Raw genomic sequence first — 144179 nt, 5'->3', positions numbered from 1 at the left:
TATTTTTGTCAATATTAACATTTTTAAATGAATACCACTTTTAGTGTAACTATGGGTGTAATTTTGTTAATGTTTAAATACTTTGTCATTTCAGTTTTACCTTTTTAATTGGTTTCAGCTCTTTTGAGACTTTTTTAGTTTGAAAGTGTTTGTATAGTTTTCTATCATGGGCAATGGTGTTTACATATTCTAATTTTGGGAATTTATTTAAAAGTTAATTGTCAATTGCATGATCAGTTTTCAAACATGGAATATGTTTCATACATGAGAAAAGGAGATAGATTTTCTGTGTTGGGTACTTATACAAATTTTAGAAACTAAATAAAATGAAATTTTAATACTCAATTTTACAAATTTATTTTTCCTTTTATTGTTTTGTTAAAGACAATTCTCTGTAAGTGTTCTACTATGATTTTGGCTAAATCAAAAATACTTACAGATTTACTGGAACTTTTCCATTGAAGTTTTTCTATTATAATCATCAGTGTACAAATGTTCCTTTTCTGTTAGTCTTTGAAAACAAATTATGGGCCATCCCGTTAAATCATTTGGCCTGCAATTTTACTTAATTTCATTTTATTCCTTATTCTCTAATTCGCTGGGACTTTGCCACATGCTCTTGTTTGTTCTTGATTTGAAATGCCATTTTCACTGCTGCATAACTTTACAACTTTTGATAGTAGTTTTATCAGATCTGTTCTTTTTCTTCATAGAAAAATCAGAATATTCCAGCATTTGAATATCACTACATGCTGCTTTGGGCACATATGCAGGCGTTTCCCTGGAATATACATCCAAGAAGGGAACTGCAAAGCCAAAAGTACAGTTCTATGGGATGGGGCTATATTTTCTTAAGAAAGCAGGTGTATCAATTTCTACTGAAATTGGTAATGGACATGTTTTTATTCCCCCCCCATAATGATACATATCAGACTTTTAAATTTTTTCAATGTGTTATTTATGAAGAGGTATGTTAAAGTGACCTTAACCTACATGTCCAATACTCAGTAATGAGAATAAGCCTGTTTTGACAGGTTATTGACCATAATTATTGTATATTCTGTGAAAGGACTTTTTTGACCCAATTTTTCATTAGTGGTATTTTCCATATTAACTTTCTTTATACAGTTTCTATCCCATATATAAAAGAATTTATTTCAACAATACTTTTTGTAATAGAGGAAAAATTGGGGGAACACCTAATTTTCCATGGCTAGTAGAATGGATTAAAATAATTATGATTCATTCAGCTAATGAATATGATGCAACTGTTAAAAACTTGAAATAATATACTGGAATTGTTAATATTATTTCTAATTCTCCCTGCAGATTCTTTATATCTACAGAAATCCTAAAGATGTTTTGGTGTCCTTTTTTCATTTTTCAAATTGGGTGGCTCGATTAAAGCCTTCTGATACTTTTGAGAGTTTTATGGAAATGTTTCTAGATGGACAAGGTAACTATGAGTTTATTTATCAAGGAATTTAGGGAATATATTTAGAGAGATGGAAAAGGGCAATTGTACAATGGGTGCTTGTGAGTCGTTACTATGACATATCAACCTAGTCTGCCACCCAGTGGCTTTTCCTTCCTTGCCAGGACCATGTGGGTCTTGTCAAATTTGCAAAGGCATATTGTTTAGAAAACATTTTGACCAGTCCATAAGAGGCTTACAAATATTCTATCAATTTAAACTAGCTACAAATATAATTAAAATAATACATTCCAGAATCACTAGTGATCAGGGTGTTTGTGTACTCTCTCCTGGACCTGTGGTAAGCCTTCTAGGGCCATGGTGGAGTTTATCACTCCACTACTGATGAGGATTGATTGTTGCAAGGGACTTGTAGTGAGAAGTATCAGGATCTCACTCATTTAAAGATTACATTCAGGTTCTGTCTCATTGTAAACAGGTAGCTTCACTATCCAGAGATCTTAGAGAATGAAGAGAAAAATGGACATGTGTGTTTTCTGGTGGATATAGGAAAGTGGAGAAAATTGCTTTAAAGAAATCTGATTTAAACTTAGGTCCAGGGGCTTTCTCATTTCTTTATTGCTGCCTTCCTACATCCATAAGGTCACCTTTCATGGTCACTTCTCTATGAAAACCATGATTGTTCCCCTAAGCAGTAATCATTTCAAAACAGTAATATAGATGTCCAGTGGTTGGGCCTTTATTTTTGTTTTTGTGATTATAAGGAGGAAAAGACAGAATACTTTGCTGTTCAATAAGTGCAACATTTCACCTTGTTAGTAATTATTTTTTGCACAGTGATGGGAAGTCGTTGGTTTGATCACATAAGAGGCTGGTATGAACACAGACATGACTTCAATATTCAGTTCATGAGCTATGAAGATATGAAAAAGGTAAAATAAGAAGTATTTTTAAAAATTTCATTTTTAAACCTTTTTTTTTCTCCTGGTTTCAGGAAAACTCATTCTCCTAGTCATTTTTATACATATTTTGTAGGCTTTTGGGGGGTAAATGGGGGTTCTGATTTCCTGCTTATCCATTAATTATTACTGGTTTTTCTCAAGGGTGTCTTCTCACTACACACAGTCACCATGATTATCATGTAACAACTGTAGCAATAAAGACAACCTCAAATATCTAGGATACTAATCTTGTAAATCATTTTTATTAATATTAATTACATATTAATGGGTTTTGGTATCTGATTTCGATATGACCATACAACATGCACTGACCATATCCAATCTCCCTTCTTCCACCTTTACCTCCCCTTCCCCCTGGACCCTTCACAGGCCCTAATATTCACGATTCTACTTTCAGTCAATATTTGTTGTTGTTTTCATGTGTGCTGCTTGTGCTACTTGTCTTTCTATGGCTTATTTTGGTAACATCATGTCTTCCAGTTCCATGAATTTTGCTGGAGAATTTCATTTTTTATATCTGAATAATAGTTCAGTGTGTGTGTGTGTGTGTGTGAGAGAGAGAGAGAGAGAGAGAGAGAGAGAGAGAGAGAGAATTTCTTCTTCTGTTTATCTGTTGATAAACACCATGTAGACTGAATCCTTATCTATTGTGAATAGTGGTACAATAAGCACGGGCATGTGAGTTGTCTCTTGTATGGTGCACTGTTTCTTTTTGATATATACCCAGGAATGTGACAGTTGGATTATACAGTAGTTCTGTTTTTAGTTTAGTTTTATTTATTTTTTTTTTGAGGATACACCATACACCAAACTGTTTTCCATGGTAGTTATACTTAATAAAGTTCATCAAGGAACACCAAGGCATTGAGGCATGAAGTCACTACTAAGAGAGGATAATTATTGCTGTAGATGAGGGTGAGCACAGTGAGGCACATTCTTCCTATAAAGAGAATCTTAAAACTAGTTCTCATGTGAAGTCATAGAATGCTTATATGCTGGTGAAAGATTCAAAACTGCCTGAAAACTTTGTGTAATTCAAAGTTTTGTTGAATTACAAAAAGTTGAAGTTCATTGTTCTGTGGACTCTGATTGGTATATTGATTCATTAATACATCATCTATTCAGTTACTTAAAAAATCACTGAATGATTGTTCTGTGCCTGGCACTGCATCACGAGTAATAAATGACTGAATCTTTTATAGACAGAACTCATAATCTATCAGGGAAAACAAGTACTCACCAAGCTAGTATATGTATTTCAAAAGTAATAAGTGCAAATATTAAGGAAATGTCCAATTCAATGTCAATGTGCATATGTACTGAGGGTATCTAGTATAGTCAAATGTAATGGTCATTTTTTTTTCTTTCCTGAAATAAAGAACATGGGAAATGCAAGCTAATAAATAAGAGCTAAGAGAAAAAAATCATGGGAGAGACTTATAAGATAAGAAAAAGGGAAAGTACAGAAGTCCCTTGAGGACCTAAGGGAAGAACTTGAACAATGTGGGAGAGATGAAAGTTTAATATAGAGGGGTTTTATAGGAGCCAGATTTTATAAGGTCTGTAGACTGTGTTAATGAGGGTGAATTTTTTAATGTTAAAAGTAGTAAGGAGCCTCTTAAGAGTTATTAAGAAGGGTAGCCATAGATTATAATTAATATTTTTGAATATTATTTCTGTTTATGAGTTGACGAGGAAAAATAGTAAATATAAGGAAACTAGACTAGACAGATACCAGTGTATTAATCCACTGAACATCAGTGGTGGCTTGGATTGGAGTAGTGTCATTGTGAATGAAGAGAATACAGAGTTTTGAGCACAGTTAAGATATAAAAATAAAAGGGATCATCTTCTCTAACTCCATCCATTTACCTGCAAATGCCATGATTTTATTCTCTTTTATAACTGAGTAATATTTCATTGTGGATCTATGCCACATTTTTTTATCCATTTATCCACTGAAGGGCATCTAGTTTGGCTCCACAGTTTAGATATTGTGAATTGTGCTGCTATAAACACTGATGTGGCTGTGCCCCTATATCATGCTGTTTATAAATCCTTTGGGTGTAGACCAAGGGGAGGGATAGCTGGGTTAAATATTGGTTCCATTACCAGTTTTCCAAGGAATCTCTGTACTGCTTTCCATATTGGCTGCACCAAGTTGCAGTCCCACCAGCAGTGTATGAGTGTACCTTTTCCCCACATCCTCACCAACACTTATTGCTTTTTGTCTTCATAATAGCTACCATTCTGACTGGAGCAAGATGAAATCTTAGAGTGGTTTTGATTTGCATTTCTCTAGTTGCTAGTGATGATGAACATTTTTTCATATATTTGTTGATTGATTGTATATCATCTACTGAGAAGTGTCTGTTCAATTCCTTTGCTCATTTATTGATTGGGTTATTTGTTTTTTTGCTGTTTAACTTTTTTGAGTTGTTTATATATCCTAAAGATTAGTCCTCTAATCTTTAGGATATATAAAGATGTGTGAAGTCTAAAGATTTGCTCCCAACATGTAGGCTCTGTATTCACCTCACAGATTGATTCTTTTGCTGGGAGAAGAAACTTTTGAGTCCATCTCATTTATTGATTCTTGATTTTAATTCTTGTGCCAAATCAATCTTATTAAGGAAGTTGGGGCCTAATACCACATGATGGAGATTAGAGCCTACTTTTTCTTCTATTATTACATATACAGAGCACTTTTTCATATCTCTGGTTGTGTGGATTTGAGATATTACAGCTTTTTCCCTATATTCTTGTAGTACCTGTGTAGATTGTCTGTACCTCACCTTGAAGTTGGGCTTCCAGACCCTGCTGGTGTCCCTCAATGTATGCTACTGCAACTAAAGTTGGTGGTGGCAATAGCAGAGGTAACTCCAGATAATAGTTAAGGTGTCCCAAAATGGAAGCAATGTCTTACAGAGATGGGACTGAAAGAGTGGGCCTCACACTCCCTTGGGATGCCTGCTCTAAGATGCAGCTGCTTGTCTGTTGTAAAAATGTTAGGGGCTACTGCATGGAGAAGGTATGATAATGACTGCAGTGTCCCAAGATGGAAGTGGGTTAGGCTTAGGTTCCCATGTGGGGGAGGGGGTGAACTTGGACCTACCATGGACATGGATCCTGCGCAAGTCTGTGTGGACAGATCTGGGCTAGGCTTGGACTCCTGCAGTCGTCTCCTGGTTGGAAGAGGGGGTCCTGTGCCAGAGGCTGGACTCCGGTGGGTGCCTGCTGGTGGAGGGGTGAACCTAGGCCTACTATGAGCATGGGCCCCACACAGGCGGGTGTGGGTGGTTCTACGCCAGTGTGGGTGGATCTGGGCCATTGGGCTTGACCTCCTGAGGTAGTCTGCTGGTCAGAAGAGGCAGTCCTCTTCCAGAGGCTAGGCTCTGGCGGGTGTCTGCCCCATGGGTGGAGTATGGACCTGGGCCTACTGTGAGCCTTGATCCCTTGCGGGCTTGTGTAGGCAGTCTGGGCTGGGTCTCAGCTCCTGCAATAATCTGATGGACAGAAGAGGCAATCTTAGGCTGGAGGATGGGCTGGAGCAGATGCCTATAGGTGGAGGGGTGGACTTATGCCTACTGTGAGTCTGGGTCCCGCACAGGCTGGTGTGGGTGGATCTGGGATGCTAGGCTTGACCTCCCCCAGTAGACCGCTGGTTGAAAAAGGCAATCCTGCATCAGAGGCTAGGCTTTGGCTGGTGTCTGCTGTGCCAGTGGAGGGGTAGACCTATGTCTACTGTGAGCTTCGGTCCCACATGGTCTGGTGTGGGTGGTCCCAATTTTAAGTTAGTTTTAATATGTGGCATAGGATCAGGATCAACTTCAAGCTTTTGCATGCAGCCATTCAATTTTCCTATTACCTTTTGTTGAGGAAACTATCGTTTTAATATGAAATGTTCTTGGCATTCATGTCAAAATTCATTTGACCATATGTGTGAGAGCTGGTTTCTGTGAAATCTATTCAACTCTATTGATTCATACTTCCAAATTTATGGCATTTTCAGACTGTTTAGATGACTATTATTTTGTAGTAAGTTTGAAATATGAAAGTGTGAAATTGGAGAATCTAGTATTCTTTTTCAAGACTAACTATTCAGGATGCCTTGGAGTCTCATAAGAATATTGTGATGGATTGTTTTGTTTTTGCAAAAAATATCATTGGGATTGTGACAGAGTGCATTACATCTATCTGTGAATTGTTTTACATCATATTCTTTCTTTAATTCCAGTCATCAGAATAGGATATTGCTTTATTTATTTGTTTGCTTTTACTTTTCAGTAAAGATTTGTAGGTTTCAATAGGCAACACTCTTACCTCCTTGTTCATTCCTTGGAGTTGTAGTCTTTCTTCTTGTGATTATTAGTGTAATTGTTCCTTAATTTCCTTTTAGGTTTAGTCATTGTTAGTGTATAGAAATTCAACTGATTTTTACAAGTTGGTTTGATTTTTGATTCTACAACTTGATTAAATTTCTTTGTTCTCATGTTCTTTCTGGTGTGTGTGTGTGAGTGCTTTTTGGGGGGTTTTCTACATATAAGATAATCTTATGGGCTAACAGGGATCGTTTCATTATCTTTATTTTTGATTTCAATACATTTTTTTATTGCTTAGCGCCTCCAGCAAGTATTTCTAGTATCATAATAAACAGAAGTGGAAAAACTGAATTGGACTTACTCCACATCTCAGATGAAAATCTTCCTCTCTCAGTTGAGTTTGTTGTTAGCTGCAGGTATTCCATATAAGACTTTTTCATGTTGAGGTGGTTTCCTTCCATTGCAGATTTATTGAGCATTTCATCATAAAAAGATGTTGGGTTTTTAAAATTTGTTTTAATTAATTACACAATGATCTTGACATAGCATACATTTGAATCAGATGGGATATAATTTCTCATTTTTCTGAGTGTACAGGTTGTAGAATTACATTGGTCATGCAGTCACATATATACCCACAGCAATAATAATGTCTATTTTATTCCGCCGTCCTTCCATTGCCCTCTTCCCCTCCCCTCCCCTCCCATTTCTTCTTTCTGCCCAATCTGATGTGACCCACTTCTTTTTTCCCCCTCACATCTTCATACCTGTATTCTGTATAATGAAGGGGATCTCCTTCCCTCTTCCATGCAATTCCCCTTCTCTTTCCCTTTCCCTCCCACCTCTCTTTCCTATCTAGAGGTAATTTTCTTCTCATGCTCTTCCTCCCTACCCCATTTTGAGTCACCTCTCTTATATCAGAAAGACATTAGGCATTTGTTTTGGGGGGATTGGCTAACTTCATTTAGCATAATCTGCTCTCATGACATCCATCTCCCTGCAAATGCCATGATCTTGTTATTTTTTAGTGTTCAGTAATATTCCATTGTGTATAAATGCCACATTTTTTTTATCCATTAATCCATTGAAGGGCACATAGTTTGGCTCCACCGTCTAGCTATTGTGAACTGTGCTGCTATAAACATTGATGTGGCTGTGTCCCTGTACTATGTTGTTTTTAGGTCTTTTGAGTATAGTTTGAGAAGAGGAATAGCTGGGTCAAATCGTGGTTCCATTCCCAGTTTTCCAAGGAATCTCCACACTGCTTTCAAAATTGGTTGCACCAATTTGCAGTCCCACCAGCAATTATAAGTGTACATTTTTCCCCACATCCTCGCCAGCACTTGTTGTTGTTTGACTTCATAATGGCTGCCATTCTTACTGGAGTGAGATGTATCTTAGAGTAGTTTTAATTTGCATTTCTCTGATTGCTAGAGATGGTGAGCATTTTTTCATGTATTTGTTGATTGATTGTATGTCCTCTTCTGAGAAGTGTCTGTTCAGGTCCTTGGCCCATTTGTTGATTGGGTTATTTGGGTTTTTTTGTTGTTGTTTAACTATTTGAGTTCTTTGTATATCCTAGAGATTAGAGTTCTATCTGATGTGTGAGGGGTAAAAATTTGTTCCCAGGATGTAGGCTCCCTATTCACTTCACATATTATTTCTCTTTCTGAGAAAAAAACTTTTTAGTTTGAATTCGTCCCATTTGTTGATTCTTGATTTTAATTCTTGTGCTTATAGGTGTCTTATCAAGGAACCTGGGGCCTAACCCCATGTGATGAAGATTAGGGCCTACTTTTTCTTCTATTAGATGCAGAGTTTCTGGTTTTATTCCTAGATCCTTGATCCATTTTGAGTTAACTTTTGTGCATGGTGAGAGATAGGGATTCAATTTCATTTTGTTGTATATGGATTTCCAGTTCTCAAAGCACCATTTGTTGAAGATGCTATCCTTTCTCCATTGCATGCTTTTAGCACCTTTGTCTAATATAAGGTAGTTGTAATTTTGTGGGTTGGTCTCTATGTCCTCTATTCTGTACCATTGGTCTACCAGCCTGTTTTGGTGCTAGTACCATGCTGTTTTTGTTATTATTGCTCTGTAGTGTAGTTTAAGATATGGTATAGCAATACCACCTATTTCACTCTTCCTGCTTAGAATTGCTTTAGCTATTCTGGGTCTCTTATTTTTCCAGATGAATTTCATAATTGCTTTGTCTATTTCTGTGAGGAATGCTGTTGGGTTTTGATCATAATAGCATTGAATCTGTAGAGTGCTTTTGGTAATATGGCCATTTTAATAATATTAATTCTGCCTATCCATGAGCAAGGTATATCTTTCTATCTTCTGAGGTCTTCTTCTATTTCTCTCTTTAGGGTTCTATTGTTTTCATTGTATAGGTCTTTCACCTCTTTTGTTAAGTTGATAACCAAGTTTTTTTTTTTTTTTTGAGGATATTGTGAATGGGGTAGTTTTCCTCATTTCCATTTCAGAGGATTTGTCACTGATATACAGCAATGACTTTGATTTATGGGTGTTGATTTTATATCCTGCCACTTTGCTGAATTCATTTACTAGTTTTAGAAGTTTCTTGGTAGAAATTTTTGAATCTGCTAGGTATAGTATCATATCATCAGCAAATAGTAATAGGTTAAGTTCTTCTTTTCCTATATTTATGCCTTTAATTTCTTTCGTCTGTCTAATTGCTCTGGCTAGTGTTTCAAGAACTATGTTGAATAGAAGTGGTGAGAGAGGGCATCCCTGTCTTGTTCCAGATTTTAGAGGGAATGCCTTCAATTTTTCTCCGTTTAGAATGATGCTGGCCTGAGGCTTAGTGTAGATAGCTTTTACAATGTTGAGGTAAGTTCCTGTTATCCCTAGATTTTCTAGTGTTTTAAACATAAAGGGATGCTGTATTTTGTTGAATGCTTTTTCTGTGTCTATCGAGATAACCATATGGTTCTTATCTTTAAGTCTATTGATGTGGTGAATTACATTTATTGATTTCCGTATGTTGAACCAGCAGCCTTGCATCCTGGGGATGAAACCCACTTGATCATAGTGTACAATTTTTTTGATATGTTTTTGTATCCGATTTGCCAGAATTTTATTGAGGACTTTTGCATATATATTCATTAGATATATTGGTCTGAAATTTTCTTTCTTTGAAGTGTCTTTGTATGGTTTTGGAATCAGGGTGATATTGGCCTCGTAGAATGAATTTGGAAGTACTCCCTCTTTTTCTATTTCCTGAAATAGTTTGAAGAGTATTGGTATTAGTTCTTCTTTAAAGGTCTTGTAAAACTCTGCAGTATATCCGTCCGGTCCTGGGCTTTTCTTGGTTGGTATTCTTTTGATTGCTTCTTCTATTTCTTCACATGATATTAGTCTGTTTAAGTTATGAATATCTTCCTGACTCAGTCTGGGCAGATCATATGACTTAAGGAATTTATCGATGCCTTCTTTATCTTCTATTTTATTGGAGTATAAAGTTTCAAAATAATTTCTAATTATCTTCTGTGTTTCTGTAGTGTCTGTTGTAATATTGCCTTTTTCATCCCATGTGCTAGTAATTTGGGTTCTCTCTCTTCTTCTCTTCATTAGCATGGCTAAGAGTCTGTCAATCTTATTTATTTTTTCAAAGAACCAACTTTTAGTTTTGTCAATTTTTTCAATTTCTTTTATTTCGATTTCATTAATTTCAGCTCTGATTTTGGTTATTTCTTGCCTTCTACTGCATTTGCTGCTGATTTGCTCTTCTTTTTCTAGGGCTTTGAGATGTATTGTGAGATCATTTATTTGTTGGCTCTTTCTTTTTTTGAGAAGTGAACTCCATGCAATGAATTTTCCTCTTAGTACTGCTTTCATAATGACCCATAGGTTTCGATATGTTGTGTCTGTGTTTTCATTTAAATCTAAGAATTTCTTAATTTCCACCTTGATGTCTTCTGGAACCCAATGTTCATTCAGTAGCATATTGTTCATTCTCCAAGTGATGTAAGAATTTTTCTTCCTTATTTTATCGTTGATCTCCAATTTCATTCCATTATGATTGGTTAAAATGCTAGGTAATATCTCTCCTCCTTTATATTTGCTAAGAGTTGCCCTATGGCATAATATATGGCTGATTTTTTAGAAGGATCCATGAGCTGCTAAGAAAAAAAGTGTATCTGTTTGATTTTGGTTGATATATTCTATATATGTCAATTAAGTCTACGTTATCAATTGTGTTATTCAGGTCTATAGTTTCTTTATTCAACTTTTGTTTGGAAGATCTTTCCAGTGGTGAGAGAGGTGTGTTAAAGTCACCCATGATTATTGTGTTGTGGTCTATTTGTCCCTTGAACTTGAGAAGAGTTTGCTTGTTGAACATAGCTACACCATTGTTTGGGGCATATATATTAATGATTGTTATGTCTTGTTGGTGAATGGTTCCCTTTAGCAATATGTAGTGTCCTTCTTTATCCCTTTTGATTAACTTTGGTGTGAAATCTATTTTATTTGATATGAGTATGGACACCCCTGTTTGCTTCCGAGGTCCATGTGAGTGGTATGATTTTTCCCAACCTTTCACCCTCAATCTGTATATGTCTTTTCCTATCAGATGAGTCTCCTGTAGGCAGCATATTGTTGGATCTTTTTTTTTAATCCGGTCTACTAGCCTATGTCTTTTGATTGGTGAGTTTAATCCATTAATATTTAGGGTTACTATTGAGATATGGTTTGTACTTCCAGCCATGTTTGTTTATTTTTGTTATTTCACTTGATTTGTTTTTCCTCTTTGAATAGTTTTTCTCCTTACTGTACTACTTCCCACTGTTGATTTTCATTGTTATTTTTTGTTTCCTCTTCGTGTAATGTTTTGCCCAAGATGCTTTGCAGGGTCAGTTTTCTAGCTGCAAATTCTTTTAACTTTTGTTTATCGTGGAAGGTTTATATTTCATTGTCAAACCTGAAGCTTTGTTTTGCTGGATACAAGATTCTTGGTTGGAACCCATTATCTTTCAGCATTCGAAATACGTTGTTTCAGGATCTTCTAGATTTCAGCATCTGTGATGAAAAATCAGCCGTTAACCTAATTGGTTTACCCCTAAATGTAATCTTCCTCCTTTCTCTTGTAGCTTTTAAAATTCTCTCCTTGTTCTGTATGTTGGACATTTTCATTATAATGTGTCCTGGCATGGGTCTCTTGTGGTTTCCTACATTTGGTGTCCTGTAGGCTTCTAGGATTTGGATTTCCGTTTCAGTCTTCAGGTCTGGAAAGTTTTCTAAATTATTTCATTGAACAGATTGCTCATTCTTTTGATTTGGACCTCTATACCTTCCTCTATCCCAATTAACTATAAAGTTTGGTCTTTTTATGGTATCTTGGATGTTCTGCTCATGGTTTCTTATCAGTTTTTCTGAGTTGTTTAGGCTTTTTTCAAGATGATAAATTTTGTCTTCGTTGACTGATGTTCTGACTTCTAATTGGTCTACTCTACTGATGATCCTCTCATTTGAGTTTTTAATTTGGTTTATAATTTCCTTCATTTCCAGGATTTCTGTTTTTGTGTGTGTGTGTTTTTTTGTTGTTGTTGTTGTTTGTTTGTTTTTTGTATAACCTCGATCTCCCTGTACAGTTGATCTTTTGCTTCTTGGATTTGTTTATGTAATTCATTGTCAAAGTGAACTTTCATTCTCTGCATTTGCTGTCTAATATCTTTCTTAAGACTCCAGATCATCTGACCATGTGTATCCTGAAATCTTTATCTGACATTCCTTCTGCTGCAGATGTTACCTCGTCTAATGTTTACTTGTCTTGCATTGTTTGTGGTCCTTTCTTTCCTTGTCTTTTCATATTACTCATGTTTCCTTCCAGCTCTGTGTAACTGTTGTGTTAATATTTTTCCCCTTATATATTTATGTTGCTCTTATATAGTTCCAAAAATCTCTCTTTTGTGGAGAAAAACAATGTTAACAGTTCCAAATATCAATAATACATCATCTATGAGCAAGTTTTCATTATTACTACATTTATAGTTAGACTCTATGTCTACAGATGTTGGCTTCAATTATTGTTTAGAATACAGTCATTAGTTTCATAAAAGGCATACCATATCTGGTGGCGTATTGAGAACTGAGGGTCAGGCGCAGGACATCATGTTAAGGGGGAAAGGTGTAAGGGTATAGGATTACTCTAACTTAGCAACTTTAGAAGAGAACTCTAATGAATAGACAGTGATAATTTATGGAAAATTTTATAACTTCAACTCCTTATCTGTATTTAGAAAATTACCCTACGTATAAAAAGTAAAAGAAGATTGAAAGTGAGATAGGGTGAAGAAGAAAAAAGAAAAGAGAAAAAAATAACAAGGAAAGAAAGAAAGAGAGGGAGAAAGAAAATAAGAAAAAAAATAAAGGGGGGGTGAGGTAGGGCCTATGCAATTCCTCTATATTATATTATTCTGGTGGTTCAGTTCTTAAAGTCTAATTTCATGCAAAGATCTTGGATTCACATATGTTGAGGTTGTGAGGACCAGAGGGGGAAGGGTAGAGGAGATTGGATGAGAAGAGCGAGAAAAAAAGAAAGAAGAAAAAAAAGTCTCAGAACTCTGTTTCCTTTTCTTTCAGTAGGTGGCGTTGTCTATTCCTAGCTTGAGTCTCTGCATTTAGGGTGGTGAAGGTAGCCAGCGTGAGAGGGCTTGAGCTTCTACCTGGAGCCTCCTTACTCTTAGTCTCTGAGTTGGAAACCAGGTGCCTGTACAGTAGCTGTTCTGCGTTGATAGCTACGCCCCCCAAAAGCTTCTGGGAAAATTTTTGAGTTATCACCTCTGGGGTTGGGGGAGTTGGAAACTGGGTACCTGATCAGCCGCAGAACCGTGCTGGTAGCCACACCCCCCGAAAGATGGTGAGTAAGGTTTTCCAAGATGGATTCCGTCTATTACCCGCATAGGATGTTTGGTGAGGTGGGGGGTGCTGGGGTAACCTTGTGCTGTGTCCAGAGCTAGGTCTGGTGTCCCACAAGCAAAACCTCTGTTCTGCGCCGCCTTCTGTCCGCGCCTAGACAAGCGAACGGCCTTACATCTGGGTTTTTTTTTTAATTCTTTTTTTTTTTTTTAAGAGAGAGAGAGAGAGAGGAGAGAGAGAAATTTTAATAATTATTTTTTAGTTTTTGGTGGACACAACATCTTTGTTTGTATGTGGTACTGGGGATCGAACCCGGGCCGCATGCACGCCAGGCGAGCGCGCTACCACTTGAGCCACATCCCCAGCCCGGTTTTTTTTAAGCTAAAATTTTATTCTCTGAGTAAATATCAGTATTTTTTTAACATTTATTTTTTTCATTTGTTTTTTGTTTTAATTAGTTACACATGACAGTACAATGACTTTGACATATTATACATTTGAAGCAGATGGGATATAATTTCTCATTTTTCTGAGTATACAGGTTGCATAATATACACACAGTAATAATAATGTCTGTTTCATTCTACTATCCTTCTATCTCTCCAGCCCCTCCGCTCCCCTCCCATCACTTCTCTTACCTAGTCTAGGGTAACGCTATTCTTTTTTTTTTCTTTCTCACATCTTCATACATGTATTTTGTATAACAATGAGGGTCTCCTTCCCCCATCCATGCAATTCCCTTTTTCACTCCCTTTTCCTCCCACCCTTCTTCCCTATGTAGAGGTAATCTTCTTCCTATGCTCAAAGATGTTGGGTTTTGTTAAATGTTTTTTTTGCATCAATTGAGATAATCATGTCAGTTTGTTTCCCCATTCTCTTCTCATAACAAACTGCATGGTTCATATGATGACATTTCTTTGCATTCCAGCAATCAATTTCACTAGAATATGAAAATGTTGTGTGTTTGGCTGTAACTCATGCATACTCATGACTCTTTCAGGACCTCAGAAGTGCAGTGTTGAAAATCTGTAGATTTCTTGAGAAAGAACTTAGTGAAGAAGTCGTGGATACTGTTGTGAAACAGGCTTCATTTCAGAACATGAAGACTAATCCACAAGCAAATTATCATGATATTATAAAATATGAAATTGGAACGAGAAGTGATAAAGGACATTTTCTGCGCAAAGGTACTATTCAGTAGTTTATAGTAGCAAGATGTAAGCTGTCATTCAAGTCCTTGATACGTAGGAGAAATAATAAGTGCTTCCATTATGTCTCTCCAAGTAACAGTGACATTTGGAACCTAGAGAAATTAAGCATCTAATTGAGAGTAGGTCTGAAGAGGTTTTCAAGAAACCTAAGTGTTTTAGTATACAAACTGCTTAATTAATATTGCCTTATTTCTAAGTCACATGAGCCTGGTCAGGTATATTAAATGAGAAGAACAATAATCCTTATTTTCCCTTTTTTCTTCTAGAATAATCTAAGGAGTAAACTTAATATGTATTTTGCTCTGCTGGGATTACTGTGTTCCCATGTGTCAGATTGCATCATCATAAAGAGTGATATCTTATTAGTGCTATCTGCTATGAATTCAGTTACTTCAAAAAGTCATTGAATTCATTTTCACTGTGATCTTATTACATGCCTGAAGTAGTTGTCAAGAATATTATTTCCCTTGTAACTGATACCCTTCAAATTCAAATTATTATTATTATTATTATTATTACCAAGGATTGAACTCAGGTGCATTCAAACACTAAGCCACATTCCCAGCTGCTATTTTGTATTTTGTTTAGAGACAGGATCTCACTGAGATGCTTAGAGCCTCACATTGCTGAGGCTGGCTTTGAACTCAACAGCCTCCTGCCTCAGCCTCCTGAGCTGCTGGGATTACAAGCATACACCACCACACCAGGCTTCAAATTGTTAATTTTTAATTTAATCATTTAGTGTATAAACATTCTAAACACTTCACTTCTACTTTATTCACATTTTATATCATAATTGGCTCATAATTTACCAATAGGATGATCAATATTAATTTATGAACAATTATATAAACATCTTATGGACATTGCCCTAGAAATTGATATATTTTAAAATTCTTATTTTTTTGGTGACATTTATTATCAATTCTCCCTTTTCATTCCTCAGCTACAGCAGATAAAAAGCAATTCTCATATCCCTAAAAGATTGTTATCTTTTCCAAAGGCCAATAATAATGTCTACACAAGTGAACCTGATAGCTGAAAATGCCAAGTTATTTTTCACTTAAGAAGAATGGCATAATATTAATCCCTGCAGCTCAGGACGCTGAGGCAGGAAGAATGCAAGTTCAAAGCCAGCGTCAGCAAAAACAAGGTGCAAAGCAACTCAATGAGACCCTGGCTCTAAATAAAGTACAAAATAGGGCTGGGGAGTGGCTCAGTGGTCGAGTACCCATGAGTTTCAATCTCCAGTCACCCCCTCCCTCCCCCCAAAAAAGAATGGCATAATGATGGTTTAATCTTGTATAAAATATAGATGCAGAAAGGGAAGCTCTGGTGCTCTATATGAATTTGATTTAGTTAGTTGAAAATATTTGAGTCTCATTTTTTTCAAATTTAAAAAGGAAGAAAGACTTATCTGGGAGGGTTTTAATAAGAATTATATTACAGTTGATAAATGTGGTTCACTTAGTGTGAGGTTCACTTAGTATATATACAAGAGTAGATATACTAAAACATACTTGTTAAATTCTAATATAGTCTTATCCTGTATAGTTTTTTTCCTCTTAAGGTTCACATAGGGGGAAAGGCTAACATATGGTGAAGTGAACTTTAAATCTATTTACAGCATTATTTTGTTCCTAGATTCTTTATTCAATCATTCCTGTGTAAGAAAAGATGAGGTCTCCAATCCTGTGGGCATGAACAAATATTTAGCTTAGTTGAAAACAGATTAATCCATTAATTTCCAATTTTATATTCTGTGAATATACTAATATTCACATATTATTACAAAGTTACCACAAGAGGTATATTGGTTGCTCCACTTAAATTTGACAGGTGTTCCACATCTGGGACAATGGGACACATGGGTTCAAATGTTGAGGCAGTCTTTAAAATGAAGTGTTCTTTATTCACCAAAGTGCCATTCATGTTCTTATCCCATTAGGTACCACTGGAGATTGGAAACATCATTTTACTATGGAGCAGAATGAAAGATTTGACCAGATATTCCAAAAGGAAATGAAAGACGTTCCCCTGAAGTTCATCTGGGATATAAATGAGGAGTAGAATTCTAATCAAACCATAAAAGAATCATATAAACTCTAATCAGAGTCTATACCTTAACCTACATAATAATTTGTGCCTATTTAATTACTAATTATAAAACTTAATTAACAAAATAAATAAACTATGCTTAGATTAGTTGCCATGAATTCTTTAAAATTAAAAAAAAATAGTTTTACTTTAATAATTAAAATTGCGCATCAGAAATTAAATTGCTTTTGCAGCTTTGGTACCCTGCATGAAAATGGCAAAACAGAATGCATAAAACATGACTTCCAAATATCTTGAGAGACGATTCTGTATTGTGTATTTTCCTTTACCCACCATTAAACTTAGGATCAATTAAATATTAAAAATCATTGTATTCTTGTACTTAAATTTTAATTCTTTGGTTTCAAAATCAATGTGGATATTCAAAGGTGATATAGAATAAATGGAGAAATCCTACATAAACAGGTACTTCTTTTTAATAATTGTACAGATCATAGTTTGCACTAGTTTTTTTCTGGCTGGTCAGGATGGCATGCACCTGTAACCTCAGGACTCAGGAAGCTGAGGCAAGAGGATAGCAAGTTCTAGCCAGCCTCAGCTCCATACAGAGATCCTGTCTCAAAAGTTTTAGAAAAGGAAAGGAAGCTTGGGGATAGAGTTCAGTAGTAGAACTCCCCTGTGGTTATTCCCTAGTACTGAAACACCACTGCGACCACAACAAAAGTTCTATCCATAATGTATCACTGAATAAAATTACATCACAGAAATTTAACAGTTGAATATTTAATATTTATAAGGCTTTAAGGGTAGCACCATACAAAGTCATCAAATGGAAACAACCTGTGTTACTTGTACTTCTATTATTATAACAAAATACCTGAGATAATAAATTCATCAGAAAGGAAAAGTCCATTTTGGATCATTGTTTCAGAGGTTTCAGACACAGTCACTTGACTCAGTGGATTATGGGCTGTAGTGAAACATTATTTCATGATGGGCAGTGTGTAGTGGAGTAAAGCTGCTCCCTTCAAGGCATCTGGGAAGGAAAAAGAGAGAAAGAAGAAAAGGCCAGGGTCCTAATATTCCCCAAAGGAATGGCCCTGATGACTTAACTTCCTCCATCTAGACCCAACAGGTTGCTCTGCTTCCCAAGAGCACTAGGGGGTAAGAATGGAGCTTTCAACATAGGGGTCTTTTGGAGGACACTTACCCAAACCATAGCACAAACCAATATCCATGTACATTTAAATAAATAAATCGTGGCATTTCACATTATGAAACAAATTATCTATAAAGAAGCATGAATTACAACTCTCTGAAAAATACACAAGTCTAGAATATAATATTCAGTGGAAAAAAGCCAGACATTGCATGTTTTCTTATATGATTCAAAAACAGGTGCACCTAATGATGGTTTTAGAAGGTGGGTGTTCACCTTATATAATGTAGTAACTTAACAGGTAAATGAGAGCACTTCTGGGATATTAGGATTATTTTTTTCTCTTGATCTCAGTACTGTCCATTTTGGGAATATTTGTGTGACAGTGTACATAGGATTTGTACATTTTTCTGATTTTTACCATACATTTATGAGATTTATAAATAAGAAATAAATTTCAAAGAGCAGAAAAAATCTTGTAGTAACTAAATGGACAAAACATTATTTCATAATTAGCAAAAGTTTAAAAACTAGGGAATATTCAATGTTGTGCCCAGACACAAAATTCCCAGAGGAAGAAAGAAAGAGAATAAAGCATTGGGCCCTTAGAAAACCACTGACAATAAGGACTGATTAGATTTTAGATGTTTATTTTAATGTTCCCTCTCAGAAATGGGCAGAAGTCTCCTATCCCTGAGAATCTTGAGAATGGAAGGATCAAGTATGCCCCCTACAGACTGAATTTGATGGCTGTCATACCAAGGATTAAAGAAAATCTTCCCTGTACCTGTTTAGGAAATTGGGTAGATAATGTTTCTTAAGCCAAACATCCCTATAGAACCTGAAAAACACAGGACCCTTAAAAAGATCTAGAAAAGGGATATGAATTTTCATTTATATATACCTTATTTTATCATAAATAATAAGCACACTGGTTTACACTTATCTGGGAAAGTCTCAACCTCTCAGGTCACTCTTTAATAAGGTCAAGGGTCTGGGCTGGGGTTGTATGTAGCTCAGTGGAACAGCACATACCTAGCATGTGTGAGGCTCTGGGTTCAATTTTTAGCACCACATATAAATTAATTTAAAAAGATTAAAGGTCCACTGACAAGTAAAAAAAAATATATTTAAAAGAAGGTGAGGTCAAGGGTCTATCTATTTCTCTCCTGTCAATGGAGTTGATGGATAAAATAAGGAATCCCTCACCTCTAGAATCTTGGATAAATGGGGAAGAAGATGAAGTTTAAATTCAATACAACTGTAACCTTTAAAAATCAGGAATTCTGGGAAAGTAGGGAATTCAAGAAAACACAGGTTCCAAGGGAAAATTATAGGTGCCAGTTGTGGGTGAAAAGAAATGCACCCATATAGAAGAGAAACCAACCTAAGAAACCAGGATTTTGTCTCAAATAAATCCAGCTTACAGGAGGTTAAAGCTCAGTGTGGTTATTCAAAGATTCATACAGTCCTACAACCAAAATCATATCATTCAATTTCCCATACCATTATGACAACTTAACCCCCTTTGAGACCATCTGCCAAACATCTATAAATTCTAGGCAAATAACAAAAATACAAGTAGCTGAAGATACAGAAAAGTAAGCAAAGGCAGGAAGATTGTGGAGGGGAAACGAAACTCAAAGAAGAATCTAGTATGGGGAGGGCAAAGTTTTCCTTTTTTGTTTTTTATTTTTGTGTCCCTTTGCTCCCAGGAGCCAGCAACAGATAATAATACTGGCAGCTAGAGCACCATAAATATGTCAACCAGTAAGTGGCACTCATGAACATTGCCCTCTCAAGAGAATTTAGTCTATTTGGCTGAAGAGAGCAATAGTGTCTTTTATATGATCAAAAGAGGCATTTAAATTTACCATTTTATGCTTAGAAAAAAGTACAAAAATATTTCTTACTTAATGATAATGTATTGGCCTCATATGATAATTGAAAGTGAAAGTCACATTAGTCTCATTATCTCTCATTCACAACCATGTCAGAGAAACTGAAGATGTTTTTTTTTCATCATAAACAATATCAAAAATAAAATAAATTAATTGCATTTACTTCAACACAGTTCCTGTCTTTGATAAATAATGAACATTGTTGAAGTGTAACTCACTGCAGGACCTACAAGATTTCCATGTTCATGGGACTCTTCAACAGTGCGTGCTCTGCTCACTCACTAGCTGAGTGATTTGCTCCGGAGGAGGCACCTTCCAGCACTGATACAAATTTAAGTCCAGGACTTTAATTATTCTCTCAATCTCCTACAACTTGGTAAGGATTGTAGCTCTATGACTCGGCAATGGGGTAGGGGTAGGGGATGTTATTTTCTACTCAGTCATTTTATTCTTAAATCTCCATTATTATCATCGTTTAAAAAAATAGATTCAACCTACAGACTGAATCTCACAAAACACCATCAGTGTTTAACAGTGACTTCAAGTAAATATCCAGGCAATTTAAACATCCTGACAGGGTGGTTCTCCTGTCAATGAATCTTCCCTTTCTATTTCTCCTTCCATAAATGGCACAGGACATGGAAGCTTAGTGTCCACATTTTGTGTTCTGTCTCCTTGATCTTTGCTGACCTTCACTAAATGTGTCTTCTTCCACCTAGGCATCCAGCAATGATATCTCTTATGTGAAATTGGCAACTACAATTGGGAACAGTTGACCTTGCCTTGTCTGAGGTCTCAAAAGTCTTCACTGAGTCACTTCCTTACCCTACTCCAGGCCCTTCTTCATCCTTTAACAGGAGCTTGGTGGAAATTCTTTATGTCCTAGAACAATGATTCCCACCCTGTTATGTCCTTATCTCTTGTATTTCCCCATTTTATTTTCCCCACAATACTCTGTTTTAATGGAAGTATAATAGACATACTACAAAATACATATATTAACACATGGATTATGGATTTTATAAAATATATACATTTCCATCAACTCAAATCTTTTCCAATCAGTTTCCATATCTGAGACAAGCATTATTTCAGTTTTTTTTAAAACATGGGTTTTGCTTCCTGAAAATTCATATAAAGGATATCAATCATCTTTTGCTAAAAAAAAAAAAAAAAAATTCAGATTCATCTGTTTTCTAATATATACCAGGATGTGTTCTTTTTTAATTGCTGAGTAGAATTTTGTATAAAAATCACATAAATTGTTCATTTACCCATTGATGGCTTAGGTTGTTTCTAGTTCAGGATTTTCATGAATAAAATTGCTATGAATAGTCTTGAACAAGATTTTGTTTTTGGATAGATGTTAAGTGTCTCGCATAAATACCGAAAAATAAAATCAGCAAGTCCTTAGAAAATGAATTGTTTACTTATCAGAAACTCCCGTTTTTCAAAATGATTATACCTTTTTACTCTTCCAGCATCATTTGTGAGTTTCAATTGCTTCACACTCCCACCATATTGAGATTGTTTGTCTTTTAATTGTAATCATTTTAGTGAGTCTAAAGTATTTTATTTTCATTTCATTTACATTTTTAAAAAAGCTCTAATCCCTTTACTCTCCTGAGATAAAATCCACAGATAGCATGACCTAAATATATACATGCAATTTGGAAAAAACTCAATATCATAACTAAAAAGCTGAAAAAATGAGTGTAATAAAATAGATTTACATATATTTATATGTGAAATATGCAAGTACTAACTATAATATAATAAATTACAAATTATTACACCTATAAGAAGAATCACTATAATTCAAGAACTACAAATGTATAAAATATATACAGTGTCTTGGCAATTCATGTATCATATAAAGTCTTGGAATCAATAATGCTATTTTGTTAAATGTTAATAAGCTCTTGATAAATTTCTGAACACAACAATGTAATCTTTCCTCAATTTGTATGGAATTATATTCTTAAAACACTGAATGGATATTAAAAGTTTACAAAACAAACTTTGAGTTTATATGTAAAATGGAATGAAGTTCTGAACTCAATTTTATACATGTTTTTCCACAGTCATGAATGTCTGGAGAAATACTTGAAATTTGTGTAGCATTTGGAACAGCTTTTTGTCTTGTGGGACTATGCATATCAGAAAATGTCTAGTATCACTGGCTCCTACCCTCTTTGGTGTATCCAAACACTAAAAACTGCTCCCACATATTTCCACTGCCCACCCAGAACCACTCTTCTTAGCACAACCTTGGGTCAGTGGGAATTGGCTTAGGCACTAGCTCAAGACCCTCCTGACCAAATTTGCTCTCAGCCAGGTCTTATCTACTACCATTTGCCATTGAGTCACCATGATTTTTTAATTTAAATTATTGTATAAGATGCCTTAGTTTGAGTTCTCCCAGGGAAGAGAGGGATTTGTATATAGGCTGGGAAGAACTCCAAGGAACCATATCTTTGTGGGAGTTGAGCAAGCATGACCTAGCAAGGGAGAAGCTGAACTGAAATGCAGTTGCAGTAGAGGCCACAGTTGATTAAATAGGGAGATAAAGAGCTCCCTATTCTACTCTTCAGAATTATTCTAACTTGAGGCAGGTTGGCTGCCACAGGTGGGAATGCAGAGCAACATTTGTGCAAACTAAAGGAGATGCACACTGCTAAATAAACTTTTGACTTTTTCTGGATTTAGATGTTTTGATGATATCATGACAAAGGAAGGTGGAGAAGAATACAGCATTGCAATTCAATTGTGTAGGGCTTGTGGAATAAGATGCATCAGGAAACATTTATAGGCAAAGCCCAGTGAAAAGCTTTACTGTAACTGACCAGTAACGCAACAATTTTCTCTTTCTAAAAATGAATCATTAAATATTATCATCCCCACCTTACAGATGAGACAAGAATCAGACAGGTTCAGTGAATTTTCTTCAAGTTCACACTACTTGTGCATGACTATTTCAATCCTCACCATTCTAAACTGTACCATACATTTTCATACTAACAAATGTGCCAACATAACTGGTGAGCATATTAATTTTTAAATATTAAATCCTCACTCTTACTTCTTGTTTTCTCTTGCGCTAAAGCCCCTCAGCACTGGCTCAAGTTCATTATCAATTGATTTCCAATGAAGATAAACAGAAAAACACCAACCTTCCAACATAATAAACAAATGTGCTGACTTCCTATCTCAAACTTATCTTTATCTCCAATAAAATTAGTTAATAATAGCAAGGAAAGAGAATAGTGGCAAATATGATTTACTTAAAATGCAAACTTCATCAAAGCTATTGTTTCTCATTTTCTAATCACTGATTTTGTTGTTGCTATAAAAATTTATTTTAGTACTGGCATATACGTGCATCATGAGATAGTTTATGCTCCACCCCTGCCCCCCTGCTTTTGGGGGACTAAATACCTTTAAAAAAGGTGGGGGAACTAAATATATTTTGTTTCAGACAACGAATCCCATGGTGCATTGTTCAGATAAAAAAGTTTCAACAGTAAAGAATTTCCAAAAGTAAATACTCTTCACCTCTGTGCAAGTAAAGAAAGTCAGAAAAACTAGCAGAGTGTTCTTTCAAAGAAAAATTGTTGCAAATGTAGAGATGAGGTGGAACTAGAAGAAACTCTTTGAGTATGTTTAGGATGAGCAAATGCCTAACGGAAAAAGCCAACAGGCAGGAAAATACAATTATTTTAAAACATTAATTAAATGTAAATGGAAATGAAAAGATCTGGTTAACTATGGGAAACAATTCTCTTAGTTCTTTGAAAACAACCCTTTTTCTCATTAGCCTCATTCAGAGACTATACTTTTCCAAGAGTATGGATCAGTCTGTCTCTCTTACTCTTCCTATCTCCTCTTCCACTCAGTGCTCTCTTCTCATTTGGCTTAGTATGCCTAAAATATTTAGCTGCATCACAGAATTAAGAGAAACAATGAAATGCCACTTAACTTGGTGGTTCAGGACTGCAAACAACACCATTTGTGTTGGTGTGCTCACTTGTGGCGTATTGGGGAGTGTCTTTGAAAGTGGTTATAACAGAACCTAACCTATAATTTGGTATGGCTACAAGTGGATAAACTGCTGGTCAGATGAAAACATGGGGCCAACCTGCATTATTTTATTTCCTTTCACAGTGAGGAGGGAAAGGATATTCACATTACCACAAAGGACAGCTGGCACTCAGTAGCACTCAAGTATTAAATGAATCAGCTGCTGACCTTACTGGCTCATGGCTCAATAAGTCAGCTTAGTGAACAGATCTTTCAAAGTGAACATTCCCAATCAGCAACAACAAAGTAAATTTGTGTGTATCTTTCTTGCTTTCCAAAGTGCTTGTGAAAATGAAATTTTTAAAAGTTGGACCAAAAAATGTAAACTGGGTTGAGGGTAACTCACATACACAGGATAATGCAAAATGAGTTTAGATGTAAGATTTAAATCATCATAGGCCATTTCTGTAAGTCTTTTGATGAGTTTGACCATCAATTAGAATGTCAGCCACCTTCTGACACAAGTAACTTGACCAAAAGGTCACATGAATCCACTTAAAATGAAACCTGAAAACCTAACAATTACCATTTTGGCAGCATTTTTTAATGGCACTCTCACACAGTTCCTAAAACAGCTAATTGGTGTCATTCACATTTACAGTTACACAAATTAACACTTTCTTCTGAAATAGTTTACCTACCATTCAATGGTCTCTAAGATCACTCCCTAAAATTATTAAAGAGTGTGATTCATTTTGACACAAAATCACATACTGTCTCCTACTTTTACTATCTGACATGTATATTCTTCAAAAGAGAAACACCATATATTGAAGCAGTTCCCCTGCTTTTCATTTGTACTTCAACACACCTAACGAAAGTGGAAGCACACAAATACTGTAAACCCACAATATTTTTCTTGGTCTAGATGCATCTCTTTCCTTCTTGGCACATGTATCTTGAGTTTGTGACAATACCATCATTAAACTCATTCTTTCCATTGAGATGTGACTGATCACTCCACTTGATTCTATCCCAAGCAGGCAATGTCCACGTAACCATTTAATGTGCTGCCTTAGATCACAACCTGTTCAGCCTTTTACCTAGGAGAGCCCTATTGGCAAAAGTACATCAAGTAATGTGAAATCTACTACTGTTGAAAGATGTAGATGGCAAAAAAAAAATTCTTTGAAGTCTCATGTTGTATCTTTTGAAGTACATCACTTTGCATTCTATTCTATAATTCATTCATTCAACAATACTAGCTGCTTGCTCCATGACAGGCATTACTAGAGTACACTGTAATGAATACAGAGTTTTTATTTTTAACCTAGTAAAATTTAACTTGGCTCAAGTAGAAAACCTAAACAAAGATTTGCCCAAATCCAAGAAAAAAACAGATAATCCAAGACATGCTAATTATTGCTTCATATACCATTAGTCATGCCACTGCTCATCTTGGGAGTCTGTGTGCTCTGGTTTGAGAAGCTGAATCTTGGTTTAATTCCCAAAATAATGCCAAGAGCAAACTGAATTCCTACATGAAAAGACTTAGAAATGATATTAGAACTAAACAGGTTATATTTATTTTATCACAGGTTTTGCCTATAGTCTGAAATGACAAAAGTGGAAAGCCATTTCAATACCTAGAGGAAATGTATAAAACTGATGCTTAAAAACAACATGAAGGGGAGAGAGAAATCTTTTTTATTTTTTGGCAGTACTAGGGATTGAATTCAGAACCTTACACGTACTAGGTAAGCACTTTACCATTGAGCTACATCCCAAGGCCCGGGAATCATTCTTGATACTGCGAGGTCAAGTCTTCACTGAACACAGTATCACATGGCTCCTAACTGCTGTTTTAGCCCCAGTTAGTCTGCTTCTTCCATGTTCTTATGTATCTTTTAAACAGCTTTCATCAGGAGCTTTTAGGAAAAACAAAACCTCACGTAACAATTTTTGGATCTCTCCCTGCTATTCTGTTCTATTGCTCTGGCATCAAGACTGACTACAAGTTCCTTAAAAAAGTAATAAATTACCCAATGATAATTTGGCTTTTAATAACAAAAGTCCAAAAGTCAATGTGGGATTGATATAGTTTCGTTTGCAGGTATGTGGCATGGGTCTTTTTTGACAACAGCACAAATGATTTCCCACTGGATTTGGATTAATCCTCCATGGCTTCAAAGACTGGAAAACTCACATGAAGCCTGGCTCTCCCATAAGGTACCCCTACGTCAATCATTTCAAATTAATACAAAGATAGTCTTACACATATATGGAGATTGATTTGTGTTCCCCTTGCACACAGTATATAACTCTTATAATTCAGACCACTTCAGACTGGCTAATTAGAAAGCAGCAGGGAAACACTAAAACATACAGATGTCACAATTGCAAGACGGTAGTTCAATCAGGAGTATGCATCAGAATCACCTGTAGAACTGGTATGCAATTTCACTGTTTAAAAATGCAGACTGGGACTTACAAAGTCTTACCTGAGAAGTGACCTAAGAATAAACATCTCTTAAAAATACCACAAAATCTGACTCCAATACTACTATTATAATGAAATCCATTTTTTTCCTGCCTATAATATGGGTTCTGGTTTATTAAGACTTAAATTTATTGTGTCAGAAGTATCTAGGATTAATTCTGTATTTGCCTCAGCCTTCTAATACAAATGATAACACTTAGAAACCACAGAAACAACGATCACAAGCAGAGAAATTCTGAGTTATTCTGATTCTTCATGTATAAACCCTCACATGCCACAGCCTACCCTCAAGTCTTGGTATTATAGGAAGGATTTCTCTTCAATACTAAATACCATTAAATATGTAATCTTCTGCTCATCAATTAGAAGACATGAACATTCTATATTTTAAAGTTTAAGGTCAGTTTATTAAGTCAGTGATGAAAGTGATCAGAAGAATATTCTCCTGAAAATTATTATTTTTTCTTAGAAAAAAAAGAAAGGAAAATCAAAACCCTCTCAGCATAGCCACAGATGCTGTGGCAGTCAACTTCTCTGCAGATGGGGACAGTCCATTAGTCTGCTGAGTCACTCCCTGGGTCAGCAGGATTGTAGTCTGGATCATCTTCATCATCCTCCAGCTCCAAGTCATCCATTTCCTGGAACAAAGACTCATCTACCTCCACATTGTTTCCAGCTGCAAAAAGCAAAACAAAATTCCCTCTCAGCTTTATACTCAAAAAATCAAACATAGAACTCACTGGAGTACCAGACAGAAACTTCTCAGTGTATATAGGAGGTGTCACTTACGAAATTCCAAACTACTAGTGAAAATCACATCTTTCTTTGTCAGTAGAGACTCTTAACACTTTAAAAGCAATTTCATTCCTTCAGGTCACAGTTCAAAAATCTCTTGTTGTTATTGTTGTTGTTAAGGGATTATCATAGAATGCATATTTATAATATGGCATGTTATATACTGAAGATATGTTACCCTGGTTATAGTAAGTTAACTATCAATGAGACTTGTACCAGGAATCTCTCTTATACTTGCTAATTAATTGACAGATGGAACTTGACCTTTTCTCTCCACCAGTTTTCCTTGTAACTAATAGTATCACTTCTCAAGATTCCACCTGTCTGAGCCCTACAGTAAGCATAGCCAGGTTCCCCATTAAACATATCACTCTTCACTTTGTCTGAAGTAGATAAATAAAGGATAGTATAGCTCTATTGAATCCCCACACATTGTAATACCTTCCTTCCCTCTCAGATCCACTCACTGACATTCATTGTAATGAGAATATAAAGAGAACAAGTGTTGTTTCATGCCTATGAGTAGATCAAAAAGAAAAATATAAAATGCTAAGCCCTAGTCAAAGAATAACTGTCTCTGTAGGGTTTCACAGAGCAGATGAAGTCTAAAATATCTTTGTGATATATATGAATGGACCAAGAAGAAAAGATCAGGTGAAAGTAATTCTTCGTAGAAATGTATACAAAGGCAAGAATATGTCGAACTGGAAGGCAAGATTTTTTAGGAAAAATACCAACAGATAAAGCATGGATAAGAGTCAGACAGAGGACAGCATAAGTCAACCTTTTTTTCAAACTAATGGAAACCATGAAAGAATTTCAAAAGAGAGGTTTATGATTAAATATAGGTTTTAGAAATTCCATCTCAGAGGCAGCAACAATAAAACAGATAAAGACATTAGAAGGAGGAACAGATTTGGGGATACAGTTTCAGAAACTACTACAAAAGTCCAAGTGAAAATGATAAAACCTTCAAGTAAGGGAAGGAAAGTGATGAGAAGACATTTCAGAGGCAAAATCAATAGGTATGTTTTGGTAACTTACTGGATATGAAGAGGAATTTGATCCATCACAAAAGGAAAGGAATGAAGGATGAGTGACACTAAAACTTGTTCTGAGAGAATGAGATGAAGCTTTGGAGTTAGTACTTCTCAAAAAAAAAAAAAAAAAAAAAAATATAGAGAGAAAGGAACAGGCTTGCTAGGTTTTTACTTATTTTTTTTCCCAGACTACAAAAATTAGACAATTAAAAATCTGCTACAGAGAAGGCAATAAGATACATTAAAAAAAAAAAAGCGAGTACCAACAAAAAAGGAATGATTAGCAGTGAGCCCCTTCAAGGTTGCTTTTTAACCTCTATAAACATAACACCTTTACAATTCTAACCTTCTATATCAGAGAAAGCAGAAGCAGTTTGAAAGGACAAAAGCTTGAAGATCCCCACCTAGCAAGATGGAGCTTGCAGAAATTTCACAAAGTACAGAAATCTAGGGTCATGTTAGAGGTGCGAGTGAGTGTAGAGTCCAGTATAAAAATATAAGTAGGCCAGGATTGGGATTCTAGTTCAGTGGCGGAGCATTTGCCTTGCAAGTATGAGGCACTGAGTTCTATCCTCAGCACCACATGAAAATAAGTAAATAAAATAAAGGTATTGTGTCCATCTACAACTAAAAAAAAATTTAAAAAAAATATATAAGTAGGCCATAAGCTCCATGAGGACAGGAAATTGCTTTATACTATTCTCTGCTATAATCTCAGTGTCCAAGTTATACAATAAATATTTATAAGTGTATGGATGGATAATGGATAGATGGAAAACCAAAAGAGGTAAGGGGTAGGAGACAAAGGAGGATAAAGAAAGCAAAGGGGACAAGCTCCATGAGAAACTATGTAAGTTAGTTGTGATACTAGAAATTTGGGGGAAACAGGTCATCTGAGTCACAATGGGCCTGTTTTCTTGTCCCCATAATTGTCTATCCCAATCTTGAGATTGCTTAAATTATCATAAAACTTTTAAATAGTATATTATTGTAGGATTAAAATATTCAGTTCAAATGTATTAATTGATCAAATGTTAGAATTTTTGCTTCAAAATGAATTTTTCATCAGTCTTGGGAGGAAAAATTTACATTGAATTATCACTCTGATCTTTATGGTTAAAATTAAAGACAACATTATACATATATGGAATTCTGATATTATCTTACCATCCTCCAAGAACTGGATATCAGATGTGTCAAGATTATGATCTGTTTCAAATAGCTGTTTCCCTAAAAGACACAAGTATATTTAACTAAAATGGCATAGTATTCATTCACTTTCCCTACGAACATTGAAAAAAAAAATGTAACAATTAAGGAAAACAAGTCTGAAAATCCATCTTCTGATAAATTTCAGTGAATTATATTAATTCATTCAGTAGCTAGCGGTATATGAAATATATTCACATTAAAATGGAACAAGTGATAAATCTAGTTTATCTAGAGTCGTAGAAAAATGAGATTGCCTCTATATAAAGTTTATTACCTTAAATATTTCTGTATTTCAAGATCTATTATTTGTAATATTTGTACCAGAAATCAGACATAAAAATTCCTCACAGCCAGGCACAGTGAAAGATGCCTGTAATCCCAATTACTTGAGAGACTGAGGCAGAAGGACGACAATCAAGACAGGCCTTGTCATCTTAGTGAGACCCATGTCAAAATAAAAAATGAAAAAGGGCTGGGGACATGGCTCAGTGATAGAAGGTCACTGGAATAAATCCTCAGTACTGGAGGAAAAATTAATTACAAACTATACTTTAAAAAAATAACATCATGTTATTTTCTTTTTTGTCCTAGATGCCTACGAATATTATTGTCTTATAAAAATCTGTTCAAATAATCCTCTTGCTGCACAAGAAAGGATACCAAAATATTTGAGGGTAAAAGAAAAAAATACGGGGTAGGGGAGTATCATACCACTTAATTTATTTTTTCCTGCTTGCTCTTCTTCTTTCATCCGTTTCTTTTTAATTTCCAAAAGTTCTGCATCAAACTTGGCCTTCCAACTTAAGAAATTCTCTATTGTAACAGGAGTGCCATGGAATAGTTGCTTAGAAAATAAAAATGACATAACTTACCAGACTGACATGACAGTTTCACAAATGAAGCCTAACAATATCTTCTAGTTAAATAAGTACAACTTAGAAGAGAAACAATTTATAAGAAAAATTAATGTTTGAAATTTTGAAACATTTAATTTGATTTCTGCTGGTCCTGGCTACTTTCATTGGTTTTGGCAACTTGCTCTGGAAAAGCCCATTTCTTTTTTATTCTTATTACAAAAAACAAAAATAATATACAATGTAGTTACTATATTTACCACTGATATTTACCATTAAGAAGAATGCTGTCAGTTTTAATATGTGTTGAATACATATAAATTTATAAGAATAAATCATAGTTAACTTCGTTTCAGAATTTGAGGTTCTCAGATCATTGTGACAGCGACTTTATCACTCTAAACTCTATATGATAAGTAAAATATTTACATTTCTTGGTTTTACTGGTATGAGCTTTACTTATCTAACTGACTAGAAATCATTACTCATGTTATTCCACCAACCAAATGAGACTTCTAAACTCTTCGAAAAATTTACAAAATGTTTATTTTTGTAATTTCAAAACAAATAAAAATTTCCAATGTAGAAAAACCTATAGTAATTAACCATATACAACAGATTTAGAGAATAAATGTACCTTTTCTGCTTCTTCTGCTTCTCTTTCTTTTTGTTTCTTTTCTTCCTCTCTTCTAGTTTTTATCTGATCTACTATTTCATTTAATTTTTCTTGCACAGCTGTCACTAGAGTAAAGATCATCACCATACCAAGATTTTCTTCAGCCTATGCAACAAAAAGGTGGTAAAGAACACACTTCTTAGAAAAATAGAAACTAGCCTAGGATAAAATGTTTTAGTGTAATCACTGAAGACATGTTTCTAACATGATTACAATTCAGTTACACCATATATTCATACACTAGAATAAATGAACATGTTAAGAAGTGATTATATATGAGATAATGAGATCTTCCTCTAAAAGATCTATGTCATTTGTCATACCCAACATAAAGCACGTATTTCAGTAAATTGTGTTTAATAAGCATATAGGTAGAATTCAGAAAACCTTTTCCTACAGTATGAGTAACAACATTTCTCAAGCATTTCTCAGTATTTTAAATTACCGTTTTGAGTATTAAAAGCTAAAACAACAGAATTTAGACACCAGCTTGAATTTTTAAACTATTACTATAATAAAGACTGTGGGTACTTTTGTGCCCTTTGTAAGGGGCTTCAAGCTAACTCCTGTAATCCTCGTCAATGTGCTGCATCTATGCTAAGCATCCTAAATTTATGAGTAATAAGAGATTCTCCTGAGTGTGAACCCATACTGAAACTGCCCTCTAGAAGGTGACTTAATATCTAACAGTCACTTCAATACTAAATGTTTTCCACAAAACCCATTCCTGGGTTCTCAATCTCAGCAAACCACACCATCCTCTACCCAGTGTGAATATCCTTACCCATTTAAAATCAGTCTCTGTCTCTGTTGTTCTGCCCATTGTTTTCAAGCAACATTGTTAATACCCTATCCCAGGATACCATCATTTTCAGTTTGGAATACAAGAAACTTTAATTGATCTTCTTAAACCTATGACCTCGCCCCCTGACATAACTTCTCTAGACCACTCTACATATACATACATACACGGCTAAACTAATTTATATACTGAAGCAACATAAAACTGATCTAGTCAGTCTCTTGCTTTCCTCAACAGCTTCCCAAACCAATCAGAACCAAGTCCATATTTTTAAACAGTTTAGAAGACCCTTCTAAAGAATGGGGTAACTTCTTTAGTTTCATCTCTTGTCACCATGAGCATTGAACTTTAAATTCCACTGAGGCTGTATAAATGGAAGTTCTGGGAAGAATCTCTCACTATCTCTCTGTCTACCTCACCACTCATCCCTCATTCTCAAGCTTGTTCCTTTAACAATCTTAAAACTCTTTGTTAAAACTCTTTCTTAAAACTCTTCCATTCCCTTGATGGCCTGGAAATCTCTTCCTTTAGGTCTCAACTTCCTCTTGGAAGCTTCTCCAATGCTTCAAGTCTATGACCATCCACACAATCCTGAATTTCACCATCATTGCATTGTTCACATAAAATAATGATACCCAGCTTGTCAGACCAAATTCCTCAACAGAGTATAAAATCTATGAGACTAAGGATGGTGTCACTTAACTTAATGCTTGACACATTTCATTAACAAATCTCAGTAGGGTATCTTTTATAAAAATTAAGTATTTCAATAGAACAGCAAAAAATAAATAAATATATCAATGAACAAACATTCATGGAAACTAAACAACTCAGAAATCATACTAGTTCCACATCACTAGTATTAGAAATGCAAATTATAAAAATATACTGTTTTCATCTTATCAACATTTTATTTCTTAATGAAAATATGTAGTATTAGGAAAACTGAGAAACAGATATCTGAATGGCTATCATGAGGTCATAAACTGGTAAAATCAACTTAGCAGTATGAATGAAACTGTTAAACATGCAAACCCTTAGATCTACCAATTTGACTTCTAGAAAGCATCAGACTAGTAAGGTCATCAGTAGTTCATTATTTTCGTTTATTCAACAAACATTTGAGTACCTCCTATGCCAGGCACTAGAGATATAATGGAAGATCTGCTCTAAGGACTTAAAAATAGTTATATAAGAATGGTGAAAGAATTATATATTAAATCAAGCAAAAATGAATATGTGTCTTAAATATACATACAATGAAATTTTATGCAGTTATCAAAAATGAGCGAAGATGTCCACATACATTGTTATGTGAAAAATGAGATGTTATAAAACATTATGGATGGTGTATAAGTGTAAGAAAAAAATCTGGCACTATATCATAAATAATAGATAATTATACCCAACTGGTGGGTTTAAGAGTCATTTTTATTTTCTTCATGACTTTTTTCCCTAATATAAATTTGTTTTTTGATAACTGGATATTACTATTATTTTTTGAGAAAAAGTACAATATTCCCTCAACACATCTTATGTCAGATAAGTATAAAGAAATCAAAACTGCCGTTTTGAAAGGAGAAAATTGGAGTATAAATAATAATATACTAAACACAAAAAAAATTCACTCAGATTCAATAATGAACATTAATGTGGGACAAACTAATATAATCATCCGAGGTCTTCTACAGTGTTTTAAAATTAAATACACTAAGCCAAATTACACTAGAATTACTATAATTTCATGCTGGGAAACAGAATGAACAGGGCCCAACATCAGCAAAAAACTCCTTCCTGACAGACCTTTTTTCATGCCTCATTCTCTAATAGCTCTAGATACTTTTGTTATAAAATCAGCACTCAGAGGACAATGGATTGGTCCTTAGAATATATAAGTCACATCTAAAGTTAAGAGATGTTTTTTGGATAATTCTTAGAAATAAACAAAATTGGGACTTCGGATTTTAAAATGGTAGAGTAAAATCTTTCACTTGTGCCGCATCCCGGCTGGCTGGGCAAAATAACCGGGGGGTAACGAGCAACTTGTGTACGTTGATACAGCAGGAGTGGGAGCCATTTATTGTAGGACAGGAGGGGTATACATACATTCCACACAGCTTATCTTAATTAACATAAACTAGATACAGCAGTCAACCAATAAGGAATCTCCACACTTAATGGCTTGCTATTACTTCACAAACCACTCCCTCTGCAAAATGCCGCGCCATCTTGACTTGTTTACAGACTCTAACACACTTGCCTTCCTTACTATATCTAAAGAACCCATGAAAACTTTCTACCAAAGCATGATAAGCCCTCACTGTGGACAGCCCATTCCGCCCTAGTCTAGTATGAACTTCCCAATATTCACTTTTTCTTCCATACAAGTTTCTCCTTTTGGAGAGGTCATAAGCCATTATTGGTATTTCTAAGAATAGTGATGAAGAGCCACCCAGGGAGGAAAAAAAAAAAAATTGCAGGCCTCTTCCCAGACTGCAGGGTACTAACCTATAATATTAAGTGAGAGGGGGTAGAAGTTTTATTTTTTCCTAAGTTGAAATTCTTGCTGAGCATGGTGGCATATACCTGTAATCCCAGCTACTTGGGAGGCTGAGGCAGGAAAAAGACGCAAGAGGGTTACAAGTTTGATACCAGCCTGGGCAACTTAGCAAGACTCTGTCTCAAAATAAAATGTAAAAAGAGCTGGTGGTATAGCTCAGTGGTAGACTACATTCGAGGCAAGCACTCTACCAACTGAGCTATAAAACCAGACCCCTGGGATTTGATCCCTAGTAACACACACCCACAGTTTCATTTTTTAGCTACACATGTGACTAGACAATCCAAGGACCAAATTAGAACTGTGTTTATAACTTAAAGAACTTGTTGGGCTTTTTTATTACTTAAAGAGAACAGATAAGTCAGGGGCTGGACTGAGCTTTAAATAGGCACACCTTTTATTACTAGAACTTTAAAGGGACAGTGAGAAACAAAAAATAAAGATGCTTTGAATGCATCTTAAATTTGGTTTGGTAAATGTACTACTTAAATATTTAATGGCATTTTTCTAACTCTTAGATTAATGTATAATATTTAGGGCCAATGAAATAATATCACTACTATAAAACAAAACTATTTCCTTACCTGCAATGCTAATAATTTTAAAATGTCTGTGACATCATTATCTTCTAGGTTTTCCTGGGAGAATATTTCATAAAGGGGAGCTTCATCTGGGTATTTTTCACTGTATGTAAACTTGAGTGTAGTCTGAACAGCTAAGACACAAGAAAGAGTTTGATGTGAATACATTAAAAGTATAGAGACTGGTATTTTTGCTGAATCAGTAATTCATTTACAATGTGTCAATGAAAAGTAGTAATAGATTTTCCCACAATGAAAACTAAGGCTATTAAGATAGAAAATCACTAGTATAAACAATATATATAACAAAAACAATTAAATACCCAAAATAACTTTTTACATATGAAACACATTTACCACCAACTGGCATTTTACTATACTATTTTTCTGAAAAAAAAAAAAAAAAAAAAGATGAACAAAAACTACTTTTTTATTTCTTCTTAAATCTTCCCTGAGATAAACAAAAAGCAATGATCATTAGAAATAAAATAAAATAAAATTCTATCATAGGCTCATTTTCATCCTCTCATAGCCAGATATGGTTATAGCCCTGGAATTTACATTTATATCTGCACAACGATAGCAGGACATTGCTATCTGGTGGCTAAATGACAGTTCTGAACTAGATATTTTGAGAAATTATCTGGAAAACGTTTAACTTGATTCAGCTATACATTCTCATTTGCTCTTTTGACGTGCCATTTTACAGATCTGACTCTTGTACAATAATAAAATTCTTAAGGGTATATTAGTGCAAGCTGTCACTCTACAACCCAACTCAGTGAGTTCTCTATTCCACCAGGCAATGTGAAGTTAAGCACACTGCTATGCATTTCCTGTTCAAAGTTGTATTAATCAAAACGATCTTCTGTCTAGAATTTTAATTATTAAAAACCTGCCTTTGATGAAGTAATTTCAAATCCATATAGCTCTCCATACAAGGGGTAGGGGGAGGTACCTTAAAATTTTCAGATTTGATATTTGTTTTTAATCTTCATGTATGATGTCAATAAAGAATTTTATGAGTAAATCAACACAAAGGATTGAGTGCTAAGGGTCAGGAAGAAATAATATCAATGTCTCTTGACATTCTTCTTTCTTCCCTTTTTAACACATTTCTAATTTTACTACAAAAATAAAATTTATTTTTATTTTTCCCTAGGTTTTTTAAGGCATCCTTGACAAATAAAATTATTTATATTTAAGATATAAAACATGATGTTTTAAAATACATATGTATTATAAAATGATTATTATGGTCAGGTCAAGTCAATTAACAAAACTATCACCTCCCACAGATACGATTTTTATTGTATATGTAGTAAGAATATTTAAGATCATAAACTTATTCATCTTGCACTGAACCTAGATACCCTTTGACCAACATCTCTCCCTATTCCCTTAGCCCCAGCATTTAAAAAACCAATTTGTCAAAGAAAAAATTAAAATGGAAATCAAACTATCTGGAAGCCAAATGAAAATGAAAACACAAAACACCAACACTTGTGGGTGGTAGCAAAAGCAGTTTTAAGAGGGAAGTTCACGACAATAAATGCCTCCATAAAAAAGGAAAAAAGTCTCAAACAACCTAACTTTACACATCAAAAGAATCATAAGGGAGAAAAAAAAAGTAAGCTTTGGGGGGCCACGCTTGAGCTACTTTAATAGCCTCTACTCAGCCTTGGAGCCAAGGAGATTTTGGTCTGGCAAAGCTGGTGATGACCTCAGTCTTCAATCAGCTAGAGAGGCTGCTCTGTACCTGGGGACTTGGGCGTTACCCACTGGGCTTGGACAGCCCTCCTCCTGCCTTATTTGGTAAAAGAACATTCCACTGAAATCCTTTGAATCCCCATTATATAAATAAAGCAAATGCAGACTCTTCTCTCTCTCTCCTTCCAGTGTGGAAGCAGGATCCCTAAGGTCGCAGAGCCCTTCTACCCTCGCTTTTCAAATTATTTATGTGTCATGTGATTTTTTTGCGGTATTTCTCAGCCCTAGAACATTTCACACAAGGGAAACCCAAATTTCATAGGCCATGTGGGACACAGGAGAGAAGTATAAGGATTGAGATTAAGAACAAAATCAGCAGAAGGAAAGAAATAATAAAAATCAGAATGGAAATAAATGAAACATGGGCCAGAAAAACATGAGAAAAGATCAATGAAACTTAACTAGACTATAAAAAAAAAGACCCAAATAAATGAAAATTGAGACTTTTACAACTGATACCAGGGTGGGTGATGTTTATTTTATGATACAAAGTTTCAGAAAGGGTGACTAAATTCTAGAGATCAAGTATACATCTTAGTGACTCTAGTTAATAATGCTTTTTTGTTTTTGTGCTTGAAGTGCTAGGGATAGAACTCAGGTCCTTGCACATGGTAGGAAAGTGCTCTAACACTGAACTCTACCCCAGTCCAATAATAATATATCATATACTTAAAAATTGCAAAAAGATTAATATTAAATGGTATCACCACAAAAATATTTTAATAAATACCTAAAATTCACCATTGTTGGCATATTACTTCTTTCCTCTATAAATGTAGTTTTATATAATTTATTTGTTTCATGATCATTATATTAAGAATATTCTTTAATACATATTTTAAATAATGGTAAATTGAATTACATCCTGTAGGTATATTAAAATGCATTTAGTATTTTTAAGGATTAAATTTTTAAAAAAATAATATTTATTGATTATACTATTAGAAATACCAGACATTCATTATAGAAGACCTAGGAATACAATAAGAGAAAATAAAATCACAAGTAATCTTATCATTGGGAAGAGCTCAAGGTATAATTATTTTTTAAAAAATCTCAGAAGTATTTCTAAAAATACACTTTAAAGTATGTTTCCATAGATACATTTACATTTCAAACAAAATTACATAGCCATAACATTATTATTAATTATACTCATAATGCTGTGCATGATTTACTCTTTCATAATATATGCATATAGATCATCAGGTATCACAAATGCATCCCTCCCAATTCCTTAAATATTAAATATAAACATACTTCCATTATATAAACTGGCCACCATTTATTGGTTAAGATATAAACTACGATTATAATAACATTCTTGTATGCATTTTATTTGTGCATAAAAGTTTCCTCAGAATAAATATTCCATGAGTATCTACTTATCAAGGATACAAATATATTTAAATCTCTAATGAATCAATGAAAATGAATGAATCAGTGGAAACCCAATGGCTTTCCTAAACATGTATACAAGTTTAAACTCACTCCCAGTATCATACTGTTGTCTCCTCATCAGTATTGATAATGTGTTGGATGACATGTTATTTTCACTTTAATTTACCTTTTTAATTACTAGTGAGATTAATTTTTTGAACAATCATTTATAATGTTGCCTCTAGAAATCAGACATCCATTCCATTTGCCTGTTTTTCTACTAGTTGGTTCATTAAAATGAAGTTTTGGAACAAAAATAGTATAATCTAATAATTATTTCAAACAAATTTAAAAAGTATTTCTCAAATCAGGAATGATGAACTGTATAGAAATATTATTACAGAGCTATTATTAGCTCCTAATAAAACTATTGCTTAGAATATGGGAACGATATGCAGGAATTTTTAAATTTTATTTTTCATTTAAGTATACTCTTAAAGAAAACTATCTTTCTGGATTCTTTTATCAATGAGCACTGTCACACCAATTCTGGCACACAAAACTGCATCATATGAACCCACATAATATCACCAACTTCTTTATAAAGAAAAGTTTCAAATAGTGAAGAGCAGAGGGCACAGTATTTACTCTTACTGGGATATATTATAGGCATTTTTAATTGACCTACCTATAAGAGTACATTCGTTATCAATTTAGTAAAAAATAACTATATCCAACATCTTTTTCATTCAGATTTCAAAATATTTCAGTGCTCACCTTATTTTCAAAGGTACAAGACAGATTCAGAGTTATCAAGTGAGACCATTAACAGTTCTTACTTACCAGCCTAACAGGGAAAAAAAAAATCTTGGGACTAATGCCAATTTATATACCACTTCTGTCAAAGCACTATTTTAACTGAACTAGACTAAAGGTAGAAATGAACTTCAGATGCCATCTCCTTGATGATCCACCAAACTTAAGTGAATTTAATTTTAACTTATTGGTTTTATAGCTGCTTTATTTTAAGAGAGAAAATACAAAGATATGTACATATCCAGTCTCATTTATAATAGCAATGTTATAAATTAACAATCTACAATGTTTAGTATGACAAATAACAATCTACATGTTTAGTATGAAAAATACTAGTCACTCAATGGAATACCATATGATCACTGAAAAACATTTGTATGCAAAGTCTTATTTTAGGCAAAAATCTCCCCCCATTTCTCCATTTGCTATATTGCTAATGTGTCTCTTTTACTTGTAAAATGAAGCATATTGTGCAAGACTATATCTCATCGACTTCCTTTTTTTCTAGGAGTTATGTGTATATAGGAAATACCAATTAGAAACACATCATTCATGTTAGATTCTTAATAGCACCTTAGCACCTTCACACCTGCAATGCCTAGCACAATGGCTGCAGAATCAGTGAAAGTTCTGAGAAAGAAGCTTACAAAAACCACAAGTACTTTTATGACACTTACTTTCATCATTTTCTCCGGCCTCAGATGTCACAGTAATGGTGAAGCTGGGTGGATTTTCTGATAATACTGCAAGAAAATACACACAGATGTTATTATTCTGCTTCCTATGGCAGATTTTCTTCCTTATTAACATTTGATCATTACCCAGGCTTCAAACTGCTTCCTAGCCTATATTTTCATTTTCAGAAATACAGACTGACCAGAATATTGAAATGGTAAAACCTATATCAGTTTTCTATGTAAATGAGTTTTCTTTAATTTACAAAGAAATATCTATCTTTATGTTTTACCAAATGAAGCATTAAGTAATTTAACTTTTATTACCTACACATGAAAAATTCAACTCCTAAAAACCTCAAACAGAAAGGTAAAGAGTTTGATGATGTTTGGCACCAGACACTGCCAGCTGATATTCATGATATTCACTGACTTTCATACTTCTTGTTCTTTTCCACTTTGTTAAGTGTAATCAAACTTAATCCTTTCACAGATACTTATTAAGCCTCCATCATCTTTCATGGAATTATAAAAGGAATTAGTTTTGAATCAAAACATTTAATTGCTTATAGTTTATTAAATGAGACATGTAAGTCAACATTTACATAAGAAAACTTTATAAATTATTTTACAGCTTCATACCTAACTAAAATTACATCTTTTTATCATCTTTTTCCCCGTAAAAATATTATAAAAATTCTAGAGACCTCCTAGATCAATGCCTGGCAGAATCAATAAATATTGGCTTAATGAAAGACGGACTAAACTAATGGAAGAAAAGGAGAGACACAAAGGAACAGAATCAAAACCAGATGAAAACCAAGGAAACTTCAAGCTACAGGGAAGGCTGCTTACGCCTATCAGGAAAGCCTATGTCTTACTTCGTGCCTGGGAAGCACTGGCATCTGCACTGGCAGCAGATCTGCAGACTTTGTGAAATGAAAGAGCAAGGAATCACTCAAGAAATCATTACGGAAACTACTTGGCTTTATCAGAGCGGCCCAAAGCCATCATAAATATATATATATAATCAACACATTTTTAAGATGGATGTCTTCATATTAATTGCAATGTAAGGTACTTGAAGCAATGGTGAACATCTATAATTACCAAAAAGGTGTTTGGTCAGGAAGATGAAGGATGCATTGAATTCATATTATACTAGATTAGATCTCAATCAGTCCAGCCCATGATGAAAAAGCACTGAAAGCTCATTATAACAAAGTTCACAAAATAACCAATTTTGGCATTTTTATGTCACGAAATATAAACGATGCAACAACTTTAGAAATAAGAGTTCAACTGAATGGCTTTTACTTGTTTCTAGAATTCCATGAAGCTGTTCGTCAGGGATATCCTATACCAGGTGTAACAGCTAACATTCTAAATTTAACATCACTTTGTGACTGTGCCATGTATTTACATAAAAATCTTTTAATTCTAACAATACGACTGTTACTGTATTTCACTAAATTTAGGATGCCATCAAGTATGAGATACACTTTACCTTATATACCACTAAGAAAGAAAAAGCTACCAATTGAGCTATGACACATAATTCAATCAGTTTGTATTTCAGTAATGTTAAAATGTAAAAAATGTGTCTCAGAAAAGATTAACTATATTATCACTCCAATTTCATAATGTGGAAACTTAGACACAGAGATTTTATATAATTGATCCAAGGCTCTACAACCAGTAAATGGCAGAACTAAACAGATATATAGAGTTTCATTTAGAAAGAAAAATATATATATATTTCTAGCTGAGAAATTCCATTTGAGTTAGGCTGAAAATCATGGGTGGCATGTAGAAATGGAGAAAGGGAACATAGCTGAAGGAAACATGGCAGCAAAATCATAATGATTAGAAAACTTAAGGATCATATAGGGAATAATTATTTTTTTCTGTTTGAAGTATATATATGTAAGCAAAAAACACTAGGGAAAAATACAATTTAAAGTTTAGGCATGATCAATAACAGTTTTTAATAGTGGTTAAAATTTTTTCTCTACACACAGGAGAAAAAATCTGGCAATAGTATATAGAATGGAAGGAGGGAAACAAGACTAGATACAGATGAAACTAGGTCTCTGCTATAACAAATCAGGTAAAGGTAAGAAGGTTCTGAACTAGGTTGTCAGCCATGGGAATGGCAGAAAACAGGGAGGAAGTTAAGATGGTTATCAGATATTGAGTTTGCAGGATGAGGATATGATGCCACTATCATCATAAAAAACAAAACACACACACAAAAAAAACACACACACAAAAATCAAACATGGTATATTTAAAGACAGAGGTACTGTCAAAAAACAAAAAACACACACACAAAAATCAAACATGGTATATTTAAAGACAGAGGTACTCTGAGCTGGAAATGTCATGTAGGCAATCAGAAATAGGCAAATGGAACTAAAGAGAACCAGGCCTTAATTCAGATTGGGATCACTTATAAAGAAGCGACAAACTAAATAAGATCATGGAGGAGAAAATGTAATAGAGAGATAAAGGCCAACATTCACTTTTAAAAGGATCCTCAATTTGAAGAACAACTAAGTGGAAGAAAAAAACTGACAAAGATTACAAGAAGCAGCCCCAAGAGGTAGTAACAAAACCAAGAGACAACAATGTTAAACAAATCAAGGGGAAAAGTTTCAGAAAGAGATGGAGGATAATTCTCCCCATCCCATTCTACCAACTGTCTCTCAAGAGTTTTCTAGCAAGCAGATTTTACCACATCATTACCCGCCTATATCAGCAGTTCTCTATCTATATGTGGTGTTGGATCAGTTGTGAAAAAGGGGTGGCATCATACAGCCAACACACTAGAAACTATGCATAACTGAAATATATTTTATTTGTGAAAATACACCAGTTATAAGGATCTGGGTTTGATATGGCAATGTCTACAATGTGTATTACATAGTTTTATAGCTATACAGGGGAAAAATGGACAATGAACTATATTGCCTTATAAGATCATATCTAAATCTCTGACAAGGCCCTCTGTGATTAGACCCTGCTTATTTGTCCAGTCTCATTTTCTATGACTCTCACTTCTCACTTTATATCCCAGAAATACCAAACCACTTGTCCTTTGTATAATCTATTGAGTCCTGGTTCTGCATACACTGTGCCCACTGCTGAAACACTCTTCCCCAAGTCTCACTCACTTGTTAATGGAACTCTTCCATTACTTTTCAGTGTTCCCAAACAATTCAGGCTATCTCTTCTTCCCTAAATTTATATTATGTCTGTTTCCCTAGTAGACTGAGTTCTTTAAAAATGTATATAAATAAATATTTGGTCAATGAGGAAGTCAAACGGCCATGGGTATATGAGCAAGAATATCACTGAACATCAGTGAACCTTGTGAGCCAGATTGAACAGGGAGGCAAGACGGACCAGAAAGAGAACTGAACTACCATTCCATAAGAAATCATGACAAGAAGTTCTAAAAGCATTACAGTGAAAGAACTATAGGGCTACAAAGGTTATGGACAGAAGGAGGAATTTCAGAAGCCAAAATTTTTAGATGGTATTGCCAAGGAATGCCCATGGCCACATGCAACCGAAGGATATAAAAATCAAAATTGTTAGTTGATGAAGGCAATGAATTATAAAGTCACACCATTAAAAGAATCAACAATTAAGATGGTAAATTTCTAGAAAAAAGTATCTTATATTTGTTTAATGGATATAAAGTATTTATACTTACATTATTTCCCATTAAAAAGATATATAGGCTTGAAGAAGTTATACGATTTGTCCAAGGACACTACATCAAGATGTCACTATACAGAAAAAATGGGAATCAGGTACAATAAAGAAAAGGAATATTGGGAAACACTGCTGATAGTCCCCTAATATTGACTCTCCCCTTATTCTCGATATGCCATTTTTAATTGAGCATATTGACCAGTCCCAGAATAAAAGCTGCATTTCCCATTTCTCATGAAATGACTCAGTTTTACTTAACAAGATAAAAACAGAAATGTCCATTGACAGTTTCCAGGAACTCCCTTAAGAAACTGCTGGCTTTCACCCCCGCTTAATTTCTTTATCTGTCCTGTTACCTGAAAAGGGAATACTACCATAATTTAGGCCAAGAAGGTGAGAACACACCTTAGGGATGACAAAGAAAAGGATCAAAAGAAGCCTCGGCCCTGAGGAACTTTTGGATTAGTCCTGCCATAAGTCTTATGTGCAAGAGCAATAAACTTTTACTTTCAAAAACTAATGTTATTTAGGGTTTTCCATCACAGCTGAACCAATTTTTAAAATGGGGAAGGGGGTAATATAGTATGTGAAAGTAAGGCAGCAACTAAAAACAGAGATGGAGATCCTGAATTCTGATGAAGGAATACCCCAATCTAATACATTACTGTGAGCTGGGATAAGTATCAGATGCCAGACTTGCACCACTGTGAGTGGATCAAAATAATTTTGGAAAAAAAAAAAGATTGTTGGGCATAACGGAAGGGTAGGAGAGATGTTAGGTGACATAGAGGCAGATAATGGTGAGATGGAGAGAATTAAGGATTTTGCCAAAAACAGATAACAGGCAGTAGCTAAAAGGTATATTAGCAGAACATACAAATGACCTTAGATTTCCACAAAGAACTAGTAAGCCAATATTAAAATCAGTCCCCTTGGTTGTTAGGGAGTATTTAATCTTTCAAAAGTATGTTTAAGAAAAACTGCTTTTACAAGAGACTCCTGCTCTAAGATATACTAACTGTTAAATGCAGGATTGACAGGGCAAATACAGGATTATGTTCACCTCTTGGCAAGGCAAACAGAATTAAGGGAACCTGGTTTTTGGTTCACTTGATGTCAATCAATTTATTTCAACAAAACTCCCCACATCCAGAGATTTTGATACAGAAACGGAAATAACCAAATTCTACTACCTTAGCAGGACCTTGTCAAGTGAAGCACTACTGAAGGAGAATGTGGTATCAGGAGAGTCCATTTATAATTTTGGAAGACTAGTTGTTAGGAGGGTTGGATCAATGTGCAATCAAGCTACAGAATAGGCAAAAAGAAGAAACTGTATTATGATTTGTTATAATTCACAACAAATGCAACACTGGACCAAAAAGTCTTTGCAAATAGAAAACCTGTTAACTCTGAGGTTAGTGTAGGTCTATGCACTAGAACTGTGCCTCTTCAGCATCCACATAAACTCGTGTGTACTTAACAAATGCTGCTTTCTTTAGCTCTCAACCAGCCATTGGAAGAAAAAAAGAGGGGGTGGGTATCTACTTCCTTCATCAATAGCAAAGAACATTTACCAAATCTAATATTAACTGTGATTCAAAATGAAGTTAGAAAACTATGAATTAGTTCTTTGACAAACTGACACAAGTAAGCTCTTTTTCTTAAATCTGGCATAAAAATACAAAAGTATGGAAACAAACAAAACAAGGCTATATAAAACAGCAAATCTTACAAGTTCTCAAAATTTCAAAAGATAAAACATGGAAACATTTTATTTCAAAGTCCTCTGCCTTTCCCCTAAGACATTTCATAAAGAACATAATCACAAGACAAAGATCCCTAAGAACTATAAATCAAGACATTTTAATTTATTTATTGCAAAACTTATAGGAATGCTATCAGGAATTAGAGATGTAGACTCAAATGATAACGATAGAATACTTGAATGCATCAAAGAAATTCATAAATATCATTTATTACCCTGGCTCAGAATTCTCAAGCACTTGTGTATCTGACAAAATTTCTACATACTGAACTATACCAGAGCTGTCATGGCATAATACAATTTGAAATACTTACATAACTATTTTAGAGTTAAAAACATATCACTTTTCTAACTATTTATATGCACATATATAGTAAGAGATACCTTAACACCTCCCAAAAAATGAAAAGAATATCACACCTATGCTGATTTGCCTCTACCTACAGAGCTCATGTCTGTGATACGTCTAAAGTATTGGAAACCATCAAACATCACATTAAGAATATATCCAACAACTGACCCTGGTATTCCATTTTATTTAGACATTGACATATAAGCAAGGATAGAGAAGGGAGCCAGACTCCATACACACTCACCCAGGTAATGACACTCTCAAACCCCTCTTCACTCATCCCCTTAACATCCTCACAGCACAGTTGTACTGCTGGTGAAAGACAACATGAACAGGACTGGAGCTATACTGGGGTAGCTGACACACTTCTGCCTGTTGGCAAAGCAGAACAAAATTTGCTACCATTGCAAGTAGTGATCAAAGGGTGGAACCAAGAAAAAACTAACCTAAACAATAAAAGAGAGAGGGGTTATAGTTTATGACCTCAAGTAATATATTTTACACTCTGATATCTGACAATCAATGATAGACAGCACTTAAAGGAAAGGATGGGGAATGCCTACTCATTCATAATGGCCTTACCTGGACTTCTCAAATCTGAGAGAAGCTATACTGATAGAATTACCTTATCGCACTTTCAGAATCAACTGAAGCATGACTCAATACGTAAGAATTCTCAATATAACTAATGAACTTCTCACTAATATTTTATCTTAGCCCAACCAATAAGTAATCTGCTTTCCTTCGTATCTGTTGGAACTGGATCCCAAGCCCCAAAGCCTAGAAGAGGAAAAAGGACAGAGTACCGGACCTAATACTGAGTACCATCCCTGCCACTAACTCGCAGGCGGTACCAAAGCAAGTAAGCCACTTTCCTTTCCTGAGCCTCCGTTATCTTACTGGTAGCAAAAGTCTCAAACTAGATGATGTCTAATATCCGTACCAGCCTAACAACCTATAGCGGAACAGAAATTTGGGCCACATCATTCATGAGGCATTTTGCAGAATGCCAGGGAGAGGAGTTGTGTTTCGTTTTCTTTCTCTTTAAGAAAGAAAGTCGACAAACTCCAGGGATTACGCTACTCTGAACACTGATTCTAGGTTGCTCTAAGAAGAGCACTCGGAATCCCACAATTTTTCAAACACCATCCTATGAAACACACCTTCTATCGAGTTAGGGGTAAGTACGTGAAAACTCAGACCTTTGCGGCTCTGGAAAAACTAATCTCATTCGGAGTATCTTTTAGTGTATTTCACTGAATCTCGGATGGATACAGGTTACACAGAAAGCAACGTGCTCCCGACCCAATTCCAGGCCTGACAGTTTCCAAGGACTTCACCAGCGTTACCCCGCTTTTCAGATCTGAGCGAACAATCGGAGAAGGGGAAACAACCATTGAGTTACTGGCAAGTGGCTGAAAAACTTAGTTTGGCGGGCTGAGTGGCCACGCGGCCTCAAGGTCCCCTCTCCATCCTAGCCAGGGAGACCTAGGCCTGAGGCGGCTCCTGCCCATCCCACTCCACATCGAGGCAGCTGTGGGCTCGCGGCCCCGAAAATCACCTGTGAAGGAATCCGGGTAGATGGACTCGAGAGCCTCCAGCTCATTGCGTTGCTCCTCGCCGTAATCTGTCATCGTGGCCCTCGCTGCTACCCATGGGTCGCCAGGATCCCCAGGCAGCACGCAGCAGCTGAAAGCGCGGCCGCGCCGGCTGCGGGGCGGGCGCAGGCGCAGAGTCCCGGGCTGGAAGGAACGCAGTCCAAAGCCAGGCCGGACCTGCTGAGCAACAACACCGCGTCGCCCTCCGCCTGAGCCCTAGTTCCGCGTTCGACTTATTCGGCCTAGCCAGCGGGGCACTGATTTGCCGCCTGTTCCATGCCTGTACGACATTTGCTGGGATTTTGGAGGCATCTGGTCTGGCATTCACTAAGGACACCTATCGCCGCTTCTGCGCTTTGCAGGGCCTGAGCCTGAGAAGCCCTCAGCGCGGCAACCTCGCTCGATGAGTCGGGGCTGAAGGTGCACTTAACCTTTGGGTCGGGCGCTGTCTCCAGTGGCGGGAGGTGGGGACGTCTGCGAACTGGGTCATTTTACGGTTTCTGATTTACCTGCTGTTGAAGCTAGGCGGACCCCCAGCCTGCTGTTGGTGAGGTTCAGGTCATTTCTGCCCTTCTCCAAGTTCAAGTTCAAGTTGCTGGGCTTCCTCAGGAGTTGAGCGAGAGGCTGGGACCACTGCGGAGGCCCATAAGCGGAGTAGCAGAAGGTCTGCTAATGCGTGGGGGCGGGTAGGCTCAGCGCCTTAGTAAGTAGAGGTGAATCCAAGGGAGAAATCGACTGGGGTCTGGGGATCTGACCTTTAGGTTCATATGGTTAGGCCTTATTTTTGAATTTGTGGAAGAACTCGGCTTGCATATAATAAAGATGCCTATGATGATGTATTTTTGTGAATTGATGAAGAGGAATGTAGACGTCAGTAACAGTTTTGATATGCAATGTAAAATTTTGCTGTACCTTGAAAAATGTTAAGAACCTTTGATTTGGTAATGTTACTTATGAGAATAACATTGTCAACTCCAAGCGTGCGCAGCAGTCACAAAGAAATTTGTCAGAGAACCATAATGGCAAAAACTAAGAGGATGGGGAAATAAGCGTGGTGTTTTTATGAGAGAAATATTAAATAACCAGGTTTGTGTTTATGTTCCTTTATTACATGATTATGTGTAGCAAAAAATGTGGAAAATGTAAGAAAATACTCCCAACATGTTAACAGATTTTCTCCACATTTATTTTCCTATTGTTTTCTGTATTAAATCTGATTTCACTTACCTCGTAGGGGGAGCACTTTTTAAATAAGAACTCTATAATGACGAAGGCTCTGAGATTTTCTCTTGTTAAAATGATGATGTCTCATAAAAAATAAGGCATCTCGATTTTTTTTTAATTGGGAAATATTGCTTACTTATAACAGAGGAATACTTTATAACAACATACTCAAGAACAATCTCTACCGATTCCGTGTTTTAAATATTCATTTAAGCTTGGGTCAGAGGAATCTTCTGACTATACTGAGAGTTAAATAAAATGTATAAAATAACTTTCCATATATAAAATGTTTCATTTTCTGGATATCCTTAATTCAGAGGAATTACAATTGTCTCTTTTCAGGAAAGAGCTTCGGGGCAAAATCCATTGCAAAGGTCATAAGGTGGGAACCCACATAGCATGTTGGAAGCCAATGTGAAGAAAGCCCAGTGAACTTTGGAGAAGAGGAGGATTATTGCAGATTGTTATAGGATTATTGGATGTTTAAATGAAAGAGTAATGGTTTGATTAAAAATACCACAGTAGTTTCTATGGTGTAAGAGTTCTTGGGGGGACCACATCTGAAAGTATAGAGAACAGTTATGGCAGTAACCTAAGTAGAAGACAATGGAAATCTGGACCAGAGTGACAGTAATTGAAGTGGTAAAGTAATGATGAAATTCCAAATATATTTTGAAGATAAAACTGTATGATTTGACATGAGTTATAAGAGAAGAGTCCTAGTTTGTTTTTGGCTAGAACAACTGAAAAAATGATGTTCTGGTAACCAAAATGACAAGTGACTAAGACAGCATATGTTTGGAAAAAAAGATGAAAATTCATCTTTGAATCATGTATCAAAGAAAAATGCAAAGTAAATTTTTTTCTAATTGATAATGCAAACTAGCTACCAAAATAGGTGAGACGTAGCAAAACAGCCAATTTAATATTTATATTAAAAAAGAAAGTTGCTATTGCCATTTAAGTTTTAATCTAATGAATGGGATGACCATTTTACTATTTTATTAACAAATTTGGTAAGACATCCTTTTCAAACCTGTTACGTATCATTGTAAAACCTCTGTTTTTCCAAATGTTCCAGAGTGGTGTTTTTAATACTAGAGATAGTTTCCTTAGAGAGTTCCAGACCTAGCATAATCAAAAGAACTGTTTTAGTCAGGTTTTTTGATGTGACCAAAAGATCTGACAAGAACAATTTCAGAGAAGGAAAAGTTTACTTGGGGCTCCTGGTTTCAGAGGTCTTAGTCCACAACTGACTGACTCCATTACTCTGGGCTTGAGTTGAGGCAAAACATTATGGCAGAAGTGTATGGAGAAGGAAAACAGCGTAGGACATGACAATCAGGAAGGAGGGGGAACTCCCCTTAAAAAGGACAAAAACATATATCCCAAAAGCACACCCCCAGTGACCTACTTCCTTTAGCCATTGTCTATGACTACCACCCAGTTAATCCATTCAGCTGGATTAATGTACTTATTAGGTTAAGGCTCATAACTCAATCATTTTACGTCTAAACTTTTTTGCATTGTCTGACACATGAGCTTTTGGGGGATACCTTATACCTAAACCATAAGAAAAACATGCCCCCAAATATTTACCTTCTCATACCTACCTAGACATCATTAAATTTTTCTTAGTTGATCCCTTAGTTTCATTTGTCAATGAGAGAAACATTTCACAGAGCACAAGAAGCCCTTATCTGAAAATATGGCAAATTCTCAAGAGGCAAGTTGACCCTTAATTTATAATTAAAGATGGTGTGGAACAAGTATGTTTCAAGCTGTGCAGGTAAGCAAATGGTATAGTGAGAATAACCATCATGGTCTGTGAAGCCAGAAGTGAGAAGCCCATCCTTAAACATTTACAAGCTTTATAGGATCATTTGGATAGCATGAAATGTGTTTGGAAACATAATAAACTAGAAGATACAATGCAATTGTTGTTTATTAGTGATTTGAAAAATATAATATCCCTTGAAGCATTTCTGTTCTCTGTTCTTTTTTATTGCTAAAGAAAAATGTCCCTAAGAGATTAACCTTTTTTTAAAATTGATTTTTTTAAAATAAATGACAGTGGAATGTATTACAATTCTTATTACACATATGGAGCACATTTTTTCATATCTCTGGTTATATATAAAGTATGTTCACACCAATTCATGTCTTCATATATGTACTTTAGATAATGATGTCCAACACATTCCACCATCCTTGCTAACCCCCCGCCCCCTCCCTTCCCCTCCCATCCCTCTGCCCTATCTATAATTCATCCATTCCTCCCATGCTCCCACTCCCTACCCCACTATGAATCAGCTTCCTTATATCAGAGAAAACATTTGCCATTTGTTTTTTTGGGATTGGCTAACTTCACTTAGTGTTATCTTCTCAAATGCCATCCATTTACCTGCAAATGTCATGATGCTGAGTAATATTCCATTGTGTATATAGGCCACATATTTTTAATCCATTCATCTACTGAAGGGTATCTAGTTTAGTTCCACAGTTCAGCTGTTGTGAATTGTGCTGCTATAAACATTAATGTGGCCGTGTCCCTGTAGTATGCTGTTTTTAAGTCCTTTGAGTATAGACCAAGGAGAGGGATAGCTGGGTCAAATGGTGGTTCCATTCCCAGTTTTCCAAGGAATCTCCAAACTGCTTTCCATATTGGCTGCATCAATTTGCAGTCCTATCAGCAATGTGTGAGTGTACCTTTTTCCCCACATCCTTGTCAACACTTATTGTTTGTCTTCATAATAGCTGCCATTCTGACTAGAGAGAGATGATATCTGAGTAGTTTTGATTTGCATTTCTCTAATTGCTAGAGATGATAAACATTTTTTCATATATTTCTTGATAGATTGTATATCCTCTTCTGAGAAGTGTCTGTTCAGGTCTTGGCCCATTTAATTGATTGGGTTATTTATTTATTTATTTTGGTGCTTAGCTTCTTTTTGAGTTCTTTCATCACTATACTAGACTTTATACTACAGAGCAATAGTAACAAAAATAACATGGTATTGGCACCAAAACAGACTGGTAGACCAATGGTACAGAATAGAGAACACAGACTAACCCACAAAATTACAATTATTGTATTAGACAAAGGTGCCAAAAACATGCATTGGAGAAAAGATAGCCTCTTCAACAAATGGTGCTGGGAAAACTGGAAATGTATATGCAACAAAGTGAAATTAAACCCCTGTCTCTCACCATACACAAAAACTGAACTTAAAGTGAATCAAGGACCTAGGAATTAAACCAGAGACTCTGTCTAATAGAAGAAAAAGTAGGCCCTAATGTTTATCATCTGGGATTAGGCCCCAACTTCCTTAATAAGACTCCTATAGTGCAAGAATTAAAACCAAGAATCAATAAATGGGATGGATTCAAACTAAAAAGTATTTTTGTTTTGTTTTGTTTTCTCAGCAAAAGAAACAATCTGTGAGGTGAATAGAGAGCCTACATCTTGGGAATAATTTTTCACCCCTTAGGCATCAGAGCACTAATTTCTAGGGTATACCTAAGAGAGTAACCTTAATCATTTGGATTCATCTTAGTTTCTTCTGTGGATAATGCAAACTCAATTATCTTTTAATATTATGTCTTTAAATTTTGTTTTGGTGTTTATTTTTGCTTTCCTATGCCTATGAGTTCTCGATCTTACACTACTCTTAGAAGCTCAGAATTGAGAATTCCTTTTTTAATGTTTAATTTAATTTTCCTACCATTCATGTGGGTAATGTTTCATTTACCCAGGTATCTCAAAGGCTGTTCAGCAGTCATAAATACAAATAACTATGTAAAATTTTGATTGGAGGTGGGAATCTCAGTAATACTTCTAGCCTAACTGATCTCCCCACTTTCACCCTTATCTCACAGTCTACTCTGACTCAATCCAGCAGCCAGAATGATCTTGTTACAGTGTCATGAGGTGAGATTACTCCTTTGCTCATAACTGCACCTCACCCACGTCTCGGGTTAAAGGTCTATATCTTTACAAATGTAGGTCCTGTAGAATCTGGCTCCCTGATGCTCTCCTGCAACACTTCTTTCCTCTCTGACCTTAACCTGTTACTTACACTTCTGCTCCAGCCACACTAACCTATTTGCTGCACTTCAGACATGCAAGATAATCTCTCCAAAGGTCTTTGCACTCACTCTTTCCACTGGACTAATGTTCCTTCTGTGACCACATAAGCCATCCCCTCGTAGTCTTTCCTCAAAGGCAGAAATTTTATTTGGTGCTATATTTTAGCACATATACCAGTACCTAAAACAAAGTAGTCACTCAGAAAAAGTATTTACACTCAGAATGAATAAGCCCAGTGGAGGGGTAATGGTATGATGTTAAGCACTGGACCAGGGATTGTAAAACCAGGTTTTGGATCTTTGCAATTACTTTAACACATGAATTTGGGTAAGGTACCACATCGCTGGGTCTCACCTTCTCCATCTATAAAATGAGGGCTTTGTGTAAGATGATTTAAAAGTTTCTTTGCAGAGGTAAGAGCTAATAATTTCTCAAGATCTTGTTCATTTTGGAGCCAATTGTATGGAATCAAACTTTAAGACCACAGTTAATTTCTTTGACCCAAAGTCTCATAGCTAAAAGGAATAATATTTTATGTGTAATATTTTATCTCCTAGTAGCCTCAGGATAATGCTCTTGAGCCATATATCAGAAGGGGATCTCAATTCTGGGCAAAAACAAAGCAAGGACCACAAGAGTTTTGTGTGAACTATGCTTTCAACATGACCTTGCATGTAAGAACAGGTGAGCAGACAAAAAATAAAATTTGTACATTTTTCTTTTCTTTCACCTAGAACACTTTGGTAATTTTATCTTTGCTATCATCATCATCACCATCATCATCACTGTATTATTGTTAATCTCTCTCATACACACATACCCTCTTATGCTTTGGATTTAAAAGGGACTAGGTGGGAAGGAGGAAAAATCAAAGGAGCAAAAGAAAATAGGGCTACTGAAATACAAAGCAAATGCCTTAAAATGTATAGAAGAAAAATGAACTTAAGAGTTAAAACAAACATTTAAAGTAATTAATTCTTTGGCTTCCTGTGATAAAAGTGACTCAGGGTCGCCCCTAAGGTATGAAAGATCTAGATGGCAAACATTTGGAGGGAAAACCTAGCTTCAGATTTAGTTGCTTTTAGTTGATTTTAAACATCACCAATTTTGGAGATCACACAGCTGAGCAATAGATCATTAGCCTTCCACTAGGTTTGCTATGGATTACATCTCTGTTGAACAGGTCGTGATAATGGTTATCTAAGTTACTTTTCAGGGACTTAAAGATCATCTTTGTTGAAGCCATCAACTCTTCACTTGAGCCTGCATGTGTCCAATTGATGACCTTTTGACATCAGGGCCCCCATAAACTTCATACTCAGATCATTCTAATGCCACTAATTTCTGAACAGACTTCCTATGAAGAGCTATGAAGGCTGATTACACATGTGCACATCCCTAATTATCTCATCTCCAATCACCTGTCCACATATCTTAAATATCCTGATTCTTTATGTCATAAATATCCCCAAACCCCATCCTTTGGATGTAGATTTGAGACTTGGGTCACCTATCTCTATACTTCGCCATCTTGAAAATAAATTATTGCAAAATTCGTTGTTTCAGCAATTGATGTACTTTACAGTGGGCAAATGGGCCTTGTGAAAAAACCGGGCTCTCAGTCTATTTAAACACTTAGTTAATTAAATTGAAAATATTTTGAAACAATTCATAGGCCTCTGTAAGATATAATAAACTTATTGATGAAGACTTAGAATAAATTATAATAAGGCAAGGTACATAAACATTTGTTTAGTCATTCTGAGAATTCTCCATAGTGTACATTTACCATCTCTTCCTGTTGAGGTTAAAGAACCATCTCTTCATGTTCTTTTTTTTTTTTTTATTTTTTAAGTCGTAGTTGGACACATGCCTTCATTTTATATTTATTTTTATGTGGTGCTGAGGATAGAATCCAGTGCCTCACATATGCAAGACGAGTGCTCTACCACTGAGCCACAACCCAGCCCTCTTCATGTTCTTTATTTGCAAATGCACTGTTCCTGTCTGATTTCTTATCTCTCATTACTATTTAAAAGAAAAATAGTGGTGTTATTACACATATGCTATGACTTTGTCATTTATATTGAAACAATTATAGTTCTTGCTTCTGCATTATCCTAATATCACATCCCTAACCTAATATCCCTGATCACATCATTACTTATTAAACCCCATCAGGTTTTCTCCTGAATACTGGCTTCCAGTGAGTTTCCCCAAGAATGTTTTCCTGACGAGCACAAATTAAGATCTAACCCAAAGCTTTCTGGTCAGCTAACTTTACCACACACCTTCCAACCATATCTTTAGGCCATAATCATTGCATTCCTAGAATGGAATCTTCTTCAATGTTGACTGCACACTGCCTTCCACATATGGCCCCCAGTAGGCAAGCAGCCTATGGGCAGTGCTAAAGTAAGCAGTTCCATTCCCTTGTAAGGAATGTCCTTGATCAACTGGGGAGCTCAGTGTCATCTGCCACCATCCTGCAGGCTTGGGACATATATGTGGAGAACACCCAGGGCTTGCCTGCACTTGTGGAAGTACAGCCTAGATAGCCAGAAAGGGACTAAAGGAGCCCAAGCAATGCAGAGCCAGTCAAGATGGCTCCAGGCACCTCACCCAGGTGGTTCCCAAAACATTTCAGAGAAGGAACTCAAAGGCCCTGATGGTGAGCAATACTGAATTGCATACTAATTATTATTCTAGCTGTAATAACTTGGATATTTTTCTTGTTTTTGCTTTTATCCTCCACAAAATACAAGCCTTTCCCATAGGATTTCATGGGATCTATTAAGTCATTACTGAATTAAAGATGCTTGTTTTGTAAATGTTTTTCTCAAATTCAAGTTAATCTCAACATGAAAAAATATTAGGCAAAGATTCATCATTAATATGCCAGCTACTCTTGATTTATGAAATTTATACAATCAGTAAAGTGCCACATAGATCCCGATTCCTCTTTTTACAAAATATTGTAGGTTTGGGAGGGGGTTTTTGTTTTGTTTTTGTTTTTTGCTTTGGCATTTGCTTTCTCACATTTCCAAATGCTGAAATATTATGGAATAACTTATAATATACAGTTTCATTATAGTATACCACTGACTAGTAACTACAGAAGAAAACTAGATATAGGTCTTTTTATTTATAACTTAAGGTGAAACACCTATACATACAAATAAATTTTATATTCAGCTATTCTTTCTGTACTTTAGAACACCCTTAAATATTAGAACACATTGTATTTTACTTATAAAATATTAGATATATGTGAATATATACATATATTTTAGGAGCAACAGTTGTACCTAGGACAGAGCATCAGCACATATAGAATCTTAGGATGCTCATGCTAGAAATGACCTTGAAAAGGTCTTAATCCAGAGGGTATCATTTGTCCATAGGCTTGTGGATTCATAAGCTACTGTAACATATCAGTATGTGCATTAGGTTTCCTGTCACCAAATAACTACGAACTTAGTGGTTTAAAACATGCAAATTTATTATCTTATAGTTCTAGAACAGTTTATGGTTCTTACAGTTCTGACACAGGTCTCAGTAGCCTAAAATACAGGTGTCACCTGCCAGCAGTCACCAGGGCTGTGTTCCTTCTACAAGCACTTGGAGAGAGTCAACTTCTTTGCCTCTTCATTTCTAGGAGCTACCCACATTCCTTAGCTCATGACCCATTCCATCCTCAAAGCGAGCAGTATTGATTTCTCAAACTGCTTCACTCTAACCCTTCTTAACACTCTTCTGTTGTCACTTTTCCTTCTCCCTGACTCTGATTCTTCCTATACCCTCTTATAAAGACCTTTATGAGTACACTGGGATAATCTCATCTCAAAATTCTTAACTTGATCACATCTGCAAAGTCTCTTCTTCCATATTACTTTACAAGTTCCAGGAATTAGGATGTAGACATCTTTGAGGGGCCATTGTTTAGCTTGCACAGTGTTGTAAACTCTGAGGTATGTGAGCCTGTGTCTGTGTGTATGCAGTTTTGCTGAATATTTTGTCAAAATAATTTATCAGAATGGCTCCTCAAAGAGATATGTGACTCAAAATACTTAAATCACCCACTTTCACAATTTAATATGCTCTCTTGTTTCATACAAGGGGAAATTAAAATTCCAGGGAGACTGACTCATATAAGATCATAAGAGTAATGGAGACTATGTTTCCCTGAACCTCATTTTGACCCTTCATAACTATGACTGAAAGCATATTCACAGATTATACTGTTGCCCTGCTGAGCCCAGCATAAGAAAGAGTACATGTAAGAACCCAGGGCAGGTATATGGTTCATCTGAAGTTAGTAAAATCAGTGCTACTGACTGTTGAGTAGATAAGGTCTAAAGTTCATGGTCCAGTGAGAGTGGAAAAGTCACTATGGTAAGAAGCACAGTGACTTGAGGTTTAGGCCTTATGTATGCAAGAATACAAGTGGAAAGACAGAGTGAAATGTGCTATGACATTGACTTGTTGGGGTTCAGGGTGGTTTATTGATTGATTGGACTATAGAGAAATCCTCCCAACACTGCAAGGCCCTGGAAAGTTGATAAACCGCTACTTTTGCAACATTATAGCACAGTGCTATGTAGTACTGGGTAAGAAGTCAGCCTGCTGGGGCTAAATTCAGGCTTCATCACTTATAGGTAAATGATCTTGGGCACATTGTTTGATTTCTCTGCATCTCAATTATCTCATTAATAAAATGGAAGAAATTACTTTATTGGAGTTATGTAAGCTTGGATTCCAATTATGACTCACCATTCACCGGTTATCTAGTAAAGTCATGTAAGTGGGAAAGTATTTCATTTGTACAGGACTTTTAAAACTTTTTAATATTATTTACATTATTTAATGTCATTTCAGCAAGTTATTTTCTGATAAGTGACTCTATTTGCTTCTTTGTTATAAATAGCTACTTTTTATAGTAGCTGGTATATAATGAGCACTCTTAATTATTTTTACTTCTGCAGGTTGAATATCCCTTATGCAAAATGCTTGACACGAAAAGTGTTTCAGACTCCAGACTTCTTTTTGGATTTTGGAATATTTGCACATATTTTACTGGCTTAATATCCCTAATCCATCATGTTGGCTCTCAAAAAATTTAGATTTTGGAGCATTTCAGATTTCTAATTTTGGGATTAAGAATGCTCAACCTGTTAATCCCCATTTACAAATGGATGTGGGTGCAGACAACACTACTAACCACTGGGTGGCAGCAGAGGAAGCCATACTTGAAATCAGTTTTCTTCCTGAAGATTTCTGGTACACTAAGACTAGAGAAGCTTAATCAAATTGGTGCTTAGTTCAAAAAAATAATCTGGCGGATAATTAATTTTGCTTTTCTGGAAATTGCTCTTAGGTTTATCTATTGCTCTTTGATCCAGGGGTCACATTTTATGGATTTTTGCCTCCCCTGCCCCAGCTCAAGCAGCCATCTATCTGCTCCCCTATTCTGCCAGTATCTGTTCTTCCTTGACTAGAGCTAAATTTTTATAGACTCTTTTAGAAGCTAAAATTATGTCTCTACACCTTATGTTTTTGAGTTAGCAAATATCTACATAATCATGAGTTCAGAAGGCCTTTGGTTAGTTGTGGTACGTCAAAGTTTATGGTTTATGTGCTTTCCCTTTGCATAGGTGGTAAAATACACTAGTATTTCTTATTACAAATATAAATGAATATTTTTTAAAGACAGAGTTGGAGATTGAGAACAGAGGGAAGAAACAAGGAGGATGATAGAATTTATAATGCTATATACAATTCAGCTTTGGAAAAGAAAAGAATCTAAATTCAACATACCTAAGCATTGGCTTTATTTAGTTCCTGGGAAAGGGGCAGTTTAGACTGCGGTGGGGAAGTGGAGGAGCTGACAAAGATGAAGTTAAGAAGTCAGCAAGTTTCTATCTGCCAAGCCACAGAATCTGATGTGGTAGCCAAAAGCACTTGGTAGCAAAATATTAGGTAGTATTAGCACATAATTGATTTTAATTATATGTTTCATAATTACACAAATCCACTAAGCTTAAAGGGGAAGAAGTACCATGTTCTAATGGAAAAAATTTACCTAACTGACTGTGGGACAAAAGAATACTCTAGATAAAAACAAAAACAGCAAAACAACTGGGAATTCAAGTCTTTCATTTGAAGTGGATAACATAATGCACACACAAGGATGTATCCTACGCTTTAAATGTTCATATAGATTCTATGAAGTACTTTGAAGCCATTTAGAAAAAGCAAAGGAAGCCTATTGTCTTTTACCAGAAAGCTATGATGGAAGAGCATGATTAACTTGCTCAAAATATAAACTTCATATGTCATAGTCCAAAAGAGTTTATGAAGAAAGGGCTTCAGAAGCCAATAGAGACAAAGTTTCCTGTTATTAAGGTATATAAGCTACTATTAATCTTCTTTCTGATGATGTATGCTAAAACTTCATACATTGTTTGATTTTGCTCTTAATTGAATATCCTATTGGAGAGTCTTTATTGTGGTATAGTTCCTGCAAACCAATAAACTAATAAAACTAATAAACCAGACTCATAAAATCAAAGGACAAATGTTTTCTCTCATATGTGGAAGCTAGCCAGAGAGAGGAAAAAAAGCTCAGAATTAAAGAGAATGTGTGGGGGGACATTTCTCACAAAAATAGAAGGAAAACCAATAGAGTAGATGAAGAGAATCCAGAGGAAGGGAGGTGGGGAGGGCATAGGAATAAGGAAGTACTGGGGGAACAAAATCTACTAAATTTTGTTATGTCCATACATGAACATACTAAAATGAGTCCTGTATATATATATATATATATATATATATATATATATATATATATATATATATATGTATATATACACTGACAACTATGTGTGTGTGTATATATACACATATGTGTGTATATACCCACATATATATGTACATATATACACGCAATTACAATGTACAAGCTAAAGTAATAATAAGAATAAAAATAATAGGGCGATCAGTAGAGTGAGTAGATGAGGGAGATGGAAGAAGGAAGGGAAAGGGACAGTACTGGGAAATGAGAGTGATCAAATTATCTTGTGTGCATATACAAATATGGCATAATGAATCCCACTACTACGTATAATGCACTAATAAAAATATTAAAAAAGAATCAAGATAAATTAGAAAATTGTCAAATACTAGAAATCACATAGCAAAGGCAGGCAGAGGAGGGACATATTTTCCCCTTTGGGGTTATAGTAATGGATAAACAAGAACAAACAGTAGTCCTGGTTTCCCAAACAGACTTCTAATGCAAGGTGCAATTTGATAAATAAGAGGCACAGATGAGACCCTGTAGTACAGCACAGAGAGTAAGTTTTCTAGAATAATCCTTGTATGTAGTCTAGGCCATTAAAATGTTCCGAATATGTGGTAAGCTACAAATAACAGTATGATACTAATGATGATACCATAAGGCATCACTTCCTCCTGATTATGGAAGGATGACTGAAGACCTTCTTCACATGTTATTAGTTTAGCAAGGCATTTTATTGTTCTTCCCAATAGGTCAGATATTCAGATTTTAAGAAAGAGGAATAGACAGTGGAAACTTTCTAGATATTATATAAAGGTAGAAATAGAGAAAGCCAGAAATTAGAGGTAAGGAAAACAATGATAGAAGACACAGAGTTTAAAGAGGAAGAGAAAAATTAAAATTTATTAACACTTTATGAAAGGTGCTGCAGTAAACATATTGCTGATGTTATTACATTTAGTCTTCACAATGGCTGCATGAGGTAGCTAACATGTGGAGATGAAAAAAATGCCACTCAGAAATATAAATTTTCACAAATAGCAAATAATGGAAAAAAGAGGCAAATTTTGATGTGACTTAAAATTTCATATTTTTATTAGATCAATATGACACTGTAGGCATTACCAAACCATCAATGAATTTTAAAAAGGGAGAGATGGACACAATTGTCAAACTGATTTCTGAAATAGTATTTTTGGATGAACTTCTACCAACAAATATTAAATGGAGAAAGAAAATGATGAAGAGATTGCATTGAAACTCCATCATCATAAAGTCAAATATCTGTTAAATAACTTGAATTGTTAAAGATGCTATTATCAAGGTTTTAATTCAATGCCTTCTGGTTTGTCTTCATTATCCTCAACCACCCTGTCTCCAAGAAAGCTATAGTGCCCCTGTGAGGTGTCACCCATGCATAGAAGACCAGGTGCTGAAATATCTCTCCAGTCCTGACATGAAGGAATACGAATGTGTCTGACATCTTCACTCCCAGGACAGAAGCCAAATAGTTTCTTTATGCGCTGCCCAATGAGAAGACTGGAGTGCTCCTTTGCGGCTTGTTCAAAAAGCTCTCTCTCATTATGGAGGTGGTTGGTCCAGTAGTAAAGCTGCAGAGAGGTGAGGGGAGAGCAGCACCTTGCCAGACAGCAGGAGACCACGGTAGCAATGGTTGCCAAGGTGATCAAAATCCAGCCCAGCATCTTCATATAATTATTAGGAAGAAAAACAGAAAACATCAATACATCAAATATTCAAGAAACAGCCATGTCAAGAGGGATTCCTACAAAACTGAGAATTTAGATATGGGTAAAAACTTTGTTTTTCTAGTCTCTAATACATTAACAAGAGCTGATCATTGGATGTGGAAATGAATCTGAGAGGATAGGTCAAGTCGTTTCAACTTGGCTTTCAGATTACAAAGGAATTTGACCAGTTAATATGGAATGGATTCTAAAGTACTATTCTTTAAGTCACAGACGCCATAACCCATCAATTAACGTTACATAAGATACATAAACATTGTTCTTTGCTTATAGCTCAACCTTACTTCTCAAATCATCAGGTACAGGCCCATTCATTCCTTGGGAGCTTAATGAATATTTGGTAATGATGGTGATAAAAATAATAGTATGATAGACAATAATGGTAGCCTCCCAAAATGTCTTCAATCATGTGCCAACAAGTATTCATTGATATTTTTTCCTGTATTGCTCTTTCCTCTCTTCTTTTGCAACTAAAGAAGACAGTGAGGAAACTCAAGTCTCTAAATTTATTATGGATAGTATAGTCATTGCAGCTTGTAGTACCTTATTATTTTCAAGTGGACTATTTAGTATTTAGTGCATGCTTTTAAAGACCACCATAAATGGTTTCTAGTCTTGGAATAATTTTTTTCTTTTTATTATTATTTTTAATATTTAACAATTGCTTTGTAAATAAATTAAGAAAGACAAGTTCCCCACATTTAGGGAAGCCAACAGTACAACAGTATGCAGCCAGTTTGGGCAATGAAGACCTCTTCTGTATCTTGCCATTTGACTACAAGCCTGGAGTAACTAGGATGGCACAGTGCAAGTTTTAGCCTCTATAGAGGCTAAAAACTACAGTTTTATATTTGTAACAATTTAACCGAATAGAGGCCAGCATAGTGGCAGAAATGTCATCTTAGATGCCCATTAATTCATAAACTATCACTTATTAAGCTCCAGTTTGACTTTCTACCTTATGCAGCCTGTGGTGTTTGGTAATGGGGACTCAAATGGGGATTTATTCTCCTTATAGTCTTTAGACGCAAAAGGAGAGATTAATAAGCAAGCTGAAAGAGAGCACAATGTGATCGTTTCTGGTATGAGTAAACATGGCACCGAAGGAGCACAATAGAAGAGAATTGAATTCGTTTTAGGGAGAAGAACATCAGGAACACTTACCAGACGAGTGTATTCAGACTTAGAATAAAAGAAGTTCACAAGATGCAAGAAGTTGAGAATCCTTAAGGAAAGAAGACAGGAATATAACAGCCTGAAGAGTTGGGAGAACCACAAGAAACTTGTATTCACTGGTTCATAGGAGTCGTGGAGAAGTCGTGGAGAAGAAGTCGTGGAGAAGAAGTCGTGAAGGACTTTGTATGTAATGCCAGGAATTTGGATTTCTGCTTAGGCTGATAGAAAAAGGACTTTAGGGAGAGGGACCTCACCATCCAACTTACATTTAAAAGATACTTTTGGCATGTGTGTAGAAGATAGACTGAAATGGGTGAAACTAATGTCAGAGGTATTTTACAATGGGACATGGACAAAGAAGGAATTTTAACTTAATATGACCTTATAGTCAACTCAGAAAACTCAAACTGAAAAGCAACATATATTCTTCAAAAGACAATGAAGTTCAAGGTGGTTGCAGAAGGCAACCTGGTGAAATGGAAACAACATGACCTCTGGATATCTTAATCAACCATTTATTAGCTCTGTGAACATCTGCAAGTTACATAAACTCTTTGAAATTTAGCAACTCATTTGTAAAACGGGGTTAATATCATCTACCTCTCAATATGATGAGAAAGTGGAGACATGAAATATTTATACAGTACTTTAGATGATAAATATCTAAAAATATGTAAGTTTTGTTGTCACGAAAGCAAAACCTACTGGTAATGGTACTTTGAACTGTAAAATGACCTTTTTCATAGTAATCTGTGTATGCATTTTATTTTGACCTTAAGAAAATCTTACCATAATATCTGTATTATATTTTAGTTTTTCTTAAGCAAGAACATTTTTTAAAAATCCTACTGATTTTTTGACTTGTCACATAGCTTCACAAGATTCCTCTCTGCCTGACTTTTAGGGCTAGTGTAAAAAAAAAAACAAATTGAGACAAAGCACAACCTATTGGGATTTTTAACTTTTCTTAAACATATTGCAACACTTCAGTATTGTCTGTTTTGATTATAGTTTCTTTTTCAATTAAACTGCATTAGCATTCCTCAGTTTTAATAACTGAAAGTCTTTAGGTAAGAAATCTTATATGTCTTTGCAGTAAGAGGTTTAAAAATATGTTTTTACTGTATTACAGTGTTTTGAAAGTATGTTTTTCCCAAACACCTTGGAGAGACTGATGGGAGGCAATGACTTTTTCCCTCCTGACAAAATGCAAAATTGTACTTCTAAAATTTAATCTATAAATGTAGTAGATGCAAGCTTTCCTCCCACTCCATCCCATCCTTTGACACAAACCTGCCCATGGAGTGACCAAATTTAAAAGCATCATTGGAGATATTTAAATCATAATTAAGCTTCCTGTAATTTTAAGCAAGATCGTGAGAACATACATGCAGCAAGCTGGGATTTACAATACAGTATTAACCATATTCATAAAATTCATTATTTTTAATATAAATTCATAGGGTGGGGCATTTTAGATATGTTATTTTAGATGTATGATATATTGATCATTTATTACATGTTAGATATATAATATATTGCTCATATATTCCTCACAACAATTCTATGCAGTAAATACTATTAATACCCCAATTTTACAAATGAGGAAAGTGAAGCATGGATAACTTAATCAATTTTTTTCAGGCTAATGAATAGCAAAGCAAGACTAAATCCCAGTTTGCTGACTCCAAAGCACAATGTCCTAATTACAATCTATGCAACTGCTCAGTGGAACTCATTTTGATGAATGGAATCTAGTTTTTTTCCATAATCAGACAATACTAGAAGTAGCAGAAATGTGAGATGTTTCCAGTATTATAGTAATTATGGAATAGCGTGCCAAAAAAAAAAATCAAAAACTTACTTGCGACTGGTACCTGTGCTGAAGAGCTACTTCATCTCTTACTAGGATCACATTAGAAGGAGTTGACCTGTCACATGGAAAGCCAGCTAGGATCTCTTCTCGTTTGCTGGCAGTGACATTTTGAAACTCCGGGTAATGGTCCACAGATGCAAATTCACTTGCTGCACACTCATAGTAATTGCCTTTCAGCAGGGTCACCGCCAGCCATGTTAATGGTGCAACAAGCGCCCTCCCTGTGATGCTGAATATCCTAAGGCAAGCCAGGCTGCGCTCCAAGGGACTGATGTTCCGGCGGCGGGGGACACAGCTGCAACAGTATTCACTGGTAATCGTCCACATTTGGTTTCTCAGAGCATAGCCAGCAATCAGAAGGATCAAAGCAGGAATGACAAGAAAGGCTGAACCATAATAGAAGTTTTTTCCAACTTGACAGGGACATCTGAAAGTAAATGAAGAGAACAGCTGTTGTCCACCAATAGTCAACACTGCAATCAAAGAGTTGATAAAGGTTCCACTTCTCTGCAGAGAAGAAACAATATTGTTGAGGGTCAGGCTCATCATGGGAAGTACATCCACAAATCAGCTTATGGCCCTTTCTGATCATTAGACTCCACAGCTATAACCATTTTATGGGCTCTTACTGGTTTAACTGGTTATGTCAAGTGACCCAACATACTTACATGTTTAAAGGATTCTAACATCTTTCCTTAGGTACTTTGTGAATCCTGACCTAATAAATACACTCCAGATGATAGCTAGAAGAAATGGAAGGTATCTCAATTCTCATTTGGTATGTATAAACTGAGAAAATTTTCAATACATCTTCCTACTAAAAAGAGTAAAAAGAGCATAGCGGGGCTGGGGCTGGGGCTCAGTGGTAGAACGCTTGCCTAGCATGTGTAAGGCACTGGGTTTGATTCTCAGCACTGCATATAAATAAAATAAAGGTCCATTGACAACTAAACAAACAACAAAAAAAATTAATCTTACTTTAAAAAAAAAGAGCATAGGTTGCTTGTGGAACAGACTGCCTCCATCTCTGTGTGCTGCTTTGTACAACACAAAATGCTGAGCATCAGGAAATAGAGTGCTGGAAGCGAAACAGAGACACTCCTGCCTTTGTACTAGATGAGGGTTCTATCATCATAAAGTTACAATATACAGAATAATGAATATTATCAAATACTAGAACAATCTGAAACTTAGGGTCCATTGGAAATTCCATAACCTAAGGATTCTACCATATCCCCAAAAATTTTCCAAAGAAGAATAAGCCTAGGTACCCCCAAAGCCAAATAACAAGAAAAACATTCTAACTTTGCATAAAGATTTAAAATCTGTTTCTGTTCCCAGAATATTGCTATGTGCTGCCTTAAAAGTTAAGTTGCAAATTTGTTTATGTGGTATCTTTTTCTTATATAAAAAGGTGATATTTTATTTTTAATGAACTAGCATATCTGTAACTAATGAAATGATCAAATATGTAAGGTAATTTTATGTTGATTTGATTGGTAAATATTTATTGCGTGGCTCCTATATGAAGGACCCTGGACTAGGCTTGGTTGGGGTTTTAAATTTTTCTTCTCAAAACTTTCAACTGTACGTGGTTAAACATGTAATTAGTCACTTAAAATGCAGAACAGAGAAACTCATCCAAAGTGCAATACGACAATGAAATAAAATAATACAGCTGAGGGAAACAGAAGACAGATTAAGCAACTCACAATCTAGTAGGAATTTCAAAGAGAAAAAAGAAAGGAGAGGCAGAGAAGCAATATTTATGAAAAGAAATAACTAATAGCAAAATCAAAGTCAAGTTTTTACATCATGAGCATGTTGGTTGTTCTGAGCAGAACTAAATCAGATCAATTTACAATTAGACACAGCAAAGAAAAATGCAGAATGTGAAAACAGGAAATATTCTTAATAGCTACAAAAAAAGAAAAGACAGATATCCCACTAAAGATAGACTTCATATCAGTAACAATAGACCCTAGAAGACACTATCTTTAAGGTGCTTAGTACCAGCTAAATTGTCATTTAAGACAGAGCAAAATAAAAATACATAAAGACTAGGAAATTGATCTCCCACAGAACCTCATTGAGGGAATTATGAAAGGATATATTACAGCAAGAAGAAAAATGAACCCTGAGGAAAGACATGGGAGCAAAAATATTGATGAGCACAATAGGATACTTTTTAAAGGTCTCTTTAATTATTAACTATAGAAAACACTATTTTTATTTCTAAAGATATAACTAAGGCAATTATTACATATATTATGTATTATTATAATAAGATATCACTACATATCTACTAAGATGGCTAGAATTTAAGATTAACCATACCAAAGATCAGTAAGAATGCAAAACAACTGGAATTCTCATACACTGATTATGGAATGTCAAGTTGGACAACCTACTTTGAACTACACATTTTCTTTAAAAGTTAACTAGGCACCTATCATATAACACAGACATTTATGTCCTAGTTATTTACACCAGACAAATGAAAGCATATGTCTACATGAAAACTTATCTATGAATGACCATAGCAACTTTCTTTATAGTAGGTATAAATAAAAAATAGTTCAAATGTCCATCACCAAATGTGTGAATCAACAAATTATAATATCCATTTGAGAGAATATTACTAGCAAAATAAAAGGGAAAATTATTTAAATAAGCAAAACATTACTGAATTCAAAAATAATTTTCTGGATGAAATAATTCAGAAAAAGGGATATGTAGTATATGAATCTATTTATATAAATTCAAGGGATTATAAATTAATCTGTATTGACAGAAACCAGACCGATGCCTGCCTAGAAAGTAGGGGAGGAGAGATACGAAGGGAAAAATTACAAAGAGACTTGAGAAAACTTTTTGAGAGTTGTATCAATTTGTACCCACAGAGTTTTAATTTATGAAAGTGACTAAGTAACAACAAAGAGATGCCAACATCAGAGAAAGAAGGATCTTTCTCCCAGACAAGGGGGTATGCAGTGTCATACTAGGTCATATAAGGAAGCAACAGGTTTGGTCAGGAGGCAGAAAGAGGAAGGAAAAGGCTAAGCCAGAGCATTTATTGGGGTTTCTATGGGAAAGGCAGAGCAGGAAGGGCAAACACTTAGGACTGGCCAGTTTAGATAATTCTAGTGGGCTTTTGGCAATAAACTGTCCCTACATGTGTGTGACCTGAACATGAGTTGCTTTAGGGCAGGAAAATATTTCCTTTACTATGTGAGAGTTAGATAAGGAGGTGGTTCAGTACATGGGTTCAGGGTCACAGGGGAGATGTAAACAACTTGGCCATTATTTGACCCTGTAATTAATGGATGCCAAATAGACAACCTAAGTTGTCTATTTAGGGGTGATGGAAATGTTAATTATGCTGATTAATTTGATGAATACATATATATTATGTATATACACATATATATATTCTCATCAAAATGTACAGCAATTATATCTCAATAAAACCATAAAATTCAAGTATGATTCCAAAAAGAATAAATGTAAAATGTATAGGTCATTCAAAAATAAAGGAAATAGAAGGGGGATGTTGATATAAAAGGAGATGGTAAACAAAGGAAAAAGATGATAAAGAGAGAACAAAACAGCAGTAGAAATGAGACCTAATACATGAAAAATCATAATTAAATTTTTAAATAGCTAACACTTACTAGGTGTGCTACATGTTGGGCACTGTTCTAAGAACTTTGTCCCAATGAATTCCCACAGTCACTTAATAATGAGGTTATTATGTTATCCTCAATGTTGTTACAGACTTAAAATTAAGTCTGGAGAGATTAAGAAAATTGCTCAGTGTCACACAGAGATGAATGGAGGAACCAACATCAGGAACCAGGTGGTCTGGCACATACTTTTAACCCCCATGCCAGAACTGGCTTCAACTTGCCTATAAAGTGGTAAACAATCTATTCTGCTTACAAGTGACACTCTCAAAATTTTACCACATGTAAAGCTTGAAAAGAAAGGCACTGGACTGTAGATCACTGAGAACAATACTAACAGAAGGTAAAAGTGAACTAAGGCAAATAATGTCAAAAGGGCTAATTATGAATGTTCCATCATAATAAAAGCAACGATCCATTATAAAGATATACCAATGTCAACTTGTATGTCTGTGACTGTGTAACTTTGAAATATATAAAGCAAAAGCTAATTGAACTATAAAGTAACAGTTTTATCATAGAGATTTTTAACATATCTTTATCAGAAATGAATTGATCAAGTAGACACTGGAAAGTATACAAAAAATGCAAAGAATAATCTTAGCAAGTTTTGTCTAAGATATAGGTGTTCAGGTAGAGATATGTAGTATTTCATCCCCCCCAAAATAGAAAATAAACATTTTTATAAACTACCCACAAAATAACTAGCAAAATATATTGATTATGTAGAAAATCATAGGGGAAATTCCAGCACTAATGTCCAATAATAAGGAAATAAATTAATACACCATGGTAACAGAATGTATAGAGTGGAGTTTGGCAACTATGGCTTACGGACCAAATTGGCCCACTGTCTGATTTGTATGGTTTATAAGCTAAGAATGGATTTTATATTTTAAAATGGTATAAAAAATTGTAAACTATTTTGTGATATGTGGAACTTATATGAAATTCAAATTTCAGGGTTTATAAATTAAGTCTTATAGAACATAGTCACATGTCTGTTATTTCAGGATAAAGACCACCTTTACATTGCAGCAGCAGTGCCGAGTTCTTGTGACAAAATCTATATGACTGCAAAACTTAAGATTTTTACTCTCTAGTCCTTGACAGACAAGTTTTGCTGATCCCTGCTATAAATCTGTTAATCTACAGTAACAGGCATGGAAATCGATAAACCTTAAATAACTTTAAGAAAAATCCAAGCTGTAGGATACATGTAGTAAGATACTATTATATAAAACTCCAAATACTATTATATATTCTTTATGGATAGTTGCATATCTCAAGTTTAAAAAAATGCATAGAATGATCATCATCAAGCTCTGGATAATGTAACCACTGAAAATGAAAGGAAAATAGAATTAAAGAGGGTGTAGCTGTATCAGTCCTGCTTTATTGCTGAAAATAAAGCCTGAAATATATATAGCAATGTGTTCAGTAAAGTATTAAAAAACCACATATTTCCTTAGGTTTATAATTTCATATTTAAAAGCCTACCTAATTAGAGTATATGAGAAATGTGGAAGTGGGAAAGGAAATTACAGACCATTCTTTCTGGGAACTATGTAGGAAAGGATGGACCATTGATGGAGTAGATGTCACTATTGGAGTGTCAAATTATTGCTGTAAAGGAGCTCACTGACAACAAATTTGCAAGTTTTTTTATTGTTAGCTATTGAAATAATGACTTCATCTGTAGTGCCAGTGTGTGTGTAACTTGTCAATGGCTGTGATGGATTACATCTATGAGTAATCTATTATCTTTCGGGCTTTGTCTTAGTCCTTTTGTGCTGTTATAAGAAAACATATGAAACTAGATAATTTTTATAAAAAAACACACACACAAATTTATATTCCACAGTTTTAGAGGCTGGGAACTCTAAGATTAAGATGACAACATTGATGTCTGATGAGGGTTGCTCAAGGCTTCCAAGATGGCACCTTATTGCTGTGTCCTCATATAGCAGAGGAGCAAAACATAAAAAGGCCTGAGCTAGTTCTGTCCAGCTTTTTTACAAGTCTTTCATTGTTCATGAGGACAAAAGCTTCATGGCTATTAATCAGTTCTCAGAAAGCCTCACCTCTTAATACTACCACAATGGGGATTAAGTTTAAGCCAAGTGCATTTTGAGGGGACATTCAGACCATAGAAATTTATAGCTAAATTATCTCCTTGTTAAAGATAACTTGCAGCTGTTTGCAACACATAGGTATCAAATGTATATTCCTCAGCATGGACCCACCACCTCATTCACAAGGTACAAGTTGGCACATAGATATGGGATTGTCACCAAACTCTAGGGCTATCCTTAAGGGACAAGTCACACACAGATATTACTGAAATAACACAAGATAAAATAAACACTAAAACCAGCCTTAAATAGAAAGAGTTTGGGGAAAAAAATTAGTAATCTATTTTCTTTTGGGCTTAAGAAATAGAAAGAGCTTGAAAAAAAAATGAGTAATCTATTTTCTTTTGGGCTTAAGCCTCTGGACCAGATATTATGGTACCAGGAAATAGCTCTCATTCATCTTCTATTAGCTGTTTCCCACCTCTCACCTGCCCAGATACCTCCCAAAGGCCCTGTGTAGAGGTATGGCCAGTTCACCATTTACTTGGATTGGTTCATTACAGTGCACATTTGATGAAACTCAAGAACACTTCTTTGTCTCAGCCCTAGGTCCAAAGTCAGTCCTGGCCAGCCTAAAGAACTTCTACTGAGAGAAAAAAACTACCTGTGTATTATTTTGAAATGATTCTCCTTCGTAGTTTATTGCCAGGCTAGATATTACAGATCATTTACCTGCTTCAAATATAAACTTGGAGCTGTCTTCTATTTAAGTAGGGGGTGGCTTTAAATAAAAAGAATGAGCCAGGGACAACAAAACAAAGGTTCCCTCAGATCCTAACAAGTGCTGAAGGTCAGTGGGTTTCACAGTCTGAAAAACAGCAAACCAGTGTACCCAGTGACAATGACTACAGCTGCATTTGTGCAGCTTTGCTTGGTACAAAGTCTCTGGGCTGAAACTAAGTTCTTCTTTCTCTATCCCTGTGTCCCAGGAAGAGGGCTGTTGGGTAGAGAGTAGTCTTGTTAGTCTGGAGGAAGAGCTCGCTTTCTCTAAATTCCTCACAATGTCCTGAATTCCCACAATGGCTCTGATGCGGTCCTACCACAGCCATTAGAGTTTAGTGATTGATTCCAGTATTATCATACCCTCTCTCCGAGCACACAGATCTTTTCTGTTTTTCTCTGTTTCTACACTAAGCCCATCAATGTGCGATAGCTGCACCTTAGTGACTTTGTGAGCCTACCCCGAAAATATTTTGTCCTAACATAATTAGAATATGTGCAATAGGGGAAAAAAACAACAACGCTGTCTTAATTTATAATCAATAAAGTTAGCTCAAATCCCTTTCCCACCCACTATCTAGGCATATTTGAACAAATTTCTAGTCTTTCTACATTTAGATTCCTATTCTACAAAATGGCAATGATTACAGTAGCGACTACATCACAGATTATAGATGAATTAAAACAAGGCAAAGAGAATGAATACCATGTTGTAAATTGTATAGTTTATACAAGTTGTCATTAATCTGCTACTGAAAAGTCCTCCATGCCCCACAACTCAACAAAACTGATTTTCCTGAGATCATGGTATCTAGGCACTAATGGAAATACCATAAATATTATACAATTCCACTCAATAAATTCACCTACAGGAATAACCTATAGTTATTGACTATTATTTTTTACTTAGCGCATTACCGTGTGTTTTATAGCACATATTATCTCTTTGATACTCACAATTATTCTTTGAGGTAGGTATTATTACTGCTATTTTGCAGATGTGAAAACTGAGCCATATAGCAATAAAGTGGCTTGCCCAAGGCCACACAGCCAGTAATTGTAGAACTGCAATTCAGCCTGAGTCTTTCCAGTCCTCCAAGGTTCTTTCAACTACCTCACACTTCTTCAAAGTATTCACTAGTCTGTTCCTTTATAGCAAGAATATGCCAGAGCTAATAGAACTAATTGTCTCAAACTGTAAAGAGGTAGGAAACTACTTTTCTAAACTGAACTTTATGCTTCTGTTTCTGGAACAGCTTTGATCCTCCACACCCCATAGTTGTCAAGATGAGATTTCTTGTTTGAACTTTAAATATCTTTATTTCTGTATAAATAAAGCAAGCTTTCAATAGTTAACATCTTAGAAACTATCAAAAGAAAGCTAAGGGCTTACTTTCTCTGCCAAAATCATCACATACATTATTAAACTATAGAGCACCCATTTTGTGCAACAGTTCTGAAAGAAATTATCACTGATTCAACACTTCTTAAAATGCTGTTGCTGCTTATGAAAAGAAGAAAAAAGATAAAGGATATATTTGACTATTTGAATATTGTAATCACACAATATGGGGGCCTACGTCCTGAGAACAATGTGATACCCATTTGAGTTGTTGATAAGGTTTGAATGAGGATTTAGTGCCTACGTATTGCTGATCTTGTCTCTCTAATTCATAGGACAATCAATACAAGACTGAATAATGCTAACATTTAGTTCTCTCTAGATTATAAAGGTTTCTGTTTGTGATTTTAAAACAATGCCTTGGCATGAGAACAAAACACCACTCTTGAACTCCCTAGGGCTAAAGAATTTTTAGTGTCTTGGTGCTTCTGATCTGACTTCACACTATCAACTTTTATGGGTCCAGATTACAACTCATCCTGACCAGTCAAGCAGTTATTTGAGCAGTGGCAAATTACGTAGACACAAGACAGTCCTGTTGTTCATGATTTTTGTTTTCCTCTTGAGTTCAGCAAAGAGCAAAAGCAGTAGAAGGCAGAAGTAGCACTCCTGCCTCAAAGCAAGGAGGAATTTGCAAAACTCAAAACGGAGGAAGACTTATACACCTCTAAGTTATAGACAAAAGAAAAGAAATTGAAGATCACATTCTTCCTCTACCAAGCACTATGTCTCGCCCTGCACATAGAAGACCGGAATACCAAAAAATTGTAAGATCCTTTTATAAAGGAGCATTATTCTACTTCATAGAAGATGTTTTTTCTGAGCAATTCTTGATTTATTTTGAAAGGTGATGCTACAAGTAGAATTTTTCAGTTGAGCAAAGATTGGGTTTGGTGAAGCGTATCATAAATGACACCTCTGGGAATGGTTACAAATTATCTCTCACTGTAACTGAATAATCGATTCTTTATAGAGATTTTAGGGTCTTCTTTCCTGATTAATTACATCCATAAAAGTGAGGAATTTTCCTCTTGTCTCTGTGAGGAAATACAAAAAGATTAAGCAATTCTTTGTATTTCATATTGCATGAAATAAGAAATTAAATATATATAAAATAGTTAAATTTTATGTGTAAAATCAAATATGAGTAAGATCATCAAAAAAATGTAGGTGTTAAAAGATTACCTTTAAAAATTTATTTCGTAGTCTTAAATGTGTTTATATTTGCTCCGTGTTATTATTCTTTCTATTTTAAATTCAGAGTTTTTTTTTTAAATTTCATTTTGTACAGATTCAGTTAAGATAATATTCTTTTTTAATCCTCTCTCATAATAGCTTTAGCCATTTAGATGTTATAGATGTGAAAATCATGGTTAAGTTTAAAACTATGTTAATTACTTCAGGAGAATAATGGGCATTTGATGTAATTAAGTAATTTTAGCCTTGGGTACTTTGGGTTGTAGTGAGTAACTGGCACACCCCAATTGGAAATGCATGCAGATGCCCCCTGTCCCTGGCACTCTGGATCTTGATTTCTTTTACTATCAGGTTCTCAAATACCAAAAATTATTGTACATAGTTCATATTGTGTGTGTGTGTGTGTGTGTGTGTGTACCAGTAAAACATTTTTATCCTGATATAGCACAAACCTCTGAAAATAATTAAGTGTTCCATTTTTCACATATGAAAATTGTTGGTTGTTATGGTTTTAAAAACCATAAAAAATAAATAAATTTATTTTGACATTTCTTGGGATCTGTGGTGTGGATTTGAGATCCAACTGCACATGTACTTCAAGGTACAGCCTTTAGTCTTGAAACAAGAAAGAGTGTGTGTGGTAGGGAGTTGCCATTTTCTTAGTCTGACCTTAATTATAAATGGGCACAATACTGAGGCTATGGCTTGTAGGTGGGTTATAATATTTTCTCCTTTTCAAATTCTTTTGCTTTATGTCTAGTTGCAAGAAATACATTGTCATCCATGTTCTCTCTCTCTCTCTCTCTCTCTCTCTCTCTCTCTGCATTCTTCATCTTTGATATTTCTATGTTGTAGCATTGGTACATAGCCACATTTTGTTTTATTCTGTGGTTTCTTATATGCTAAGTAGATATAATTGCAGTCATTATTGTAATTTGTGATTAAGTTCATGGAAGATTTAAATAAGAGAATTAAAATTGAATACATGGTGACCCTTAGTGTTATGTTTAACAATATTTTTGTTCATATCACTTGCTTATATCCCTTATATCCTGGTAAAAATATTAACATATTCACTATTTTCCTATACCTGAATTGTATATATTACTGTAATATCAGTAAATATATAACATAATATCAATTAATTATAGGTAACATATATCCTATGTAAATTTATGGTATTTTGGGTTTTTTTTGCATAAGTATGTCATATATGACAAATAATATTTAGATTCTATTTATTTAAATTTTATTTAGTGTTAATAAATATCCTACCTGACTGAAGAAAGATGTTTGTCACAATATAAACCCATATGTAAGAGTCTGATGGTATTGAACCAATTTTGGAAGCTTTTGATCAAATTATGTAATATTTACAAAAGTAATTTGTTGAATAAGCAATCTTATTGATAAGTTTCTTAAAGGCATTCCTGCCCATGCTTTAAAAAAAAAATCACACAGAGGCCTTCTCTTCTCCTATATATTAGGTTATCCAAGATACCTGGACCTAGAGGTAAGGACACCTCTTCTAATCTGGAATCTACATTTGACTTTTCACACAAATAAAAGATTATGTGAAAAATAGACTTATTTTCAGTAGTGATCCTCCTTCTTACCTCTATCTCCTACCCACCTCTACTCCAAATAGTATCCTCCATCTTTGTCTACCTCAGTGATAAATGCTGCGTCAGAATGGAGGCTTGGAGTCTGACAGGCCTTTCTGGCTCTCACAATTGCAGGCTAGTTGGGCAAGTCATTCGGTTCTTCTGAAGCCTCATTCTCTCCTCTGGAGAAATGGCAGCATTGGAATTAATTATCTCTAAGATACCCTTCCCTTTTTCGGGTAGTACTCAATATTAGAAGCGATTACCAATGGATTGATTGAGCTTTGTTTTCTGTTTCCCATATATTCAACATCTATGCTAAATGATATCTAAATTGGCTTTGGTTTTAGTTTTCACTTGTAATTCACTCTATAAATGAGACATATTTTGGAAATTCCTAAAGAAAACACAAGCACCCCGCCCCCCACCAAACACACACACACACACACACACACACATACACCCACACACACACCCTTTTTTTTTTTAAGTAAAAAGAAAAAGAAAAAAAAAAACTCACAAATTTGCTGCTCCAGCTGGGTTCACCCTGAATTTCTCGTTGGCAGATCTGCTGCTCATTAAAGATTGTGCAGACTCAGGAGAAATCTCACCCAATTATTTCTTCCAACTGAAAACAGGGTCAGTACAAATCAAAGTTCATTTTAGAACAGTAGGAATTTGTATTAGAAATTAGTGATTAAAAATACTTTATCCATGAAATACATTGCAAGTTATATAATGTAAGCAAAGGCATAGAAAGATTCTCATGTTAAGAAACTGATTTCACAGGTCTTTCCACAGCACCAGCTAAGTATCCAAATGTAAGTACAGTTTGTTCTAAAAATGAAAAGGGTTGCAATAATAGAAAGATGGGAGAAAATGAACAGATGATCTCTGAGGCTGATTCTAACACCAAGATTTTGTAAAGAAAAGGAAGTAGGTAGGAAGGGGAAAGAAAAGAAAAAAAATACAGTAGTATATTGTTGTAACTTTGCCTATAACATAAAACCATCCCTTTTCCTACAGAACAAAGATCTCTTTGTCCTCACCTATGGAGCTTTGGTTGCCCAACTTTGTAAGGATTATGAAAAAGATGAAGATGTGAACAAATACTTAGATAAAATGTAAGTAGGCATCTTTTATTCTTATAGAATGTTTGTTGTCTCTTAACATCACCTACATTTTTCCTGCCTCTGATGACTTGCTCCATTTCACCAGCTCTTCTTCTGTGTCAATGAATCATATTGGAAAGCTGAATGTAATTTCTTACACTTGCCATTTGGATTGATACCAGAAATTAATGGGAAGGCATTTTTTCTCCATGAATATCAAACGTGGAATGTTTGTTGTTAGAAATTATTTCTTCATTAGCCACTGTAGTGGCAAGACTGAAGTAGCTCTTTTAATAATGTGATAAAGCATCCAATTTGATCTTTTCAGTAGTCTTTTTTTCTAACATTGACTCCTTACAATGTATATATTTACTTGCAGAAGCATAGACCATCTAAGGAAGCATATGCAAAAATGTTATTATAATTGCCTAAAAGAAGACTGGGTGATAGGGAATTATGGGTTGAAGGGAGAATTTCTTTTTCCTATATAACATTTCCATTGTTTGAATGTTTTTGCCCTTACTATAATTTACTTTAAAATATATTTTAAATATAAAAACACACTTCTTAATAAGCCCATTCTCTTTTGTCTTTATTAATAGAGATTCCTCATGCTCAAATTTCACCTTTTAATTTCCTCAGAATAATTATATGATCATCAGATTATTTCCAAACAATGAAATACCTGTCAACATCTTTTTAACCTCTTAATTGTGGGCTCTGAAAAAGGACTGGAAAATATGCACTGGTTAGAAGATTTACTTAGGCAGATTGAAGGGGAAATTTAGCCTAGCATTTTAGGGCTTTCTAAAAGGGCCCGTTGTATTTTCCATTGGAATACGGGGGGGTGGGGGGGTGGGGAAAGAAGAAAAAGAAGAAGAAGAAGAAGAAAGAAGAAGAAGAAGAAGAAGAAGAAGAAGAAGAAGAAGAAGAAGAAGAAGAAGAAGAAGAAGAAGAAGAGGAAGAAGAAGAAGGGAAAGCTTGAAATTTTTTTAAAAATTTAACTCTTGTTCCTCCATATATATATTCTCATTTTTTCCTTTTGGAAAATTCATTTTCATTTTGGTATACAAGCCTGCCCCCTCCACTCCCCATTTCCCCCCTCTAATTTTTAAAATTTGTTCTGTTTAGTTATATATGACAGTTGAATCTCTCTCTCGTTTCTTTATATTTCTTCTTAATTATTTGGAAGTGTTCAAAAAGCAGCAAACATCCCAATTACCCACAAATGGTCATTGCAGTTTCTTCCTCAGCTGAACTGTCTACAGCTGTGGGAGCTGCTAAAGCTGTTTTTGCCTGTGGTCACACTTCAACATCTGACAGTAGTAGCATTCCCAAAAGTTATCCGTTTATTTGACTTACATTACATTTGCATTGTTTTGTGGAGTAGCTGAAGAAAATTAAGAAGCTGATTTAACTAAAAAATACGTTTGGTGAACTAATTGAGTGCACATTTTAACAAATGTGAATGGAATATTAATTAAAAAATAAATTTGGAGAGGCTGTAGGAAGGCTTTATGAAAAAAAATCACACTTGAATTTCTTTAATAGCTTCTGGGAGTGTCTTATATTTTTAAATTGATTTATAAATATCTACTTTGTAGAATCATATTCTTTGACCAAAGCAAGACATGCAGTATAATGCCCTGCTCATAACCTCTGGCTTCCCATCGCTGTTCCAGTGGCTAAGTCTATGGCTCTGCATAATGTTAAATAGAAAATACTGGAAATATCTTTTAAAACTAGTTTAACTTTCTTTTAAAGTAAATGTTCTGTTCTTCAAGTATCTTTTCAGTGTGAACACATCCTGGTTAGAATTATAAACCATTTTTTCCTCAGAAGTCTCAAGTAAGCTAAATGGACTATTTCTATCCACTCATAAATATAAATAGAACTTCTCACTAGATTTAGTGCTCACTCTGATGTCAAATCCATCTCCCCCAAGTCACCAATGATCTCATGCTTTTTTTTTAGATCCTCTGAAACAATCACTACCTCTAAAAACTGTAATGTCTTTAGTTTGTTGGGCCCTCTGCTGCTCCACCCAAATCATTTTACTTGTGTATGTACTTGTGGCTATGAAATTAAAGACTTTTTTCCCCATTAGTTTGACAAAAACAGCATTCCTTTATTTTTCACCCTTAAGGTTCTATTTCTTCAATTGAATTGCAAGTTCTTATATGAAAGAGACTGATTTTTTTTTTTTTTTTTTGGTGTCCCTTTCAGAAATTTCACAGTTTCAAGGAGTGTGCTTAACCATCTTAGCCACATATTCAGTTGTGTTATCACATATCAATAAAGGCTTTCAGAATTGTACTTCAGGCACTGTCCAAACCACTTACTTGGGGTACCATTAACAGATAACAGCGCCTCCACCCCAAGCTCCATCATTCCAGCTTCTCTAGAAAGAGACACGAGCTTTCTTTTTTTTTTTTTTTTAATTTTTTATTGTTGGCTGTTCAAAACATTACATAGTTCTTGATATATCATATTTCACAATTTGATTCAAGTGGGTTATGAGCTCCCATTTTTACCCCATATACAGATTGCAGAATCACATCAGTTACACATCCATTGATTTACATATTGCCATACTAGTGTCTGTTGTGTTCTGCTGCCTTTCCTATCCTCTACTATCCCCCTCCCCTCCCCTCCCCTCCCCTCCCCTCCCTCCCCTCTTCTCTCTCTGCTCCCTCTACTGACATTCGTTTGTCCCCCTTATATTATTTTTCCCCTTCCCCTCACTTCCTCTTGTATGTACTTTTGTATAACTCTGAGGGTCTCCTTCCATTTCCATGCATTTTCCCTTCTCTCTCCCTTTCCCTCCCACCTCTCATCCCTGTTTAATGTTAATCTTCTTCTCCTGCTCTTCGACCCTACTCTGTTCTTAGTTGCTCTCCTTATATCAAAGAAGACATTTGGCATTTGGACATACAGTCAATCAACAAGTACATGAAAAAATGCTCACCATCTCTAGCAGTCAGAGAAATGCAAATCAAAACCACCCTAAGATACCATCTCACTCCAGTTAGATTGGCAGCCATTATGAAGTCAAACAACAACAAGTGCTGGCGAGGATGTGGGGAAAAGGGTACACTTGTACATTGCTGGTGGGACTGCAAATTGGTGCAGCCAATTTGGAAAGCAGTATGGAGATTTCTTGGAAAGCTGGGAATGGAGCCACCATTTGACCCAGCTATTCCCCTTCTCGGTCTATTCCCTAAAGACCTAAAAAGAGCATGCTACAGGGACACTGCTACATCTATGTTCATAGCAGCACAATTCACAATAGCTAGACTGTGGAACCAACCTAGATGCCCTTCAATGGATGAATGGATAAAAAAAATGTGGCATTTATACACAATGGAGTATTACTCTGCATTAAAAAATGACAAAATCATAGAATTTACAGGGAAATGGATGGCATTAGAGCAGATTATGCTAAGTGAAGCTAGCCAATCCCTAAAAGACACGAGCTTTCTTAATTGGCTATTCTCCTGGCTCACTCACTCACACATACAGTAAAATTCAGAGTCCCAACTGCTAAGACCTTCACTAGCAATGAAAAGTATTTCTCTGATCCTTGTTTTCCATCTGTCAGAGCCTGCCCTCGTAACTGTGCTAAGAGTGAGCACCCAGGGGCCACACCCAAAGCAGACAAGAGGGCTAGAATCTCAGTCTGTTTCTGTTGGTAGGTAACATTAGGCTACAGATACCATCGCTGTTCCAGTGGCTAAGTCTATGGCTCTGCATAATGATAAATAGAAAATACTGGAAATATCTTTTAATACTAGTTTAACTTTCTTTTAAAGTCTTGATATGGTGCCCTAAGCGTTTCTCAACTGCCACTGTCAAGTTTTCCAGTCTCACTCTAGTCAGGCTCCTATGCTTAGAGGAGACTAGTTAATATTTCCTGGATCTGTTGCTCTCTGCTTCTGTGGGACAGATACAAAGCCCACTGTCAAAGGCCATTTGACTCATTATATTTGGTTTATTTGTTATCCACGTGTGCAGACCACACTCCTTCCTTCATCCACAGGGGCTATGGCATTGGAACACGGCTGATTGAAGACTTTTTAGCTCGATCCTGTGTGAGAAGATGCCATAGTTATTCAGAAATTACGGACATAATTGCCCAGGTAAATGCATTTTTATCTCTGTCATGTTTTGAGAGTCTTTGGGGTTTTTTTCTGAGTTTTCTGCTTGGATTGGACAGGTTCCGTCTGTATACATTGCTAGGTGCTGAGAAAGGGGATTCTGATTAAAAAGCATTTTATTTCAGCACAAAGATAAAGCTATTGAAAACTGAAAGAGAAATTCTTCCAGGCATTTAAGCATCTATAGATTTTCCTGACTACAGGGCGTGTGTGGAGTGTGTGTCTCAGGCTGGAAAAAAAAAATGTTTTGAGAAGGTAAAGAGAAGAATGTAACAGGGAATTTTGTTATGTGCATGACCACATCTAGTTTCCTTCTGTTGTCATTTTCAGCACATGTAAGAGATAGTGTTTGGCAATGTCAGAGAAAATTGCTGTAGTCATTTCCCAAGAGAAAAATAAAACTTCCTGTAAATGCATATTTTCTAACATCTTTCACAGCCTTGATGTGTGGGAGACAACTTGGAATCATCCAATACTAGCTCAATTTAATTTTTTTTTAACCAGGGATTGATTGAGCTCAGGAATTCTCAACCAAGGAGCCATATCCTCAACACCTCCCCCCCTTAAATTTGTTTTAAATTTAGATACAGGGTCTTGCTAAGTTGCTTAGCTCTCACCAAATTGTTAAGGCTGGCTTTGAACTTGCAATCCTCTTGCCTCAGCCTCCCAAGCCACTGAGATTATGGGGTATGCTATGTGCCCAGCACTAACTTAACTTTCTTAGATAAAAGACTGTGAAATGCATCTGCAGCCAGCATTTATTTAATCCACAGACCTGTGGTTAATGTTATTAATTTGTTGGAGACCCAGAAATTGTGCATGGATATGAAATATTTAAGAAGTCTTGATATGGTGCCCCAAGGTTCACACAATGTCAAATTAGCTCAAGTCTTATTTTTTTTTTCTTGACCCTTAGTATTGTTTACATGGCACACTTCCCACAAATGGTTTTAATACTACCATATAGTGCTCTGTGGTTCTAAATGCAGTTACTTAATTTCTTTCATCCTAATAGTAGTTCTGTGAAATAGACAGAATAGGAGTTATTATCCCCATTTTCCAGATAAGAAAACTGGGTCCCAGGAAGCATCTGATGAAATTGAATGATAGTGTATATGAAAAAAATTGTACATTTGAGGCACAATCCAAATGAAAGTTTTTTCTATTTATTGATATTGTTACTTATTACTTCATGATTAGTGAATCATGTGACTGAAATTGGAATCCAACTTTAGCACAGTGAATTTACTACATCATTAAGCAGATTTTTTAAGAAAGTTATTTTCCATATGTATTGGCAGAATATAAATAAACTCCTAAAACAGTGGTTTAGTTTTTTCACTAAAATGATTTTATGGGCAATAACCAAGAATGCTAGCTAGCCATTTTAATGGGAAATAGATACAGTAGTTGAAATATAGACATGAAATGTCAGTGTTTGCTGTATTTCTGTTTTTCTAGTTAGTGCCCTCTCTCTTGGCCTTTTGACTAGTAAGGCACCTTCTTTCTGTAATGATGATGGTCAGATTGCTTTGAGAATGACGCCCCTTTAATATTTGCCTAAATTCATCCCATTGGTTGATAATTTGAAAAATCATATAATGTGGAACATAAAACCTGATTCTTACATTTAAAGTTGTTTGCCAGGCTTTGGTATCTGAAAAAGAAAATAATTTCCAAGGCTGAAATAAGACTCCATTCTAAAATTATGCTAGCATAACCAGTCCAAGTTTTAATTTTTTCCTCAGGATATGTTTATATATGTATATATTTTCCATTTAGCGGTATCTTATGTTTAAAATGAGATGATTAGAGATGAGTTTAAAAATCTGTTGAGTAAAGAACAATATCTACTGAACATGGAGGCATATACAGCCTCATTCCTGAGAACCTGGAACTATTTTCTGTCATGCAATGGAAGATCAGAACTCATCTGAAATGTGCTCAATACTGTAAATGCTCTTACCAGGAGAATCTTGGCTGCTGGTCTAACTGAGCAGCAGTTAGAGTAGTGTGCTGATGGGGGAAGGTGCTGTAGTTCCCTCTTATGGTTTTTCTTGGCTCTGACTACAGAGGCCAAGTCAGTGAAAGGCTTCTGTGGACTCTAAAGGAATAATTCCATGTATCCATTTTAATCAGAGAAATGTTAAGAAAACTAGGCTTCTCTAGCAAGTGGGGATGGGGAGTTGGGTGGGGTGGGGAGAGTCAGTATAAGAAATAACTTTTTTACCAGTATTATCTTTTTCAAAATAGCTGCTAACAAATATCCCATAAAAGTTATTCCCAGAGGTAGCTAAGAAGATGAGAAGTCTCACATGGAACTTTCTTATTACCTGTGGTCCTCTACCAACAGACCCTGATGTGTGGGAGACAACTTGGAATCATTCAATACTAGACCCTGTTCATCTCAGGAAAAGCACAAAGCTGAGAATCAAAGTAATTAAGCCAATAAGAAATATGATACCTGTTTATTTAGGGCCTTACCCAGGACTTGTTACTTGGTAATAATCAGTAGAAATTAGTTAGAGAAAAAGAAAATAAGAAGGGCAAAAAAGATGAGAGGAAGGAAAGATGATGAGAGGTAAAAGGAAGAGGAGGGAAGAAAGAATGAAAGCTCTCTTTGGTTCAGGCCCCTTGGGAAGAGAGCTTTTCTTCAGCAGGAATGTTCCTTAGCTTCCCACCACACTTAAGGGCTCCTTGAGTCCCTTTCATGAGGAACCATGCATTTCACCTAACAACGAAGTCTTCAGTGTGCAGAAATTAAATCCCATTCTGCGTACCAAAGTAAAGGAAAAAAAACAAAAAAAAAAAAAAAAAAAAAAAAAAAACGGCTAAAGATGAGCCTAGTGAGAAAGAGAGAAAAAGGATTCCTATCTCAGCCAAAAAGAAAAAAAAATTCCCACAGAGTGCCTCCTATTTTATAAAGCATATTCTGCCTTTAAAAAAGTAAAGCAGTTTCTAAAGATATCTGACCTCCCAACAGTGGGCCTAATTTTCATCAGGTTAGAAGCGATTCTACTTGATATAAAACCAGAAACATGTGCATCTGCTTTCCAAATATCCTTTCCCTAAACTTTTTATGTCTTTCCAACCATTCTGACATCTTGCAAATTTTTGTCTGACATCTTCTGTTCTCAGTGAGCTGGGAAAATTCCCTTTGCACTCCCATGCAAGATTCTCTCTGGGCAGTAAAAAATTTCATTACCTTCATCCTTCTCGTGTGCATAGCAATTGTCTCATACTCTTTGAAGGCCTGATTTTTTTCCCCTTTTGATTTTCACTTCTCCAGAAAAATGTTCTTTTATGTCTGGTGATGATGTCACCCATTCCAGGAGCATTTTGACAGAGATGAAGGGTCAGACTTTAGTTATGTACTCACCCACCGGTGCTTTGCTTATAATTAGCAGCTTCCATTAAAAGATCTGGCCTTTGGCATCATTATCTCATTAATTCTTGTGAACTCTCCTCAGAGGAGGCAGGTAGCAAATGTAACTGAGTCAGTTTTATAGAGAACTAGGTCAAAGTCAGCAGAAGCATAGTCACGTGTTGCCCTCACATTGTGGTGGAGTCAGGAGTAGAACCCAATGGCTGTGCTTTCTTCGTGGTTGCCTTGTTAGACCATACATTGTAGAGTACATCAGAACTGAGCACCTAAATACCATATGCTCTCTCCTGGCTCTAGAGAAGAAAAGAGAGGAGAATACATTTGAATAGACTTGACTAGATGAAGAAACCCATGTTCTGCCTAGGGAAGCAATTCCTCTGAGTTAGTTAGCGAGAGCCTGCTGGTAGGCCAGATCTTTGAACTTTCACTCCACTCTGCAACCCTCTGCCTTCCCACCAGGAGGACTGTGTAACTTCAGATACTAATAACATTACCCGCTCTCTTGTTTTTCTCACTTTGCCTTTTTCAAAAGGGATGTCTTTATCAGTAGGCATCTGGCAAAGTCTTTTAATGTTAGGCCTCAAATTTCATAATCCAGTGGTCTGAAAAGAAATTTCATGAAAGAGTCCAAACAGTTGATCAAAAAAAAGAAAGAAAGAAAGGAAAAAATATTTTGTAGGCCTTACAGGACTCATATTTTGCATATGAAAAGAGATGACAAGCTAACTCTAAATTCTACTTTGTAAAAAATTAAAATGGATCCTTAAAACCTTAAAACGTGATTTTGTCAAATACTAGTTTGCAATTTTTGATCACATTCAAGTACACCTGAAAATATTAAATAAGATATAATAATAGCTCTCCATATCCATGGTTCCACAAATCAAAAAAATTTTGAAAAAAGTTGCACATGTGCTGAACACATAAGGAATTTTTTCTTGTCATTATTCCTTAAACAATACAGTATCACAAATATTTATGTAGCATTGACATCATATAATGTATCAAGAGAAATCTAGATGTGATTTAAAGTATACAAGAGAACTGCACAGGTTATATGCATGTGCTATGCCGTTTTGTATAGGGAATTGAGCATACACAGATCTTGGTACCCAAGGGAGGGGAGGGAAGGCAGGGGTTCCTAGAACAAATGTCTTGCAGATACTGAAGGATGGCTATGATTTCTAAATGTTGTAGCAGCATTTAGCAACATAATATTGAAAACCTCTCATAATGCAGAGGATTTATTCATGAAAGTTCACAATAATTCCTACCTATCACCTATATTCACCTTACAAGAACCTTGTGAAGTTAAAAAAAAACTATCATTAGCCCCATTTTATTGATAGTAAAATTATTACTGATATCTATATCAGTAATAATTATATATTACTGACAGTGTAATAGAGACTTATGATATTACCAAAGATACATAAGAAAAGCACTCCCCAAGAATTTAATTCTTCTGATCTTATTTCAGTGCTTTTTTTTTCACAAATTCATTGTTCAAATATACATTTGAAATTTGCCCTGAGCAAAATTTTGTAGTTTTTCCAAATAAAATATGTAATTTGTGGCAGAATTATTGTAGCTGATTTAAGTTGTAGTCATGAAAAGTTAGAACATTTAACTGTTACTTGCAGTCCTACCTGTCTTTCAGTTTATTATAAGAAAAACTAGAAAATATAATTGTACCTGTCTCTGGTCTAAGAACTAAAAACACAAACACCTCTTTTGTTATACAAAAATACATTTCAGGATTTCCAAATACCTTTATGATAATTATTAGGGGAAATGAAACAGAGATAAGTTTCATCTTTTAAATCGGGATGATTATGCAGGCTACCCTTGACAAGAAATATTGTAATATTACCTTTTAAAAGTTATTCAAGCACAAGGAGCTCTGATCCTCATCATGAAGTAATCACTAACCTAACCATCTCCAATGAAGTGGAGATTGAAGGAGCCACATTCTGCTGAGCTACAATCCCACCATGTGACCTTAAGCAAATTATTTAACCTGTCCAAAAGTGCAGCTTCCCCCATATGTCAGATAAGACCTTTTTTTTTTTGGCTGTGATTCTCCTAATTTTCAAATATTACTTTCCTTAGGTAAAGTCTGGACACTGAATTCTAATCACGTAAGGCTGAGTGTGGTAGTGTCACATAAGGCTGATTGTGGTAGTGTCACTTCCAAAGCCTCCCTCAGAGCATCCATACCTTAGTTAACTGACAGTGTTTATAACTGCATGGCCTTGCATGTATTGTTAATCAAAGTTGGGTCAAATTTTTACTGTCTGGTCAATTTCAGTATTATGGTTACTCAGAAGGGTAATAGAGGGAATTTGCCATTTTTCAATGTAAACACCACAGCATTGGTGGTGTGATACTAATATGAGACTTTAAAAAACTACTGTGTAAAAAGACTTATGAATCTGAAACCCAATACACTGCAGTTGTTAGAAATTCAGGAAAGCAAAAATTAGATCATTTCCTTTTATAGTATAAATTCAAATTTTACCTTAATTAAATAATGAGAGCAATGATATTTTTGGTGAGTGATCTAAAATTCAATAAAATAATTTAAAGAAAATTTTCATAGGATATAATACAAATAAGGATGCCTAAAACAGGGAAGGAATAGTAGATGTGGTAAACATAAACTCTGGGCAAAAGATTTTAGAACATAATCCAGAGAGAAAGTTAAATGGCAGAGGATTTTTTTTTTTTTTTACTGGCTAAATCATTTATATTCTAATAAAGTAGTCAACATTGGTGTAGAATCTAAATAGAAGGAGTCCAATAAATCATTCCAGTTACTTTTTTAAAATCCTTCCTTGATCTGAGTGCACAAGACTGCCATGGCTGAATCTGTAAGAAGAATCCAACCCTTCTGAAGATTCAGGTTACTTTAGAATGGGCACAGCTCCATGACAATAGAAGGTCAACCCCTACTCAGAATTGTGCTCATAAATACCAAGTTAACACTCAATAGGAACATCCAAATCTAATTAACTGTATTAAATGTTTGTAGAGGTAAGGAAAACCAGTTGGGGTCCAGTCAGAGAACAAATACTACATATGCATTTCAACAAGGAATAATGAATATTAAAAAGTTTTAAACTATTTTCGGGGGATGTAGCTACTAGAAAGAAAATAAACATATTTTAGTCTTCTGACTCTAGGGCTGAGAGAGAAAGCATAAAGAAGAAATGCATTTTGGAGGAAGTTGCTTTTCCCAAGGGCAGGGTTCAAATCTGGTTGGAGAAGGTGAGATAAGAGTCCCTGGGATGATGGAGAAATCCACCAGGCTGATACTGGTGGGCAGGGAACAATGGGCCCAAACTAGCAAGTTAGAAACCCCTGCTGAGATCCAGGATAGCAGAGAGAGACCTATGGACTAGAATTAGCAAATTAGAAAGGAAGGGATCATGCACTGCAGGTCACCAGGCCAGGAGCAAACCAAGAAAAGGCACCCTAGAGCCAGATGAGGAGCTCCTTCCCTTCTGCATTGACCCCATAGCACCTTCTATGGGCAAAGGAGAAATGTTTGCATGTTCTAGCAGAAGCACCACAGTCAGCATGAGGAAGAGTAGCTTTTGGGCTGAGAGGCCATCAGACAACCAGCACAGAATGCATGAGCCACTCTGGATTCTATGACCATTTTTATGGCAAATTTTTACTTCCATGGCCTTGTGTTTGACTCTGTCCCACCTGCTTGCCACACTGGAACTCTTCTGGCCTCTCAGTGCAACTCTAGTTGAATGGGGGAGGAGCAAAGGAAACCACATTCCACTCTTGCCAGGGTGGTGTCTACTTCCTACAACTGAAAAATAGACTAAAACATACAGTTTTCAGTTTACATCTTTTCTTCTGAAATAAGGACTCTATTAAAGTTATTAAATATAGCCACTGCTTTTCTTTTCTACAAAATTTTTAAGTCCTATAACCAAATCTATGTTCTCTCCCTCAATCACTCCCATGACTATGAATTCTATTGTCTCTATTACAATAGAATAGTGCCATGTTAAGGTTTAGATTTGGAAATTCCCCTCAAATCTCATGCATGGAAAGTATGTTCCCCAGTACAGCAAAGTCCAGAGGTGGACTGTATCAATCCCTGCTCCCTTCTCTGTCTCTTTCTTCTCCGCTCTCTCCTCTCCCCTCTCCCCTCTCTTCTCCTCCTCCACCTCCTTCTCCTCTTCTTTTTTCTCTCTCTCTCCCTCCCCACCTCTCTCCCTCTCCCTGTCCCTCTCCCTATCTTCCTCCATCCCTCCCCACCCCTCTGCTTTCCAACTGCCATGAGCTGAGGTTTTCTCCATCAAGCTCCTCTGCCATGATTTTTCTTCTTGGAGATAGCAGAACATGGACTGATTCCTCTGAAACCATGAGCCAAAATAAATCTTTCCCTCACTAAGTTGTTCTTGTCAGGTATTTTGGTCACAGTGCCAAAAAGCTGATGAACACATGCTATTAAAATGATACGGTCAATAATCCCAGAATATTGTTAAGAATTTTACTTTCTATCTGAAAGTCCAAGGGAATGATATGCAAGGCACAACAGCAGATTGACACTTCAGATACCACCTAGTGAAAGATGTAGTGGGAGCTCAAGGCTTGAAGCCCATATGAAAAGCATACAATCTCATAGACTGTAAGTCAACCAGATTCATTTTCTGAAACATCTATAGATCTTAGAGGATCAAAGTTGCTTTGCATGAGGCAGGAGTTGCAGTGTTGAGTTAAGCAAAATTGAGAGCCAACCTCAGAGAAATAAGGGAACTCATGATTAACCTTCCTTAAAACATTTCTATTAGAAGATTAGAGCAACATAGGTCTAGGTGTTATTTAACATTTTAATCAGTCTGTGATATCCAATTTTATTGGTGATTTATCACCAATTTATTGGTGATTTGTCACAGATCTTCCAAGAATTTGCCATTGAACAGTTTCTTTTGTATATATTTCCATTAATCATCTAACTAGAGCAAAGGTGTCTCACAAAGAATAGAAATAGAGCAGAGCATAGTGGCCTATGACTGTAGTACCAGCTACTCAGGAGGATCTCTTGAACCCAAGGCCAGCTTGAGCAACATAGTGAGACCCTGTATGAAAAAAAAGTTTAAAAGAATGAAATAATAGTTTCCCTGAGTTATAAAACATATATTTTGTTTAATTTGATGCTTGTTTGTATTATTCAGTGAAGTTATTTCTCATTTCCGGACAATTTCATTTTCCTATCACACCTATCAGCTTATCAAAGGGAGGAATAGTTTCAAGTATTGCTAGGGTTAGCCACATGCTACACATTATAGACATTCATGAAATGTTTTAAAGTAAACTTGGAAAATGTCTGAAGATCTTTATATACCTCTGTACACTATTTCTTCTCCTATTCTGCCCAGAAGAGGGCAGCAATCCACATCCTCTCTAATGAAAGATTCCTACCCTTTCCCCTTCTACCCCAATTGCCACCAAAAGCAGAAGAACCCTCTTATTTCAAGCAGTATTCACTACATTGATAATCCAGCACTCTAAATGTGGTTCACAATAACAAATCTGCAATAACAAGATTTGAACTACAAGAAGATCCTGGACAGGAAAATAGCTAATTCTCATTAAATAGGAGACAGTGAATTCATCTTGAAATTTTATTGAAATGTTTATTTTTTTTCTACCGTCTATATGAGTATAGAAAGTTTCAGAAGAGGGAGATTTTTTTTTTCCTCTACGCTGAGGTCAATTGTGATTACAAAATGTAAACATTAACTAGGTAATTAAATCATTACATATTACATTTAACATTATTATGGAAAATGTTTGAAATCTATTCTAAAATTCACCATGGAGCCAAATCATACTAGAAAAACTCCCTTAGGTTGCCAGCTTTGGGGTATGTCAGGCCATGGGAGCTCATGGAGGGATATTCAGGGATACAGTAGTCAGGCCTCATGGAAGAAGACACACTGGAAAGTCCTTCAGTTTATCTTGTCACCTCAGCTGGCCTTTGTGGTTCCCTCCTTCAGTCCTCCACCATCTTGTGACTCATCTATTCTCTGCTTCATTTGCTCATGTGCTACCTAGTGTTCTTTCTATTCTTTTTTTTTTTTTTCTGTCTCAGTGCTTCTAACACTACACAGTTTTTGGCTTCTGCTCACTCTTTTCTCCAGGTATCATTGGTCTTCTGCTCAAATCAATCCCTAAAATGTGATTTCCTCTGTGTATCTCATGTTCAAAGTCCTGAAAAGAGAGCTTCTAACCTGTCCCATGAAAACTCTACCCCACCAGGCTCCGTGGGGTAGAGTTTTCATGGTAGGTCATTTCCAGGCCCTTAGCCAAACTCTTGACTGACTGCCGGGCTCTCAAATGCCCACTGCCGCCCATTAATTGTGGCCAGAATGGCAGAGTAAATGAGACACAGGACACAGTATCATAAGGAACCCCTCAGGAAGGAGATTTGGGTCTGAAAAACATGTTGAGATTTTTTAAATGGGGCAAAATCATTGACAAATACCTTGTTCTTCCTGTCTGGGAAATGGGTAAGGGTCATGTATGCACCCTACCTCACCTATCAACCCTCTGTTCACTGAATACACATTACTGAGGCTGGTGCTTGCTTCCCTTTGTTCCAGAAGCTAGACTTTGAGGGAAATATTAGTGTGGCAGGTTCCATTTCATATGCCTACTATAAGGTATCAAAGTAGAACTGTCTTTGTTATGCATTTAGTAGATAATAATCAAGTAAGCAAACTTTAAAAAAAAAAATGCTTCCCCTAGGAAGCAGTCCAAGTGAAACCACATTGTTAGTTGAAAGTAAATATTTTAGGCCATTAGCAAGAGTGGGGCAGACATTTCTCAGAACAGTAAGCTCAAAGGGACACTTTGGTAGAAGAGAAGTAAACAAATTGTCCTAAGAAAAATGATGTGCTATCATAGATGGTGTTAGGTTCTCTTCTGAGCTTATAAAGGAGTTCATCATAAAAGTTTTCTCTGGTCCTATAATCCTGTGGGACTTCTTCTTTTGTTACTCTTTTCTTCTAATCTTTCCAGTCCTTTCTCTTGGCATTCTGTGGTTTTTCAAAGAATGTTGCCACAGATGATCTGAATAAGAATAAGATAAAATGAATTTGAAGCAGTCCATTCAAGTCAGACATAAGCTTATCTTGGGTTATTTATTTCTTTAGAAAAGATTTTGTATTTTATTCTTCTGTGTATTACTTCCTCTCCTTTCTTTTTGATGGTTGTATTAGACTTCCTTAATTTCCTAAATAATGTGCATTTTAAAACCAAAATACTTTCCTTAAAAGTTGCCTTATTTCACACTTCTGATGCAAATCTTAATGTAACATGCCCGGTAAGATGCACAGCACTTGATCTGTGCTGCCATTGGCATGCTGTTCATGAAATGGGAAGGCTTGTGTGTCTTTTGTTCTTTCTTTTATCAGGATGAAAATTTCAATTTCAATTTTAGAGCTGCCTCCCATTCTCTCCTGGTTTACTCACAACACAGAAACATGCACACACACACACGCACACACACGCACAGCTCCTTCTCTAACATACAACTTATTTTAAGGTAAAGGCTAAGAAACTCAGCCAGAAGGGCATAAAACAGAGGGAAACCTGCAACCTCTTTCTTTCTGTGGAATTTCTGCCATTCTCTTTGTTAAAAGCTCACTGTCATGGAATACTGATGTCTGATGCTGATTCTCACAGAAGGTGGCTCATTCCTGCTGCTTTCATCTCATCAGGGCTAGGAGTACATCACTGAGGCTGCCCAGCTGTCAGTTCCACCAGATGATAATGTGACTTCTACCTTTTAGGAGTGGAGAGAGTCTTTGTGCTTCCCTCACAACTGCAGAAGGCAGATACTAAAGCAAAACAACTTCACTCAGCTCAAAGCTACTCCATCTCAAGTCACTCAGTGTTCTATCCAGGACAACCTGCCAGGAAACCTCTGGCAGTGCAGGGTGCCAAGGGCTGAAGGTGAAAGGCACCTCCCACGTATTTCACCCACAGTTGTCATTTTGTTGGTTATCAAGATCCCCAAACCCTAATCTATTTGGATATCTCGCCTCTATCTCATATTACCAATAATTTGTAAATAGGCTTTTGAGAATTTAGCTATTATTGTGTATGCCTCCCACCTCCCAGCCAAAAGATGAAGGTAGGAAACTGAGGTATTGGAATGGTACAGAGTCCTCAGGGTCTAGGTGAGATTGAAGACCCGGGCATTTCTTACTGTATACAGAGCTGAAGGGGTGGAGAAGAGTCAAGGGAACAGCTCAATTGTTAATACAGTCGGGATGATGTGGAGAATGCAGATTCTCAATCCACATGGTGGAAACTGGAGACCTGGCCAGAGAGCAGTTCTCATCACAGGGACCCTGTGGGCAGGGGAGGACTGGGGCAAAAAGCAGCATTTGCGTTGAACTAGAATTGCTGCTTCCTCAAATCCTTCAACTGAAAAACTGGAAGCTCACCAGATAAAGCCTAAATACAAAATCTCTCTTTGCCATTTCTATTCTTCAAAGACTAACTCATAATGATAGAAGCCTGTTGAATTGTTTTCCTTTTTTCCACTTTTTCTAACATATATTAAAATAAGTGGGAGCCCTTGGTAAATAAGAATCGAATTCCTTGGAAGTCACAGCCCAACACAACATAGCATTCCAGAGAAGGCTGGCATCACGTTAGCTGAATGTCAGACCATTTTCCTACTTAGTAGCATTTTTTTTTTTTAAGTAGAGAAGAAGGGAGTGAAAGTAAATTGAAAGACAAGAAAAATTCTTTGTGGTAATAAAATTTTCAATATTTAAAAAATGGTAATATTAACAGCAAAAGCAACTCGTAAAATAGAGAATTTTGACCATTTGGTCTAGAAATATGGCAGATGAGTTTATTAAATAGAAGAGAATTCTTAAACAAATGTAACCATTTAAGCTTGATTCTTCCCACTGAGTAGGCAAGAACTGCCTTATGTAAACCCTCACACACTTGATCTCTTTTTCTCTGAATCTCAGGGAGGGGTAAAAGAGGGAAAATGTGGGCAATTTTCTTTTGTGGAAAAGCATGTATATACAGTCACGAGGTCTATGGATTTTGCAGGCTGATTGGATTGAACCCAGCAAACCACATTTTCTCCTCATTCCAATATGAAGACAAGGCACTGTGGGAAAACTAACCTCATTTTAACTATGACTACATTGGATTAAAGTACTTTCCCTTTAGTCACAGACAGTATTTCTTTAGGCTTAACTCTCAGCAAATTCTGCAAGTTCCTAAACTAACTTAGTGCTGCCTCTCCCATTGCTTAAGAATGCCCCCTTCTGTTTATGATTAGGACTTAGACAGGAAGTCTAGCTTGACCCAAGGATCCTGTGTCCCTGGCACTGTTACCAGAGATGCTCCAGGGAGAATTTTTTTCTCCAATATCAACTTTAATGGTTTCATATATTGCCCACAATTAAACTAAATGTATGGGCTACCTATATTTGTGCTGAGTCCCTCTGCTGGGCCCTAGAGACCAGACCAAAATGGACTTAAGCTAAAGTCTCATGTCACTAACCTACACTAAGTTGTTATCAGACATTCCAAGGAATCAAGAGAGAGAAGATAGGATGGCCATATCTCCAAAGAGGCCCATCTTAGCCAGCCCATCAGGAAGCCCTCTCTGCTTTTACCATTACATAGAAAGTAACCTGACATTTACCAATATGGTTTTCTCCCGCTCTTTTTTCTTGGTCTTTATTGTTCTTATTAAAGTACTTAATGACTTCTTTGTGGTCAAGTGATATCTAGATTGTTCCAGGATTTGAGCTCCTGGAGAGCCATGCCTATCTGTCTGTCTGTCTTCTTCTTTTTGATTTTATCTTTTTATTAAAATTGATGCATTATAATTATACATAATAGTGGAATTCATTGTTACATACAACAGGAGAGAATTTTTGAATTTTCTATCTCAGCATATGAAAATTAGGCTGTCCTAATTTTACATCAGAAATTCTTGGTTTTATTTTTATTGCTTAGTTCCTTTGGATGAAATGCATGAGATAATGACGTAAAATCGTACGGAAAGAAAGACTTTGCCTCTATCAAATTAGGTTATTTGTTTGTTTGTTCATTCATTTATTTTGTGCTGGGCCTGAGAATAAGATTGACATAAGTCAGATCAACAGAAAAAAGTCATATGATTTATTTAACACAAACCTTACATAGCCTGGAAATCCTCTAAGGAAAAGGGAGACCCAAAGGATTGAACTATTGTACACTGAATTGGACAGATATGATGTTGCAAAAAAAAAAGTCTCAATTATCTGGGGAGTCTAGAAGAATTATTTCAATAAATTCTGTACAGAATTCCCTCAGCCTCTCAACTTCCTGTCCTTTATGATAAGCATACTTTCCTTCTAGAGTAGGGAGGGCAGCTGTACATGAGAATTTTAAATTCTGCCTTTAAGAAACAGCATGAAGTTCAGAGAGATTGCCTTGCACATGCTGTTTTTCAAGTGCCTTGAACTCAAAACAGTCAATATGCCAGCATGGCACATTTTGGTGTGGCATACTCCTGGCTCCTTCAAAACAAACCTAAGTGTGTGGATTGAAGATAGCATTAGCTTTGGGGGTATTTCCTTGAGTTAACTACTTAAGATGAAATTCCTTACTAGGAGATGAGAATCGTAGAACAAATATTCTGGGAAACAAAACCCCAAAGGCTAAAGCAGGCACTGTCTGAGCCTAAGCACTAGAGGACACATCAGAAAGGTTAATTGAACTCTGGGCCCTTCCTGCTTGGTGTGAATTTTAGGCCATGTCAAAGTAAGATTTGGTCCAGAATTGCCCTGACATCTCAGTGATACTTCAAGGCAATGGTTTATCAATTTCAGCTGCTCTGTAAAATCACATGGAGGTTTCCAAGGATGGTCAGGGCTTACTTTGGGGCAGTCAAATCAGAATCTCTGGGAATAAGAAATAGTACAGGAATTAGAGCTTTTTAAGTGCTCCTCAGATATTTCTATGGGCATCCATGTTTAGAGCAAGTGTTTTCAAACTGTGTTCCGGGGGCCTTAGAGCATTGCTGTAGAAGTGAGGTAGCAGGTAAGGGCTGCCACTCTTCAAGATACTGCATCCAAATTCTTTGATTTACCTCTCATTTTATTTCCATTAAATGTTTCAAAATAAAATATAATGTCACTATAAAAAATAGTGGGAAACACTCCAAAGATATAATAAAGTTTTAAGAGTTTTGACCTTAGCCAAGCCCATCCACTAGAGGTTGAAAGAACTATCTTATCTTCTGGGGAAGAGGAAGGAAGAAAAGCTGTGTTATCAACACATCGGTTCCAAAGAATATGGAAATTGATATAATATTAGTTCATAACTGCATAGTTTTAAAACTGCTATACTTTATGCAGAGGGCTAGTGAAACTTACTCATAGTTAGCCAACTGTTTAAGGAAAAACCCTGATTACTATTTCTTATGTTTCCTCCCATGACACAAATGTCAACAAAACCCCAGGGAGAAATAATCTTGTTCTGTTGAAATCATCAGCATTCATTATTATTGCAGAAGCACATCCTTTTATGTTAAAATCTAGGAATAGAATGTTATTGCAAGGAAACTAGTCAACATTTCATAGGTTGTATGCTCTGACAAAGGATGCATACATTTTGAGGTACTAGTCTTAAATAGAGTCACTTGATATCACCTGAGTTATTACTTTACTGATTTCATCCTGTTCTTTAAAATGATCCAGTAGATATGATTAGGGGAGTTCATTAATTCATCTTACCCCTTTTTGATCTCAGTTTCCATTATGATTTAAAAGTTGTAATGTTTTCTTCCTAGCATTTTCCTATAGATTCAAGAAATTTGGAACTATAAAAAGATACTTGGTCAGACAGAAAGAAAGATGGATTCTAAAATACGTAAAAATCAAAGTTTAGAGAGTATTCTAAATCTTTTGTGAATTTTACACTACTAAAAATTCCTTATTTATAAATTATAATTTTTATCTAAGGAAATAAAAATAAATAAATGGAAAGTTGACCTCATTGATATGGTAGAAGTATAATTTGAGCTTAGCTATTCAAATATCCAGAAACCAAAGGTGACAGGCTGTTCAGGATGGAAGAGTCCAGGGCCCAAGAGAGAGGCCAGGAGACTTGGAGACAGACATCTATTCCCAGAACTTCACTAAGAAGCCAATGACTGGGAATTCATGTGTCACTTGACTGTAAAGCATAAGATGACAGAGTTGAAAGAAATTTTGAGATGTAATTATTCAACATCCTTTATTTTAAAAATGAAAAAACATGCTCTTAAAGGTTAAATGAATACATAAGAATAACAGCAACACGAGGCAGCATAGCATTTGTGTATTGAAAATCAGGCATCAGACAAACTTTGGGACCAGATTTACATTCTGTAATTTAATGATGGCTTCACTCCATTAGCCTTTTTGAACATTAATGTTATTTATAAAAATTGAAACAGTAATAAATCCCTCAAAGTAACTATTAGGAAAATTCTCAAACACAAACAAATATAAAAAAATGCTTTTTTTTTGTATTTCTCATCCAACTTCAAAAGTATCAATATTTGCTAATTTGTTTCATCTTTCAACTCCCTCCTTTTTTAAACTAGGGTATTTTAAGTAAAATTCTTAACATCATGGCAATTTATATATAAACATTTAATATGCAACTCTTATTAATAGGAACTTAACATTTAAAACATAAGCCAGCATGTCATTATAACCTATAACAAAATTAATAATTCTATAAAATCATCTAATACCCATATAATATTCATATTTTATAAAATATCACAAAATTATCACGGTTTTGTTTTTTATTTTTATTTTTTTTGTTATTTTTTATTATTTTATTTTTTTGTTATTTTCACAGTTGTTTGTTTGAAATAGGACACAAATAAAGTCTACATATTGCATTTGGTCAAGTCTCTATATCTTATATATTCTTTTTAATGCCATCAATCTGTGGGGAAAAAAAATCACCTACTGTATTGGTTAGCTTTCTGTCACCATGACAAAATACTTGAGATAAACAACTTACAAGGAGGAAAGGTTCACTTTGGCTCATGGTTTCAGAGGTTTCAATCAATGGTTGCTTGGCTTTGTCACTTTGGGCCTGGGCTGAAGCAGAATATCACGGAGAGAATATGTGGTGAAGCAAAGCTGCTCACCTCATGGCAGCAAAGAGATCAAGAAAGGGACTGGATTCTCAATATCCCCTTCAATGGCACTCCCCTCAATGATCTGACTTTCTTCCACTAGGCCCCCACCTCTCAAGAGTGTCACAGGCTGGTGATCAGGTCTTCAGCACATGGGCCTTTGGGGTACATTTCAAATTCAAACTATAGCACCTGTAAAATAGCATGTTCTATGTCTAGATCTATCTGGTCTTCCTGAGGGTATTAATTACCTTTCTTTCTGCTGCTCATATTTCCTGCAAGCTAATAGTTACATCTAAAACCTAGATTAGCTTCAGGTTAATTTTTTTGGAAACAATATTCGGCAGGTGGTGCTGTGTACTCTAGTCTTGCATCACAAGGCACATAATACCTGGTTGCCATGTTTAGGGATGCTAATATAGATGAGTGTCTTCAAGTTGCACAAGGCCTCACCCCTTCTTGCTTTTATCTCATAGATAAGAATTTATTTTGTTATCTAGATCCATTATGTTATTAGGTGTTACAAAATGTTACTTTTCTAATTCTGAAAATCTCTACAAACAATAAAAGGACCAGCAGTGTTGTTGCATAAAGTTGATACACAAAAAACAAGGCTTTTCAGTGTACTGAGCTAACAATCACTTAGAAGATATGATGGAAAAAAGAAATTATTTACAATAGCAATGAAGAATACCTATAAAGAATGTTTACAAGAAAAATGCAGAACTTATGTATGATAAACATTAAAATATTCCTAAAAGACAAAAAGTATCCTTGGATGATGGGAAAGGCAGCGGAGCACAACAGACACTAGTATGGCAATTTGTAAATCAATGGATGTGTAACTGATGTGAATCTGCAATCTGTGTATGGGGTGAAGGTGGGAGTTCATAACCCACTAGAATCAAAGTGTGGAATATGATATGTCAAGAAATTTGTAATGTTTTGAACAACCCACAATAAAAAATTAAAAAAAAAAAAAAAAAAAAAAAGTATCCTTGAACAAACCAAAAAGCACCTCAATTTCTTGGACAGGTTGATATAGCATAACAAAGATGTCTGCCCCAGTAGACCTGGGGCAGAGCCCAAATTCTAAATTTCTTCTAGCCTTCCCTTCCCAGAATGGTCTGCTCTGTGCACTAGAGTCATCATCCTCATGATGTGGTCACTGAACCAAAAGCAGCAGCATCACCTGAGAACTTGCTAAAAAGGCAGATTCTTTTGCTTCACTACAAATCTACTGAATCAGACATTTTGGAGGTGGAGTTCAGCAATCTGCATTTTAATAAGTCCTCCAGATGATGTTGATATGTGCTAAGTTTAAGAACAACTCTTCTACTCTTGCAGACACATCAGCTAAGATCTTGTTAAACTATGAACTTGATCCAGCAGGTCTGGGATTTTGCATTTCTAGCAAGATCATTCAGGTTGATGCTGCTGATGCTGATGGTCTGAAGACAACATTCTGAGGTACAACACTTAGAGACCAAACTGTTTCCAGCTTACTCAAGGCCAACCTATCCTCTCATCTCCTCCACTCCTATTTTTGTCCCAGATATTAATGACAAATAATAACTTAATGGGTTACCCCTCCCAATGATATGTTTACTTTAAATGGAATTTAACCCACAGCAGTGTTCCTTTCAAACAGAATTTAGCCAGAAATAATTAAAAGTGCATCTCAGGCTTTGGTGGAGCTATTTTGGAGAGGTACCTATTCAGCATTTACTAATCATGCCATACTGCTAAATACTGCTAAATGGAACCTAAAGGAGAAGAAAATATTAAGGAAAAGTCTATGCATAGAGAAAATCTTTGTATAAATCTGTTTATAAATATAATTTGCCTCTATTTTCTTTTTATAAATTCTGATTTTTATTTGTTTGTGTCTGGTTTATCTAAGTTGCTTCATATTGCCCCCAAATTTGGTGTCTTAACATAATGCACATTTATTAAAGTGCATGATTTTCTGGGTCAGAGGTTTGTAGAGAACATAATGGAGATTGCTCTACAAAACCTGCAGCTTCAGCTGTGATAGCTTAAATGTCTGAGGAATGCTGGAATGGTTTGACTAGGGCCTTAGATCTGGAGCCTTTTGTTCCAGCTGTTGGTTAGACTCCCTGCTTCTTCTCCATGTCATTTAAGCTGGGGTTAGAATTTCCACAATGGTCTCTTCATTTGTATGCCTGACACCTAAGCTAGAATGACTGGAACAATGGGGGCTGTTAAGATCTCTTTATGTCTTTCTGTCTTTCTTTCTCTCTTTTTCCATGTGACTAGCTTAGGCATCTTCACATTGACATGGGCTCCAGGTAATTGGACTCTTTCCTCGTGGCTGGAATTTACCAGATTATTGAGCACTGAAAGAGACCAAGAAATAAGCTGTAACAACTTCTTACCAACCCATCTTTACTACTACCATAATAGTATTCTAAATTTTTTGTGAACTTTCCATTACTCAAAATTACTTCTTTATCAATTATAATTTTTATCTAAGAAAATAAAAATAAATAAATGGAAAGTTGACCTCACTTATATGGTAGAAGCATAGATTGAGCTTAGCTATTCCAAATATCTAGAAACTTAGGGTGAGATGGTGGTTGGAAGAGGTAGGGCATAGTGGGAGGTCTTTAAGTTATTGGAGGCATGACCTGGAAGGGGATGGTGGGACCCCATCCCTTCTTCTTCCTCTCTTTTGTTTCCTGCTCATGAGGTAAGTGATTTTGCTCTGCCATATATTTCCCCATGTTGTGCTGCCTTGCCACAGGCCCAAAGCACAATTCATGGATAGGAACTTCTAAAACTATAAGCCAAAATAAATTTTATCCTTTTATACATTGATTTATCTCAGGTATGTGTTATAACAATAGAAACTACTAATTCCTATCTACTAATTTCAACTACTAATAACACAAATTAGTAGTTGAAATCCCTGAAATATGCCATGTGAAAACAGGTAGAAATTCTATGCTACCTAGTGACTTCTGGAGTCTTAACCAGTTCTTATAGGAAATCAGTGGATCACCAGGCCTTGAAATATGATACTGTATGTAAAATTTCATGTTAAATATATACATTTCAGTGGTATATATGTTAAATGTATAACACTTCAAAGGTCCCGAGTAGAAAACCATATGTATATTTTCATTTTAAACATATATATATATATATTGGACACATATGTATTTTGCAATGTGTTACTTAAAGGTATAAGTACATTATATAAAATTATGTAATGATTTGTCTGTCAAGCCTTATTTTTTAAAAAAATCTTTACCAAATGCCTTTTTTCCACTTGCCATTGGATATGTTTATGATAATAGTATCTAAAATTACTAAGTTTATGAGTAAAGTCTGAATAAAATAGGAACTTCACAGAAAAAAAAGGAATCATATATACCTGTACACAACTTATTCATGGAATAAATTAGGAAAAGTAGGTGTTATATATCAATGATTTCTTTCTTATACATATTCCTTTCAGAGTACTCTCTAATTCTTTTCTGTTTTGTAATCGAACAATAATAGTAAGAGAGTGCAAGGCACCCACATTTGTTGCTCTTTGGCTTCAAGAGAAATTAGAAGTTTTAAAATGGAGTCAGCCTCAGCTTGAGGGCTCTTGTCCAGGATGTCTTTCATATGCTTCAGTTCTAGGCCTGAAGGAGACTGTCATAGCACACATCAGTGGGAACCTTCTGGTACACTCTCCATGTATTTAATAGCATGGTGCTTATCCCTCAGTCACTGAAGTGAACCCCTTTCTGGAGGGTCACCCCTGGGCCACTGGTGGCTCTTTGCCTAGAATTGTCTGGGGAATGCTACCGCCTTCCCTGGAACAATGCTTAGCCACAGCTGAAAATCCTGAGCCCATTTTGAGATCAAGCCAAGGCTGGTGGCCCAGAATTCCCTATGGGATTATTTGGCATGAGGCTTCACTTGAAACCACCTTCTTTCTTGTGTCTCTCCTGCTAATAGGTGATTTAATAAATCACTTACACACGGCTTCTTCTGATAGGCACTGCTTCTAAAGAACCCAACTTAAGACAACAAACTGTCTACACTTCTAAAAAGTCTCCCCTACCAAAACCAGTTTATCTCCCCATCTGTGGATACTGGTTCCCTCTGAACACCCAAGAACAGATAACAAATTGCTCTCTCTGTCTCCACCCATTCCCTTCAAGGCTGTTCATAGGACAGATAAGTTTCCTTGGACTTATTTCCCCCCTGAGCAAATTACTGTTCTAAAGGAATTAGGACCGGGAATCAAGATGAGAACCTGACTCATTGTGGGGTGACTTGTTCCACAGTAGGAGGATGAGCTCCTCTGCTACTTATTAAGCTGCCGCGAAGAGTACCCCAGGCTGCTGGCTTGTTACTAGTCAGTTTGGCTATTCTTGAACAAGGCAACCATTGTCATGAACAGGAGCTTTCTGACCTCAGAAAGCCTCTGGGTTGAGGATGACAGAAATATGTTCCAAGTTGACTCCTCAATCTTTAACGTCCTATAAGTAAGCTACTTCTGTACAACTGTTGCTTCCACAAGAGAAATAGACTAGTTCCACCTGCCTTCTCCCAGCTAAGCAGACAATTAAGGGCAGACAAGTCCAAATCGAGAAGGGATATGGAGGAACATTTGTATTTGCTGAGTTTTATCTCTCTTCATTCCAAAACCTCTGCCATCTTTCATCCCTAATCTCTCTCTCTCTCTCTCTCTCTCTCTCTCTCTCTCTCTCTCTCTCTCTCTCTCACACACACACACACACACACACACACATACAAATTGCTACTGCACCTCCAAAATCCAAAGCATATTGCATACAGAAAAAAAAAAACTTATTTTTCCTTCTCCATTCTGACCATCAAGAGTGTGGGTTTTGGGGCTCGGTGGTAGGGCGCTTGCCTAGCATGTGTGAGGCACTGGGTTCGATCCTCAGCACCACATATAAATAAATAAAAAATAAAAATTCATCAACAACTAAAAAATATTTTTTTCTCCCACACTGACCAATTTCCCAACACCAACTGCTTTTCTATAATTCAGTTCATTTCTGACACTAACCGGAGTTAAGTTCAGACCCCCCCCAACAGGTTAAGGGCTCATTCCCACAGTAATTCTCCCCAACTCTAGATGCCAATCACAAGCAGTAGCCTCCCAATCTACCCACAGCTTTGGTCTGACATGGCTACAAATCCCTTTCTCAGGTTCATTTGCTTGCTAGTCATTGGCTTGCTAGAGTGACTATTTTTACAAAAAGGATACAACTCAGGAACAGCCAGATAAAAGTGATGCACAGAGCAAGGTGTGGGTGGGAGGGGTAAGGAGCTTCCATCTCTTTGGGCACGCTTCCTCTAGTCTGCCAGCCAACCCAGAAGCTTTGTCCTTTAGGGGTGATTTATGAAGGCTTCATTATGTAAGCATGATTGATTAAATTAGTGACTGTTGGTAATAAATTCATCCTTTCAGTACCTCTTTACTTCCTAGAGGTATAAGGGTAGTTTCAACCCACTAATAATGGTTGGTTCTTCTGCCAATATCCACCCTCTACTCTGCACTCCAGCATGAGGTCCTCCAGGAGCCAAGAGTCATTTCATTACTATACAAGAAAACACATCCTGGAGAGCATAAGGGTTTTGGAAACTCTGTGCCAGAAACGGGCCTGAAGACAAAATGTACATTTCTTATCATAAATCACAATATCATAGACATGTTCTGGGTCTTCCATTTGCAGGGTTCTCCCCTCAGTTAGTCAGGATGTTTCATGGTAATAAGGAGCTAATATCTAGCCTTCTCAAACTCAGTGATGTAGACAGCCAGTGACACAAGGGATGAGTCACAGTGCAAAATATGGTTCCTCTTCCTTAAGCTCAATTCCACTCAGAGAATTTACATACACACACATACACATACACATGCACATACTAACTATATATATTATATAGTAAAATTCAAATTTGAATTTTTTTTTCTGATACCAGGGATTGAACCCAGAGGTGCTTTACCACTGAGGCACATCCCGAGCCCTTTTAAAAAAACTTTTATTTTTTAAATTTTGAGATAAGGTTTCAATAAGTTGCTTAAGGCCTCTCTAACTTGCTAAGGTTGACTTTGAACTTGTGATCTTTCTTCCTTAGCCTCCCTAGCTCTTGGCATTACAGGTGTGCGCCACCATAACTGGCTAAATTTGAATTGTTTCTAATGAATGTAAAAGTGCAAAACAATTTTATACCAGTACTACTTTGGACAGTGGCCCCAGACCTCTAGTCAGGGCCAATTTGTCCTGCTATGGTCTGAATTCTTGTATCACTCCAAAATTCATATGTCAAAATCCTAATCCCCATGGTGATGACATTAGGAAGTGGGGCCTTTGGTAGGCAACTAGATCATGAGAGCAGAGCCTTCAGCCATGAGATTTGTGCCCTTATAAAAGCTGCTGGAGGGAGCACATTTGCCCTTTCCACTTGTGAGGGCACAGTGAGAAGTCAGCAGTCTGCAGCCTGGAACAGGGCCCTCACCAGAACCTGACCATGATCCTGGCACTCTGATCTCAGAAATCCCAGCCTCTAGAACTGAAAGAAATAAATTTCCATTTTTCTAAAAGCCACCCAGTCTATGGCATTTTGTTACAATATTTCAAATGAACTAAGACATACTCACAGAATAGTAGACACCATGCCCAGGGCCCCACAATACTTGTAGAAGTACATGAAAGTGTTTGTTTTTTTATTTTCTTTTGGGGGGTACCAGGGTTTGAACTCAGGGGCTCTCGACCACTGAGCCTCATATCCAATGCTATTTTGTATTTTGTTTAGAGACAGGGTCTCATTGAGTTGCTTAGTGCCTCACTTTGGGTGAGGCTGGCTTTGAACTCGTGATCCTCCTGTCTCAGTCTCCCAAACCACTGGGATTATAGGCATGCACCACCATGCCCAACATGAAAGTGTTTTTAATTTTAAAATCAGAAAGAAATAAAACAACTTTTAGTGTTCTAATACATAATATCAATATTTTTGAGTATAGAAATTGGTCTGTAAAGGCAGAGAGTGCTTAGGGCCCCTGCTCCAAGAGCATACTTTCAGTATACAGTAAAAACTTGCGGAAAACTCTGAATTTTCAATATCACATTCTTTCGATTAATCATTTTTGAGAACTGAAGTCTTTAAATTCTGAGGTAAAGAATTCCTAATGGTAGAATCTCATACATCTTGAACAGCAGTGGGATGGATTTACGGAACAGGGGCTCCTGCTGACCACACCACAGACCCCACTGTGTAAAGCAGTCTATACTGAAGAGTACTTTGCTTTGGCACAAGCCACCAATTCAGTCCCAGATACCATGACCAATATTTACAAAGAGTGGCAGATCCTCTTGCATGAATCTGTCTACTAAGTCATAAAATCTTAGAACTATGTTTGGTCCTAATAAGCCCAACCCTCCACCAATGCAAAAGTGTGTGTCACCCCTTAGCCCCAATTTGAGCACATCCTGACACTGTCTTCATCTGAGTTTCAAAGCAGTTTCTCTTTGTGTTATTGTCTTGCAAAGAAGGTAGCTGTGAAAAAATGCAGAAACACAAGATGGTTGTGTATATAGCTGGAAGCTTTCTGAATGAACGTACCACTGGGCATTTGGAGCCAGTGATGGTGGATGAGCTACAGAGTTTATTCGGTACCCACGAGGACCATTGTGGTCTCATCGTCCTGGGGGCAGGGTTCCAGACCATCATCCACCACCTTGTGGAGAGTGCTGTAATGTTGCTGGTTTTGGTGGAAAGAATGCAGCTCTGAAGCAGCTTCCCAAGCAGCAAAGGTGGGCAAGGGAAAGTCACTCGGCCTCTTGTTTTCAAAAAAGCATTTCAGGTTCCTCTCACTTAGCTTGGTGGCATAGTCCACAAATGTATTTTCCAACTGCTCCTTCTCCTTTTCCGTATACGTCTTCCAAAAACTCAGCTGCAGATAGCTAACTTGAGATCGGCAGCGTGCATAACAAGTGGTGAGCAGAGAGAAGAAAGATGCTGAACAAATCAGGCACCATCCTAGAATCTTAGGAAGAAAAAAATATGGAGGATATGTAAAAGTAAAATCCATTCTCAGGGAGCTGGGATGGTGTACAGCTAAATTAACCAGGGGGAGCATATAGCTAAGTTGATAAGTCATTACCATACCTCATTTCAAATCATTCATCTTAATTTTAAACACTTTTTGAACAGTCAACATGAAGTTAGAGTTTACCTTATATCTGTTCTCCTACCCAACATCGTTGCCATGCAAAGAAATAACCAAAAGGCCAGCAAATGGAAAAGAATAAAAAGTATGGTTTATCCCAGAATTGGATAAATCAAGTGCCCCCCAAATATTAGCTATTAGAAGGAAAAATTCTATGCATCAGTAATTGTGATCATTTGAACAATGACCAGTTCATTAGTCAGGTGTCTTAAGCATTGATAAATGTGTGTTGTATACATGGTAGAGGCCAATTTTTTACCATGTAACATTGTTTGCAAAGAGCAACAGACACTCTGGAAGAAAAGTCATTACTTACTGCCTGTGGTAAATGGAAGACAGACATAAGAAGGAAACTTTAAAGCCTCTCTAAGTGCCAAGAAAAAAAAATTGGGGTAATTCCAAATTTTGAGGATAATTCATCTGAATTTTGGTAATTAGCAAAAACAAAATTCATACCCTCTCTGATAAGAAGGGTCCCACTATGTTTCTAGTTTTTAAAGCAAGTCTACATATCTCAATGTAAAGCCTAAATATTTCTGTTGTTCAAATTGTTTTCCATAATTGAAATTAATTTTATATTTAATTAACAACTAATAGATCTCTTTGAAATCATCTCAACATTTAATTCAAATGACCCTTAGTATCCCTTAACAGATGGGCTCATTTGAAAATAGAATAAAAATCTGCAAATGAACCCATTTAGAGCAAAACAGAACCACAATAAATTCCATATCAGTGGTTCCCAACCTCTCACTCTCAGATGAGGGATTACTGTAAAGGGTCTCAGCCTCTGCATGAACTCCAGCTCTGCATTGGCCTATTTGGTTTTAAACCCTAGCATTCACCTTGCTATGGATGTTCCCTGTGCCTTGGTTTCCTCAACTGTAAAATGGGGGTTACCCATCTCAGAGGGTATTTGGGGGGATTCAGTGAAAAGATGTTGGACACACAAGTGCATTAGGTATTATCATATGCTATTTTTCGAATGTATATACATTTATAGAAAAGTGTTACTGAACTGATAACATCTTTCTATACTTATGATTAATGAGGTAAAACAACCATCATGTGAAAGTCCTCATATTTACTTCAGTCATTTGTGGACTTGTGGCTTCCTACTTCTTTCCTCTAACTTCCTCTTTCCTTACAACTTAGGCTTCTGAGTTAATTCTAGCTCAGAAACTGTATGATCAGCTTCAGATCCTCATCTTTCTTAGGCTTGACCTTAGCATTGACCTGCTCTCACCTGAGTGCTGAGCACTGGATATTTTTGTCCTTCTCCTCAATTCACAGTATCCACATTTCCAACTACAGTGTGGTAGATACTTCCACCCCAGCCCTTATTAGTGTCCTGTGTTGCATAAGTCTCCTTCCCCAAACCCTGGCAGTTTTCTCAAGAACTTGGAAACCTATGTGTTCTAGAAGCTTTGTGCTAGACCTTCCAACTACAGTCCAATGTAGTTGTTATTATCCCCCATTATGAAAAAACCGGTGCTCAGAGAAGTTGAAACACAAGTTCTATGTCACATAGCTCATGAGTGGGAGCATCAGGATTCAAACCCAAAGCCAGTTAACTCCAAGTCTTGATCCATTCCACTACTCCAGTTGACTGTCCTTAATAATAGAGTCATCCAGCTGGATTTCTTGTTGCTCTGCTCCACCCAGGGATGAATGTACTTTTCCCACTCCCACCCACATGCCCAATTATTGGTCTGAACTGTATGTTGCCTTTTGCCTATCTGAACCTCATGGTCAGCACCTGCTATTGCCACAACTCCCTGTGTCCACATCTCTGGGGCATCTTCCCATAGGAATCAGCCCCAGGTCTTTCTCATTCTGCTGAAAAGTCAACATGTCATTGTGCCCAGTCTCAGCTATGACAGGATGTGCATGATTTCCTTGTGCCTGTGTTTAGAGAAGAAAAGCTTACACAGTGATAAGTGTTTGGACCTGGCACTGACTGAATGGAGCCTGGTGCCTGAGGACATAAACCATAAATCATTCATTCTGCCATAACATTCGTAATTAATACCTTCCTTCAACAAAAGATGGAAGACATTTGGGAGCCTGACATGTTTTATCTAAGATGTACTTTATGTTCTAAACAAAAGATTTTGTTTGAGGTATTTTTTTGGCTTATCAGTTTATAAAGAAAGTATAACTTTACTGCCAACCAGCTTTGGAAAATATGATTTTAAGAACAGAGTTTGCTGTTTGTGTTGTAAAGGCAAATCTTTGTCAAAAAAGCAAAATCATACTCTTTTCAGTACATTTATTCTGAAACAAACAGTATTCCTGCCAAATTGTAGACAGTAGACAAATCTTTTTGTCTACTGCTTATTTTGGTTTGGGGAATGCATTTCCTACTACTCACATTCTTTTCCTAAAGCCAGGGAAGGGCTGTACATCTGGATTTATGTTCATATACCTGGACAGATGGTAGCTACTTCCCTGCATCAATTGGGTGAAGCTACAATTTTCTTCCACTAAATAAAACAAAATTCCACATCTTGAGCTTCTAAAGAAATGCAAGAACTTTTTTAGCTGTATGACACAAAGAGTAAAAGACATAATCTCCATTGAGAATATGGTCAGTTTTCACTATTTAAGACTTCAGAGTCCTACGTTGTATAGAAAATTCTTCTCAATCTTGACAATATCTTTACATGGAAATAGCAATCACCAGAATCACTCAAGTGAATCCCTACACTAATTATATTGCATACAACTTTAAAAAGTAGTAGCTCATTTGGTTCAGCTGTATTTTAATAGATGGATAAGCTGTGCTTATGTTTCAAGAAAGCAGAGAATGAATATTTGATAGGAGATAGTAATTTTTAATTACTATTCAGCCATTAACACTCAGTTTGTGATTTGGTGTTATGCATTATTTACAAAGTCATCCCAGAGAGATTGCTTTAAAGTACTTAAGCATTTACATATACATAACCCAGAGGATATTTTCTTTTTGGAAATGGAAAAGATATAATCCAATCAGCAATTTTACTGAGCCATCCAACTTCTAAAAAGCTTTTCCTGAGATTGTCTTACTGCTGCATCATGTTCCAATTTCCATTTAGTTTCAAAATATTCTGGCAGAACTCAGACTCCACCCTGGCTGAAAGGAGGACAGAGAATACTTCAAGCTCATGCGGGGAGAAACAGGCGAGTTTGTTCTTACCTGAGACTGGGCTTGAAGGGACAGTTTCACTTCTTCATTCTCCATGGGTAGCATGCTAGTTTTGTCACAAGACACTTTGTATAGTTCTTCCCAGCACTCCTTGGGCTTGCCCTGGCAAATCAGTCCCAGGAGTCTTGAACTTTTCGTCCCACTCATGGCACATTCATAAAAAGTTCCATTAAGCAAAGCCACAGAGAGCCACATCACTGGAGCCACCAATGAACTCAGAGTGATCTGGCCCAGGACATAGAAGAAGCGGTAGCTGTGACCCCTAGGGAAGATTTTCCTGGGGTTCACACAGCAACCTGTGAAGAGTTTCCATGCTTTGTTGTTCACAAAGAATCCTAGGATCAGTAACACCCAGGCAGGAGCAAAAAGGAAAACCAACCCATAGACCGTATTCTCAGAGCTGCAGGGGCACTTAAAAGCCACAAGTGAAAAGAGACGCTCACCTCCCAAGGTCAGTAAAGCCATGAAGCTGTAGCCAATAGCAGTTTTCTGGTTAAGAAAGAATTTTAACATGCTCTGAAAAGCATCCATGTTGGTACACAAAGAGGGAAAATGCTTTGCCCTTGCTATTGACTCCGCAGCTGTGGCAGTGGCCGAGGGTGGAGCTCTTTCTTCATTAGAAACAACAGTCCTCCTTCTCAGGCTGAATTCAGCCAGATAAGGAAACAATGTCATTCCCTAGGAATGCATATTTCCCAACAGTGTTCAGATAATGCCTCCTACTGGTGGATATTGGGCCATGGAAGGGCAGCCTAAACAGAGGGATTTAGAATATAATTCAAAGTGCACAAGCTTCCTTTTAATATTATTTCCATGTGGCTTAGATTGAAAATCAGAAGGAAGTTCTGGCTAAGATGTACAATAGTCTAGAAACTTTCCAACAGGATGAATCAACACTAGCAGAAATGGGTTTCTGCCATTTGATGGGGAGCCAAATCCAATGTCCAAACACAGAATTTCACCATGGTCTGTCTGTCTCTCTCTTTCTTTCTTTCTTCCTTCTTTTTCTTTTTTTCCTCTTACTATATGGCTTAAGATTTGGAAGACAGGAATTCATTTTATGTCTTCTTAAAACTGCACAGTTTAGAGACTTGAGCCATATCTTAGGATTTGGAATATTTAACCTATGTGGAAAAGCTTAGGGAGAGTTTGAGTTTTAAAGAAAAAACAAAACAAGAGGGGTCTTCATCATTACTTCTTTTTGGGGGAGGGGGTATTTGTTATCGAAGTCAGGGGCACTCAACCACTGAGACACATCCCCAGTCCTATTTTATATTTTATTTGGAGACAGGGTCTCATTGAGTTGCTTGGTGCCTTGTTTTTGCTGAGGCTCTCTTTGAACTTCAATCCTCCTGCCTCAGCCTCCTGAGCTGCTAGGATTACAGGCATGTGCCATTGAACCTAGCTGATCATCACTTCTTTCCTAAGTCATCATGGTAACCTCTAGATTAGTATCTCTCCTTTTGACTTTATGCCCATCCCACCCATAACCCTAAATCCATCCTACATACTGATGTGAAAGAGATCCCTCTAAAACAGAAATCCAATGCTGCATAGCTTTTTCACATCTTTAGGGATCCCACTGCCCACAGATTGAGAGATACGGACCTCCCTTGAACCTCATCATGACACCTCATGCCAGGACATATTCCTGCTACCTAGAGTATAATAGAGTGGCCCCTCTCCCCACCCCACCTCATCTGCCTGACAAAACTCACTTATACTCCTATATTCCAGTTCTAAATATGGTGTCAAACTTAGATCAGATGCTCATCCAATAATTTATTTTGAAAATGGCTATTGAACTCCCACTGTGTGCCAGGCACTGTGCTAGACTGGCTGTGCTCAGTAAGTACCTATTGAATGAATGAATAAACTTCTAAGTACTTCAAATTAGAAATAATTTAAGAAAATAATTTGTATTTCTATCCTGTATACTGCTCTTGATTTAAAAATCAAATCAAGGGATTTGGAATATTTAGCTTATATATTTAATATTTAAATTAAATCAAGTCATTTGAAAAATGACAACACATCGAACTAATAAATTTCCATTAATAAACTTTAGAACCCAGGCCTATGTGTTTTGTGAAAAGAAATTGCCTTGGACTAGAAACCAAACAATTAAGTTATACTGAGGTCTTAGTGTGTCATTTTACTTCTCTCCAGTATACTCATTTGTGAAACTAGGGGTTTAAAGAAACAGTCTCTAAAATATCTTCCATTTTTATATTATAAAATTCTTCATGTCCTATGAAACAATTTTATTTATTTATTTATTTATTTGTTTGTTTGTTTTTATTAGTTACACAACAGTACAATGATCTTGACATATCATACATTTGAATCCAATGGGGTATAATTTCTCATTTTTCTGGGGGTACAGGTTACAGAATCACATTGGTTATACAGTAACATATAAACAATTTTTGAGAATAACATTGTCACTCATTTACGTTTTTCTCATCCCACCACTATCCCTTTCTCCTTCTCAGAGACTTGTTATCTACAGTAATATAATTTCCTCTCCAACCCCAAATACACCTTGGCTTTAATCTGCCCTCGGCATCTGTTGCTCTGACCATGACCTTCCTATTGTGGCAGATATGTCCTAGATACCTTCTAATTCAGGATCCTATCATTTTCTATGATCAGTGTGCCAAACACCATGTTAATATGTTTACAGTGAATAGTATTTTAGTTTCTTACCCTCCTAGAGGATATACATATTTTTAAAAAACATTATTGAAAATAAAGCTATGTAATTTTCACGGAAACTTGTCCCTTAGGATGTTCCATAAAACAAAAGGATTTTACATTTTCACATGGCATAGAGTCAAAAATTGCAAAACTAAGTTGAACCCAAATGTCCTATGCTTAACCCTTGTGCTATAACACCTATAATCAGGTATTTGGTTGTCCTAATACATATCTGTTCTAGACCAAGTGGCAATAATTTATTTTTCTCTTTATTAGGTCGCTTTCAAGATGTACTTGGGAATTACACCAAGTGTCACCTGTAACAATGCAAGCAGAAATGAGTTTTCCCTGATTCTAGACAAGAATCCTCTGGCGGAGTTTGTGGAAGAGCTCCCTGCTGGGCGATCTTCTTTGTGCTACTGCAATTTACTCTGTGGGGTTATCCGAGGTGCCCTGGAAATGGTAAAGCACATACTTCATGTTGCCAGGTGTATTAGTTATCTAGTGCTGTGTAACAAATTGCCTCAAAATATAGCTATAGCAACTTAAAATAACACCTTATAATCTCACACAGTTTCTAAGCATCAGAAACCTGGAAGCAGCTGAGCTGAGGTTGTTGTGGCTCCAAATTCTTCACAGCTTAACACAATGCATTCAAGCTGTTGACCAGGGCTACAGCCCCTGAAGACTTAGCTGAAACTGGAAATTCTATTCCCAAGCTCTCTCAGATAGCCTCAGGGCCTTACTGGCCATTGGCTCTGGGCTTCCTGAAGGCACTTGTCACATTAGACATCTCTGTAGATCTAATCACAACAGGCAGCATGTGTAGCCACCCACCACCCATGGTGCAACATGGGAGGATACCACCTGAGGGCATAAGTACCAGGAGGTGGGGATCCTTGCCGGCCATTTTGGAGGCTGATTGCCACACCTGAATTTGAATTTTTCATTGGTTTAACTGAGACACCTAGTAGCATCTATTAAGTGTCAGGCACTGAACATGCAAATAGGAATAAGATACCAATGCTGCCCTTAAATTTTTTTCTGTACAGTAGAAAAGTTGTAAGTGTATAGAAGTGTGGTAAAGGGCTATAGGAGAATATGGGGCAGGAGAAACTTTCTGGACTTCTGAGCCAGCTTTTGAAGAAAAAATTGGAGCCAAGTGAAGCTTCTGGGTAAGGAGAGCAGGGGAAAATAATATTCCAGGCAAAGAATCAAAATGTGCAGAGGCTCAAGAGATTGTTTCTTTCAAAGAACAAGGAGTTATCTCTGTATGACTGACATGAGGAGTCAGACAGAGATTGTCATAAGAAGCCGGATAAAAGAAAGGAATTCAAACCTTTACGTGGAAAATATCAGAGAGCCAGCATAGGTTTACAAACAAGGAAAAGATACTTTGAAATTTTTGTTTTAGGAATTTCATTCCCTTGTCAACCACAGAGCATGCACAAGAGGGAATACTTGGGGGGAGGGAGATGAACAGGAAGCGGATGATGATACCATTAAGTAAACCTGGAGAAAGCCTGCCAGTGGTGATGTAAATGAGAAGACCCAAGAGAACAATATTATGAAGGTAGGGCAGGTAAGATGAGATTGTCAATTGGCTGAAAGGGACAAGATTAAGAAAAATGATTTAAGAATGGCTTTTAGATTTCAGGATAACCTGCAGGGAAGATTGAAAAGAAAGCAAAACCAGGAGGAGTACTTTTGAGGTTGGAAGATACAAAGTGAGGAGATCAGTTTTGATCATGCTGGGATTGAGGTGGCTAACATACAGTGAGGACATTCGGGAAGAAGTTGTTTATGTGTGTCTGGGGCTTACAGAGAGATGTGGCCCATAAGAGGTATGGAAACTGGCAAATGATGCCCAGGGAGGGCTGTGGAGCAAGAAGAAAAGGGAGCCACAAAATAACTCTAGGAAATAGCCAAATATAATGAGTAAATTACATAGAGAACACAAGGACCCAAAGGACGTAAAGGAGTAACCAGAGGTAGGAAAATAACAGGAAAAACAGAGTAACAAAGACAAGGGGAGAAGTATCTTCCAGAAAAGAGAGAAGTGAACAAGATCAAGTTCATCACAGAGGTTAAGTAAAACAAGACCTGAAAAAAGAGTCACACCATTAAATGGAAGATCAGAGAGGCCTTGGTAAAAGCTGTTTTGGAAAAGTGTAGGGAGAAGAAGACAATCTGTTATAGACTGATAAGTCAATGAGAGCTTAGGAAGAGGGATCAGTCAACAAAGTGTAACTTTTCCAAAAGCTTCTCTATTAAGAATGGTGGGGCCAGGTAGTGATCAAAGACTAGACATGTGTTGACCCATGAGCCATGCATGCAATTTTTAATTATTTTTGATAATTATGGGAAGGATAAAGTAAGAGGTGATCCAAAAGCATAAAATAATAGAAATAGTGTGTTCTTTTAGGCTTATCCTGTATCATCAATAGCGATGATACCAGGAAAGGGAGAAGGAAAGTTCTGGGAGTTTACAGGCAAAGGAAGAAACCACAAAACTAAATCAAAGTAAGATAAAGAAGTTTTCAGCTTTCATGGATGACAGTTAATTATTATGCTGAAAGAGAGATAAATATCAGACATCATTATGACCCCAAATACCCAAAGAGCTTCAACATAGTCTCCTTATTTTAGTTGATTTTATGTTAAAATTTGACAAAGGCATGAAAAATCTTATGGGGGAAAAAAAACCTAGAAGGTAAATTTAGCTTTTGTATTTGAAAGTGCAATCTACATTCTTCTGTTACCTGGTAGGCACCACAAGGTCCATGTACTCTGTAAACCAGATTATTTATGGAAGTCTGTGGTTGAAAAATCCAGTCTGATAAGCTTAGGCATTCTTAGTGAGAGATTTGATCAGATAAGTTTCAATAAATATTAATCAATTGTCTGCTAGACTCAGGCATTTTTCATTTATTGTGTTCTTTTACTAGGTACTTTCACTTATTTATCCCAATGACTTAAAATAACTCTGGACAAATACTCTATTGAGGGTGGGTCAGCAATATCAGGCTGCTTTTATTTTGAATACAATTTAATGAATAGAGAAGTAATTCCTGAGGCTCTCTTCAGCGCCTAGAAAATGGGAAATGCTTTAGAAAGGAAAAAAAGTCCTGAACATCAAATATTCATGTCTATAATTTCAATATCTTTAATTTTATATGTATAATTTATTTAGTTGATATTTTTTTCAAAGCTCTCAAAGCCATAAGTGATTGCTAAATGTTATTAGTATAAGTGATTATGTTGTTTTGCTAATGACAGAGTGATTTATGGTAAATCAGTTTGAAAGGAATCCTTTAAGAATCCATTTATCCTTGGAAGTTCTGCTTGGCCAAGCACATCGAGTCAGGGCTATATTTGAGTAGGGAATTTGAGTTCTATGTGAGATGAATCCATAGTTCAGCCCTGCTCTGTGAACATAGCTGGGCATGTCCCATGCATTTGGGCATCCTAGCCATCCAAGCTGGGCCAGGCGTGGCCTACTCCTGTCTCAGCTGATTCACACCACAGAGGTGATATGTGACCAAACTGTCTCTGGAGGACAGTCAGGGCTCTTCAAACCTAGAACAAGTTCTTTTTTATGTTTCCACACAGAAAGTAAAGAAAGCTGAAAAAATAGATTGAGAAAAATTTAGAGATCTTTTTTATAATTGAACAGGCCTATTTTTTTCTTCTTTTTTTCTAGGTTCATTTGTCTGCTGATGTTTCATTCTTGCAAGACAGACTAAAAGGTGACAGAGTGACAGAAATAGGAATAACATTTCTGAAAAAGCTAGACGAGAAAAAATATAGACGGAAAAAATGAAGAATAATGTGCAAAATGTGACAGAGTGGCTAGTTGAGGAGTGAATATTAGTGAAACACATACGGCTTCAGAAATTTTGAATTGCTTTATAGCATGAGCTTTGAAAGGCTTATAAATCAACCAGAAATTTAAAATGCAGAGCATGTGGATTTTCTTTTTCATATTTTCAACCTCACATTCATAGTAGTTCATATACAGATAACTTTCTGCGATGAATTCTGTATATTACACAGTCCATCCTCAAGGAGTCTATTCATTTCATTAATAGGAGAAAAAAGGCACCACCTATAGAAACAGTGTATTATCTCTTTTTAGTAGGACAATGGATGATTTGATAGAGCATAGAGTTCATTATAGAGAGACAGTTTCTAGGTACTGTATATTACATTCTCCAGAGAAATAGTTCCACTTGTAACACTTTTCCATATTTTCAAGAAATTATGGATTTCATATTTCTTATATATTATCATATAGCTTTAACTTCCTGAAGCTACTCTTGAATTGTAACCACCAAAACAAGTTATTGATTTGTATGCCAATTCAGAATCATTTAAAAATAGCATTTAATTTTTATTCACTTAGCTAGAATTAACAAAACCCCTTCATTTTTTTCATGTACTAATGACAACCAGTCAGGAAATCTCTAAAAATGAATGGTAAATAATGTTCTTTGAAGAACACTTTCTAACTCCAAAGTTTATTTACTTTGAATTTTTACTATCATTTTTAATCCCCTAAAAATCTTCCAAAGAATATTTTGTCTGTGGTCAGAACATATTTAAAATTCAAAATGAACCGCATTGTTAAATAGACAGTAATCTTTGCCAGACCATCAGTACACAAGAGCAGCCTTGAACACAGCCCAGAAATTAGTACTGCAGAGAACTCAGAGTACAAGTAAAAGTTATTATTAGCAGGGCTCCATGAATTAAAACTTGGGTCTGGTAGTGATAGAGGTCAGCTAGGACTTGAGGAGCCTGATGATCCAATCCCAATTGTGTTTCCAGTGGCATCAGCTAATCCTGACTAGTGTGGCTAATCCTGGGCAACACACCTCTCTCCTTTCCTCCCACCCTTTAAACATGAGGGGATTGGATATGATAAATATCTAAAAAAAAATCAGTGTGTTTAAATGATAAAAATGACCTCTGAAATTCCACATTTGGAGATATTAAAAGATCATAAGAAAACTGTTTATTCCTCATCTATCAGTTGTCTCTTTGAAGGCTACTGAGGTAGACCCAAAGGACCAGAGAGGGTCCCTGAGGCAGCTGCAGCATCATGGAAAGTCCTTCAGGTCTGTGGCACAGAAGATGAGTATAATCTTGAAGAAGATGTTAACTATCAGAAGGATATTATTTCACGTATTTTAAGTTCATGCCTCCAACAGAATGCTAGCCTGCAATCCATCTCAAAGCTTCTTTTTAGGATTTCCCCACTTTCTGTTCCATTACCTCTTTTTTCTTTACAGTACACTTATCCCTCTAGGAACCCATGGAGACCAATGTTTAAGAAAGTCCTTCTTAAATCAGCACTCAACTAGCTCTATGCCTGGAGTATTCTCCTATCTCTCTATACCTTCCCTCCTTTTTTCTCCCAATCCAGCTATTAAAATCCATACCCAGAAGATGACTTAATCTTTTATTCTCAGTGAAGCCGAGTATTTCAACTAGCAATGGTTTTAGGATAAAGTTTGTTTATCCTGGAATATCCTTTGTGTTTCTCACCTGGTGGGAAGGGAGTCTCTTGGCATCAAATTTATGCTACAAAAGGTAACCTAATACCCAAGAGAATGACTTGTTTGCATTTAATGTGTGTTCTAACCTGAGGAAAGTGAGAAGCTAGAAAGTGCTGCCCATTTGAATTATGAGCCACTAATTTTAAATTTTCTAAAAGTCACATTAAAGAACAGGTGACATTAATTTTAGTAATATATTTCATTTCTACTACTTATCCTAAATATTATTATTTCAACATGGGCATTTTACATTTTTTATACTCATCTTTGAATGTCAGTATGTATTTTATGGCTTTTAGTACATCTGAAATCAATGGTAAATTCTCAAAGATTAAAGAGAAATGTCCTTTCAAAACAATGAAGTTGTGATTAGTGGTGGTTAGTAGCTTTAGTTTTTATATCAAAATTAATTGAAATAAATTCAAAATTCAGTCACTCTTGTCACATTTTAATAGCCAAATATGTCCAGCTGCTACTATGGACAGCAATGGTCTAGAATTCCCAATCAAACGATCTTTAAATCTCCTTCATCTTTGATGCAAAGAAAGAATCTGGAGGATCCAGGATTATGGAAAGGAAGAGAGGAGATGGGCAGACCTGAGAGAAGCTAAGGAAAACCAGCATAAAGAAACTGTCAGACATCCATGGAATGGTCTCTCTCCACTGAGCTGTGACCCAGAGAAACAATAAACAAAGATAGCACATCATCCCTGGGCTCTAATTGTGTTTTCATTGCTATTGTGTAAAGTTGGGTCTCTCTGATAGAGGGTTTGAGGAAATTATTCAGCATAACTATGAAGTGATGTCATATTTTCATTTCACAAAAGCCTTCAATTTGGACCTAAAATCTTGATCAAAGCAGAGATTTTTATCATCTTGGCAAAACAAAAAGAGGAAGAAATGTGTGGGGCAGATAGAAAGAGAGAGAGAAAGAGAGAGACTAGTGCCTTCAAATGACACCCTCAGACTGCTGCCCAAGGTGTTTCTGAGAAGGCCAGCCTTGGTTGCCTGTTCACTGTTACAGTTGCCAGGAATCAGAGATGCTTCCCTCAGCATTCCGTGCACTTATTTATTGTCTTCTCAAACTTCTCAGTTTCATCCATTAGTTATTAGAAGCCTGAATCTTTTCAGCAGTTGGAATGGACTATTATGAATAAATGGAAAGTTCCCTCTTTTCCTTGATAGAGACCAAAGAAGAAATGTAGAAAACCAAATGCTTAAAGTGAAGGAAATATTTCAAAATTTTAAACCAAAGACACTATTTTAACTAAGATTTGCTAAATATTAACTGAAGTAATAAACGCTGAAAGAAGCGATGTTATCCATTGGTAAGGGACCCTCCAGTGGGGACTGTAGACCCTCTGCAGTCCTTATGTTTCACAGCTTCATCTACCACCTGGAAAATTTGCATGATAAAAGGTCCCATATTCTTCTTCTTTCAAAAGAGGGCCAAAGTTTGTTTATTTGCATGATAAAAGGTCCCATATTCTTCTTCTTTCAAAAGAGGGCCAAAGTTTGTTTATTATGCTTAGTTGTATATTCTTTGAAAGATTTGTCCAGTTGCTACACTTCCTCATTCTGGTGAACTTTCCAGGATTTTATCTGGGTGTGAACAGCAGTCAACCAACAGTGTCTAGAGCAAACCATCAGTAGAGAGAAGAGCACCTCAGTCTGTTCTCTGGGAAGGAAACAACCAGTTCAGATCCAATCAGCAAGTATCACCCTAAAATTGAAAACAAGTAACAGTCACAATAATCAGTGAGATTTTATTTTCAAGTATTTCACTAGAGAGAAGGAACTAAACCTAACAAATCAAAAATTGTAAAGCCTTCACTTGAAACAGTTAAGAAATAGATATCCTGGTGTAGTTACTGGTTATCCCTTAAAATCAGATTCTCTTTTTCCCAATTAAATCTTTCATTGCTTTTCTTCCTCTGTTTCTTTTATCCTCCACTTTTTTTTTCTAGAAGTCCTGTTGCCAATTACATACTTTTTTCTTCCAAGGAATCTTCCTGAAACTTAAGTTTCTTTCTCTCCCCCACCCCCTCTTTAGTGCTGACAATCAAACCCAGGACCTTCTGTACTCTAGGCAAATGCTATACTACTGAGCTATGTCCCCAGCCTCTTTCCTTTAAAAACTACCTTTCATGAAATATACTTTTGTTGACTTGCTATGTCTTTCCCCCTCCTAATAAAATGACATTTTTCTGTTTGGATGTTCATCATTTCAATTAGGCAACACATCTACTTCAGGAGAAGTCCGCTTTATACCCACTTTGTTGCTACTACCTAAGCATAGGGTCTCATTTCCAGTTTAAAAACACTCCTGTGAAAGTCATAATCTACATATGGTATCCCCAGACCACAGTCATTGGTTCTGGCATGTTAATTTTATTTTTTTAAATACACAACAGTGGAATGCATTACAATTCTTATTACATATATAGAGTACAATTTTTCATATCTTTGTATAGAGTAGGTTCATGCCAATTCATGGCTCTATACATGTATCCTTTTTTTGCATTACAATTCTTATTACACAAATATACTACAATTTTTCATATCTCTGTTTACATATAAAGTATGTTGACACCCAATTCAATTCTTCATACATGTACTTTGGATAATGATGTCCATCACATTCCACCGCCCTTGCTAATCCCCTGCCCCTCCCTTCCCTATCTAGAATTCATCTAATCGTCCCATGCTCCCCCTCCCTGCCCCATTTGAATCAGCCACCTCATATCAGAGAAAACATTTGCCATTTGTTTTTTTGAGATTGGCTAACTTCACTTAGCATTATCTTCTCCAACACCATCCATTTACCTGCAAACGCCATGATTTTATTCTCTTTTAATGCTGAGTAAAATTCCACTGTGTATATATGCCACATTTTTTTTTAATTCATTCATCCACTGAAGGACATCTAGGTTGGTTCCACAGTTTAGCTATTGTGAATTGTGCTGCTATAAACATTGATGTGGAGCATGCTACAGGGACACTGCTACATCGATGTTCATAGCAGCACAATTCACAATGGCAAGACTGTGGAACCAACCTGGATGCCCTTCAATAGACAAATGGATAAAAAAAAATGTGGCATTTATACACAATGGAGTATTACTCTGCATTAAAAAATGACAAAATCATAGAATTTGCAGGGAAATGGACTGCATTAGAGCAGATTATGCTAAGTGAAGCTAGCCAATCCCTAAAAAACAAATGCCAAATGTCTTCTTTGATATAAGGAGAGTAACTAAGATCAGAGTAGGGACGAAGAGCAGGAGAAGAAGATTAACATTTAACAGGGTTGAGAGGTGGGAGGGAAAGGAAGAGAGAAGGGAAATTGCATGGAAATGGAAGGAGACCCTCAGGGTTATACAGTGGAGGGGGTAGAGAGAGAGGAGGGGAGGGGAGGGGAGGGGAGAGGTGGGGAGGGGGGAGGGTGGAGGATGGGAAAGGCAGCGGAGCACAACAGACACTAGTATGGCAATATGTAAATCAATGGATGTGTAACTGATGTGATTCTGCAATCTGTGTATGGGGTGAAGGTGGGAGTTCATAACCCACTTGAATCAAAGTGTGGAATATGATATGTCAAGAAATCTGTAATGTTTTGAACAACCAACAATAAAAAATTAAAAAACAAAACATTGATGTGGCTGTGTCCCTGTAGTATGCTGTTTTTAAGTCCTTTGGGTATAGTCCTAGGAGAGGGATAGCTGGGTCAAATGGTGGTTCCATTCCCAGATTTCCAAGGAATCTCCATACTGCTTTCCATATTTGCTGTACCAATTTGCAGTCCCACCAGCAGTGTATAAGTGTACATTTTTCCCCACATCCTCGCCAACACTTATTGTTGTTTGTCTTCATAATAGCTGCCATCTGACTGGAGTGAGATGATATCTTAGAGTAGTTTTAATTTGCATTTTTTCATATATTTGTTGATTGATTGTATATCCTCTTCTGAGAAGTGTCTATTCAGGTCTGTTTCTTATTCTAAGACTATGGACAGTGTCTCTCGTATGTGGCTCTGGTTTCTGCTGACATAGGAGGAGGATAGGACAAATGGATGAAGAGGGAAAAAGCCTGCCCTATCTCTAGAATTTCATTTACACAAGCCAATAAATTTACTGTATTCTTTACAAGAACAGGATTCATATTTTGTTACCAACTAGCCATCAACAGGATCTAAAGTAATGCATTTTCCAAATCTCCCATTCCTTTTATTAGCAATGAAATAAAGCCTGTTTCATAATATCTGATAGGTCAAAATTCTCTGATTTCAGGAGCTGCCCAATGATATAAATCTTTCAAACCAGCAGACTGCATTTAGGGACTTATTATTTTAGGGAAGTATGTGAATCACACAGATTTTGTTGACTTTGAAGGTAAAATCCTAATTCCCAGTGATACATATCAAGTAATAGAAAAACCTGGAAATGCTGGTTTCTTTTATTTGTGTCCAATTAACATTTTTAGCAGGTGCTTGGTACATGTATTATATCATTTAATTCTCACAGCAGTTTATGAGGCATTAAGTTTGTAGCAGAAAGGAGAGGGTTGGCTATGAACCTACAAAATAACTTAATTTTCCAGTGCCTTACATGTATTAAGATGTGAGGCTAGTGGGTAAAGGGAGATGGAAATGGCTCCCAAGAATTCAACCTGGAGGATTAATGAATAAGGGACCATCGCGGGAGCAGCCAGCATAGGAAAGATGCTAGTTAGCCCTGAGTATTTTGAGTTTACAGTGGCTTTGAAACATTCAAAAACTACCAGGAGCTCAGAAGAGGGAGTTGAACTGAAAATGGACTTTGAAGTCATCATTACACAGATCATGGATGTGGATGGCAACACTGAGAAGAGTATAGACTTGAGAAAACACAAGGGGCAGAGATAGAATTTTGAGACTCACCATTGTTCACGAGGCAACAGGGGAGAAGAACACCAAGGAGGCCAACTTTTCAGTCAGAAACATAGAGGGGAGAAACTCGGGGCATGAAGCCAGGTTTCAAAGGAAATAGAGCAGGCAGAGGTGTTAGATGCCACAGAAAAGCCAAGAAAGTTAAGCCAGTAAAGGGGTTTGGAATTTGCATTGAGAAGGTCTTTGGTTCAGAGCAATTTAGGGCAGTGGCAGTGGCAGAGCCTTCATTATGGTGGACTAAGGAGACCATGGGAGCTGAGACACTGTGTAATGGTGATTCTTTTGAGGAACTTGATCATAAAAGGAAAGAGGATATTCAGTGCAAAGGTGTGCTATTTGATTTTTTAATTTTATTTTTTAAGAATGCATCTGTTTTAGTCAGCTTTTTCTCTGTTGCAACTAAATGACCTGACAAGAACAATTTTATGAGGAAAAGTTTATTTGAGGGCTCATGGTTTCAGAGGTTTCAGTCCATAGTCAGCTGGCTCCATTCCTCGGGGTTTGAGATGAAGCAGAATATTGTAGCAGAAGAGTGTGGTAGAAGAAACCAGCTCACATGATAATCAAAAAGCAGATACAAAATATATACCCCAAAGGCACACCCCCAGGGACCCACCTTCTCCAGCCACACCCCACCCACCTTCAGTTACCACTGAGGTAACCCCTGTCAGGGTTTTAATTCACTGATTGGGGTAAGGCTTGCATAACCTAATCATTTTTCCTCTAAACCGTTTTTTATTGTCTCATGTGTGAGCTTTTGGGGGACACCTCACATCCAACATAATAGTGTCCTTTGAAAACACAGGAGGGAGGGAATAACTGATGATGCAAAGTCATGAGAAGTGGATATGCGAAAGATCTGGACCACAGGGGAAGAGTCTGACTCAGAACTGCTCGATTACTCCTTCCTCTGAGAAGTTGAGTGAGCAGAGAGCGGGATGGGATGAGAAGTTTTAGAAGACCTTGATCCCATTCGTGACCATTGACCTCAATCTTCCCCGAGAAGCAAGATTCAAGTTCTTTGTGAAGAAGGGGGTAGGCAGAGGCTGTTATACTTCCTGCTGTGGAGCTTTGTCCATACCCTTAGCTAATAATCCTTAAAGTAGCAAATAACCTGCCTTCAGATTGAATGATCATGCTCAGGGAGAAAATGCACATTATCTTTGCTTTACTTGTGCTCATTAATTTCCATGATGGCATCCTGACTGGTCAGGCTTATCTGAGATTCCCCATGAATGATGAGAACAATGTCCAGAAGAGATGGGCCATTTGGTTGTGTGCCATCATAAGGAGTTCTTCAAGCAGCCATCAGACTGTGGCTGCAAATTTTTCCCAGGTTTTCCTGCATTTGAAAATGTTTGTGATACACACATGGTAATGCCACTGGGGAAAGCAACGTAACTGACACTACCAAGACTTGTTGGCGATTATCCCAAAGATGTCACAGAAATGGGAAAAGCTGATAAAAGCCACAATTGGGGAAAAAAAGAAAAAACAAAACAAAACAGGAAAAACAGCACAAAAAGCTGGAGTATCATGAGCTGTCCATGGGCTGTGTGTGGATTGTGTTGCACATAGTAGCCTCCTGAGGGGATAGGCCTGGCACTGTGAACTCTCTGTCAGGGATTGATCACATGATGCAGGTGAGCCTCCCCCTCTAGCTCTGCCTAAGATCCCACACAGCACCTGAGATAGGTGTGACTTGCCAAGATGTCAATCAATCTGCTGACCAAGAGATGTCAAGAAGCAAGACTCCACCTTTGAAACCTTATCCCTTTCTCTGATGTCCCAGCTAAAAAATAAAGAAACCATGGGCTCACACTCTCTTTGCCAGCGCTTAGCATGGAAGCTGACCCTTAAGGTCGCAGAGCCGTCCTGCCCTTGGTTTACAAACTACTCTCTGTGTCATGTGATTTTTGCTGCTTTCTTAGCTTAATGTTGCAGCCAGCTCTTTTAAACTGTGTTTGTCTCCTCTGCATGGATCATGGGGAAGACTGCCAATAAGACCACTTTTACTGCTGGAGAAATGCTTAAAAACTGACAAGAAGAAAATCTCCACTCCCACTGCCAGGAGTCCCCCCAAAACCATAACCTGTGTCTGTCTGGTGGCTGCCTCAGACATTTCACATTTCAGACAGTCTGGAAGCACTCCAGGTCAAAACAATGTCCTTTTAAACCCACTAGACAGGTGAAAGATAGGCCTTTTAAGTTTCTCTGAACACCTGCTGGGTGTAGTCCCCCGGGAGGGTGTCAAATCAAAATGAATGAATTGAGGGGAAAAGTCCCAAAACTGGTTGCTCAAGTTCAGACAACTCAAGGGGTAATTCTTTACCAAGAATGTAACTTCTCCAGACTCAAAAATTGATTAAAGTTGTATTTCTATGCATGAACTCAGCCAGCTGTCTCTTGGCAAAGATTTATTCCTATAATATAAACTTAAACGTAATTGAACATAGTTGAACTAAGTCTTAATGATATCCATGGTAGCTACCTTTTAGAAGCAGAAATATTTGTCACAAATTTGGCTAAAACACAGGAAGGCAAACTATGTAGGAAATTGATATTTCTTTCCAGTTCTGGTATATTAGACTTTATATAAAAAGCTATAAAGATAAAAGTTTAGAACAACAACAAAAAGTATTGGAGAATTTATAAAGTATCCTACTTTTTTAATTGATAAAGTTATGATAACTGAAAGTTTGATTTGATGCCATAAGGAAGATACCAAAAAAGAGAAAATTAAATTAGCAATTACTAGTATATGGAATTGCTTCCTCTTGGAGATATGCAAGAGTGCTCCAATTCCTATTACCTCATCAGCCAACTTACTTGCTCAATTACCTCCTTACCCCTCCCACTGCCTCCTCCTTAGAAGCTTAAAAATATTCTCAAGTCTCTATCATCCTAGAAAGAACACTCCCTTGACACTTCTTCCCCACCAGTGCCTTCCTTGTCCTTCCATTGCCAAACTTATCTGAAAATCATGATGTGACAGAATAAGTACCAGCTTTGAAACTGGACACTCTTGTGTTAAAATGCTTACCTTGCCAATGAAGAGCTGAGGGACCTTAGGTAAGTCTCTTTCCTTCAGGAAAAATAACACAATAACACCTTCTTTGAAAGATCATTTAATGAAGGGCACCCGTTATTCTTATGCTTATTGATTTCTCTTCTTTGTCTACCATTCATTCCTCCTTCACTGCAACCTGGTTTCTAATCTCACATTCCACTGAGTCTTTAGTACTGCTGCAATTTACCCACTTATTTGTCCAATAAAATAAACATTTTATTTCTAGTCTATCTTTACCTCTCTGCAGTGTCTTAATATTCCTCACTCCTCCTTCCCGGTCCTTTCTTCTTGTTGGGCTTCAGAAAAAAGTCTGCATCTTGATTCTTCTGCTGTATTTCATCAAATGACGCCAAGTCTCCTTCATGGCCTGTAGTTCCTCTGCCTTTCCCAGATGTTATGCACAGGGCTCGTGGCTGGAGATTTCTCAAGTTCAACAACTCCTTGGATACTATGAGCCTCACACAAAATGCCTCTCCTTTCTACCCTCCTCACCCCCTGCTTCCATTCCCTACAAGTGACTCCACCTGGATGTTCCAGAAACATATCTGGTAAGTTCAAATCTCAGCTCATTATTTCCTTTGCTCTCTGCTAACTCTCCTTTTCTCTAATTTTCCACTTCCTAGCTAATGACCTCATTTTCAAAACTAAAACCCCTTTATTCATTTATGGCCCCTTTCCCTCTTAGTACTTACATCCAATCTGTCATTAATTCTTTTAATTCTACATTCTAAATTGCCTTTAATTTTTCTTTTCCACTTAGTTCAAGGATCCTCAATTGGACTTTGTTTGTTTGTAAAGAGCATCTTACCATTAAACTTACATCACCTTCCATTTTTATATTTTTATTTTGAGACAGGGTCTCCCTAAGTTGTTTCAGGCCTCAATAAGTTATTGAGGCTGGCCTCAAATTTGCAATCCTTCTGCTTTAACCTCCTGAGTCTCTGGGATTACAGGTGTACACCACCACACCTGGTTCATCTGCACTCTTGAAGTTGCTTCCTACTTGGTTTTCCATCTCCAGTTACTTCCACCCCTTTTTCACTCTCCACATTGGAATCAAGTGATTTCTAAAGTAACCAGATGGTGATAACACCTATGCTTCTCCAAGGTTTACCTGTCTATAGCATTTCCAAAACATACCATCCTCCTTTTTTTTTTCCATCCTCCTTACTCATCAAGTTAGGTCCATCTCTTTAACCTCCTGCATACACAATATACTCAGTAAAGACTATCCTAACTGGCCCATGACCCACTTCTCTGGACTGAATGATTTTTCCCTCCGTTAGTACCTCACACACATTTCTACTATATATGCTGAGTGTATTCTTACTTGTCTTTCCCCCTAAATTAGTCTGTGAGTTCTGCTTTGACAAAGAGTACATCTTATTTATCTTTACATTTCCTAGCACCTAGAGTGATCCCTGACACTCAATAGTATTTTTTATTATATAACAAAATTGCAGAATGAATGAATGAGATGATAATCTAAATATCCAATTGGCCCATCTTGGAAAGTTATCCTCCTTTTCTCATTATTCATTTGACCTTCTATTGCTGATGTCAAGATTTTTGTGCAAGGTTCTCCAAAACTCACCAATATGAAACAGATAGAATGTATCTTTGTAATTATAGATGCATGTGGTCATGAAGATATCCAGAGTGCTTTGACTGGTCATGCACAGAACTACATAATTTGCTCAAGACATGGGGATTAGGGGGAAGACCATAATTTTCTTGCATATTTCCTAAATTATGTGTTCTCCCTTTTAATTTTCTGGTGTGATCAATCTCCATAACAAATGGGATAAATATTCTTTATTCTACCTGTCCTTTGGTTCACTCTTTCATTTTAAGGACATAGGCTTTAAAATTAAAAGCCATGCAAACTGTAATAGAATGGATATGGGTACCTCATCAAAAAAAGATTTTATTTACTTTCATAGGTAAATTGAAGACATCTTAAAATAAGCACAATAAAAATATCCATTATATCACCAAGTCTGGTTGAATATCAGCAACCCCACCACTACCACTAAATGTCCCTTGAATAAATTTCCTGTTTTCCCTACATAATGCCATTTCCTTAGTTTTATTCCTTACCACCACAGAAATGGCTTTCCCTTCTTGCCATTCCTGAAAACTAACTACCACTTTGTTAATTATACTTTGGATGATAGTAGTAATGTTCTTTTTTAGGATATTATCATTTTTATAGGGATATATAAAATATTTTTGGAAAAATAACATATCTATTTTTCTTTAAGCTTATTCACAAAAGATTAATCAAATATGATGAAATAAATCATGGTAGATATGTAAATAAGACTTTTTATTAAAAATAAAAGAATCATATGTCTATCAATAAGGACTAATTGAGTAGACTATAATATATCCATAAAATGGAGTATGTACTGCTATTTAAAAAGTAATGAGTAATATATCACTACATGTTATGATAACTTGTAGAATCTATTAAGTAAAAAAAGGAAGGTGGAAAAAACTGCTCATAATAAACTAACATTTATCTAAGACAGGGGAGTTCTCAAATAAATAAATGCAATATGCACATATTGTTCCATTTAATAACATACATTTAAAGTGGAAGACTAAACCAAAAACATTTCTTAAAAGGTTACCATCTTTGGGGTAGAGACAGAATGAAAGTAATAAGGATAAAAGGTGGACTTCTCAAAATATACCTTGATTGGTTGGTTTGACATTGTAACTGTGTAATCACTTAATGAAATAATTAAACATGTTAAATTGAAAGCAATTACTAACAATTAAAAGCAACATTAAATAAATGGAGCTAACTGCATAGTGAGTTAGTGGCATAACATATAAAGAAGAAGTAATGGAAATCATTTTAAACACAGTTAATTTTATTGATTGTATGATTTTAGGGGGATATACTTTAAGGACAAGAAAGAACAGCAAAAATTTAAAAATACAAAACTGCCCTCCATAATAAAATTACTTATGGTGGTATTGGCATAATTACCAGCCTTTGAATTTACACGTTAGTATAAAGAAAAGTAGCAATTATGTTAGTGTTATTAAGACAAGGAATTTTTGGCATGAGAAAAAAGTAATTAAAAAGATAAGTCTAATAAGGTTAAGTTATATAAAAAGTATAGTGTATAAGTTGAATTGGAAACTGTCAATATGGAGTCTTTATGTATTTTTGTTTTAGAAGATCACATGGGAACCAAGGTGAATTAGCACATTGTTGGTGGGATTACAAATTAGTACAACCACTCTGGAAATCAGTGTGGAGATTCCTAGGAAAAACTAGGAAGGAAACCGTAATATGACCCAGCTATCCCAAAAGAACTAAAATCAACCTACTACAGTGTTACAGTCACTTCAATGTTTATAGCAACATAATTCACAATAACCAAATTATGGAATCAATCCTGATGTCTCTCCATAGATGAATGAATCAAGAAAATGTGGCAAATACATACACACCCACCCCCACACACATATTTATACAATGGAGTTTTATTTAGTCATGAAGAATGAGGAATGAAATAATGGCATCTGCTGGTAAACGGATGGAAATGGAGAAAATTATGCTAAATGAAATAAACCAGACTCAGGAAATCAAGAGTTGAATGTTTTCTCTATTATGTGGAAGCTAGAGCAAAATAAGGGAAAGAAGGCCTGGGGTTGGGGGGGGGCTCGGATATCATAAAAATTGGGGGAAGATCAGTGAAGTAGAAGACAGAACAAGAGAGGGGGAGAAAGGAAGGAAAAGAGGAAGAAATATGGAATTAATTTAACATAATCATGTTACTACATATAAATATGTACCAAAGTGAATTTCATTTTTATGTGTATGTAGAAAGTACCAATCAAAGGTAAATAAATAAAGGAGTGAAATGAAGTTTAGTAGAGGTGGTAGGATAGGGAGGAGGGAGGAGGGAGGAGGGAGGAGGGAAAGAAAAGGGGTGGGGCAATGGAGATTGAAATAAAATTTCTTGTATATATCATTTTGTCAAAATGAACCCAAATGCTATGTATAATTATAATGATCTTATTTTTAAAAAAATTAAAAATATCCCACAGAGACACTCAAAGCACATATTATAAAAGAAAAATTGATGAATTGAATCACATTAAAGTTTAAAATTCCTTGTACAACTGTGTAATATGTGACAATGAATCCTTCTAATATGTTTAATTATATGCACCAATAATTTTTTTAAACTTCTATGTATCAAAGTGCATAACCAATAGAGTCAATATGGAGTCTATGTATTTTTGTTTTATTCACAGAATGGGAGTAAATATTTGCAAATCATATATATAGTAAAGGGTCAATATGCACAATGTATATAAGAAACTGAAGCAACACTCAGCATTTAAAAATATACATGAATAAAATGAAATGAACTCAAATAGACACTTTTCCAAAGAAGATATACAAATGGCCAATAAGCACAGAAAAAGATTCTTATTTGTATAAACAAAAGTCAACCAAGTGAGATACTGCCTCACACCCATTAGGATGGCCACTGTCCAAAAACAAAATACATAGTGTAAGTCAGGATGTGAAGAAGTTGAACTCTTGTGAACTGTTGGTGGGAATGTAAAATGTTGCAGTTACTATGTCAAACATTATAGTGACTCCTCAAACATTTTTAAATAGAATTACCATATGATCCAGCAATTTCACTTCTGATTAAATGCTCCTCAGAATTGAAAGCAGAGTCTCAAAGACATATGTGTACACCTGTGCTCATAGCAGAATTGATTGGAATAGCAAAAATGTGGAAGCAACTTAATGGATAGATTAAAAAGTCTCACAAATATTGAAGTATCATTCAATCTTAAAAAAGAAGGAAATTCTAACATATGCTATAACGTAAATGAATTCTGAGGATATTAATGCTACATAAAATAATGCAGTCACAAAAAGGCAAATATTATATGATTCCACTTACATACAGTATTGAGAAGTAGTCTCATAGAGACAGAAAGCAGACTGGTAGGGTGGGTACCAGGGGTTAAGAGGAAGTAGGAAATGAGGAGTTACTGTTTAATGAGTACAGTTTCAGTTTTGCAAGTTGAAAAGAGCTCTTGAGATGGATGTTGATGATGATTGCATAACAATGCAAATGAACTTAATATTACAGAAATGTACACTTAAAATGGTTAATATGGCAAAGTTCATGTTACAGGTGTTTGACGAAAATTACAATTTTAAATGAATCAGCCAGAAGTGGTAGTACTCTCTGGGTAATCCTGGCAGCTCCAGAAGCTTAGGCAGGAGGATTACAAATTCAAAGCCAGCCCCTGGCAAAGACGAGGCACTAAGCAACTCATAGCAGAATTGATTGTAATAGCAAAAGTGTGAAAGCAACACATTTTTGCTATTACAAAATAGTGAGATCCTAAAATGCAAAATAGGTCGGAGGATATGGCTTGGTGGTTGAACCTAAGTTCAATGACCAGTACCAAAATAATAATAATAATAATAATAATAATAATAATAATAGCAACAACAACAACAAAAATAATGATAAAATATGTATAGTAAAGAAATGATTAAACACAGAAAAATTCTTAAGGGGCATTCCAAGTTTGCAATAAATGTAATTTCAATTATTTGAATCGAATTCAAACAGATAATGCCTCTAGGAAGCAAGTACGAAGTAAATGCTGACAGAATATTTTATGATGTTAAGAAACCATTTTTAGATGTGATGATGTTGATGATGGTATTGTGAGTTTTTTCTAAGTGATTTCTCTTTTGAGATATAGTTTATATTTACAGATAAAATGATGACATGAGAATAGGCCTCAAAATAATCTGATAACAAAGGAAATAGTGGGAATGTAGATAAGATTGGTAAGAGTTGGTAATTATTGAAGCTGATGTGTGTGTGTACACAGGGCTGCATTTTATTATTTTTTTCTACTTTGTTCTTGAAACTTCCCTTAATAAATATTTCTTTGAAATGATAATGATTAAATATTTAACACTTGTTAAATTTATGTTTACATGATCCATTATACTATTCTATTTTTCTCTATGTTTACATAACAATCATACAATAATTTTTAAAAAATCCTTCACCACAATGGTCCATCCATATCCATTTTTTTAATCACTCCTCCATTGTCTACAGGGAAGTATAAATCCTTTCTGATGACAAATGTAGCCTCTTATGACATTGCATCCAAGGACGGGACAATACTGAACTAGTTTGTTTCCTGAATATACAATGCTATTCTTGCCTCTGTGCCTTCTCATATACTGTTCCCTCTTCCTTCAATTCTCTTCCCCTTTTTTACATCTGATAAACAATTCATCTTTCAGATACATTTGTAGTGATTATGTTCTCCAAAACCTATGCCCTATCTGATGTAGCTCCAGGCAAATTAGTACTCTATTTCTCTGACATGTACAACATTAATCTTTGCCTAAATTCCAATGCATGATAATTATTGGTGACAGGTCTTTCCTGTCCCTTTAAACCGTGTTCATGTAATGAATACTTAGTAAATATTTATTAAATCAAAATAGCTCCTGCTTTAAATATTTTTTTTGAGTGACATTGCAACTAGAAGCAAAGGTACAGTGAAAGAGATCTATTTAATAACAAGAATATTTTTTCATGCTTTGAATCAATAGAGAAAACAAACCAGAGTTGATTAAAGTGGTTATTAGGAATTTTGTTTTATATCAGAATACAAAATTATTCTTGTCAAACAGCACATTATTATGACTGTGGTCCTAAGATTAGGAAACACAGAAAGGAAAGAATTTAAGCACAGATTATTAATATCATGTAGACAGTAGATTACCAACCACATTCATGTAGATAGTAGATGCACTGACCATATTCAGAGTGCCTCTTGAAGAGAATTGGGCATTACAAAGGATATGTGAAACACTGATTAGAAACACTATCAACATTTCCAGATTCTGTCCATACTTTTCAGTGATGATTTTAGTGACAATGTTGCTTCTCCTTTTTTTCAGTTTACTTTTTAAAAAATTGATTTATACAAATACTTTTAAAACAGTAAGATAAGAATGTAAATCATCTGCCTACCACTCGTCCCCTGCCCGAACTCCACTATTTCTACCTCTTCTGGTATTTGTTGCATTTCTAGATACAATGTGCTCACATGGCCCTTTTTTTTTTTTTTCACTGTTCAGTGCATAACTTTTAAACTTCTTTTTACCTTCTGCATAAGGAAGAGGAAGCTTTCTCCCACACAGCCTGTACCCCAGTCACATACATAGGCATTCCTGACATGCATTCCTCTACTAGAGTAGGTTTTGAGCAACCACATCATCACTTTTACTTCTCTCTCCTCATTTTAAGTTAGTGTCTGGCACACACTCAAGGGAGGCATTAATCTTTATCTCTTGAAGGAAAGAATTTCAAAGACTTTGGGAACGAGTTTTAAAACCATCAGACACTATATGAAAGAGGTCTCAGTGGTTTTCCAGTAAAACCATAGGGACTCATAATCTTGTTAACATTTTAAATTTTTTCTTCTCTAACTCTTGTCATCTGGGGCTAACTTATTATGGAGGGGCTGGTTTTGCCATCATTTCTGTAGGATGTTTTCATTTCACCATTATCTTAGGGTTTTCTTTCTCCTCTATCTTGCATGGAGTCCCTTGGTTCCTTGATCCTATTACTTTTATTTCTTGGCCTATTCATTTTTTCTGGAAGAGTGCATGAACCGGAAACCTCCTAGTAAAGAGTGAAGAGGAGATAAAGGTTGTGCAGATATGATTATCCAGCTTCTAGTTATTTTTCAGGAGTTTGGTACCACTTGATTCTTTGTCCTTGGTCTGTTCTTCTATGTGGTAAGCTGTAGGATTTTCTCTGTGGTCTCAGTGTTCTGAAATTGCACCATGATACAGTATGGGTCTGTATGCTTCCACTTTGCTGATCACCTACTGGAACTCCAGTCTAGAAATCATACCTTCCTTAACATGTGGAATTAATTCTTTAAAAGTTTCTTATCCAATTCTCTCCATTTCTCTGCTTCTTCTGGAATCTTATTGATAGGATATTAAAACTCCTCGAGTAGTTCTCTAATTGCCTTTATTATTTTTGCTTTTTCAACTCTGTTTCTTTTTTTAATAATTACTTTTTAGTTGTAGTTGGACACAATACCTTTATTTCACTTATTTATTATTATGTGGTGCTGAGGATCGAACCCAGGGTCTACGCACATGCGAGGTGAGCGCTCTACCACGGAGCCACAACCCCAGCCCTCAACTCTGTTTCTTAACACTACCTCCTACAAGTTTTCCCCAAGTTTATCTTCCAAGCCTTCTATTGTATTTTTAACTTCTGCTAGCGTCTTGTTAATTTACAAGACTTTTTAATCCTCCAAATATTTTTAATAGCATTCTATTCTTATTTCTTATATATAATGTCTACTCTTATGTCTCAAAAGTCATAAAAAAGTAGATTTAAAAAAATATCTTTTTAAAAAGTGTAGCGCTTCTGTTTCCCGTAACTCTTTTTTTTTTTTTCTATTTTCTTTGGCCTCTGTCTTTCATATTTTTCTCAAACTTCTGTAGCTCCTGGGCTATCCACTTACACTGAATAAAATATGAATTTTGGTTTATAGATTAAGGAAAAGTTGGAGAATGTTAAGTGTGAATCTCAAATTGTGCCAGTTTATTGAAGTCTCTTCTGGGCAGTCATATTTACTAGAAATGGCTCTCTGGACTACTTCCTGGAGAACAGAGGACCAAGGCGAGCGTTCTAGAAGCCAGATTCGGGAAGAAGGCTAGGAGGTAAAAATTCAGTATATGTTTTTAACTTAGCTTCCATTTTTTTTAATGTAGGGCCCTTCATTTAGAAATCTTTTTTTTAAAATTTATATCTAGAGATTAAAATTCCCATCTTGTGCTAAGGTGTGGAGGTGCAGTTCTCACCTGAGTTGAATGGGAACAAAGAACTGAGAGGCAATTCCTAAACAAGTTCTCCATCCACCCTTTTAACTATATCACTAGCCTCATTTCCATAGGTTACTGTTGCTGCTGATTCCTGAGCTGGGCCTTTTGCAGATTCCATGGTACAAATCTTGTTGCTTCTTACCTTTTCCCCCTTCTTGTTTGGGTTTCAGATTTCTCAGGTCTATTAGCCTAATCATCATTCACCTTCTGCTCACCAGCATCCCAAAACTATGCTGCTCTTTCCTCCTCTCCTTTTCTCCGGTTGCCTTATGCCACTGAAAAAGAACCTTTTATTTTTATTGTGGCTAAATGTACTTTCACACCAACAGTTTTAACCAGAAGTTATATCTTTTTATTGACTTTTGCTGCCAATAATAATGTGTACCAAGCATTATTTATAATAAGAGTAAATTGTTAGACCTCAAATTGGAGTGGCAATATACAGGATCCAGAATAAAGTCTGAAATTTTAAGAAAATAAAACTATTATTTTAAAGAATATGCTTCATCATAATCTGCAAGGAGAATTAGGCAGCTTCTAGCTGGGATAAATGTGCTTATGATCCTGGAAACGTTGTGGAATTCTGTTGGTATGAACAGTGGCAAACAGATTTAAAAGTTTTCTTTAAAAAATGAACTCATTAAAGTTAGTCCTTTTGATTGCATATGAATTGAGTAGAAGCAGTTGTCTCATCAAGAAATCTTGAGCAGAGCTGGAAGCTCAGAAAAGGGTTAGGATTGTTTTTATTTTTAAGAGGAAAAACATCTGGTTTTGATTTTTATGCCCTTCCCTCCAAGTGCTTTTAAATATCTTTAAAGATGCCTAGACATATGATAATCTCGTCTCCATGAAATAATGAGGGTTTAATGACTCCCTTAAGTATTCAGGTACCTGCTTTGCCATCGGAATAGGTTGTCCCATATTTGTACCATGTCTCAGATTCAAGTTTATTCAAATTGTTATTTTGGTATCAAACTGTGTGACTTAAGAATATGGTACAATGAATCAAACAGTTGGTGGCCATCTGCCTCTGATTATCTAATATACAGATTCATCAGAGTGACAGAAATGAACAATTGAGAATACCAAATATTGTAGAGGTTAAAAAAAACTGTGGAAAAAAATAGTGGAAACTCTCATAGTAATATAAATTAATAAGGGGCTGGGCATGTGGCTCAAGTGGTAGCGCGCTCGCCTGGCATGCGTGCGGCCCGGGTTCGATTCTCAGCACCACATACAAACAAAGATGTTGTGCCCGCCGATAACTAAAAAATAAATATTAAAATTCATTCTCTCTCTCTCTCTCTCTCTCTCTCTCTCTTAAAAAAATAAAATAAAATAAATTAATAAACCATTAAGGCAAACATTGGACATAACCTGACAAACTGAAATATGTACATACCCTTATGCTCTCATCTATTCCTTGAAACAAACCCTGAAAAAAAAACCACATGTACATAGAATACAGATCCATGAATGTTCACTTTGGCATTGCTCATAAGAGCCAGAAATGGAATAGCTTAATGTCTATCAGTAATTCAATGGATGAAGGAATTGTGATATATTCACATAATGAAATAGTATGAGGCAAATCAAAAAAGTTGTTCTAGACATAATATGGATGAACATCACAAAATAATTCTTAGAGGATGATTCCATTCTCATAAAGTTCAAAGATATGCAAAACTAAACATTAGTAGTCTGCCTAATAAGCAATAAATTCATCCTCATGTTAGTTTGGTAACATACAGGTTCTAAAACTGTAAATAAAAGTAAAGAAATTATTGTCTCCCACTTCTGGGTGAAAAGAGCCAGAATTATACAGACATGTGGGGCAGAGATTTGGGGGGTACTGAATAGGTATTATTTCTTTCCCTTTGGTAGTGATGGCATTGTATATGTTTTTAAATTTTTACATAATTTTCATATACCATTCTAGTTTTGATATCTCACCATTTTTTAAATTGCCATAATTTGCCTGATCTTAGAGACTTTTTTTTCTTTTACTGGGAAACTTCTTAGTGTTCTAACAGTGTGTGGCAAAGAATTTTGACAGCATGTATACTTTTTTGATTCAGATCTTTCATTGAATAAAAATATAATATTACCAATTTCATAGTCTTCACACTGCAATTCAAAAGAGATATTCTATAGGTAGGTGATGAAAAGGAAGAGATAAAATTAGGTCAAATAGAGGCTTAGTTTTCAGGGCAGGTAAGGGTTTGGCACACAATGGGCAATAAAAGCAGAATGTGGGAGTTTGTAGTGACAAAATAGGCAGTGGTTGCTGCTACCAGGGCTGACTCAGGGAGTATTTCTCCACCTTTAATCTTAGGGAGAGTTATTTATCATAGGCCACCTGGGAGATAAAATGTGGGTATTGTCAAAGTTAGGGGTTCCAAGACGTTTTCCAGTCAGAGACATTTCGGTATGTGGTTAATTCTGTTTGAGGATGTCTCCCTTGGGAATTTCATCTTAAATCAGTTCAGAGAGCATTGGATGGAGCAAAGAGACCATGCTTAACCTTATTCCCTATAGACTGTATATCATGCCAGTACCCAGCACAATGTGAAATCATCTCTTATATGTTTATTTTTCAGCAAATATTAACAGCAGATGCTGTGTCTGAATCTCTCCCAAGAATAAGGCTTCAGGTCAGCATACAGCTGGGAATGATTCTGAAGAATTCTTTGGTAGGCCAGCAAATAAATATACACCAAGTAGAGAAAGACTTCTTGAGCCCATGGTGTGGCCTATTTGAGGCCAGGCCCAGAGGATTGGTGTGGCAAGCCAACCAGCAGTGACCAGGTTCCCACCATGAAATAATCCTACTGTATCTTGGTCCCTCTATCTTTATTGAAAGCAGTCTTAGCTATCAACAGTTGCCAAGTTTCACAAAATGAAACGCAAAGTATTAGGGTTTGCTGAGAATATCTGTATCTCTTCTGCTTACAAAGGCACTTGTGCGAAGAAGGGAGAAATCCGATCTAGTAATAAACACAATAATGTAGCCATATTACACCACAAGATTTAGACAGGATCAGCTCCCTAGTTTTGGTTTTGCGTTTGTTGACCACATGATCTGGAACTAGTAATGCAACCTCTCTTAACTTTTGATTCCTCGCACCTAAATGCGGGTGATCTGTTTATGGGTATCCCATTAAACTCATGAAAACAAAATGAGGTCATAGATGCAAAACTGCTTTGTTGACTGCAAGCCCTTATGGTAAGGACTATTTTTAATCTTTTCCAATTATGCAGTTGATATTTATTATTCGTTAACCAAAAAACAACAAGAAAAGAACAATCCAAAGATCAAAAGTGCCTGAGGTTCAAAAAAAAGTCTCCATACAAATCTTAAGACTCCAGGAGTGACCACATTTGACAATTTGGGGCTTATCTTTATACATTTTATGATTCGTGTGTGTTGACAAAAAAAAAAGGATTATAGCCTACTAATCTGTAGAATACTATACAGAAATTTTTAATAACATAAATTGTTATATACTGACATAGAATAATATTTTATGTGAAAAGTTACAGAACAACATTTTTAGTGCAGTCTTTTTTTTTCCTTTTCTTTTTTTTGCAGACAGAATAATAACTACCACAGGGAAGTGAATATTGCAATTTGCAAATGAGGTACTTTTACTTTCTATCTTACACAGTTTCCACTATTATAATTTTTATATGAATATATTTTTATCTCACATATATTTTCACAATAATTTTTAAAACCTGCAAGAAAAGAGAAGCGTACACCAACAAAATAAACACAATATGATACTACTGAATATGTAAGTATACAGGCTACACCTGGGAAAAAAAAGTTATGAAAGGAAAGAATACACACACACACACAAAAAAAAAAAATTGGAACTAGGCACAGAGGCACATACCTGTAATCCCAAGTGCTTGGGAGGTTGAGGCAGGAGGATCACAAGTTCAAAGTCATCCTCAGCAATTTAGTGAAACACTCAGCAACTATGCAAGACCCTGTCTCAAAGAAATACAAGGACTGGGGATGTCGCTCGCTCAAAAGTAAAATGGCTCTGGATTTAATCCCCAATAAGAGAAAAAAAATAAATAAAAGGAAAAAATGGAAAATAAAATAAAAGAAGCAAAATGAAAATAGGCATGATGTGACTTTTCAAAATACTTTTTTTTAGGAAGTGGAAAAAAACTGATCATGCAGCATCACTGCCAACTTTCTTTTTAAACATGACTCCCAACCACAGGATATTCAGCCCTTCTGACTAGTTCCTTTTAAGGGCCCTGTGCAAAAAAATGGCAAAATAGAACCCAGTACAGGGGTCTGCCAAGAGAGGAAGAGCTAAATACAACCAGTTTAAAGTCTTCATATTCCATTTCCTAAAATGTAGAAATCAGTCATAAATTTGAGGAATGGGCAGGAATGACAAGCTAATGGAAGACAAGCTTCCCTGAAAAGTGCTGGCATTATCAAGTAAGAGAGTTTACAATAAAAATCACAGATGTCATCGCTCTCACTAAATTCTTACATCCTTTCCATCAACAAATCCTGTCATGACCATGTACAAAATCCATTATTTACCATTTTGATTACTGCCCATCCAATTCACGTTTGCTCCTGCCTATTTCCACTGCAGTGACCTCCTGTTAGTCTCTCCACCTCCACCCTAGCTCTTCCTCTTTTCCCTGCCATACCTTTCTCCTCAAAAAAAAAAAAAATCTCCTTAACATGTAGAGAAAATGAAAACCCAAACCTTAATATGATTCCAAGGCTCTGTCCTATTTGTTCCTTCCTTATTTTTCCATTCGCCTTTAAGCTTCCAACTAAGATCTGTCACACCTTAGCGTCTTTGCACATCCTTTTTCTTCTGCCTGAACTGCTTTGCTCCCTACTCTACAGATTTCAGTTTCTCACGACTTTCTCCAACCTCTTCCTTCCTTACTCTAAATCAAATCACAATTTGCATTTTTTTCCAGTAATTATTTGTATGGCATGGATTTTATTTGCCTTTCCTTCTCTGCTGAAGCTGCTGTATGACTGGGTAGGGGGTTCATAATACTACCCTCTCTACTGTTGTACATATTTTAAACTTATCATAATAGCTTGAAAATGTTTCCTCGGATCTTACAAACTAAAAGCAATAGTTATTGCCTGCAGTTATCCTAAATTACTTTTCCAACTTTATGGTTTTTGAAAATTTTCCTTTTCATGGTTAATTTTTATATAGTAACCATATTAGAGCCATAAAATGCTGTTATATTTGAAAGACCACAGAAGGGTTGACTAGAAGTCCAGCATGCTGGACTTACATTACAGTATGCTGCAACCTGCACAGCTGAACTCTAGAAACCTGTGAGGGGCAACAGGGGATTAAGAAAGACACACAAACATTTACAAAGAGAAAGCTGGGACCAGGTGGGACACCGACCTCTGATGGAGGAACAGTGACCCAGACCTAGCGCAGCACGTTTATTATATAAGTTTTATCATCAAAAGGTTTTCTGTAGGAAAGTTTCTGCAAAGCAGGCAGGCTTGAAGTTCACAGGGCTTAAAAGCAATTGTAATTATCTTGTTATGCTCAGAATTCTCTATCCCTGTCAGCTGGTGTCTGAGCTCAAAGTCAAGACTGATATAATTCCATGCCTTTGCACAGAACTTCCTCAGGCAAGGCATCATATAGCAACTGAGCAATCTTGTCCTGCACCTTTGCACAGAAAGTTCCCAGAGCAAAGCACAGCCACAGCTCTGAGACAGTCAAAAACCATGACCCAGGTCACTGTTCTCCACAATGGTACAAGCAGGTTAGAATGTCACAATTTTTAGGTTCCTAATAAGCTGCTATTGGCAAGGAAGTGAATTTTCAACTAACATCAGATAACTTAACAGAAAGGTCTGAAGCTGAACTGTTTCATTTTTCTCACTACTGAAAGCAATAACTATTGCTTTTAAAAGACCAAAGTGTTTTATTTGAAAAGAACCCTAGAATAGGGATATAAGACTTCTAATGTAGTCTCTGTTCATCATTTTGGGTGAATCATTTTTTCTCAGTTGTTTGTTTAGTAATTCATATAATAAAGAGATTAATATTTCAATTCAGATCTAAAATCCTACAATTTAAAAGGGGAGAAAATAGCCATAAATAATATCAATGGTTTTTTATGAAGCAAATAATTCAATATTTCAAAAGAACTTTTTATCTATTAATTTATAAGGTCACAACCCAGGAGAGCTATTTATACCAGAAGAATCTACAAAGCCAAGAACAGGAAGCATTACATCTCCTTCAGAAGATTTGATACTGTCACTCTCCTTCTTTCTGTTAACATATTTGTGCAACATGCTGTAGTACTGGTCCTTTGGATTGAAAGTATACAGTGTTGAAATTTGCTGCCAGTCTTTAATACTTGGGGTGTTGTATTCTTTTGGATGTGAGCACTCAAAGAAACATTTAATATTTTCTTTTGCCAATTCAGTGGCATGCTCCTTGGCTTGACTTTTAAAGATCTCCTGCTCATTCTCCAAATAAATTTTCCAAAATTTCAGCTGCAGAAAACTAACTGGAGACAGGCATCGGCAGACAGATGTAAATATCACAACGACGATAATAACAGCTGCTATGATGATCCAGCCCAGCACCTTAAAAAACACAATAAATATCAATTTTTAGTCACTCTTCAGAAACAAAAACAAACTTACAAATCCTCAGATAAAATTTAAATTACTCACCAGCTAGCATAGTGAACAAGCCAACAGTCTTTTAAGTCTTAACCCCTTAAGATTAAGGAATGGCAGAAACTTCCCCAACTCCTCAGTACAATTGCTTACTAGGAAAGTCAGGCACAGGCCAAGTCATGTCAGAGACCCAGAAGGAGCCCATAGGTCTGTCACTCCCCCTAGAACTCAAAATGTGGATTTCCTACAAATGAACACTCTACAGAACCTCTGAGCTTTATAAGCCCAGAGGCAGCGTGGCTGGTGGCTTTAGGTCAGGCAGACCCATTTTATTGTACAGACCCATTTAATTGTGATAATTCTGCTGCTTTCTCCTGCCCAGACAACTTAACATAGATTCTCAGTTTTCGCTCTACAGAGGAGATAATAATACTCCTGCAAAGTTGTGAGAATAATTAGGTGGTAAAGGACCCAGCGCAGCCGGGGCATGCCTACTGTCACCCTCCACCTTTCACCACAGCGCCAAGTACTATATGAGTGCTTTTTCTCCTTTTCGTTGGTTTTATTGAATACTTGCCTATGGGTACGTTAGAAACAGGCGCTATTCCAGCTTCTCTTTGGGTGACACCTGTCTGGAGAAAAGTCACTGAATTCTCCTTCACGAGGTCGCCCTCCTGCTCCTCCCAACCCGCGTCCAGCGCCAGCGCCTGACCTGCGACTGAGCCTTGAGTTCCTTCAGGAGGTCTTGGAGGTCGGACTTCTGGTCCTTGCTGCAGGGAACCAGCGGTAACTGGTCGGTGCAGCCTGTGCGGTTTCTGCACAGGTACTGCTCCAAGACCTTGCTCCCGCTGGCTGCGCATTCATAGAATGAGCCCCCAAGCAGCGCCACGGCCACCCAGGTGAGGGGTGCGAGCGCTGCAGCCACGCTGATCTGCGCGAACACCTGCGCGCCCCGCAGCCCGGAGCTGCACCTCACACGGGCGCCGGGCGCGCAGCAGCCGGTCAGTAGGCGCCACGTGCGAGAGCTCAACATATAGCCCAGGAGGAAGAGCACAAGCGCTGGCACCAACAGGAAGACCAAGCCGTAGGGCAGGTTCCAGGTGGCGCTGCAGGGGCACTGGAACACCACAGTGGAGAAGATGCGCTCCCCGCTTGCGGTCAACAGTGTCACCAGGCCATAACCCAGCGCGCTACTGTACTTGAGGTGCAGGTCCAGCACTGTCTTAAACTTTTCCATGGCTTCTCCTAACCTAGGGAGCCGTGGACAGGCCCAGAAGTTTCTGTCACTTTGCTGCCCTGTTTGTCAGATGAATTGGGTGAACTGGGTCTGGGGCTTTCCAAATTCTGCTGAGAAGCAGCTTTCAAAAAGGGAAGAGGGCTTCTCAGGTCTTTTGAGGTTTCACTTTCTCACTTCAACAAAACCAGCTCTGGCTGACAAAGCTATATACTACCCCTGTTGACTTTGATCTCCCCAGTACCCAACCCTTTCTAAAGGCAGAAGCACCTGCTAGCTTTCTCCTCCAACTCAGGAACTCTGTCAGAAGAACAGCCCTGTTCAATTGGTCATTATCTTTGTTTCCTTCAGTCAGACAGCAAACAAGGGCACTTTCATTGCCCTTTCTGATCAAAGCAGTCACTGAGCAAAAAAGGGGGAGAAAACCCCCAGAATTTCCTCTATATTATAGTCATCCTAGTTTCTAAGCCAACTTTCAATTCCAAAAGTACTGATCATTTTCAGGAAACGTTTGAAGACAAGTTTTTTTCTTTCATAAACTAAATCACACCACAACCCAGAACAAAGTCAAGTTCTAGTACTTCCATGTTATTCTGTCCCCTTCCTGAATAGAACCACTAGCTTCCTTCATATGAACTCTTCTCTCCTAATCTCCCACATGGCATTAGACTGAATATATTGAATTCATTTACTCATCAATGCAATAAGTATGATTTTTTTCAGATATGCCATAACACTGTCAGTTTCTGGGGGAGTGTCAAATTGTTACTCTGTGACCACCAAGTTGATCAGCACAGAGAGGATAAATGGTTGTTCAAAAATCATTAGTAGAACAACAACAACAACAACAAATCAAACTCCAGCTACATCTAATACGTTGTTTGCTCTGCCTTCAGTTTTCTCAAGACAGCATTGCTCTGACACAAACTGTAACCACTTCCGTGACACTGATCCTTACTTTGGTTTCAAAGTGAGGTGAGTTACACTTGAAAGAACATGGGCCTGAAGTTAGGTGCATTGGGACTGTGTGTCACTTTATGTGTTCAACAAGTTAGCTTCTCTAAGACTCAGCATCCTTGTGGTGAGCCACCCATGGGCTGTGTGTGTGAGCTGTGAGCATTTTGAGCGCACAAAGCAGACTGGACTGATAATGCTGCTCTGTCTGGGCTGTGCACATAATGTGTCCCCTTCGTTTGTCCTGCCTTTGATCATCACACAGCACATGAGATGGACGTGATCTTCCAAGATGTCAGACAATGTGCTGACAGCAAGAAGCTAGACTCAACCCCCTGAAACCTGACCCCTTGCCTCATTTGAATGGCTTCTTCCCAGTAAAACCTGGGTTCAAGGCATGTTCTTTCTCTTTCTTGCCTCCCTTGCCTCCCTTGTGGGAGCTGTGGCTGAGGAGCGGTCACTAAACCCAAAGAAAATTTACTTTATGTGTCCTTGTCTTTATTTATTCTGCCAAAATTCACTTGGAGTGACCCTAACGTGTTGTCGTGTGTTGTGACACATCCTCATCTGTCATAGAAGGATAATAGTGTCCATTTAAGATTGTTGAGATGAGTAATTGAGTAGCATATCTCAAGTGCTGTAACATAAAGGGTTTGTCATTAATTAAATGCTCAATGTGAGGGATTAATGCTTAAACTGCACCTTTGGGAGTAGAAAAAAAACTACACAATAACAAAAATACAAATGAATGCTCAGTTTCAGATGGAGGATTACTTGATGACTCTCTACTGCTTTAGAGAATTGGTGTGTCTCTAAGTTGTGTACCTAACTACAAGGAGGGTATTCAGATCCAAAGTTCATTTGGACAGTTTTCTATGAACTAGTTGCTATTGGCATCCATCTATTAAGTTTGCTTAATTCTATTAGGAAAAAATAAGTATCCTATAGAACGAAGTGATTTGCTATAGAAGGGGCAAGAAACATAGGATTCTTTTCTTACTTCCACTTGTCATCTTATTACTTCCTCTCACCACCCTGACCAGTGCCCAGCATAGTACCTACATCAGAACTTCCATAGTGATGTGATAAATACCTATTTTTTCTGTGTATTTAGACGCTGACTCCAGATTCTGATAGTTGGGGCCCTATTCTCTGAGATTAGACCAGGCATCGTGTAAACTTGCAGCAAGTTTGCATGTTTGAGGAGAATCACTTTTGCTATGACTTATCTCTGTGATCCTCCATCTTCAAAAACCCTTCCTTCCTTCCCTTGTGCCTTGGGTAACTCTCCTCTTACTGGTAGACACTTCTTCACCCATCTCACTCCTCTAAGATGTTTTCTCTCTCCTCCACACTTCCCATATTCCAATAGAAACAAATCCACAATTTTTGTGCAGAGAACTGTAGTTTATTCTCCCGCAAGGCTCAAGTCATTCAGCACCATCCCTCCCTCTACTTCACCCCTACCACCTGTCTTCATTTCTTCATTTATTAAGATTTGAATTAAGGTGACACACTTCTGCTATTTTTTAGTCAAGGCTTCGGTTTCATGTATGTTTAGCTACAAAAACTTCTGTTAGTCCTGTCCCTCAACTAAATTAATTCATTTGTTAGCCAAATGAATTAGTTAGTTCCTCTTTATCAACAGGTGTCCTGTTCTCCTTGAGCGTGTAGCACTAAGGCAGAGAGAGTTCTAAAGTATTCAGGGAATGAAAAGGATATGAAATGTTAGCGTGTCATAAGGAAAAGCTCTGTGAGGAGATGACATCTAATATTTATGACAAAGAGCTTGGTCTGAAAGGTCAGCATGGTGTGAGCATAGAGGGTAGAGAGGCAAGAGGACATGTCATGAAGACAGAGCTGCAAGCAGAAGGTCAGGTTTAGGGGCTTCACAGACCAGAATATATCATTTTTAATTCTGCTATAGAAATTCTTCACAGAATGAATTGCATCCTGACATACTGTCCTGTCATCTTATGTATCTAAACAACACCTCCTGGGTTTGCTATTTTTGTGTCTCTGGAATAACATCTGTCTCAGATGCTGGTCACCATTTTATATTCATTACAGGTTTCTTCAACTGTTGAGAGTCCAGGTTCTGCAAGTCAGGCCTGAATTTTCTCTCAGCACTG

At 36.4% G+C, this 144179-nt stretch overlaps 6 protein-coding genes across 29 annotated transcripts in view; 2 read left to right on the top strand and 4 right to left on the bottom strand.

Annotated features, from left to right (window-relative positions):
* LOC124080524 (amine sulfotransferase-like) overlaps window positions 1-17310 on the top strand; it is a 23991-nt gene extending 6681 nt beyond the window's left edge. The window contains exons 4-7 of the mRNA XM_046426453.2: window positions 1330-1456; window positions 2273-2367; window positions 14606-14792; window positions 16765-17310. Of these exons, the coding sequence (XP_046282409.1) occupies window positions 1330-1456; window positions 2273-2367; window positions 14606-14792; window positions 16765-16886 (531 nt within the window). The 3' untranslated portion in view covers window positions 16887-17310. The remainder of the gene's footprint in view (window positions 1-1329; window positions 1457-2272; window positions 2368-14605; window positions 14793-16764) is intronic.
* A 9529-nt stretch (window positions 17311-26839) lies between these two features.
* On the bottom strand, window positions 26840-47158 carry LOC124080525 (RWD domain-containing protein 1). 4 transcript variants are annotated; one of them, XM_046426455.2, is made up of 9 exons: window positions 47019-47156; window positions 45702-45829; window positions 44531-44645; window positions 39618-39683; window positions 34978-35108; window positions 30993-31136; window positions 30213-30345; window positions 29457-29519; window positions 26840-27130 (listed from the first exon to the last, which is right to left on the bottom strand). In XM_046426455.2, exons 6-9 carry the CDS (start codon window positions 31116-31118, stop codon window positions 27009-27011), a joined length of 444 nt encoding a protein of 147 aa, XP_046282411.1. In that variant the 5' UTR covers window positions 31119-31136; window positions 34978-35108; window positions 39618-39683; window positions 44531-44645; window positions 45702-45829; window positions 47019-47156; the 3' UTR covers window positions 26840-27008. The 4 variants fall into 4 exon arrangements, with proteins under 4 accessions (XP_046282411.1, XP_058429240.1, XP_046282412.1 ...); XM_058573257.1 differs by lacking the exon at window positions 45702-45829 and having other exon boundaries at window positions 47019-47158; XM_046426456.2 differs by lacking the exon at window positions 44531-44645.
* A 110-nt stretch (window positions 47159-47268) lies between these two features.
* On the top strand, window positions 47269-117334 carry Trappc3l (trafficking protein particle complex subunit 3L). Of its 20 annotated transcripts, none has more exons than XM_046426457.2 (8): window positions 47269-47475; window positions 48622-48661; window positions 52159-52210; window positions 52927-53053; window positions 75757-75854; window positions 79882-79981; window positions 110970-111155; window positions 114397-117334. In XM_046426457.2, coding segments are annotated over exons 5-8 (408 nt in total). In that variant the 5' UTR covers window positions 47269-47475; window positions 48622-48661; window positions 52159-52210; window positions 52927-53053; window positions 75757-75852; the 3' UTR covers window positions 114517-117334. The 20 variants fall into 20 exon arrangements, 15 of the variants coding, with proteins under 15 accessions (XP_046282413.1, XP_058429254.1, XP_058429253.1 ...); XM_058573267.1 differs by having other exon boundaries at window positions 47464-47602; window positions 52930-53053; XM_058573262.1 differs by having other exon boundaries at window positions 47464-47602.
* On the bottom strand, window positions 60176-75527 carry Calhm4 (calcium homeostasis modulator family member 4). 2 transcript variants are annotated; one of them, XM_058573256.1, is made up of 3 exons: window positions 75251-75527; window positions 63975-64413; window positions 60176-60871 (listed from the first exon to the last, which is right to left on the bottom strand). In XM_058573256.1, the coding sequence occupies exons 1-3, from the start codon at window positions 75307-75309 to the stop codon at window positions 60488-60490; spliced, it is 882 nt and encodes a 293-aa protein (XP_058429239.1). In that variant the 5' UTR covers window positions 75310-75527; the 3' UTR covers window positions 60176-60487. The 2 variants fall into 2 exon arrangements, with proteins under 2 accessions (XP_058429239.1, XP_046282414.2); XM_046426458.2 differs by lacking the exon at window positions 75251-75527 and having other exon boundaries at window positions 60179-60871; window positions 63975-64561.
* On the bottom strand, window positions 97566-108600 carry Calhm5 (calcium homeostasis modulator family member 5). The gene is made up of 2 exons (XM_046426452.2): window positions 107985-108600; window positions 97566-104620 (listed from the first exon to the last, which is right to left on the bottom strand). The coding sequence occupies exons 1-2, from the start codon at window positions 108522-108524 to the stop codon at window positions 104240-104242; spliced, it is 921 nt and encodes a 306-aa protein (XP_046282408.1). The 5' UTR covers window positions 108525-108600; the 3' UTR covers window positions 97566-104239.
* A 21243-nt stretch (window positions 117335-138577) lies between the features above and the next one.
* On the bottom strand, window positions 138578-141308 carry Calhm6 (calcium homeostasis modulator family member 6). The gene is made up of 2 exons (XM_046426451.2): window positions 140572-141308; window positions 138578-139823 (listed from the first exon to the last, which is right to left on the bottom strand). Exons 1-2 carry the CDS (start codon window positions 141094-141096, stop codon window positions 139401-139403), a joined length of 948 nt encoding a protein of 315 aa, XP_046282407.1. The 5' UTR covers window positions 141097-141308; the 3' UTR covers window positions 138578-139400.
* Between the last annotated feature and the right edge of the window lie 2871 nt (window positions 141309-144179).

The sequence above is a fragment of the Marmota monax genome, unplaced genomic scaffold, assembly GCF_021218885.2.
Source record: "Marmota monax isolate L192 unplaced genomic scaffold, Marmota_monax_Labrador192_F-V1.1 WCK01_AAM20220418_F8-fsc00174, whole genome shotgun sequence".
Lineage (NCBI taxonomy): Eukaryota > Metazoa > Chordata > Mammalia > Rodentia > Sciuridae > Marmota > Marmota monax.
This window is presented reverse-complemented; position numbering and strand designations above follow the sequence as displayed.

Coding starts and splice junctions, on each gene's coding strand:
- LOC124080525 (XM_046426454.2), bottom strand. CDS start 47,091: ATGACAGATTACGGCGAGGAGCAACGCAATGAGCTGGAGGCTCTCGAG. Junction 29,520..30,212: donor AGGAAAAAATAAATTAAGTG/GTATGATACTCC, acceptor TGTGTCTTTTAG/GGAAACAGCTATTTGAAACA. Junction 27,131..29,456: donor TATCCAGTTCTTGGAGGATG/GTAAGATAATAT, acceptor TGCTTTTTGCAG/CTGGAAACAATGTGGAGGTA.
- Calhm4 (XM_046426458.2), bottom strand. CDS start 64,535: ATGATGAGCCTGACCCTCAACAATATTGTTTCTTCTCTGCAGAGAAGT. Junction 60,872..63,974: donor AGCACAGGTACCAGTCGCAA/GTAAGTTTTTGA, acceptor AATTATATGAAG/ATGCTGGGCTGGATTTTGAT.
- Trappc3l (XM_058573271.1), top strand. Junction 79,982..110,969: donor TTACGGACATAATTGCCCAG/GTAAATGCATTT, acceptor TCTCTTTATTAG/GTCGCTTTCAAGATGTACTT. Junction 111,156..114,396: donor TCCGAGGTGCCCTGGAAATG/GTAAAGCACATA, acceptor CTTTTTTTCTAG/GTTCATTTGTCTGCTGATGT.
- Calhm5 (XM_046426452.2), bottom strand. CDS start 108,524: ATGGATGCTTTTCAGAGCATGTTAAAATTCTTTCTTAACCAGAAAACT. Junction 104,621..107,984: donor CCCTTCAAGCCCAGTCTCAG/GTAAGAACAAAC, acceptor TTTCTTCCTAAG/ATTCTAGGATGGTGCCTGAT.
- Calhm6 (XM_046426451.2), bottom strand. CDS start 141,096: ATGGAAAAGTTTAAGACAGTGCTGGACCTGCACCTCAAGTACAGTAGC. Junction 139,824..140,571: donor AACTCAAGGCTCAGTCGCAG/GTCAGGCGCTGG, acceptor GTGTTTTTTAAG/GTGCTGGGCTGGATCATCAT.